Source organism: Engystomops pustulosus, chromosome 1 (assembly GCF_040894005.1).
Source record: "Engystomops pustulosus chromosome 1, aEngPut4.maternal, whole genome shotgun sequence".
Taxonomy (NCBI): Eukaryota; Metazoa; Chordata; class Amphibia; order Anura; family Leptodactylidae; genus Engystomops; species Engystomops pustulosus.
Window position 1 is genome coordinate 158549154 of NC_092411.1, and position 119320 is coordinate 158668473.

At 41.7% G+C, this 119320-nt stretch overlaps 3 protein-coding genes across 3 annotated transcripts; 1 reads left to right on the forward strand and 2 right to left on the reverse strand.

Moving 5' to 3' along the window:
- Positions 1 to 1543: 1543 nt before the first annotated feature.
- Positions 1544 to 36797, forward strand: UPF1 (UPF1 RNA helicase and ATPase). The gene is made up of 24 exons (XM_072112893.1): positions 1544 to 1918; positions 7934 to 8076; positions 8308 to 8397; positions 9631 to 9798; positions 10528 to 10708; positions 11625 to 11786; positions 15668 to 15752; positions 17394 to 17492; positions 19117 to 19225; positions 21611 to 21770; positions 22107 to 22225; positions 22871 to 23035; positions 24163 to 24277; positions 27229 to 27372; positions 27480 to 27693; positions 27775 to 27892; positions 27983 to 28139; positions 28236 to 28378; positions 31278 to 31452; positions 31594 to 31675; positions 32910 to 33071; positions 34275 to 34525; positions 34638 to 34760; positions 34851 to 36797. The coding sequence occupies exons 1-23, from the start codon at positions 1748 to 1750 to the stop codon at positions 34755 to 34757; spliced, it is 3333 nt and encodes a 1110-aa protein (XP_071968994.1). The 5' UTR covers positions 1544 to 1747; the 3' UTR covers positions 34758 to 34760; positions 34851 to 36797.
- A 16596-nt stretch (positions 36798 to 53393) lies between these two features.
- LOC140065305 (AP-1 complex subunit mu-1) lies at positions 53394 to 78633 on the reverse strand. The gene is made up of 12 exons (XM_072112904.1): positions 78413 to 78633; positions 73856 to 74012; positions 70789 to 70856; positions 70195 to 70325; positions 62092 to 62239; positions 61593 to 61719; positions 59348 to 59490; positions 59142 to 59213; positions 57100 to 57258; positions 56615 to 56740; positions 55873 to 55948; positions 53394 to 54140 (listed from the first exon to the last, which is right to left on the reverse strand). Exons 1-12 carry the CDS (start codon positions 78452 to 78454, stop codon positions 54118 to 54120), a joined length of 1272 nt encoding a protein of 423 aa, XP_071969005.1. The 5' UTR covers positions 78455 to 78633; the 3' UTR covers positions 53394 to 54117.
- Positions 78634 to 101850: 23217 nt separating this feature from the next.
- FAM32A (family with sequence similarity 32 member A) lies at positions 101851 to 105450 on the reverse strand. Its single transcript, XM_072112913.1, has 4 exons — positions 105191 to 105450; positions 104465 to 104606; positions 103033 to 103086; positions 101851 to 102025 (listed from the first exon to the last, which is right to left on the reverse strand). The coding sequence occupies exons 1-4, from the start codon at positions 105262 to 105264 to the stop codon at positions 101957 to 101959; spliced, it is 339 nt and encodes a 112-aa protein (XP_071969014.1). The 5' UTR covers positions 105265 to 105450; the 3' UTR covers positions 101851 to 101956.
- Positions 105451 to 119320: the final 13870 nt, after the last annotated feature.

Sequence of the window (119320 nt, forward strand, 5' to 3'; positions counted from 1 at the left end):
CTTGTTAAAAACTTTATTTTTGTAATATGTAAATTAAGCGTACACTACACCTAGCTCCAAGTGCCCGGCCAGGCTAGTACACACCCAGTAGCCTCTGCAGTTAATTTACATATTACTAAAATAAAGTATTCAACAAGTTAGGTTCCAGGATTATTAAATGACAGATTAGGGCAGAGCCCGGCAGGAGGAATCAGGTCTACTTCTGATTCCTCATGGTAAGTTTCCTTTAAATGAAATACTGTACAGTTGGACATGTGCATTTATACATTTAGGGCGCTGTCACACGTTGCGTTTGCAAACGCAGACGCAGACCAAACCGCGCCCACCGGGCGGTCCGCGGTCCAATCGCATCGGCGTTTTCAATAGAAACATAGAGAAACGCCGATGGGATTGGACCGCGGAACGCCCGGTGGGTGCGGTTTGGTCTGCGTTTGCAAACGCAACGTGTGACAGCGCCCTTAAAGAAGTTCACTTGTAAAGGTTGTAGTACAATTTAGATCCATCCTTAAATTTCAATCACAAGCTAAAAATACCAAATTTTTTGGGAGAAGTATATGTGTTTTCTGAAAAGTTGAGTGATTTTTTTGGGTTGATTTTACTTTTGGGCCTAGGGTGTTTGTTCCCTCTTGAGCCACATTGTGTTAACATGGTGTTTGTGTAAACACATTAACATGATGTAAATGTTTGTGTTAACATCAAGTTTATATAAACACAACGTTAAATTAACTGCTTTCTGACCAGGCTTTAATGACTGGGACATTTTTAACAAAGACATTTTTTTTTGCAAAAGATTTTCATTTCTTTTTAGTAAAAACCCAATATAACTTTGGTAACTTCCAAATGAATAAAGTGGAGGTGTCATTTGAACTCCACAGGATATGATGTAAAAACAAAGCCCAAAAGAAAATAGCGCAATTCTACCACAATGGGAATGTTTTCTAGCTTCTTCGTACACTAAAAATCTATAAATGGTGCTAATAGAAAGCACAATTTGTCCTGCAGATGTCTGTGTGAACAGAAAAATAAAAAACATATGGTTTGTGAAAAAAGAGGAATTTCCGATAAGGAAATGGCTTATCACCACGAGAGAACAAGTCTCATGTCCCTCAACCTCTTACAATAAAACCCTCTTGAATTTGCACTTCCGTGACATTCCCTAAACAAAATGAATCCCAAACAGGAATACATGGAGCAGGTTCAGTGTAGAGACAGGATAGAGACACCGCGTGTCGCTGTGACTCGCCATAGGGCACGCTACGTCCTTCCTACGTTCATGGTCCGTGACGTCAGTACTCTAGTCCCGCCCACATATCGCCCACCTTTACCCCTTTGCACGAGTTCCTCTATAAGGCCTTAATTGGGTATTTCCGCTTCTACTGCTCTTCATTAATTAATTAATTTATTTATTTATTTATTTATTTTTTTTACAGACAAACGTTCTAGACACGTCTCTAAAAAAAAAAAAAAAAAAAAAAAGTTCGCGTTGCCTCTAGCAACGGGGAGGGGCACGTACAGGTACGTGCGCGGTGACGTCACATTTACGCGCAAGCGCGCTACTTTCCTGTACGGCAGCGTGTGACGTCAATTGCGGCGGAGAGTGCAGGGTCTCAGGCGGTTGGTTGTAGTGCCCGCGTTCGGTGACGGTTACACCCGAGCAGTTTAGAGGTCGTATAGCGGAGCGGTTCCCGTTACAGTGCTTTCTGGAAAAATCCCTACGTCGCTAGAGCCGCTCTTCTACCGGGACATCATGAGCGTAGAGGCGTACGGGCCCAGCTCGCAGACTCTCACCTTCCTGGACACCGAGGAGGCCGAGCTGCTGGGGGCCGACACTCAGGGCTCAGAGTTCGAGTTCACCGACTTTACTTTGCCTAGTCAGACCCAGACCCAGGGGCAAACCCAAAGCCAGCTCGACGGCCAGGTACGTTCGCCTGCTTCCGGGGTGCGGGCACAGAGACAGCGGCCTGCTGTGCTCCTGTGCGCTTAGCCGGTGTCATGAGCGCTGCTTCCGCCTGTCACTGGGGACCAGGAGGCCGAGCACGTGTCCCGTCATCCCGGTGCGACTTTCAGCACTGCTACCGTGTATGGACTGTGGAGCCTGCTGTTCTTGAAGGGTGACTTTAGTATAATAGGTGAATTCTGCGCCTCCACTTATTGAAAAGCGAGGGAAATCCTACTATGTGTCTATTGGACAGAACACCTGACATGTCTTGTAGATGCATTTCCATGTGGTGACCCTGACAGAGTACTGGCCACCCCCTTCTGACATTAAGCTTCTATGACAGCTGACCTGCCAACACCCTGCTGGCATCTCATTCTAACCTTGATACATTTCCAGGAGTAATAGACATCTGCATTACTTTATGTCTTCTATGTCATGTATTTTATAAATTGAACTGCCAGTTTGCTGTAGTAGTCATGTGCCACCCACACCACTGCAACTGGCAAACACAGTAGCTGTTGCAAGGGATCTCCTGTAGGAAAGTATAGTTTGTAGTATGTCACCCTTCAAGACCAACTTTTTCATTTTCTTGCATGTTTTTTCTCTGCTCCTTAGCAAAGTAACTTTTTTATTTTTTTCATTTTCAAATGGAGATAAATGGATTTCTTGTTATGCCAAATTGGTGGCCAACCAGCCCGTACGGCAGAGTGACACCCCTTGCAACCTGCCATGGCTATGATTGGCCAGGGGGCATCCCAACAGGTCCACACATCTCTATTCACAAAGCGATATGAGGGCTTATCTGCAAAACTAATTGTATTTTCTAGAGCCAACATACAATAATTTGTGCCATGTACTGAGAAGCTGGAAAAAGTTCCAAATTTGGTGCAATTGGCACACCCCACAGTTGCGCCATATTCATATGGGCTTTATTTGTACGGCAATCGATGTGCGGTCGAGATGCCACCTTTACTTTGTTCTTTGGATCAAAAAACTTCTTTTAAAAAATTCCTTGCGTTGCTTTCTCCTGACGTACGTCATTTTTTCATACTTAAGCGCATGGATGTGTGGTTGCTGTTTCAATTGATATCGTTTTGAAACTGTCCAACCTTTGATTTTATTCTTTTTATTCAATGTAAAATGGTGATTCCGACATTAGCCTCTAGTTTTCTTTTCGGGGTTCGCCGTTTGGAAAATAGTTTATATTTTGATTTATTGGTTGTTTTGAGACGCAACTTTTTTTTTTACTATTTCAGAAACTCCAGTGTACTTTAACCTTGCAGGGTCTGATTGCTCATACTATATACTGCAATACTACAAGGCAAACGGATGATGCAGCACTCCAACTAGCTTTTTTTATACAGCTTACACCTGCTGTGTATGGAGACAGCTCAGCCTGTGAGCTCTCTCCATACACCCCACGTAGCACCAGGACATAATAGCACATCCTGGCTGGCACCCAGGAGCAGACCTGTCGAACCTGACCTGGTCACCTGACAGTTTTCCTGCTGCAATCGGTGCTGCTACTGACCCACTGCAGCAACCAGCAGGTGTGAGCTATGTAATACAGCTGACAAACACTGGTTATGGAGAGGGCTTAACCAGTGAGCCCTCTCCATACACCCCTTCATGAACGGCTGACAGATATTTACATTCAGAAGTTAAGAGGTTAACAGCATTTTGGGCATACAAAATAAAAACACGCAAAGTGAACATCCCCATTTAGGAGGAACTATCATCATAAAAATGTAGTGTAGAAAGTTATAGGGCAGATGGGACATAGTGTCCTAACTGCAGGTAGCAGGTTATAGAGGAGAGAAGGCTGACATATTGATGTATAGCTTTGTAGGAAAGATACAGTGTAAACAATTATACATTTATATCTATTCTTTTTCTTTGTCAATGGGTCATGTGTGGCAGGCACATCCTGAATTGACAGCTCTCTTTGTGACTGCATACAGAGACTGAGGAACCCTGATGGGGCCTATTCCATAATAGATGACTTCTAAGTACTGTAAAACGAGATTCTTTCCGGATTTCTGCCACTTGTGAACTCACCATGGGAACCTTGTCATGTATCACCGTGTACAATGGTTTATTGCTATTTTATCATGTAAAAATATAAATGCTAAATTTTCATGTTAAATAATTCTCCAAAATCTTAAAGGAAACCTACCACTTGAAGTGGCAGGTTTCAGATGGAAATACTGAGCACCAGCTCAAGGTGAGCTGGTGCCGGGGCTGATTTTTGTTAGTGTTTTAAACCACTGTATTGCGGTTTAAAACACTTTTTAAACTATATAGCCGGCGCAGGGAGGTACGCGCTCGGCGCTTACCATGCGTGCGACCGTGTGTGCGGCTACATAGGAAGTGAAGGAGACCCGCCCGCATGGTAAGCGCCGAGCGCGTACCTCCCTGCGGCGGCTATATAGTTTAAAAAGTGTTTTAAACCGCAATACAGCGGTTTAAAACACTAACAAAAATAAGCTCCGGCACCAGCTCACCCTGAGCTGGTGCTCGGTATTTCCACCTGAAACCTGCCACTTCAAGTGGTAGGTTTCCTTTAAGGAAGAAGTTCTGTTACCTAGGATGACTGGAATAGTCTAGGAGCCTTGTTCTGTTTAAACTGAGTGCAATAGTTGGCTTATGTTACTGACTGTTCCTGCACCTATTCTAATGTATGTATGTTGTGTGCAATAAAGATGCTAATGGATAAAAAAAAATGCACCACACTGTTGCCCCCTCTACTTTTTGTGTAGCTTCAGTCTTTGGTACAGAAGGGATAACAACCCCTTTGTTTTTGGGTGCCAGCTTTAGTAGTCCTGAGAAAATAGATAAAAAAAATATTGACAGGAACCTTCCATCAGTATTTTAAGGCTGCATTCACACGCGGTAAGCCCGCCGTGCGGCACCGTGCTCCCATTGCTGTCTATGGGGACGTATATGTGGCCGCATGTACGTCCCCGCTAACGGCAGTGTGAATTAACCCTAAACTGACAGCATCCTTGGGGTATAAAGTATCTTTACCAGGTCTTTGGAAGACCCGAGGATGTCTCATTTTAACCATTTCATTAAAATCGACGATTTGCACACTGTAATGGATGAGGAGGAAAATCCCCATGTATTGCCATACAGTAGTATGGCAGTATAAGGTAGGATCAGACAACCTCGGGTTAAAGTACCTTAGAGGGTCTAAAAAAATGTTAAAAGTAACAATAAAAAAAAAAGTTGAAAAAAAACCTAAAAAATTCAAATTGCCTTTCCCTAGAACTGATATAAATGTGAATAAACAGTAAAAATCATAAACACATTGGGCATTGCCACGTCTGAAAATGCTGAATTATCAAAATAAATGATGCAGCGACCAATGAATAAAGTAGACATGTCATTTGGGTAGCACAGTGAAAGCCGTAAAATCCAAGCCCATGGTGCGTTTTTCACCATTTTCACTGTATTTGGAACTTTTTCCCTGCTTCCCAGTACACAACATAGAAAATTAAATAGTCAATATGAAGAGCAATTTGTTATGCAGAAAACAAACTCACGGAGCTCTTTACATGTTCAAAAATGGAACTTTTTTTTTTTTTTAAGGGGGGGGGGGAGTGAAAAATGGAAATGAAAAAAAAAAAAAGGGCCAGATCGTTGGAAAGTGTGGAGAATTGTACAATAATTAATAAATTGGTCCCAGTCCCCATGGGGCTCACAATCTAAACAACCTAACAGTATGTTTTGGAGTGTGGGAGGCAACTGGAGTACCCGGAGGAAACCCCACAAGCATGGAGAGAACATACAAACTCTTTGCAGGTGTTGGCCTGGGTGGGACTAGAACCCAGGACTCCAGTACTGCAAGGCAGAAGTGCTATTCACTCAGCCACCGTGCTGCCCCATATCCTGGCTACGTATAAATTATAATTTGAATGAAGTGTTGTGCTATAGTATGGATAAGTACAATGGCGCATGGTGCCTAACTTCTTCTGCTAGAGTTTTTTTTTTTTTTTAAGTTGTTTGTCTGGTGATTTTCCTAACAAACTGATTTAAGGTGGTCCTTCTTAAAGGACATCTACCACCAGATTACTGATGGTAGACTGTCCTCTTAAGCATGCTCGTTACCCTGTGCCGTCATCCCCTAGAGGTTAGTTCCAGGGCTCCCGAATTCTACAGAAACAACTTTATAAAAATATGTAAATGTGTCTAATGGCTTCACAAATTATTCACACCCTTCCGCCACTTAATATTCATCCCGCCCCGCTATGCTCAGACAGCCGGGGACGTCAGTCGTCTGTCTACAAATCTCACGCATGTTTGAGAATTTCTTTCTTGCGCAGCCATACAGTTTGCTAATAGTCAAGGACACTGTATAGTCTTGTGTGAATGTGTCCTGACATGAGTAATATAGTAGTGTAGCTTATAGCAGTGAAATATAGCTTATTTCACAAATTGTACATTCTAAATGCGCAAAATAGAAATGTAAATGAGAACACTGATAAAAATTGGAAAACACTTTCAGATACTTGCAAGTTATTGGTTTAAGGCCGCATTCACACGAGCGTATGGGGGACGTATGTACGCCCCCACAATGGCCGCACAGAGCGGTATGGTGCCACACACTCTTTGTACACAGTAAAAAGATGGGACATTTACTATATTTCCCAGTGGCTTCTGGCCACTTGCACCTATACTTTGAGTGGGGTGCGGCAGCAAAGTTTAAAGGTGTGGTCCAGTTTATGTTCATTATGATATAACATTATTTGTTGAAACTGGACAACACCTTTAAACTTTATGTTCCTATTTACACTATCTTTTACCATTTGTGGACTAAATACCAGAAAGAATAAAAATAAATTTATACACTCAGAAAATCGGGTAATCCTGATGTGAACTCTCATGTGAGGTATGATAGGGGATAGAAGTGGACAGTTCATTGACTTTCGTGTTCGTTATTGTGTGAAGCACCATGGAGAGCTGTGTTTATTTTTTTGAAAAGTTGTCTAACTGGTTTTTGGACCAGGATATCTAGACATTAATTGGTACCTGTTCACAAAATGTAAGCATACACCAATAGAAATTAATATTGTTTTCCTTGGAAAAATGTATAAAACGAATTTTGCACACTTAGATTTTAAAGATTAAAGGGGGTGTCCACTTTTGGTAAATAATTGATATTGTTTGTATAAGGAAAAGTTGCACAACCTGTATCGATTCCGTTCAGTGGATGGAAATCTAGCCATGGTCTAGTCACACAGGTGCACAAGCAATTATCACAGAGTAATCAGAGCATTGTGATTTAATGGCTCATTCACCTGTGTGACATCACATGACTTTGACAGATTGTGCCTCTCCTTCCTAGTCAATGGGAACTTTAATCCTGTTTTGACCTAAGGATATCTTACAGCACGAATGCAAAACATAGAAAAATCTGAGTCATCAGGGCAGGCCACAGAGATCCTGAGTCAGCCTCTAAAATCTTTTTCACTACCCCCCCCCCCCCCCCCCCCTGAGCTGTAGAGTCGGTACACTGGTACATTCTATTGGAGAAAGTGTAGAGGAAAGTGGGGTGGGGGTGAGAGGAAGAATTTGCAGCACCTTTGTGGCCAGTGAGCCAGGTATGGTTTTCAAACTTTATTTCATACTAAACAGCACAGGACTGTTTGAGGAAAATATGCTTGGTTTCCAGTGTTGTAAGCTGTGATGACTGGTGCTCTTTAAGGAGCACAGTGGCCACATTTCTCCAAACAGTGAGGGTATGACGAGCATACATCATGTGAACGCAGCCTCATAGTAAGGAACTTTTTTATTGGTACTTGCAGACCTTGCCATTACATGATTTATATGGTGGTGGTATTTTGTTTTATAAGCTGACAACCTCTTCCATAAAAGCTGTGTTTTAGGTGCACCTTATTCCAGGTTCATTAAGTTTCCTATATACAAGTAAGTTTTCAAGTTTGTGTAGTTACACAAAGTATATTTTTATAGACTTGTCCATATTTTTTGTAGGTTAATGGTCCAGATGGTATCCTACAGAACGGCACAGTAGATGATGGTGTAGGAAAAACCAGTCAGTTGCTGGGTGAGCTAAACTTTGAGGAAGATGAAGAAGATACATACTACACAAAGGATCTTCCAGTGCATGCCTGCAGGTTGGTCTCCAGGTTGTGGTAGATATACAGAAGCACCTGATTGTGTGGGTGGTCTCAGGCCATGTCATATTTGGGTTGGATAAAAATATTACATTTTTTTTTCCACCAACATTCTTGTCTCGATTAATTTTCTATTTTCCATACAGTACTTGTTAACTAAATGTGTGGGTACTCAGAATACCAGCTTTCTGTGTTTTTAGATGTAATATGTTAATTTCTTTTCTCATCTAGCTATTGTGGCATTCATGATCCAGCATGTGTAGTCTACTGCAATACAAGTAAAAAATGGTTCTGCAATGGACGTGGGAACACCTCTGGCAGGTATGTCAAAATTACTTATGAGATCTTGATATTGGATTTTTAGTAAGGTTGTATCGCATGTGCAAATTTTCACTATCAATTGCTTACAATCAGTTCTGTTTACTAATTGGGACCTGTGAAAGATCATATATCAGTCAGAGCTCACTGTGTAGCCAGATCTATAACTGGAATAATATTGTGTGCCCATCTTTAGGATTTCCTGCTCTCTTGAAAGCCCAATATGCCCACTTATAAGTTGCAGGCTCTGTCCTGACAAAAAGTTTCATTAATTAAACCCTGTGAAGCAGGCACTTCAATACAGACACATGGTTACCTCCCAGTTTGGTACAAATATATCCCAGATATATAGCATTCCCATGCCACTAGGTGCGTTCACACATGGCTTTTTGGTTGTGTTGAAATGCGTGCGTTGGAACCCATGCGTTTTTAAATGTTACAATGCGTTTGGCTACTCTGGAAGGGTTTTTCTTCATTGTTGTAAGTGTAAGGTGTGAAAAATGTTTACACAGCCACTTAAACTTACAGCAATAGATAGCTTGTAGCTATCAATGCGCCAATAGCAAAACTTGCAACTACCGTCCTGGAAAACATAGTTGCATGTTTCCCCAAAAAAATATTATTGGATGATGCTATAATATGGAATGAAAATTCTGTTTTATAATTAAAAGCTATAAAAATTGAGATTCAACTAGGCAAAAGCATGTCCACTGCAAAGAACCAGTGGACATACATTCTCTGTTTACATTTCTTTAAGGGGGTCTGTAAATTGTGTAGTTAGTCTATCCCTAGAAGAAGCAATGCCAGACACTGTCATCTAGCCCTTAAGGAGCTACCTTAAAGTGCATTGTGTTATAACACGAATGGGTATAGGTCTGTATTCACTTCTCTCATATGTTCTCCTCCAGTTCAGTTTCTTGGTAGTTATCTCTGCCTACCTACTAGTTTCCTTCTTGCACACTGAGTAGTGGAAGCTTCCAGACATTAATGTTTTGTCACAGCTCACGTTTGCCTGGAGATCACACTATTCAATCGCCTGGTCAACTCTTGGGTCTCGGCGGTCTAGAGATGGCTAAATCTGAGATCCGATAAAGCAGTAGATTAAGGGGAAGATGTTTCTGCGTGTCAATCTGATCTCTGCAGCCTGGATGTGACATATACTTTCACTGAAGATTTTGCATATTTAAAGTCAGGTTTGCGAATTTCATAAAAAAAAATATATATTTTGCCTTCCAGCCACATTGTGAATCATTTAGTAAGAGCAAAATGTAAAGAGGTCACCCTGCACAAGGATGGGCCACTTGGCGAGACTGTGTTGGAATGTTACAACTGTGGGTGCCGAAATGTGTTTCTCCTAGGGTTCATTCCCGCGAAGGCAGATTCTGTTGTTGTGCTCCTGTGCAGGTGAGTTTTTTCTTACATGAACTGAAATATGCTGCCTTTAATGTTGTTTAAAGCAAATGTATGGACAATCTGACTACAGACAGGTTATTAAAGGGCATCTACCACCAGGATGAAGGACTGTATGAAAATTAGCCTGAGGGGCTCCAAACTCCATATGTGTTAAAGGAGTTTGCAGCCCCTCAGGATTTGCATACAGTCTTTCATGCTTGTGGTAAATGTCCTTTTAAGCATCACATTTGAAGCTGTTTTAATTGCCTCTAATGCTTTGTAAATTGATTATTATCCATGGGAAAGGGGGGAGGGGCAAACTCTGTTAATACCATTGTGACAGTTATGTTAAAAACAGCTCCACTACCCTAATTTTATACAGTCTGAGCTTATTTAGGAGACTACTGTAAAGACAACTCTGCCAGCACAGTGTTGGTATTGTTTGTAGCTGCCCATGTGATGCTATGCTAAGATGACCTGGGAATGATGGTAAGGCATACAGAGAGAGATGATTGTCATTTTTTTTTATATATGACTGGGTAGAGGCTTTAAAAGTAATGAAGAGCTCCTTTCTCTCAACACTTCCATTCAGCCACTTACCTGGCCGTTGATTCTTTATATTCAGAGTCAGTACCATCTGAACTACTGCCTCTTGTCTGCTATAGCTGGAAAATAACTTTTTTTAAGGAAACAATATGGAAACATGGGGTTTTGGTTGTTACCAATGATTTTCTTTGTTAGGCAACCATGTGCAAGCCAGAGCAGTTTAAAGGACATTAATTGGGACAGTTCCCAGTGGCAGCCTCTTATTCAGGACCGTTGCTTCCTCTCCTGGTTGGTGAAGATCCCATCTGAACAAGAGCAGCTCCGAGCTCGCCAAATAACTGCTCAGCAAATAAACAAACTGGAAGAGTTATGGAAGGTAGGTTTGTCATTGTACACCTTTTTTATTTAAAGGCGATCCCTGACTTAAAGACAAAACTCTCTGCCCACTGTGACAGTGAAGTTCTCTGGATGCTTTACGTTAGTCTCAAAAGTTTCATTGATAATCCTTGTTCCCATGACGGCAAAAATTTTTTGTCTGGAGCTATAATTATAAAATATATCTGTTCCGACGTGCATACAAATGCAACTTGAGAACAGACCTAAAGTACCTATGTTATAAGTAACCCAGGGACTGTGCTATAAAGGACATCTACCAACACGTATGGAGCCCCTCTGGCTTATTTGCATACATTCCTTCATCCTGTTGGTAGATGCCCTTAAGGCAAATACCTGTATTTGTGATGGTTAGTTTGTTCCACCTCTTGCATTGAATGCACATGAACGTATGTTGTGTCTGGGCCCAGCCCAGGTTTGGTAAACCCCCCTTGGGGGGGGGGGCGCAGTCAGGCCGTACTTACAGCGAAAGATAGAGCATATTCTATCTTTTTCTGTTGACTGCACAGTACGGTGGTTAATATGACCATTCCTATGGATGGATGGCCATTAAAGTGAACGTGGCAGTCTGCCACCTCTGAAACTGTACGATAAGGGGTTGCACGCGGCTATATTAAAACCTTCATGTGAAGGGACTTTACACTATTCACTTCACTGGAAGTATTGAGAACTCCCTTATTCTTTGAGTGGAAAGAGGTGTGCACCTCTCCAGTTGCTGTGCTAACTTGCAACACAAGGTATCCAATATCTAACACAGGGAAAAATCCCTTTATGCAGGTTAAGTAGATTCTGGGACCAAACATGCTTGTTAGTCTGTGTATAACTTTGTAGGATATTTTATGCCCTTTAATGATCTCTTGGAACAATTAACTTTAAATATAAATTCAACATCTTTTTAGGAAAATCCTTCAGCAACATTGGAAGATCTGGAAAAGCCGGGGGTTGATGAGGAACCACAACATGTTTTGCTTCGATATGAAGATGCTTATCAGTACCAGAATATATTTGGGCCTCTTGTTAAACTTGAAGCTGACTATGACAAAAAACTAAAAGAATCTCAGGTGGGTATTTTCTATGTACAATAGTTTTGCAATGTTTGGCAACAAATGGCCTTTCCTCTCCGGATAACAACGAACACCTCTTTATGTTCGAGAAATCTTACTATCGTTATAAACTATGCATCACTTCCATCCAGCGCCGGTATAACGTCCATTGATTTCTCTTTGAATCATAAGGGTACATTCACAAGTGGCGCTAACGCGATTTGAAGGAGGCTGAAAACGCATGCGTTACTGGTACTTGTGAATGCACCCTGAGATGTCACTGCCTGAGGCATTCAGTTCTATGATCGGAAACCGATAGAATGGTCTCCAATTTGTGACCACTGTGAAAACCAATCAGTGGTCACAACAATTTTGTTGCTTTCCCAGGTTCTCTCTCCCCTCACAGTTCTGTACTGTTGAAAGACTTTCCATATTAACTCCAAATTAACCGCCCTTTTCGATAAGTTATTTCGTTAGGGTTATACCTGCAGTGGGTATGGAATAGGGCGGCACGGTGGCTGAGTGAGTAGCACTTCTGCCTTGCAGCACTGGGGGCCTGGGTTCGAATCCCACCCAGGTCAACATCTGCAAAGAGTTTGTATGTTCTCTCCGTGTTTGCGTGGGTTTCCTCCGGGTACTCCGGTTTCCTCCCACACTTCAAAACATACTGTTAGGTTGTTTAGATTGTGAGCCCCATGGGGACAGGGACCAATTTCACATGCTTGTGCAGCGCTGCGTAATCTGTGTGCGCTATATAAATAATAATTATTATTATTATTATTATAAAACACCTTTACATTTTTTACTGTTTCAATGCAGCCAATTGGTAACATTAAAGGTGTTTTTTTGCTCATTAATGTACACTTTGCAACCCATCTTGACAGGAAAAAAAAACAAATGTAGCCATTTTCGCTAATTATTAACCTCTTAACGCTCAGCGTCCGATATATCGGACGCTGAGCTCAGTGACTTAGCGCTCAGCGTCCGATATATCGGACGCTGAGCCGATGCCGGTTCAGCTCGCGACCGCGGCATCTAACATGCATTTGGGGTGTCTTTCCCCCACGATGCCCCCCCCCCCCCCCCGAATCATTTTCGGGGGGCACCGATCATTGCTACGGTATCACTGGGGTCCGATCTGGACCCCAGTGTTACCTGCAGGAACTGCCGGTAAGATGGCGTCTGTGACGTCATCTTACTGGCAGAGTGCCACCCTATGCAAGTGCATAGGCTGACACTGATAATGCCCTGCAATACATAAGTATTGCAGGGTATTATTATGAACAAGCAATCAGATTATTGCTTGTTCATTTCCCATGGTGGAAAAAGTGAAAAAGTAAAAAAAAAAATTGTTCAATAAAAAAATAAAGTAATAAATCACCAAAAATGCCCAAAAGCCCCAAAACATATAAAGAGACATATAACTAAAAAAAAAAAAGTCTAAATCATAACACAAACCCCACATATATAGTATCACCGCGTCCGTAACAACCCGTAGAATAAAAATAAATCATTATTGAACCCGCACGATGAACGCCGTAAAAGAAAACTGTTATAAACCCTCCAAAAATTGATTTTTACCTATTCAATCCCACAAAAAATGCTATAAAAAGTGATCAAAAAAACATATGTACTCTAGAATGATACTGGTGTAAAGTACAACGTGTCCCACAAAAAACAAGCCATCAACCAGCTCCGTAGCCAAAAACGTAACAAAGTTATGCCACTTGGAAGATGGCAATACAAAAATGATAGATTTTTCCCCACAATAGGGTTTTATTTTACAAATTTAGTAAAACGCAAGAAAATATATTTGTGTCTGGTATCCCCGTTATCGTATCGACCCATAGAATGAAGATAATATGATTATTAGTCTATACGGTGAACACCACAAAAAAAAGTAAAAAAAACAGTAGAGAATTGATGCTTTTCTACTCCTGCTCTCAAAAAGAAGTTCCTAAATTTTCAGCAATAGGTGATACCAACCCCAAAATGGTAACATTGGAAAAAGCATCTCATCCCGCAAAAAAAATGCCGTCACATGGCCCCAATAACGAAAAAGCGAAAATTTTACAGCCTTCAAAAGAGGCCAATGAGGAAAGTAAAATCCTGGCAGCTGCAGGGTGCTCCTTCCCTTCTGCGCCTCACTGTGCCCCCATAAAACAAGTCACAGCCACATGTGGGGGGTCTCTGCACTCGGGAGAAATTGTAGAACAAATTGTATGGTGGGTTTTCTCTTTTTATCTTTTGGAAATGTGTAAATTTTAGGGCTAAATGAACGTATAACCGGCACAATTTGACTATTCTAAATTTCGCCTCCATTTTGATGTAATTACTATGAAGATCTCAAGGGGTTAACAATCTTCGTAAAATCTGTTTCTGATAGCTTGAGGGGTGCAGATTTGAAATTGGGTTGGTTATATAGGGGGTTTTGATGCTAAATATGTAAATTTTCATTCAAAACTGTATTTATCCCCAAAATAGTCAATTCTGAAAATCCGGAAAAGCGCTATTCGATTTGTAAGCCGCGTGACATCAAAATAAATTATCCAGACATTTCAAAAATGGTGAAAATGTAAAGTAGACATATGGGAAATGTTATTCAGCAATTTATTTAGGTGGTAAATCTATCTGCCTGAAAACGCAATGATTTCAAATTTCAAAAATGGCAAATTTTTCAGAAAATTCATCATATTCTTTTTTTTTGTAAATAAACGCAAAACTTATCAGCCAAAATTTACCACTAAAATGAAGTACAACATGTGGGGAAAAAACAATCTAAGAATCGTTTTGATAAGTAAGTGTTCAAAAGTTATAACCATATAAAGCGAAGCAAGTCAGAATCCAAAAAATGGGACTGAGCCTTAAGCTGTAAAATGGCTGCGTACTTAAGGGGTTAAACAAGCAAAACTGAAATACCGCATGGCCAAGTTTTCAGAACCTTTGCTCAGTATTGAATAGAAGCACCTTTTGAGCTAGTACAGCCAAGAGTCTTGGGGACAAGTTTTTCACACCTGGATTTGGGGATCTTCTGGTATTCTTCCTTGCAGATACTCTCCAGTTGCCTTGGTGGGCAGCCATTTTCAAGTCTCTCCAGAGATGCTCAATTGGGTTTAGATCGGGGTTCTGGCTTGGCCAGTCAAGAATGATCAGAGTTGTTCTAAACTCTGTACAGGATATCACTGTACATGGCCGCATTCCTCTTTCCTTCAATTGCAACCAGTCGTCCTTTCCCTGCAGCTGAAAAACACCTCCATAGCTGCAACCACCATGTTTCACTGTTGGGAAATTAAAATGTCATTAAAATATTGACATTTTTCACTATTGTATTTGAACTTTTGTGAAATACTTAAGGGGTTAACGAAGCTTTAAATTTGTTTTTTGACTACTTTAGGAGGCTCTTCTTTCTTTAGTGTAGATCTTACAAAGCTGCATTGGTCCCTAAAATAAAGGAAATTAGAAATTTTTATAAATTCTTAAAATTGCTGTTCTATTTACAGAAGTTAAAGGATAGTTAAAGAAAACCAACATAAAGCAGACATATGGTAAATGTTAATTGGTTGTGTGCTATAATTATCTATGTGGACATTTTTGAGTATTTTTCCCATATTTGCTTTTTTATAAATGTATTATTTCTCACCCAAATTTTATTATAATATCAAAGTTCAATGTGTCACGAAAAATGGTATTAAAATAACCTTGATAAATTAAAATGTTCCAAAGTTGTTGTCGTCCAAAGTGATGCATGTCAGATTTGTAAAAAAGAGCCTTTTCATTAAGCTGAAAACGAGCATTGGTGATGAGCGATTAAATTGTATGTGATTATTTTTTGTATGTATTGAAGTATAAACGTTGAATGTGAAGTCGGGATACATTTTAAACTGCTTATGTTTATCTAGACACAGGATAACATAACAGTGCGATGGGACCTTGGCCTTAATAAGAAGAGGATTGCTTACTTCACTTTGCCAAAAACCGATTCTGGTATAGTACTTTTTCATACAATACTTTTATCATTGTTGTACAAGAAATGTCGGTTAATTATTAATTCTGTCCCAAAGCTTTAATACCTAAATTTAATTGTAACGTGCTGTAACCTGTATGTTGGTCGGATCCCATGGACCGCACCCAATGCACAGGATGGGAGTCCTTGAGTCTGTCTGCTGGCCGAACAGCAGTGATGTTACTGTAACAGAGGACCTGCCGCCCAAAAAACAGCACTAGGAGCTACTTAAGTAAGCCGCTCTTCGTGCTACCCCATTTTTAGCATACACTGCAGCGCCGTTCAATAAATTGGGCAGCACTGGTGTGGGGTCCTCCCCCTTTAAGTATCGTCCCTGCTGTTTGACCTCACAACATGGACTTCTTCAATGCGATTTCTGTATGATGTAAAAACTCCCGTCCATGTGGTTCAATAACATAGGGGTCCATTAACACAGGCTGCACACATTGCTTGCTTATTGATTTGCATCAGTATCTGGGAGCGGATAGAAAACTAAACAGGTGCTACTCTTTACATTACAATATTAAAAGTTTCTTAAACTGACCGGAGCTCCGTTTCAATCTTCTATTCCAATGTATATACATATAAGTCTTCCTTTAGTTCATGAAGATATTTCCAACCAAATATTTTATTGGGAATAAGTCACTGTTCAGACACGAAACCGCTGCAATTCTTAACGCTGAAAAGGAGGATAAGTATAGACATAGTGTAGATGGTTTGAACAAGGTAAAAACTTTTTATTCTTTGTTCTGCTCGGATAAAAATGTGCTTATAATCAATCCACGAGGACATCAGTCATTGCCCCAACCAGGGTTTCGCCCATCAGCTACTTCCTGGGCAACCGATAGGCAAAACCCGGGCCGGGCAATGACTGGCGACCTCGTGGATTGATTACATGCAGATTTTTATCTGATTTAACGTGAGTAGAACCAAAAATAAAGAGTCTTTACCTTGTTGAAACTGTCTACGCTGTGTCCATACTTATCTCCTCCACATAGTAAAACTGAAAAGGAGGATATCAGTGGAAAAAGAATTGCAGCGGTTTCATGTCTGAACAGTGACTTATTCCCAACGAAATCTTTGTTTGGAAAATCTTCATGAACTAAAGGAAGACTTAAATGTATATACATTGGAATAGAAGATTGCAATAACTGTGAGCTCCAGTCAGGTTAAGAAATTTTTAATGTTGGATGTTTGGTAGATCCATCCGGGACCATTTATTTGCAGCTTTTTTTTTTTTTTTCTTTGGAAAGTGCAACATCTTCCATTTTTTTTGTCTTTACATTACAAATTCTTTCTGCATTCATCTAGTAATGCTTGGGGGAGAGGGATGTATGTGTGGAAATGTGTAATTTTTTTATTTTTCCACATGTAAACCTGAAAACTCGCCCTAGGGTCCCTGTATTTCTGTGGTCTTTCAGTGTTTAGTGATTGTGCCTGAAGTGGCAGGATTCATGGGTCCTGCTTCACCAGAGCATGACGTATCACAAATGACATCCTGTAATTGCAAACATTTTGTAGAAAGTACCTTTTTTTTTTTTCTTTTTTTTTTTTTTTTGGTTCACCCATACGCTAGCCTCTAGGATTTCTATTTCCATTTAAAGAGTCTTTCTCTCTTTCAGATATGCGTTTAATGCAAGGGGATGAAATATGCTTGAGATATAAGGGTGACCTTGCACCTTTGTGGAAAGGCATCGGACATGTGATTAAAGTTCCTGACAGTATCCTTCCAGAGTCATCTGTTTTTATTCTTTCTGAACCGGTTAACATTTTGTCTAAAACGGGTAGATTTATCAGGTGGCTAAGAGTAAAGTGATGTATGTAAAGTATGCCAAATAGTCTTATCCCACACCATATTTATTTAGGTGTCCATTGCTGAATGGTACATTTGGCTTGGTTTAAAACTTTCTATTTAAACTCCCTATTCGTTGTCTTTCTTACTTTTGGAACCACATTTGTTGAATTTTCCCCAATGTGTCTGGACACCTTTACTATACCATCTCCCTTTTATCATTCTAGTCATAAAGTGTTTAAATGGAATACCAAAACACATCCACGTGTGGGAATTTTAAATGTTAAAATCCTATTTCATAATTTGTTGTACATGAGAGGATTGGTCAGTAGCAAACCCAAAGTCAAGTGCAAATATCCCATTGTGGTATTGGGTATCTTGAATCCACTTGTGTGTCCCCACGCATGTCCACTCCTCATGTCCATAAAAAGTTTTACCTCACAGTGATGGAAAGATTCGTTGGTGAAATACAGGCAATTGATTCTCCCTATATTTTTAAGCAGGTTATCTTTTAGTTGGCATTCGTCCCCTGTATACAATATAGGTAATAAGTATCTGACTCCTGAGCTCTTGGCTGCTTTGATCTGTCGCCAGGAAAAGGTGTTTTGTCGTCTTTTGCTTAAACTCCTGACTGTAGTATCTCGATCGCCATTGCTCTGGTCATATGACCTTAGAGCCGTGGCTGGGGGCAGACCACATGTGCAGAGCCGTCACCATGATCTGGCTGTTGTTGACAGCCTGATCCTGTTCTGTGAGAAGGGGCATGGTATCGCAAGTCTACTGTCGCAGTGCCCCGTCCCACAATGGGCTGTGTGATTAGATCACTGTTATTTGTGATCTGTATATAAGAAAAAAACATATATATTATGCTCCCTGCGCCCGTAAATTCTGGTGCTCCAACCTTGTCTAGGTTACAAGAATTTTCTATTTAAGCACAGAAAACTGAGTGTAACAATGTCTTGTATAAATAGACATCTTTTTAACACTACGTCTGGGGGCTTCTTATTTGTATTACTGAAAATTTCATACTCCTCCTTTGCTAAAAATACTCCTCAAAATTTGAGTATTACCCTTCTGGAAGAATGTTGGTACGACCTCATGTTGCCAGTCTATTTTTAGAGCTGAATATCCAAAACTACTGTCTGACAGCATTTGAAGCATTTCTCTGGTGCAGGCTGACCTGCCATAGGGAGCCTGCACCAAGTGATTGTACCGTTGGGTGCCAGTAGAGGTAAACAAAATACCACAGCCATTTATTTCTCCTCGATGCATTAGTTTGCGACTGCAGCATCGTAGGAATTAACCACTAGTTCTGGTCTTCTACCTCTATCAGTGCTAGCATAGTACATTGCAGCCATGGGTAAGTCCCGTCTTACCCTTTCACTTGCCAGTTGGCTGCTTGTTCAAGAGTTAAGAGATGAAAAGGCAGTGCCAAGAAGTGAGAAATTCCAGTTTACCAGTGACTGAAAGATCATTGTAATTTTTGGTCGCTGGGTGTGTTTTGGGACATTCAACTTCTTAATAGAGTTTTAAGACTTAACAGCATACTACAGATTACGGTGATGAAATTGCTATAGAGCTAAGAAGCAGTGTTGGTGCTCCTGTGGAAGTTACTCACAATTTCCAAGTGGATTTTGTTTGGAAGTCGACATCATTTGACAGGTAAGTGCAGCACTTTATAGAGGATGAATCTGCAAGGAACATACACTCACCGGCCACTTTATTAGGTTCACCTGTCCAACTGCTCGTTAACCCTTAATTTCTAATTAGCCAATCACATGGCAGCAACTCGGTCCATTTAGGCATGTAGACATGGTCAAGACAATCTCCTGCAGTTCAAACCAAGCATCAGTATGGGGAAGAAAGGTGATTTGAGTGCCTTTGAACGTGGCATGGTTGTTGGTGCCAGAAGGGCTGGTCTGAGTATTTCAGAAACTGCTGATCTACTGGGATTTTCACGCACAACCATCTCTAGGGTTTACAGAGAATGGTCCGAAAAAGAAAAAACATCCAGTGAGCGGCAGTTCTGTGGGCGGAAATGCCTTGTTGATGCCAGAGGTCAGAGGAGAATGGACAGACTGGATCGAGCTGATAGAAAGGCAACAGTGACGCAAATCGCCACCTGTTACAACCAAGGTAGGCAGAAGAGCATCTCTGAACGCAGAGTACGTCTAACTTTGAGGCAGATGGGCTACAGCAGCAGAAGACTCCTTTCAGCTAAGAACAGGAAACTGAGGCTACAATTTGCACAAGCTCATTGAAATTGGACAGTAGAAGATTGGAAAAACGTTGCCTGGTCTAATGAGTCTCGATTTCTGCTGCGACATTCGGATGGTAGGGTCAGAATTTGGCGTCAACAACATGAAAGCATGGATCCATCCTGCCTTGTATCAACGGTTCAGGCTGGTGGTGGTGGTGTCATGGTGTGGGGAATATTTTCTTGGCACTCTTTGGGCCCCTTGGTACCAATTGAGCATCGTTGCAACGCCACAGCCTACCTGAGTATTGTTGCTGACCATGTCCATCCCTTTATGACCACAATGTACCCAACATCTGATGGCTACTTTCAGCAGGATAATGCGCCATGTCATAAAGCTGGAATCATCTCAGACTGGTTTCTTGAACATGACTATGAGTTCACTGTACTCAAATGGCCTCCACAGTCACCAGATCTCAATCCAATAGAGCATCTTTGGGATGTGGTGGAACGGGAGATTCGCATCATGGATGTGCAGCCGACAAATCTGCGGCAACTGTGTGATGCCATCATGTCAATATGGACCAAAATCTCTGAGGAATGCTTCCAGCACCTTGTTGAATCTATGCCACTAAGAATTGAGGCAGTTCTGAAGGCAAAAGGGGGTCCAACCCGTTACTAGTATGGTGTACCTAATAAAGTGGCCGGTGAGTGTACGCAATTCACTGCTCCATTTAAGGAGAGCAGGAGGTGCCATGGTGGAGCAAGGATTAAGCTGCATTTACATTCTGCCAGGTTTAGTTTAACCCCTTAATGACCAGGCCCTTCAAGTTTTTATTTTCACTCCCCTCCTTCAAAAATCTACCTCTTTTATTTTTCTATGGAATTGGCTGTGTGAGGGCTTGTTTTCTGTGTAACAAATTGCACTTTCTAGTGATGGTCCCGTGTCCTGGGAAGCGGGGAAAAATTTCAAATTCAGTGAAATTGGTGAAAAACCCACATTTGCACCATTTTCTTGTGGGCTTGGATTTTACAGCTTTCACTGTGCCCCAAATGACATGTCTACTTTTATTCTTTGGATCAGTACGATCACAAGGAAATCAAGTCTATGTAGGTTTTATGTTTTCATACATTTTACAAAATTTGAAACAATTTTTTTTGTACAAAATAAAATTAATTTTGCCATATTCTGGCTCGTCGGGGTACAGAGATGTGTGTGATGTAATTTTTTTCAGTTGAATCAATGCTACAATTTTTTTCATTATATTTAGCAAAATTGCGAAAGTGGAGTTTTCGGTTTTGGCTGCCATTTTCCTTTATGGTTTTAAATGCCAGGGATAACCGTTATTATTTTTTGATCTGACATTTTGGGACTCGGTAATGTGACCAGGGTGATGTCTTTTAAGATCCTGTTATAGTTCAACATTTACCCCATGTATGCATCTGATAATCTGATCACATGAAATCGCAGCAGCCTCCATGGAGGCATGGGGAAGTGTGGAAGTCCATGGAGGCTGCTTTGATTTCATGTGATCAGATATATACATGGGGAAGACTTGCAAACGTAACTGGGTAAAGGACCTTGGATGTCATGGCTGGTAATATGACATGCTGATAAGAAGGAATAAGGATATGGGGACGTGTAGATGAGATGGCAGATCAGGACACCCCCGCTTCCAAGTAACATAAAGTAGATTTTTGGGGTTGTAAGGGAAACTATTTTTAGCTTTTTAGTTGTGACAGATTTTCTTTTAAGCATCTCCTTCACTATTTGCATAGAACGAAAGCAAATGTCACATCTTCTTGATCCTGTTTCTTATGAAGTTCTTCTGATTTTGTCTTTTATCTAGAATGCAGAGTGCATTGAAAACCTTTGCAGTAGATGAAACTTCAGTTTCAGGCTATATTTATCACAAGCTTCTGGGCCATGAAGTGGAAGATGTAATCATAAAGTGTCAGCTTCCCAAGAGGTTCACGGCACAAGGATTGCCAGATCTCAACCATTCACAGGTAAAGATAAGTTCACTTTTCCGGTTGTTTTAGTTCAGTTAGAAATGGCAGTCTCAGACAGGTGAACACCAAGATGAATAGTTTTCAGTGTCTATAGTAGCGTCCGTTCTGGGATTCACCAGAGACTATTGAACAGACCTAGTGATCTAGTTAACATGGTAGTGGTCAAGTTCTGGACACTAACACCTTATCAAGAGCTGCAAATAGTATGGTACCAGCATGGACCTTCCTGAGAGCCATGGTTTTACCTATCAAATTTGGTTGCCCTTGGCATGGTATTACCCTGTATACAACATTTTAACCAAGTCTGTATTGGTTCTGTATTGGCACTTTCAGGTTTATGCAGTGAAGACTGTTCTGCAACGACCTCTTAGTCTCATTCAGGGGCCGCCTGGTACTGGAAAAACTGTGACTTCTGCAACAATTGTGTATCATCTTGCTCGACAGGGAAATGGGTAAGTAGTTTACTGCACTGTATTTATAATATTGTAAATGGTGTTGGAAAAAGGTATTGAACCTTAGCTGTTTGTTCTACATGATGCACAAAATCTGCTTTACAGTTCTAAAATAAACTATTAAAATCTGCATCCTGATCGCTGTGGGTTAGTTTTATTGGACATCAATTGCCAGAATTTATTAATCTGCCTTAGGCTGTATTCATACGAATGTATTCCCACTGGGTATACATGCAGGCGGGTATGCATTCGCCGCCGTGGAGAGGAAGGGTGACCCTTCTCCAGTGATGCATGGCGATTGGCGCCATAACAAGGACGAAAGATGGGATAGGTGTGCTGCACTGTATCGCTCCATGCGTCTATTGCAGTCTGTGGGCCACAAGCTTGCCGTACATAGATCCCTCCGGTCGTGTGAATGTGGCCTAAGATTGAAAACTATTTGTCTGTGTGCTATCCAATGAATCAACAGATGGCACAAGAACAAATGGTAACGTTCATGTGCCTAAAACCTAAAGAAGTTATCTGAAACTAAAATACAATAAACCTCTTTTATACCAATCTGGGGGTCATGCTCCTGTAAACCTTAAAATTGATCAGACAATACTGATAAGTTTTTTATGATATATTTTAAATACTTCTTTTTAGTCCTGTTTTAGTGTGTGCTCCAAGCAATATCGCTGTAGATCAACTGACTGAGAAAATACACCAAACAGGACTCAAAGTTGTTCGTCTCTGTGCAAAGAGCCGTGAAGCTATTGATTCTCCTGTTTCTTTCTTGGCACTGCACAATCAGATCCGCAACATGGAAAGGTATGATACTTGCCAGTTATTCTCTAATATGTGATTTACATTGGACAATAGCCAAATGGCATCTTTGTCTTTTTATTTGTTTTCCCTTTTTGCATTTGCTTTCTGCTTTTGAAAATCTGTGGAATGTCTGTGTAAACACTACTTTCGGTGTATTGATGTACATGTATCTCAGCATCATGTCCAGGTATGTATGACATGTTACACATTTTGTCTTTAATGGCTGTGGACACCTTTGTGCAGGAGAAGTCAAACTATATGGTACTTGGTTCCTGTTAAAAAAAAAAAAAAAAAAAATTTGCAGTGAACTTTTCTATTCATGCATTTATACATAACTACAAACTGCAGCTTCTTCTACATTCAGTTTTTGCTGTGGGTGATTCCCTAGAACTGGTCACATGTTCCCTGCTGTCTGTCATCACACATGCACAAGCATAGCTTCTGTTCTTCTCCCTTCTTCACCAGTCATGTTGTAGCTACTATGTCAATAGATCTTTCCCCTTACCCTGTTGTACTGATATACATAGATTGAGTTATCACTAGACCATCTTGCTGACACTGTTAGAAGTGGGAGAGGAAAGACTGAGCGGCTAGTGAGCGTTATACTCACAGAGGGAGAGGGATGTGGCTGAGGGAAGCAGCACGATTGACCTGTATCGGACTGAATCGTCTGATTTAAGATGGGAGAAGTGTGCATAGCCTAAAGAGTCAGCAGGATTCGGCTGTATCAGACTGAACTGTCTACTGTGAGATGCGATATGAGTGTGGTTGTGGCTGAGCGGGGAAGTTACCAGTTGTACTGTAGCTGACTTATTTGGTCTGGTGTGATAGGCGTGGGCATGGTTGAGCAGCAGGGCATACTAGATTGGGATTTGATTCGGAAAGATTTGTGAGGAAACTATGTATAACCATATATATGCTTAGGGTAAAGGGTTGTAAACTGAAAATCTTTATACTGATATGGACATGTTTAGTCTTTGGAAATACAATAGACATTAAAGAAAAAGTTGGCAAAGGTGTACATAGCCCTTAAAGCTAATCATGAATGCCTTATTTTAGGATCATTGTGCACTTTCAGAGTTCTTGACTTGGTTTGCTACCTAGTCTAAACTTTTTCTTCTCTCCTTTAGTATGCCTGAACTTCAGAAATTGCAGCAGTTGAAGGATGAGACGGGAGAACTGTCCTCAGCTGATGAGAAACGATACAGAGCTCTAAAAAGAACCGCAGAAAGAGAATTGCTTATGGTACGCAACAGTTGTAATTACTTCCTATAACTTTTAGATGATACCCTTTTTTGTTTATTTTTCACTCCCCACAATCAAAAATAGAACTTTTTTTTACACGTATAGAGCTCTGTGATGACTTGTTTTCTGCGTTACAAATTGCACTTCATAGTGATGGTATTTATTCTTCCATGCCATGTACTGGGAAGTGGGGGGAAAAAATCAAAATGCAGTGAAATTGGTGAAAAACCGCATTTGCAACGTTTTCTTATATACTTCGGTGTACATTTCTGTGGGTGGTATCTTTTTTTTGCGACTTCTGATAAAGTTTTCAGTGCTGCCATCCGACCTATTGATCACTTTTTATTGATTTTTTTTTTTTTTTTTTTTTTTAAACAATGTTATATATAATATATACATTTTTATTATTTTTTTCAAAATGGCAAAGTGCTTTTTTTTTTACTTTGGGCGTTATTTTCTGTTACAGGGTTAAATGCAGTGAAAAACGGTTATTATATTTTGATAGGATAGAACGGGCATTTTCGCATCCGATTATACCTAATGTGTTTGATTTTTACTGTTTATTTTTTATTTATATCAGTTCTGGGAAAAGGGGGTGATTTTTAATTTTTAGGTTATTTTTATTATAAACCTTTTTAAAACTTGTGCTTATAGCACATTGTAATGAAAGGGTTAAAACGAGACAGCCGGTGAGCCCTCTCCGTGCACCCGCAGCCAACTAGTGATGTGCCATTACGTCACTGGTCCTGAAAGGGTAAACAAATATCTTGCCTTAATATTGTGCACCACAAATCACTTTGTGATCTGTGAAAAAAATTCTGGATAAGGTTTTTTTTTATATGCAGGACAAATTATACTACTTAGTGTCAGCATCTAAAATTCCATGTGCATGCAGTCGTTGAGTTACGTACAAGATGTCTTCTCCCAGCTGCTCTGTATCTGCTCTGTATCTAGTGTCACTGGCATATAGGGAGCAGCAGGGGAATCACATTACACTGAGGGGCGGGGCAAGGCACAGGCAAGAGGACAGGACATGTGACCACTACTGGGGTCTCTGCTCCTCCTCCCCTCCTGACCCGTCTGTCTAGTTCTAATAGATAGTTGCACATGCGCACTAGCAGAAGGAGAGTGGAGGAGCGTTTGATTCCAAAGGGGTTAGTTGTCGCCTGGTGTGGTGGTCCTGTGCCTGGTGTGGTGGTCTCACTGGTTTGTGTGACTGACCTATTGTATTCCCAGGGAGTTCAATTAATGAATAGTGGTTACCTGAGCCTGACATAAGATGTATTCAATAAAGTACAAAATAGTTATGATTGAGGTTCTATGCATGGGACACAGGAGGGGACAGTGCTTGTACAATGGGCCCCAGAGCTTACAATCTATGAGGAGGACGACACAGGAGATGCCAGTGCTTGTACAATGGGCCCCAGAGCTTACAATCTATGAGGAGGAGGACACGGGAGATGCCAGTGCTTGTACAATGGGCCCCAGAGCTTACAATCTATGAGGAGGAGGACACAGGAGATGCCAGTGCTTGTACAATGGGCCCCAGAGCTTACAATCTGAGGAGGAGGGGGCACAGGAGATGACAGCACTTGTACAATGGTCACAAGAGCTTACAATCTATGAGAAGGAGGAGGGGACACAGGAGGTGACAGTGCTTGTACAATGGTCACAAGAGCTTACAGTCTATGAGAAAGAGGAGGGGACACAGGAGATGACAGCGCTTGTACAATGGGCCCCAGAGCTTACAATCTGAGGAGGAGGGGGCACAGGAGATGACAGCACTTGTACAATGGTCACAAGAGCTTACAATCTATGAGAAGGAGGAGGGGACACAGGAGGTGACAGTGCCTGTTTAATGATCCAGGCATTTCAAGTAAGGTATAAAATAAATAAATACCCCAAAGACCCTAAGGCTGTGTTCACATTGTATTGAAACTCATTCTATTGAACAAAATCCTCCCCGAACCAAAACACTTGTGCTCAGTAAGTAGCAACTTTATCGCGGCCAAATACATCTTGCTAGTTGAACGTAAGTGCATTGGTCAGATGGCATATGTTTTTGGGAAGGACTATCGCCCGATTCACTTTAGTAAAAAATAAACTCAACACCCCAAAAATAAATATTAAATAAATTTATTGGTGGCAGCCCCAGCCTGCTCAGTGTGGGGAGGTAGAGGGTTTGCAGCTGGCTATTAACAATGTATACGACTAGGAGTTATATATTTGTATTACTGAAAATTCCATACTCTTCCTCGGGTAAAAATACTCCTCAAAAATGGTGAGAGGAGTATTATTACCCTTCTGGAAAAATGTTAGTGCGACCTCTGCGGGTGTCCTTAAATAGGGGACAGCCTGTACTAGAAAGCTGGGGAAAAGGATTATCAATAAAACTTCACTAGACACCTTACAAATGATCACCTGTAATTGGTGGTCCTTAAAGGGATCCTGTCACCACATTTTTCACAAATGCAGCTCATGGCTGTTACTAGTATAGTAACTAGGATAGACACCCTTCTTTGAGATAAAAAATTGCTCCCCTCATATTCCCATATATTCAACTTTATAATTTAACCTGGTATCCAGATGTCTATAGCGAGTCGAAGTGGGCGTGGCCGCCTCTGGATGAATTTATCAGTTCCTCCCCATGAGTTATCTGCAGGCAGCAATAATGTCATGTGACCAGTGTGACATCTCAAGTCCTTTAGCCTTCAAAGATTACCAAACTGTACACCAAGCATATAGTTCATGAAATCACAGCAGCCTGCATGGAGAGGAGTAAAAGTTCATGCAGACATGCTGTTTTTTTAATGGGGTACAGTTTCAAAGTGTCATGATTTAAAACTGCATGGTTGAGACCTTCAGGGGTTAACATGTATAGTATTATTGATAAAAGGTCTTGCACTGTATCCAACACTACCTGAAGATTTTTTTTTTTTTTTTCTTTTCAGAATGCTGATGTGATTTGCTGTACATGTGTTGGTGCGGGAGATCCTAGACTTGCTAAAATGCAATTCCGTTCCATTTTGATTGATGAAAGCACCCAAGCCACAGAGCCTGAATGTATGGTACCAGTTGTTCTGGGAGCAAAACAGGTGATTTGATTTTGCTGCCTGTTTACCTCTTTTGTTACTTAGATTTAGTTGAAAATATATTTATATATTTACATTGTATAAACTTGTTTTTTTTTTCTTTTATGTAGCTTATACTCGTTGGAGATCACTGTCAGCTTGGTCCAGTTGTGATGTGTAAAAAAGCAGCAAAGGCTGGACTATCCCAGTCCCTGTTTGAGAGACTTGTGGTTCTTGGTATCAGACCAATTCGCCTTCAGGTTCAGTACAGGATGCATCCTGCTCTTAGTGCTTTTCCTTCAAACATTTTCTATGAAGGTTCCCTTCAGAATGGAGTAACAGCTGGTAATGCTACTGCTTAGCAAAAAGTGTATATATTCTGCTTTCATACTATTAAATATAACATGCCTCATTTTATATATCTAGCTGATCGTGTGAAGAAAGGCTTTGACTTCCAGTGGCCACAACCAGACAAGCCAATGTTCTTTTATGTCACCCAGGGACAGGAAGAGATTGCAAGTTCTGGGACCTCTTACCTAAACAGGTAAATGGAAATGGGCTGGTGAGGCCATGTGTGCTTCAGCTCACATACATAATCTCTCCATTTACATGCAACTCATGTTCTCTCTTGTAGGACAGAAGCGGCTAATGTTGAGAAAATTACTACCAAACTCTTGAAGGCAGGAGCCAAACCCGATCAGATTGGTATAATTACCCCATATGAAGGGCAGAGATCTTACTTGGTTCAGTACATGCAGTTTAGTGGCTCTCTGCATACCAAACTCTACCAGGTACAATACTACATATATATACAGTACACGTGTGTTTCTTATTTTGTTATGGGCAGCCCTTTGCTAATCTTATGTTGTTTTTTGTTTACACTTAAGGAGGTGGAAATTGCCAGTGTAGATGCCTTTCAAGGTAGAGAGAAAGATTTTATTATCCTTTCTTGTGTCCGTGCAAATGAGCATCAAGGAATAGGATTTTTAAATGACCCCCGTCGTCTTAATGTGGCATTGACTAGAGCCAGGTAAGTTCTAGAGGTCATCTTTTCATATTTTGGCTGGTTTTAGTGAACATGAGAACATCGTTTAGAAAAACAACAAATGATGGGTAATGCAGCACACTTCTGCATATCAACCTCTTGGCGGTTTTACCACGAAAGAAAATTCTCACGTTTCAATTCCCAAGTGATGTTTACACAATAAAGATCATTTTAACCCCTTACTTTACAATGTTACTCAGTGTTATTGCTGTTTTATCTCCTATCTCTCTCTAGGCTGCTCAGTGTAAAATCCCAGGTTGTGGGCGGGGCCTATGCAATCAAACCCATCTAGTTCTGTGGGGTGACAATGTGGTTAGATTATCAGGGTACAAGGTGTAGGTACACTTTAATCTGACATTGTACTGACACAGAGAATTCAGACAGATAAGACTTTATCTGTAAGGCTACATTCACACTGCCGTATGGAGGACGTATATACAGCCGATATACGTCCTCCATAGACGACAATAGGCGCACATCGCCCTACATCGCCATACCGCTCCATACCCGAAAAGATAGGACCTGTCCTATCTTTTACCGTAATACGGCGCTGTGCGCCATTACTTCCTATGGAGAGGGGCGGGGGTGAGCTGCACTCGCCTCCTCCTCCTCTCCCCGTACACTGCCGTTGCCCGCTACAGTACGGTGTGAATATAGCCTTACTGTTAGGTCTCACAGGTGCGCGAATCGTTATCGCCCAGCTCTATAATTACTCTGACACTAATGAGCCGCACATCTGTGTGACCACCAAAAATTTAAGCGTTTTATAGAATGACAGCAAGCAAGCGCTTCTTTCTGGGGAAAAAAAAAAATTGAAAGTGAAGAATTTTTCTGAACTTTTGCAGAAGTTTGAAATATTCTGCTTTCCAGGCAGATGGTTAAACTACCCTAAAAGCTTGATAACTGTCATTTCTCGAGTGTCCACTTAGAAAATACACAAGAACATGTGTGTAATAGCCAAAAGGAGTAATCTTTATTAACAAATGAAACAATAACGACACACAGGTCAGACACAAATGATTAAAAACATCTAAAAGGGGAGCGGGATACAGCCCAGCTGTACGCCTTACACAAGTATTTTCTGTGTTAGTGTTACCCAACACAGTGTTACCCATCTCAATCTTGCTCCCTCTTTGAGCATCTGGACTTGACAATATAGGACTTTCTCAGGATAGAATTTAGGTTTGGTTATTAGGGCTTCACCCTTTTATTCTTTGTGAGGCTTTTGCGTTCACACATTTTGCGCTGACCTGTGGTCGTATGTGGGTCCTTGTTACCAGGCTCTGACCCATTCAGTTGTATATGTGTATCTGTACACTTTTTAAATGTTTTTAAATCATGCATGTACGATACTTTTGGTTGTTGTTTGTGAATTGTAATAAAGCTTATTGATTTTTTTTTTTTTTTTTTTAGCCTTTACACACTTGTTCTTTCCTCTTTTTTGTTTAATCGCATTTTCTAGTGTGTTGGCTTTTGTTATACTGACCCCTGTGTACGAGATTATGCTCCATATTGCTTGTTTTAAGACTCGTGATTTGAAGGACTGCTTTCAAGTGACTTTGACAGCCCTAAATTGTAGTAAAACCCCATAAAATACCCCTCTATAGAAATTACACACCTCCTATGTATGTAAAATAACTTCCATTTTTTAACCCCAGTGAAACGCTTAAAGGGTTAATGAACTTAATAGAAGTGCGATTTAGAAACTAACCCTTTCTAACTTTTTGCGGTTTCAGTTTTCACTCCCCACCTTCAAAAATCTAACTTTTTAATTTTTCCATGTACAGAGCTGTGTGATGGCTTATTTTAAGCATAACAAATAACACTTCAAAATGGTGGTATTTAATATTCCATGCCGTGTACTGGGAAGAGGGAAAAAATTCCAAATGCAGTGAAATTGGTAAAAAAAAAAAAAAAAAAAGATTTGTGCCGTATTTTTGTGGGCTTGGATTTTACGGATTTCACTGTACACCCCAGATGACATGTCTACTTTATTCTTTGGGTTGGTACGATTACGGGGATACCAAATTTGTATAGGAAAAAAATTAAAACCTCCCGTTTTTTTGGAATTTGCTATCTTCTGGCGCTAATAACTTTTTTATACTTTGGTGTACGGAGCTGTGGGTGGTGTCGTTTTTTCCGAATTTTAATGACGTTTATAATGTTATCATTTTTATGCCATTTTCGACTTTGGTTGCGATTTTCCGTTACGGGGTTAAGCGCAGTGAAAACTCATTATCATATTTTGATTTTTACTGTTTATTTTCAGACTCCCTAGGGTACTTTAACCCTAGGGTGTCTGTACGATCCTATCATATAGTGCCATACTGCAATATGGCAGTATATGGGGATTTTACTCCTCATACATTACAATGTGCTGATAGCACATTGTAATGCGTGGGTTAAGCCGCAGTGGCCTCTGGTACTCTAAAGACCCGAGATTAGTTTTGGCCAAAAATAACTTTCATAATTAACCCCTTCCCGACAAGGCCCCTTTTCTGTTTCCATAGTGATTTGGTATTTAATATTCCATGCCTTGTACTGGGAATATAATTCCAAATGCAGTGAAATTCCAGTGTAGTCAAGGGGATGCCAAATTTGTATAGGTTTTATTTTTTTTTTTTTCTTGCATACATCCTCCTGTAAAATCATTTTGTCTTTTTTTTTTTTTGGCAACTTTTGAGGTTTTCAACGCTACCATAATTAAGACTGTACAACCTTTTTGATAACTTTTTTGAATTTTTTTTTTTTTTTTTTTTTTGCACCTCCTTCAGGCCCTACAACATGCATTATTCAATGAAATTTGCTTTGACTGATGTGTTGCTTTAATGCTTAAATAATTGCAAGAAGACAAGCATTCAACTATAGGTTCTTATGTTCACAGGTATGGAGTCATTATTGTCGGCAACCCAAAGGCACTTTCGAAGCAACCGTTGTGGAACCACCTTCTGAATTACTACAAGGAACAAAAAGTCCTTGTTGAAGGACCACTCAACAATCTTCGAGAGAGTCTTATGCAGTTCAGCAAACCTCGAAAACTTGTTAACACCATTAATCCTGTAAGTATCCACCTTTTGAAGAAATACATTTTTCAGTTTTGAATGAATCAGTGTGTTTTGCATTCAGGTTGATGTTTTGTCTTACTCCCCATCTCTCTATTATGTCTGGTTCTTAGCAACAGTTTTGACTTTGTATTCCAGGGGGCCCGTTTTATGACTACAGCAATGTACGATGCCCGGGAAGCAATAATTCCTGGCTCTGTGTATGACCGGAGTAGTCAAGGTAAACCGTCGTTAACTGAGGGTTTTTTCCTCAGCGCGTGTGCGCTGCCATATTGTTTCAGATCTGTGGATCCATAGCAAAACTACCATATACTGCAATACACAAGTATTGAAGTATAGGGTATAAATTATCAAACTGACTAGTGTTAAATTCTCTAGGGGACTGAAAAACAGGAAAAAAAAGTTAATAAAATGAATGTAAAAAGTTGCCAAAAAGTTCAAATCGTCCCCTTTCCCTAGAACTGGCATAAATATATTTGTTGGGTGTTGCTGCATTCCAAAACTCCAGATCAAAATAGGTGCGGTGAATGGAAATGGAGCTAGAATATCCAAACCGCCACTCTTTTGCACAATAGGTCATACAGCCACCAAAAATTGTATCAATAAACGACATCTTTCATAGCTCCGTTCACAGTATTATAAAGTTGTTGGATCAGATTATGGTGAATATTTTTTTTTTTGTTTTGAACAAAAGATCTTAAATTTAAAAATATATATAGATATCTCTATCCTATATAAAAGCTGTATCCTTGTGATGCGAACAGTTAAAGCTTTAAAAACGTTGCCCACAAGAATATGGCATAAATGGGTTTTTTGTTTTTTCAATTCCCCGAATTAATATAGAAAGTAAATTTGACACCCTACATACACACACAAACCCACAATTGCACTACCTCTATCACAAATCAGCAGAATTGTTTGCAGTCAGAACAACACACAACTTGTGTTCACACTTTGTAGCAGTTTTAACTGTCATGGCTAAACAGGCTATATGGAAGATTCTCCTTGCATGCAGAGCTGTTTTCTGAAGGAACTACTTTTTTACTGGGTGTTATACTGGATACCCTGAAACATTTCTTGCCTGCATGGCATAGTTAATCTTGAAAAGCATTTTTTGGGAGGTAGGCGGGTGGCTTTGTGAAACTGCCACATCCGTGAAGTGGTTAGAAACCGCTTTGAAGGCCAAATGGGTTAAGTGTCAAATTGGCTGCACTATCCATTTGAAGAAAACAGAAGGTCCACTAAAGTTTTTGCTACACCCTGTCATGCTACTGGGGGGAAAACAGACTGTTGTGCGTTTGTTTTTTTTTGTTTTTTTTCTCTCCACTAATCATAATTTGATGTTTAATTGAACCTGCAGAACTTATGGATGAAGTTGGCTTACATAGCCGACAGGAATTTGCCTTTTTAGTGCAATTCTAATTTGTACTTGCTTTCCCTTTTTTCTTTTGTAGCTCGACCTTCAAACATGTACTTTCAAACTCACGATCAGATCGGCATGATCAGCTCTGGACCCAGTCATGTGACTGCAATGAACATTCCAATACCTTTTAATTTGGTCATGCCTCCAATGCCTCCACCAAGTTATTTTGGACAGGCCAATGGACCAACTGCAGGTACCTACCATTTCCAATGACTTCATAAGTGGGTAATTTACTCTGAAACTAGGACCTTCAGTTATGGATGTGTTATGTTTGGGTCTATAGACATCTTAATATATGAGTTGCGGTAAGAAATCTATTTTAGATGGCAGCTTCACAGGAGCATATGGAGGTTGCTGAGATTTGTTCAGTCAGTGGGATCAGGCTTAGGTCTCTTACACTGTACAATAAATCTAAACCATAATTGGTTAACACTTAACAAAATAGTGATCAAAAAGAGTTTTGTGGCCTATAATGATACAACTGAACAACATACGCATAGACTAACAAAGGTTTATTTGCACAATGAGATGCACACTACCATAAAATGTAAATTTTATGGCCTGTACAATGTGACAAAGCAAATCTGCTTTGATTGGTGCTCCTTCTCTTCAATTCCCTGCCGTGTGCCACTGCCACACAGGCCAAAAAATGAGTAGATTCAGAAACACTAGTTATAGCAGTTATAGTCTTGTTGATAGGGGGCATTATTATAGTAGTAATACTCTTGTACATAGGGGGCAGTATTATAGTCGTTATATTCTTATACATAGTGGGCAGTATTATAGTAGTTATATTCTTGTACATGGTTTGGGGGCCACTGCAACTGTATTGCGGGGTCACCACGTTAGAAAGGTTGAGAACCACTGTTCTAAACTGCATATTGAGGCAATTTACCATGTAGGTTTTTTGTGAGGTATAAATGTGTTAGCAGCTTAACAACGCTGAATCAGTTTACATCCCCACAACTCGGACGTAACTACAGCAGTACGTAGTGTCACAGGGTTCTGGCATCCGACCTGCCACACTAAAGATTGAAGGATGTGCATTATTATAGAAGTATTTTGCATATTGTATATACTAAAGTATACGCTGAGTTTTTCATCACAAAAAAACCAAGTTCTCACCTTTCCAAAACCTTTTTTACCTGCAATATTAATACCCATTTTTTTGTGTTAAACCCCTGTTAACCTGTGGGCCTATTTAACAGTGTCCACACGTGGAAGGTTTTTAGCCTGTGTTACAAAAACTGACATTTCCTTGTATTATAGTGCCACCTACTGTATAACATTCATATTGGGTGGTTGATCTACATGTGGGTTGCTCTGCAATTTACTATAAAATTGTACTTTCATTATGTTTGACTATATTTGAAAAATGTTTTTAATCCTCTTTCAGCTCATTCATACATTGACCGTATTTCTCAAGGCCGTGGGATGCCTAAAGGGAAAACAACTCGTGGTGGACGCCAGAAACAGAGAGGCATTGGACTTCAGGGCATGAGTCAGGGAAATATGCCAAATAGTCAAGCCAGTCAAGATGTTGTGTCCCAGCCATTCTCTCAAGGACCTCTAACCCAGGGTTACATATCCATGAGCCAGCCATCTCAGATGAGCCAGCCAGGACTTTCTCAACCAGAATTATCACAGGTATGCTTGGATTAGAATAAATGATGCCCCCACAGAAAGGATATCACTTGTTGTAGTTTCTTTTTCAAATCCTGAAACATCCGCTAGAATAAATTATGCTTTCTCATTACAGGATAGCTACCTGGGTGATGAATTTAAGTCCCAGATTGATGTAGCGTTGTCACAGGACTCTACTTATCAAGGGGAACGTGCCTATCAACTTGGAGGTGTGACTGGGCTGTCACAGTACTAGTGTGTGAGTGATATTTTTCCTACTGTGACTTGGCATAACACTTATGTAATGGTTCTTGGATAACTGAGGAATGGGTTGTTTTGTATTTTTCAGGTCGAAGACGAGCTAAGCCTGCGTGGAACTTAGTTCATCCACATTTTATTCTGAGTAATAAAAAAATAAACGGATACCTGTTTTCCACTGCTAAAACTGAAGCACCACTGTGAGAGCAACAGGAGAGAGAGGAACGTAAGAGGGATAAAATATAAAAATATCGAGAGAGCGAAAGCGAGCGAGACCACTGCAAGCACAGAGGCGAGGAGAACGATAGGAGACGTGGCTATACACCAGAGCAGCCACACGCACCTTAACAGGATAGGTAGTAAATGGGAGTGACCATTGCCATCAAGTTGTCGCTGTAAGAATTTCAACAACCCGCTAGACCTCTCTAGCCCGCACCGTAACTTGGGCAAAGCGCTGGAGGAACAGCTTTTGTTTTCCAGCAGGTCATGCACTCCTTTGGCACTATATTATCAAAGCTAGAGGAAAACAGTTCCTTATCTCAGAGTTATTTCTCTTACACAGATTCTGTGGAGTCTGTTTTAAAGCATAAGCGCATAGACAGCGTATTCTAGTTTGTTCAACCCGAACCACAGTATTAATGAGAAATGAAGAGGTCAACACTGAGATGTAGGTTTGATTTTCAAGCTGGCTTTGATTGACAGATGGTCTCCACCTGCCCCTCTACCTAAAGGTTCTGTACTAGTTGGTTTTAAAACTTTGTAGAGAAACAAAGTGCTGGATGTATTTTCTTTTCTTTTATTCTGCTGGTTGCGGTGGACCTGAGTACTGCAAGGCATTGTGGTTGATGCTGTGGCAAGTTAGAAATGCCACAAACGGGGACTTTCAGATGCAGCAAATGACTTAATGACTAGCCTCTCTTTCCTAAAGCAGTGTAGCAGAGCAATGGAGTATACAAACTCCCTTGAGAGGGGTTTTTTCAGTGTTTTCTGTATGCTTTGATTGGCTACTGTCTGGACTCTACTCCACAAAACAAATAATCTTTGTTTAGGCAAATTGTATGCTTGAAAAAGGGACAGATTTTTTTTTCTGCCCTTCGGCACCCAGCTGTCAGGGAGAGACGAGCTAGCCTTCTATTGTGAATTTCCCCTCCAAGATAAGGATCTAGTAGTGGAAACTGGGGATTATATAGGTTTGAAAGTAAAGTTTTTCTCAATAGTTTTTGAAACTGGATGCAATGCAAACAGGAATGCAGGCAATGTGGAAGGTGGCCTACAGTCTCTATGCATGTAGGTAGATTAATCTGTGATTTTGGTCAGAGACTGATTGGACATGTCCATAGACCAATGCACAGCATCATGAGTAACTCAATGTATGTGTTCACAAAAAAAAATCTATTTAATCCACAATGTATGTGATGTAATAACACTACTGCAGTCTACCAATATACAACTTATAAATTGCTCTTATTGCCCTGTCCCTTAGTATTTCCCACATAGGCCACCTGCAATTTTACCATTTTTCCAAGATTCCTTTTTTTTTTTATACATATATGTAAAGGGGAAGCGCACCACGTGTGCTACCGGTAAATCGGTTGCACAGAGCAGAACTGCATTAGTTGTGGCTTCAGTCTTGTTCTGGGCACTCTGCAATTCCTACATGACGTTGGCCACCTTCCTTCCTGCAAGAAAAGGCGTTTTATTTATCAATGTTGCCGAAGGGCTCTTTTCCTTTTAATTTTTTCCTCCCTTACCCTGCACTGCTTATTAGTAGGTTAATTCAATGTGTATTTAGAGTTTCCTCTTTAGTAACAACAATATATTGCGCAAGGATGAATGAGTACTTTGATCTTCTCATTTGTACTTTGCAGACTAAAAAGCATCTGCTGGCTTTATTTCTGTTTTCCTGTAGTAGTTATTGAGTTTTAAACACCCAGGAATGCTTGTGCTAGCACAGTGTATTTTTGTTTTCCTCTCCCATTAATTTGTTTTAATCATAATTGTCATTAATAAAATGATTAATAAACAGCCCTTGCACTGATTCTTGTAGATTTCTTTTCTCAAATCTTAAGAAAGTATCTCTTGGGTTGGGTTATTTCACACAGCCTATGTTACTTGGTTGAAATGGCTGCTTACCATTACATGATCTATGCTTCAGGTCATGTTTAACACTGCTACACAAAAAATCCATCGACCCATGTTTGGGAAATTACGCATTTAAATACTACGACCCCTTAAGAGTCAACTACTGGCTTACTGCTAACATAGTATTAACAACAGATGGGGAGCCTGGTATGCGAGAATTGTCTGTTTGTGTTTTAAAATATTTTAGACCAGATACTTAGGACAGAAATAGGCAGTGCTGAACAGCCAAGCGATTATTTGGATGTTGAGGTAGATGTCAAGACATCTGTGCTATCCTCCAAAGAAATGCCTCCCCACCCCATTACTGACCTACTGCCTAACTGGTCCTGATGTGCAGGATGTTGCAGTCAGCATATCATTCTCCATGACATTGGGCTCTCATACCACCCTCATGCAGTCTTAGTGACAGCTTCCACCTTACACATGGATATTAGTGGCCTGCTCAAGGCTATTTTTACAGGGCTCTGTCACTGATGCTGGAGAAAGTGGTGATCACATGGCTGGAGTGTTGCCCTCCTATGGCCCCCATCCATGTTGTCTCCTCTATACTCAGTACGTTGTGCTGACAGACACCTCTATCCTTTTTGCAACTATACATATATGTGCCCTCCTGGGAGAACTGCACTACCTGAGCAGAGAATTTTCTTCACGGAGTGTGAGGTGATGTAGTAAGTGTGCCACAATAGTCCATCACTTAGAGGTTTGACCATTAAAAAAAAAAAAAAATACTCAAATTTCAATCCCCAGGTGACGTTTATACAATAAAGATCATTCAACCCCTAGGCGCACCATGACGTTATAGGACGTCCCTGCAGGTAGATACTATAACGTCCTGCTTCTGGCACCAGCTCACGAATGGAGCCGGCACCAGAAGCAGCTGCTGTCTATTACAACTGACAGCAAGCATGACCGCGCCGTGTAAGGGTGTTCCCACTATGGATCGGATCCCCTGTGCCACTTACCGGGGTATCCGATCCACTACTGGACAGCACCGAGGTCTGCCGAGTGCCCCGGGGCTGCCCCAATGTTCCTGGAAGTCAGACACCTTCCGGGTACGACTGTAAACTGTCTGCGCATGCGTCTGCATGATAATACAGTTTACACTGCTCTACAATGAATAAGTATTGTAGAGCAGTGTATTGAACTTGAACCAGCGATCAGCGCATCGCTGGTTTAAGTTCAAGTATGGAAAAGTAAAAAAATTGCAAAAACACAAGTTTACACATTCGAATAATTCAAAAATAAATGCAAAAAAATATAAGCCCCTAAAATGTCACTTTTCCATAATAAAAGTATAAAAAAGTGTTTTTAAGTATAAAAAACACATATTTGGTATTGCCGCTTCCGCCACAATCTGTAAAATAAAACTGAATCGTTACTGGACCCACACGGTAAACGCCGGGGAAAAACCGCCAAAAACATTTAGAAAAAAGATCATTTTTAATTAATACCTTTTTTTAAAAAAAATGCTCTAAAAAGTGATTAAAAGTTCCGCACTCTAAAATAAGCCCACTAAAAAGAACAGCCCTTCTTGAAAAAAAATAGGCGAAAAATAAAAAAAGTTATGCATATGAAAAGATGGTGATGCTAAAATGAACAAGATTTTCTCCAAATTAGTTTTTATTCAGTACAATTGAATAAAATACACAAAACCCCCCACATATTTGGTATCGCTGCGTCCGTAACAATCTACATAATAAAACGAAATCATTTTTGGATCCGCTAAGTGAACCCCATCAAAACCCAAAAAAAAAGGTCCAAAAAAATTTTTTTAATACCCTAAGAAAAATTCTCCAATGATTAAAAAAAGGTTATGCACTCTAAAATAAACTCTATAAAGAACAATCTTTCTCGCAAAAAAATAAGCTCTTAACCAGATTTGTTAGGTGAAAAATAAAAGTTAAGCATATGAAAGACTATGTGAAAATGAACATTTTTGCCCAATTACTTTTTAATCAGTAAAAGTGGAAAAAAAATTTAATCTATATAAATGAGGTATTTTTGTAATCGAGGCTACCCATAGAATAAAAATAATATACTACTGTATATACCAGAGTATAAGCAGACCCATAATTTTACCACCAAAAACTGGGAAAACTTATTGACTCGAGTAGTCCAAGTTGTAGTATACAGCCGGCCAGTCCCCTGCCGAGCACATAAAAAATGTAATACTCCTCCCTGATCCTCGGCGGCTTCTCTTCTCTAGCCAGCAGAGTCCCTTCCAAGCGACCTGGCGGCGAGTACACACTATGATGCGGCGGTGTTGCCTCTGCTGGCAGATCGCATGGGCGCAACTCTGCCGGCTAGAGAAGAGGAGCCGCTGGGCGTCACGCCAAGGATCCGGACATCGGAGGTTGAGTATTTAAGTTTTTTTTTTTTATTTGAGTCGTGTATAAGCAGAAGTGTGGTTTTTCAGCACATTTTTTGGCTTAACTTTTATGGTTAACTGCCAAAAAAACACAAATTTTCCGAAAAAATTATTTTAATTTCTGCCACCAACAAAGAGTTAATAAAATCTCACCAATTAGCTATAGATGTCCCAAAATTACGTACCAGAAAAGTGCATCTCATGTGGCAAAAGAAATAAGCCCCTATAATTCCACAATAGAAAAAGAAAAAAATTTATAGCCTGTACAATTTGACAATACAAATCTGATCTGTATGGCGCCTCCTTCCCTTCTATGCACGGCCCTGCGCCCATACAGCAGCATACCACCACATATAGGGTATCAAAATTTGTGGAGCCTTTTTTCATTTAATCCATTGCAAATCTTTAATTTTCCATCCAAAATGAATGTATTGTGGAAAAAAATATTACAATTTGTAGACTGCATCTCCATTTTGTTTTAAGCCCTTTAAAACACCTAAAGGGTTAACAAAATTCTCAAAAGTTGTTTTTCCATACGTTGAGGGGTTTAGTTTCCAAAATGGGGTAATTTGCGAATCTAGCTATTAGGCTTCACACAGTCAATTAGAAGTTGAGCAGGTCCATCTAAATACGGGTTTAGGTGAAAATATGGTACCTAAATTCTGAGCCTCTAGTAAAATATGTGGAATCTTAAACCATGGCAACATAAACTGACATTTGGGAAATGTAAGTTATGAATTTGGGTGCTATGACTCTGCATCAAAAGTAGAGAATTTAGAATGTTGAAAATAAAGAATTTTTTTTTCATAACTAAACACAAAAGATTTCATCCAAATTTTTAAACTAATTTGAAGTACAATGTGTTACGAGAAAACAATCTCAAAATCCCCTGGACATCTCATAGGGTTCCAAAGCTATAAGCACTTTACAGTTTTGCTCAGGAGCTAAAACCGCAATAAAACGATCACTTGCTAATGGTCAATGTAAGAAATCTCTAAGCAAATACTTCATATTTCCTGTGCTGCCAATGTGATTAAAATACCAGGGTACACGTTTATATACACTTTCATTTAGCTGCTGAACATTCTACTAGTATCTGACACATGAGATGCATATAACACATCTCTGATCTACGACATCCTCAGCTTCTCTGCCTTACCATACACTATTAGCTCTGCAATATGCCTCACTCCCTTGAATAAAGACCCTATCTGCCTGTAGCTTTACACTCCTCATGATGTGGTGTTTGCTTACAGGTAGTCACATTTATGTACTTGTACATACAGTATATACAAGTCAAATTTGCACACATTCTATATGGGTTACACATACACACATCATATACTTAGACATACATGGGGAGGTTTATCATTAGTCCTATGTAGCTTCTTGGCATATAATTGTCGCAAATTTTTGCGCAAACATCGTTTTTGCAAGGTTTTTTTTTTAGTGAGAAAAAAAACGCAACTCTAAAGTCATGCAATGGCGTGAAAAAAAAAAAAAAAAATGCCACAGTGTGCAACACCACATTTATCAACTGAGAATTTTCAAAAGAGAGCAAATTTAATCGCAAAACTACACCACATAGGAGGTGGTGTATGTGGGTCCATTGCTACTACATGGGGAAGTTTTTGCTCAATTTTATGTTTGAGGTATCTGAGAATTTCCTGTGCAAAAAGGCAGAAATTGAGCAGATGTTAAACATACGTGCATATGGTGCAGTCTATTCACATAGAGCACACACAGCTGATCAGAAGGCATGTAACACTGCACATACACCGCACTAAAAATCAGACTGTTGGAAACCTGCCAGTCTAACACATAGACAACTGCTCAAAATCCTGTTTAGTGATAAATTTCCCCCACAATGTATGTTGTATACAACACACTATTAAGGCCAGTGCCACACGCACCGCTTTGTCTGCGTTTGAAAATGCAAACGCATACAAAGCTGCGCCTACCGGGCCGGGCTGCAGCCCGATCACATCGGCGTTTCTATGGAAACTCCTGCGATCGGGAACGAGATGCCGGTGTTTTGCGTTAATTTAATGCTTGTTCCAGATCGCAGGCGTTTCCATAGAAACGCCGATGTGATCGGACCGCAGCCCACCCCAGTAGGCACGGCTTTGTTTGCGTTTTCAAAAGCAGACAAAGCGGTGCGTGTGGCACCGACCTAAGGGGCATTGATAGGGTTGTAAAATATTCGGGGTAACAGGCCGCTAAGGATACATACCTCAGTAGTGTCCATACTACTAGAGTACATAACCCCCTAACATGCCCTTTTGACAAAAACTGTACTTATTGTATACAGCTACTGACAACACAAAAGAAATTCCTACATAGTTCATCCAGTGACTGCAAGGTGATGTGTTTTTGGACTGTAGTTCTTAATCTGCACCATTAGGCTCAGCATCACCATGTCTCCTCTTCAGCCACATGTCATGCTTGTAGAGGTTACCATACAGACCTCTTATGTTCACATTTTTGTCCACTACATCTTGTTCCACTAACAGTATGTGTAGTAGAGCTAGGAGAAGGATAAAAATGTTCTAGTGCTGAGCAGAAAGTCCTTCTGAAAATACTAGCACTACACATGCAATGCTTCCTAGAATAAGATGTAAAATCCACTCCATATAGACCCTCACTGTAACATGTTCCCTAATTCATGCCATTGTGGCCTTACATTTTTTAACATACCTGCCAATTACTGCTCCACTCACAGTATATGGCCTAATACCTTAACCCCTTCACGACCACCCATTGAAAATCTGTTGGTTTGTTGTTAAGAGGAGTATCACAATTCGTGTGCGTATGACGGAGCCCTTTCCATACGCAGTGGGTGTCCACTGTATTACACAGCTGACACCTGTGAGTAACTACTTACTCCAATCGCGGCAGTTAACCTCTTGTACCACGGTTGAGTTTGACTACGGCATCTTTAATTAACACATAAAAATAAACGTAAAATCTCAAAATGTCCTAAAAAAAAATAAAATAAAAAAGCTATTATTCCCGGGGAACCCCTCTTTTTTTTTTTTTTTTTTTTTTTGCAGTTTTACATACAATAAAAATTTGAATAAATAACGAATGAAAGATTGTATAGTTTTTTCTATTGATGCAAGGTTTTTGAATATATTTATTTCCGTTTCGTCCCCCATGACGGCCCAACCTGGAGGATGCCCCTTGACCTCTGCAGGGACAGGAAGAAGAGAGGTTAAATGCTCCCCCCCGCATCCTCCCGCCAGTGTTCTTCCTGTCCCTTCTGAGGCAGGACAAGAGAGTTGCCCTCTCTCCTCCAGGGTGGGGGGGGGGGGGGCGAAGTTTTTTCTATAAAGACTTACGGGTAGACCTGGTGGCTAAATCCCAGTGGGCTGGGGTGTTCAGTCGGCTCCGTGCCTTCCCTTTCGCTGCCTCGTCGCGACCGGAAGTAGCGGTTCACAGGTCCGCGATGCATTCCTGGGAACGGGAGCACTGCGTGGGGTCTCTACAGGGGGATGGACTCCCCATTAAGGTATTTAAGACACCTGGAGCGGGTTGGTCATGCTGATCTCAGGTCTAAGATCTGTGAGTGACGCTGCGTTGCTGTACTGCTGTGCTCGTGTTTTCTGAAATTTTTCCTTTGTGCTTCCCCGGCTTTGTGATGGCTGATGAGGCAGACCCGACCTTCCTGCATCCTCCGGTTTCTGTAAGTGGGGTCTTTTGTGCAGGATTGGGCTTTTACTGTGTGTAAAGGTAGCGGGTCATTTATTATCCTCCACTTGCCTTTTCAGGAGAAACACCAGGGGTCTAGGGGTAAAGGCAAGGAGGATAAAGGGGATAAGACATCGAATTCTACAAGCTTCCCCCTACAAAATACATGCCACCTTCGTCATCTATGTCACTTACATCCCACAACTTAATATGGCAAGAAGTACCTTCCCTTTTGTCTTCTGGAGTTGTTGTACCCGTTCCACAAGATCAGGAAAAATCTGGGTTTTACTCTTCTCTTTTTTTGGTGAAGAAACCGAAAGGCACAAACCGGCTGATTATCAACCTGAGTGGTCTCAACGAATTTATCGTCTACTGAAAATTCAGGATGGAGTCGGTAAGATCAGCCACACACATTATTCACAGAGATGCATTAATGTGCACTATAGACTTAAAAGATGCATACTATCACATCCCTATACACCCTTTCTCACAGAGATTTCTAAGGTTTTCTGTCCTGTCTCCAGAGGGTTCTACACAACACTTTCAATTTTGTGCACTTCCCTGTGGAATATCATCTGCACCAAGAACCTTTACAAAGGTGATGGCAGAGGTGGTGGCGTCTCTCAGACTACAGGATGTACCGATCGTCCTGTACCTAGACGACCTGCTTGTTATTGGCCAAGACAGAGAGAGTTTACTCTTTTCACGAGATCTCACCCTAAAGACCTTAGAGAAATTGGGATGGATAGTAAATTATCAGAAATCAGAACTTTCTCCAGCTACTGTGAGAAAATTCCTGGGAGTAAACTTGAACTCAGTTTACCAAATGTCGTTCCTTCCACAGGACAAGGGAGACCACATCAAGGATCAGATAGCGAAGTTCAGGAAAAAAATCGGTGATCTCCATCAGAGAGGCAATGAAGATCCTGGGTTCTCTAACAGCCTGCATCTCCTCAGTAGCCTGGTGCCAGGCTCACTCCAGAACTCTCCAGGGATGGATCTTAAGATCCTGGAACAGAAGACAGGAGGACCTGGACAGGAAAATTCCGATTCCTCCTGCTGTCAAGAAAGACCTGTTATGGTGGTTGGAAGACGGAAATCTGAGGAAGGGAATATTTTGGTCAAACAGCCCTTACATTCCGATCCAAACAGACGCGAGTCAGATGGGCTGGGGGGCAGTGATGCCTCAGCATTTTTCTCAGGGTACCTGGACAGAGGAAACTACAAGAAGGTCCTCAAATTTCCGGGAGCTACAAGCAGTATGGGAAACCCTCAGCTCAAACACTCCTCTCCTTGCTCACCACCACCTTCTCATCTTGTCGGACAATACGACTACGGTCTCCTATATAAAAAGGCAAGGGGGAACCAGGTCTCCTCTCCTGAGTGCCCTAGCTCGAAAAATATTTTTGTGGGCAGAACAACACACCCTGTCAATATCTGCCACTCATCTAAAGGGCACGGAGAACTCAAGGGCAGACTTTCTAAGCAGAAGAAAAATCCTCCCAAACGAATGGAGTCTGAAGGAAGAGATCTTCCAGGAGCTAACATCCTTGTGGGGCCATCCTCTAGTGGACTTGTTCGCAACAAGGGAGAATACCAAATGCCCTTGTTACTTTTCTCTAGAAAAAGGGGAGAACAGGGAACAGCTGGACACTTTCTCTCACTCCTGGGACATTCCACTAGCCTACGCCTTCCCCCCGATCCCCCTGATCGCCAGGGTCCTGAGGAAGATATTCCAGGAAAGCACCAGGACTATTTTCATCTGCCCAAACTGGCCGAAGAAAAGCTGGTATCCACTCTTGAGAAGAATGTCGCCACAGGATCCAGTCATTCTTCCACTGTCCGGGGACCTACTACATCAGGGTCCAATCCATCATCCGAATCCAGGAAGATTACTGTTGTCTGCCTGGATCCTGAATCCAGCTACCTAAGTTCTCAGGGACTCTCGTCTGAAGTCATCAAGACCCTGAAGGCAAGTAGGAAACCAGTCACTTTTGCCATCTACCATAAAATATGATATGGAAGAGGTTCTGTTCCTTCTGTAAGGACAGTCCACCTTCCCAGGCTAATCTTAATATTTTGCAGGTGCTCGAGTTTCTTCAAAGGGGTTTGGAGCTGGGGTTGTCTACCAGCACCCTGAAGGTCCAGGTGTCGGCGCTTAGTGCTTTCTTCGACCAGCCCCTCATCGAACACAGGTGGGTCAAGAGGTTTATTAAAGCAGCTTCTAGGTTAAAGCCCCAGACTGTTAAAAAATCATCAGCATGGGGCTTAACTCTAGTCTTGAATGCCTTAATGAAGGAACCATTCGAACCTATTGACTCCTCCAGTATAAAAAACGTAACACTTAAGACGGTTTTCCTGATAGCCATCACTTCTGCTAGAAGGTTAGGCGAACTTCAGGCTATATCGATTAGGGAACCCTACATGAAAATTCTAAATGATAGAATTGTACTGATGTTGGATCCAGAAACCACCTTGTTCCCAAGATGGTTTCTGACTTCCATAGGAATCAGGAGATTATCCTGCCCTCCTTCTGTGAGAATCCTTCTTCGGCAAGAGAACAAGAATGGAATTCTTTGGATGTAAGACGTTCTGTCATAAAATACTTACAGATCACTGAACCCTGGCGTATTGACTCTAATCTTTTCATCCAATTTCAGGGGAAAAACCAGGGGAGGAAGGTGTCTAAGGCGACTATCGCAAGATAGCTGAGACTGGCGATTGCTTCATGCTACGATCTACAGAAAATACCAATACCATCAGGAATCCGAGCTCATTCGACCAGGGCTATGTCCACATCCTGGGCGGAAAGAAGAGGAGCGTCACTGGATCAGATTTGCAGGGCTGCAACCTGGTCTTCATCCACTACGTTCTCTAAGCATTATAGACTGGACTTGCACTTATCAAAAGACATCATTTGGACACAAGGTGTTACAGGCGGTAATCCCTCCCTAAAATCTTATTAATTTTGTAAGTCTCCAGGTTGGGCCGTCATGGGGGACGAAGCGGAAATTGTGAATTAGATTACTCACCGGTAATTCTTTTTCCGTTAGTCCACCATGACGGCCTATATATTTTCCCTCCCAGTTGGAAATTCCTTATTTCTGTATTTTGCTTTTCAGATGAGTTTTGTATGTGGAGCAAACATACTAATAAATCTGGTTGCATATTCCTCAGCATGGTTATTTTGAAATCACTGGCGGGAGGATGCGGGGGGGAACATTTAACCTCTCTTCTTCCTGTCCCTGCAGAGGACAAGGGGCATCTTCCAGGTTGGGCCGTCATGGTGGACTAACGGAAATAGAATTACCGGTGAGTAATCTAATTCACAATTTTTAGTTGAGACGTAACAAATATATAAAGAATAACATGTCATCTGGACCGCAAATTGCTAACTGTACAAACAAATCCACAGCCTTTTGAATTGTTTTCCACCTTTCCAGTACATCTCATAGAATATTAAGTGGTGCCACTAGAAAATCAAATGTCATACATGTAACAAGCCAACATAGCCTTGTAAATTAAACTAAAAACCTAAAGTCATGGCTTGTGGAAGTATAGAAGTGAAAAAAAAAATGCAAAAAAAGAAAAACTGGGTCTTGAAGGGGTTAAATTACATTCTTCCCTCAATGACCCTATGCTTAATGTCACCAGATTTTAGCGTGTTTACAACTAAAAGGAGCCCACAACCTAGAAATGCCCCGACACTACGTAATGTTCCCACTGTATTGTCTTCACAGTAATCTCCCCAGGTATTGGTGTCCCCAAAGTACACCAATAATGCCCTCAACTTGTCTCCACAGTTATCTCTAGAGATGAGCGAACATGCTCGTCCGAGCTTGATGCTCGTTCGAGCATTAAGGTACTCGAGACGGCTCGTTGCTCGGACGAGTATTTCCCCTGCTCGAGATCGAGCATTTAATTAAAAAAACACAGTGAAGAACAATGAAGAATAGAATAAAAACAGTGACCACAGTGAACACAGGATCATTTAAGTGAAAAACACAGTAAAGAACACAGTGAAGAATAGATTACAGATGTTCGGCACATCTGCTTACTTGTCGGGAGATACGCGCGGAACCGTGCGAACAAAATAGTATGTGAAGAACAATATATATGTGTGAAGAAGACATTGCAGAACACGGTGAGCAGGACAGAGACAACGAGGAGCAGCACAGAGACACCGGGGAGCAGCACAGAGACACCGGGCAGCAGCACGAAGACATGGGGCAGCGGCAGCACGAAGACATGGGGCAGCGGCAGCACGGAGACATGGGGCAGCGGCAGCACGAAGACATGGGGCAGCGGCAGCACGGAGACATGGGGCAGCGGCAGCACGGAGACATCAGGTAGCGGCACGGAGCAGCACGGAGACATCGGGGCACGGAGACATCGGGGCACGGAGACAGCGGGGCACAGAGACAGCGGGGCACAGAGACAGCGGGGCACAGAGACAGCGGGGCACGGAGACAGCGGGGCACAGAAACAGCTGGGCACGGAGACAGCGGGGCACGGAGAGAGCGGGGCACGGAGAGAGCGGGGCACGGAGAGAGCGGGGCACGGAAACAGCTGGGCACGGAAACAGCGGGGCACAGAGACAGCGGGGCACGGAGACAGTGGGGCACGGAGACAGCGGGGCACGGAGACAGCGGGGCATGGAGACAGCGGGGCACGGAGACAGCGTATCTCCCGACAAGTAAGCAGATGTGCCGAACATCTGCAATCTATTCTTCACTGCGTTTTTCACTTAAATCATCCTGTGTTCACTGTTTTTATTCTATTCTTCACTGTTCTTCACATCTGCTAACTTGTCGGGAGATAATATACGCACGGAACAGTGAAGAATAGATTGCAGATGTTTGCATACATCTGCTAACTTATCAGAAGACATTCTTTTTCAATTAAATAACACATTTTATTCCCGAACCATGGTCCCTTTGAAAAATGCTCGGGTCTCCCATTGACTTCAATGGGGCTCGTTACTCGAAACGAGCACTCGAACATCTGGAAATGTTCGGCTCGAGTAACGAGCACCCGAGCATTTTAGTGCTCGCTCATCTCTAGTTATCTCCTTAAATGGTACTACTCACGTCTGCTCCTTTCTGATTTGTTCTCTTTGCTGGGTGGTGAACTGTGAAGTAATTGCACCGTATTCATCTCTATCTTCATCCAAAGAGGGCTCAGATAGAGGAGAAATAATGGAAAACTGCACAGACAGGATAAGCTGACCCAGTGCTGGATATATCCAGGACTTAAGTCAAAAGATCCAGAGCCCATACCCCAGATCACTTGACCTAGTGATGCCCCTGCAAAAAGAACACTCACTCACACACTCCAAGTTAGTATGAAGTGCTGCATGTGTACTCACTGAATGGAGAGGTCAGATGACAATGAGAAATTGGTCAATTACGGGGACAAGTAAGCATTACTTTGGACGTTACATCTCTTTTACTGCCCACTGGGTTAATGTTGTGGCGGCTGGGGACCAGACATCACGTCTTGCCTCCAGTTGCCTTCTCTGCATACTGCACTTTCTCTTCTCCAGCCTCCACATCTGTCAGCATTAGGTCGGCACAACCAGTTTCAGCATAGCCAATGAGAAATGGCAACAGGCCATGATGTAACTCAAGGGTTTAAGCAAAAGATGACACATAGCCCAAAGTTGGGGAAAATTCCCTCCCAAACACTCCCTGGATCAACTGTAACAATTTCTTAAACTTTTTAGAAAAACAGAAGTTTTTTTTTTTAAACATAAACTATTAACAAAATGTTTTGTTCCCATGACACCTTGTGCATGTGCTCAACTTGGTGGTACAAAAGCATCCTGGCCAATTACGTTTTCCAAGGTCTTGAATGGAAAACAATGCCCCCTTAACATCAACACCTTAACACCTACAAGAAGTCTAATAACATGATGTGGGATTAAGCCAAACCAGTATATCTATTCCGGAAGGAACAGACTCCCAACTGTAGACTGCACTGTTTCCACCTGGTTGGGTCTCCTCAGTACAGCATAGGATTGGAAAATATATTTGCATTCTTCCCAGAATTCCCCAGTGGAGCATCTATGGCTTTCAGTCTCCACACGCCTACAAGGTGGCCTAAATTGACAACCTATCCATAAGGAGAACTCTTACCTTCTGACCCTAGTCAATAGCTGTACTGAGAAGACCCAACCAACTCCTCTCTGCTCGCCCGCTGACTTTAGACGTTGCTGCAGTTTTCTGCTGGACCTGGTCTCTGGGTGTCAGAGGCACCTGGAGACCCTAGGGAGAAAAGAGATGCAATGTGTTCCCTCTCCCTTCTCCCTCTCCTCCAGAGCTGCTGGGTCTAATTAGACCCAATCCAGCTCTGATCCGAATCCCCAGTGACAGGTGGGCATTTCCCCTGTAACTGAGACTCTAATAGATGCCTCAGATACAGGGGAAAAAAAAAAGGGAAAATGTCCCCCTGGGGTCTTTTATGACCTCATGGGGGACATATAAAGTAAAAACACACATACAATAAAATATTAGCCTGTTCGCGCTCTGCATCCAATCTATCTGACGCTGAGCGCAGTGACATAACGCTCAGCATCTGATATATCGGACTCGAGCACTACTTGCACATTGGACCTCACCCTGTCGCGAAACAGGGTCACACCTCGGTGGGAGGTGTCAGCACCGCTAGCCGACACCCCTCCAATGACATCACAGGACCAATCTGACTGGCCAATGACAGAGATCTGTGACGATTTTTGGGCAGATCTTACTAGCGCCACGCTCTCCAACATCGTCATTTTGTGATTTTGGTGGTGCTGGAGAGAGTTGTGCTAGTGATCTGTCCCTTTACTGTACCCCAAAACACACAATTAACGTGGAGGAGGAGCAGGCGTAGTTGGAGTAGCATGGAGGCGTTGGCGTTTTGTAGCGGAGAAGGCGTTGTGTGGAGGAGATGGAGTAGCATGGAGGCGGAGAGGTTGTGTGTAGGAGCAGGTGTTGTTCTGTGTAGGTTGTGTACTATCCCCCATCATGTTCCAGAAGATATACACTGACTTGGAGGTATATAATTATGTGGCCTCTGATATGGAGTCTGCTAGTGGGGACGAGTATGGGTACGTTTTATTTGTCCACCTCATCCTCACAAAGTGACTCTGAGTAACCCCCCGAGAAGGCACTTTATTGTAGTTCTGAATTGCCTGGGATTTCTGAAGTGCCTAGGTACAAGGACAAGAGAGAGGTCCTTGTACTAACAACAATACATGGGCACACCACCGCCCCTACCAGTAGAGAAGCCCCGAAGCCGGGCCGTATTTTGGTTTACAATAGGTATATGGGATGGGTGGATTTGTTGGACCAGGTACTTCAGTGATACAACACCAAGCGGAAGTCGAGGGTGTGGTATAAGAAGCTTGCTGTGCTAATCATGCAGATGGTACAGGCCAGAGGGGAACTTTACTGTAATTGCATGAGGTGTAGTCAAGTAGTTGATTTTTGGAGACCAGGAAGGGGAGAGTGCTAGTACATCTGGAAGCGAGGCTACAACACACATTTCACCAGGGCAGCACTTTCCAGGAGAAGTTCCCCAAACTGCCAGCAAGGGAAGGACACAGAAGCGGTGCAGGGTGTGCTCCAAAAGGGGCATAAAAAAACAAAAGATATACCAGTGTGACATGTGCCCTGAGAAACCAGGGTTATTCATGAAGTAGTATTTCCGGATTTACCACACATTCCTGGATATCTCATGCCACACTTTCCCTGCTGAGCTTTGCCGTGTGCCCAGCCTCTACATTATTGCCATATATGGGGTATTGCTGTACCAGGGAGAACCTGCATCATGATTTTTACCGTGTTTGTCTCCCGGGGCAAGAACTGGGCACATAATGGATATTTTGTACTATGCACTATCCATTATGCATCATCCTTGGGGTCCACTTGTGGGGTTAAAATGCTCACTGCACCCCTAGATTGATTCATGGAGGGCTGTAGTTTTCAAATAGGATCGGTTCTTCGGGATTTTTTTTTGTACTGGTCCCTAAGGGCATCTACAAATGTTTTATGGTGCCAAAAAAAATCTAAATGTCGGTACTCCAAATGCAATTCTCTTCCGAACCCTGCCGTGTCTCCATCTTGTAGATTATTGGCACGTACCCGGGAGAACCTGCATGATGATTTTTGGGGCGTTTGTCTCCAGTGGCCTGAATTTGGCAAAATACTTTTGACACAATGACAAATTTTGAGAAATTGCAAAGCAAATTTTACTTGACACCATTCAATTGGCACATGTGTGGTATTGCAGTACTCAGGACAACCCGCAGAATGATTTTTGGGGTGTTTGTCTAAAGTGCCATGGGTTGGGCACAATATATGAGGCGCTTAAAATGACATTTTTGAAATAAAAATTCAATTTTTGCTCTGCACCATTTACTTTGCATAAGATTCTAACCAGCATGTTTGAGGTTAAAATGCTCACCACAACCCCAGATAAATTCTTTGAGGGGTGTAGTTTCCTAAATGGTGACATCTTTGGAGGTTTTCTATTGTACTGTTTCTTCAGGGGGTCTTCAATTACACTGTGGCACCACAAAACGTTTGTAGCCAAATTGGCCTGCCAAAAACCCAATAGCACGAACCCTGTTCTGGACATCGCTGTGCGATGAAACAGCAGTTGACACCCACAAGTCTGGTACTTTCGTACTCAGAAGAAGCAGGGCAAAAATTTTGGGATGTATATTTACCTCAAATTCCTTCTGAATGTGTCCATTTTAGAACTAAATGAGAATAATCTTATTCAAAAATTGAAATTACAAAATTTTCAATCCATTTTTGTTCACTTCCAGAGAAAGATTTAAAAGGGTTAACAGACTTCTCAAATGCTGATTTGAATAGTTTGAGATGTTAGGTTGATAAAATGGTGTTACTTGTGGGGGTATATAGTACATAAGCCTTTATAGGGCACTTCCAAACTTTTTCAAATCTCTTCTAAATCTGAGAAGTTGTTACTAAAACTTGAAACCTTCTCAGATCCGTAAAAAAAAAGGAAACATAAAATAAATTATGGAAATAAAAAGAAGACCAATGGCAAAAGGTTTCTAAAAATTGTGGTGTGACTTTTTGTCTAAAAGAATAGAACATTTGAAACTTTGAAAATTGTCAATTTTTTCAAATTTTTCCTAAATTACGGTATTGAATTTCTAGCCCCCAAAAAAAGAAACTGATCACCGAAATGACACTACTAACATAAACTACAAACGTCTCACGAGAAAACATTCTCAAAACCACAAGGATATCTTAAAGTGTTGAAAAGTAATTACCACAGGAATAGACATCAAATAAAGAAAAAAAAAAAGAAGACAGCCTTAACTTACAAACAGGCTGCACCATTAAGGAGTTAATGTTTTTCTGTAGGATGCTGAAAATGCAAATACTGGCCCTGCACTGTAGCAGTGCCCTAAAAGGGCAATTACTTTAGATGTCCTCCTGTCCCTAGCAGCAGCCTCCTCTCCGAAAAGGGACAATTGTTCATTTTTGAGAAGTCCCTGCCTGTCTGTCTGTCTGTCTCTCCCTCGCACAGTCGCCTGGGCATGTGCCTATTATACAGCAGAGTCACATGTTCCCCATTGCCAAACACAGCCATGCTCAAACATGAAACTGTTCGGCTTTGGTGTTGTGGGTGCCGAACCCGCTATGTTCAGCAGAAGGTATTTGTATGCACTCTTGCATAGAGCACACATTGGGAGCACAGGCTGGGCCTCTGCATTCACAAGCGACATGGTGGATCTGCAGGTCTACTCGAGTCATAGAAAAGCAGAGGTAGCTTCCTGATGTCTGCATCATCCTTAAGCAGCGTTTAAAATATTTAGCATGCATTACAGAAAATAGTAATGCTCTATTTTAAAATATGCAAATTGCCTGCAAAAGTATATTAAAACATTAAGCCTGCGTTAGGGGTTAGGAAGACATCGGGAATCTACCAAGATAGAAAAAAGTGAATATGATTTTGAAAAGACAATGCATTTTTTCCATGTGGAAATTGTTGCTCAATGTTCCAAATGAAACAAAGATCGTGTCACTTTTCTTTTTAGGCCATGCAAATTTTTGCATGCTGCTTTTTCCAATGAAATGGAATATGAAAATTTACATCAAATCTGCAGCATGATGTGAGTTCATTCAGAATTTTGCCCCCCAAAAAAGGCATGTGGGAAAAAAGGCATGTAAATCCACACTACAAATAAAACAAATCTTCATCAAAAACGCACATTAAAACCATGCAAATTTGAAGTAAATTTTCAGCATGACAATCTGCAATGTCTGCAGATACCCTATGTCTTCCTCTTTTGGCTGCAAAATGAAGACAATGTACTGTGGAGAGATTTTTCTTACCGGAGGAGTAGAAAAAACTACAACTAGTCTACCAAGGAGTGTGTTGTGTTTTAGTATATACAATTGCAAGAACTCAAACTTCATATCATTTAATCTGCATTTTAACGCATTAGAAACAGTCCTGTCGACACAACATCTGCACAAATAAAAATGGAATCTAGTGAGTAGGGAGAGTGTCTTACAGATTACATTTATATTCATATTCTTGCCAAAATTTAATGGTCAATAGGAGAATTTCATTGCAAGTAAGATATTCCACCTATTGGCACCTAATGCATTGAATATCTTAAATTCTGAATGCTTCTTGAGAGCAAATAAGAAAAATACTGAATTAGGTTCTCAAGAGCCAAAGCATTTGTAAAGTAGACAAAATGAGGCAAGCTTTTTTTTTTTTTGTAACAGAAATCCAACTATAAAATAGGAATGGGTGCTTGAAGCTGCAAAACATTTTGTCTTTTCAGAGGCCAAGAATCATCTTTAGGTTAATTCAGAATTAAGATGATGGCACTTAAATACAGGCACATTGCAAATATGCTAAAAATACAAATTGCTGTGTAACAGATGTATAGTGGGCGAGTAGTCACATTGGGAAATACAAAACATAAAATGGACACAAACATGATGTTTTTCCAAGATACTGGTCTGGAGGTGTACAGAATATATCTTCGTTATCTGTAGCAGCTGTATACAGGGTCTTGTAACCTTCATCAAATTCTGCAGATTTCTTCTATTTTCCACAGAGCAGCGATCTAACCGAACTTTCTACTGAATTATGTAAGCCACCGACTGACACTGCTTTACTGTGTTCGAAGTTGATAGTCTGTTGAGAGAGGAAAGGATACAATTTTTAGTTCATTGCCTTAGAGGTTTGCTGGCTTGTAATTTGCACTAAAAAAAAAAAAAAACGTATAAAACTGATGATAAATGTGACGGTCCATTCACACGCGGTATGCTCACCGTGCGGGCATACCGCCGTGTGCTGGAGAGGAGGAGGAGGTGACCCCTCCTCCCTCCATACAGAATAGCGGCGCACGGCTGCACACATGCCGAAAGATAGAGCATGCTCTATCTTTTTGCGGTGTGTGGCACCTTATCTGCGCCGCTATTGCCGTCTATGGGGACGTACATGCGGCCATGTGAATGAGCCCTGAACATGTGTTTTCATGCCAGATTTCAGGCAAATTTTGCGCAATGTACTTCCCTGTATCTGGTTCCAGCCTTTTTTTACTTAATGGGAACTGGTCATCAGATTTTCACTAATAAACCTAATAACAAGTTTTCATAGCATTAAACAAACACAGTTTTTAGCTAAAAAAAAAAAAATAATAATAAAATGCATAGTTCCTCTCCACAAGACTACCTGGCACCCTGCCTGAAGGAGCAGCAAGTCCCAAGGGAGTGTGTTAGGCAGTGCGTCTCTCAGCTCATGTCTGGCCCTGCTCCCTCTAGCAATCCAGGGCAGAGGATGACTCATCAGCTGAAGGGAGGGGGAAGAGGAACTTGCTGGCAAACATGCAGTGAGGGATGCAATGACTGTTATGAATAGCACACACCCCTGGGACTCGCCACTCTTTCTCACAGGGTGCCAGGTTCATTTTCTGTGGATAGGAACTTTGTATATATATATATATTTTTTTTTTTATCTAAAAACAGTGTGGGCACAAGTTATGTGAACTTGTTATTAGGCTCATAATTGAATCTGTTGACGGGTTCCCTATAATTTTTTTGCAGTTTTTTTTTTTCAAATTCATTTATAACATTTGCAGACAAATAACTAAAAAGAAATGTAAAATATTCTTTGTAATTTTTACCATAGATATTTTTTTAAGCAGTAAAATTGTATAAACCAAAATATGATATAAATATTTAAAGTGCCTCTTTATCTCAACCTGGGAATTGGTGACAGATTGACAAAGGGTGCATACACTTCTGCATGCTTCCTTCAGCCGACAGGCTGGAAGGGGAGCTCACTTCAAATTAGCTGCTTATCTATGGCACCTAGTAACAGAATCTTCCCTTTAATATCACATTAGGACTGGGTTTCTAGTTCTTGTTGTTCTGTGGCACCTAGAAACACAATCATAATATGATTTTAAAGGGAAGATCTTTAATTTAATAACTTTGTTTCTAGATGGCATGGTACAGAAAATATAATGGTTTGAAGTGAAGTGTTTTATCATATATAAATGACCCATCTTTATGTGTATGTGTAATTAGGACCTTTCTAGTCATGTGGCAGTCGTAAAGGGGTTGAAAGTGGCAGATCAGTTTTAAAGAGAACCTGTCACCTGTCAGTGACTAAAACAAGAATGTTGCAATGAGGAATTGTAGTGAGAACATCCATTCTGTAAGAGACAAATTAAGGAAGCAAAATAGAGAATGAGAGCAATAATATCCAGGAAAGTAAACAATTATGACTATGGACCTCACAGCCACATGATGTTGTAAAGTTCATAAAAAGAATTTGGATGCCTTTCTTGAAAGAAAATCCCATCAAGCACACATCAATCTACTGACATAACTGAAATATCATCTGCCAACACTGCACATACCTCCATTTTGGGTGATGTATCGCACCCATGGCAGTGCCTGGTACCCACTCTTCTCGATTATTTTCAGGTAGCGGACCTGTAACCCAAAAAAAATAAATAAATAATTAAACTGCCATAAGATTTCCTGGTTAAAAAAATATGTTGACATTTATTTAACCCCTTCAAGGTCAGGTCCTTTCCTGTTTAGCATATATATATAGCATATATATGCTAATAATAATGTTATTAACCATTTCACGATCCCCAAAGCAGAGGTCCTTCTGTGGAAAAAAAAATAATTTGATACTCACCTTTCCCAGCTTTACTTTAACAGCAATCCATTTATCCACTATATGTGGCTCTGAGGTGAACAGCCACCACAGAAAGTAGAGTACAGGATTGTTGTTTTGGGGAAGCGGGGAAATGCAAGTGTCCGGATTTTTTTTTTTCACAGCGGAAGGAGAAAGGATGGTGGGTAGACTGCAGGAAAGGTAGCATAGATAAAGAGGCAACAGACAGGGGGTAAGTGGAGGGGCTAGAGAAAAGCTGGTAGTATAATTATTTATAATGGCCCTTTCCTGTCGCCCCTCCTTATGAGGGCAGGCCACAGAGAAGTGTGTATTATATGGATGGTGTTACAGCAAATATCACCTATATGTACAATAAAATGTTACTTTACAAATACATTTATTAGGCAAATAGATATAAATGGTAACACCCCATTAAGTATTGATTAAGTATTCTCTTTGATGCTTTGACAAACCTGTATTCCAGAAGTTGTAAAATAGGGAATCTCAAACTTCACACTTATAGGTGGTTTACCCTCTTTGTCCTCAGCTTCAACACTTGGGAGGCCAAAATGAGCTCTCATCAGATATTCCTTTCCACCCTGCACCAGCAAAGAGTACAAGAAAGGATTAAACATCGACTCTCATATCAAAGCGTCACCAGTAAAAATTAGAGTATCATAAAGAATGCACTTGTGTAAAAATTTAATTAATACAACCAGTTATCAGACTTTTGTAATCCTTGATAAAACCAGATTAAAGGTCTATTCACATTCATGATATTTCCAATCATCTACATAAATTTGAATAGTGTCTAATCCCCTGTATAACCGACCCCACCATCTATAATAAGGTCCAACATTGTATTAGACAAAAAAAAAAAACAGAGCATAATACAGGCAAGTCTGGTACCATTACAAGACAAGGCTGGAAATGCCATGAACAATAAAATGAGTCTTACCGGGAAAGACTTTATAGACCACACTATCTCACTGTTTTCTGGCACCCACTTTACACTTCCAACTGTGGTTTTAAACTTGGGAGAATCAGCATCATTAGGAACTGGAATGTGAATTTCCACATTGTTGGCAGTGGATCTGCGTTTAAATTGACTTTTGGCCTATAATAATAAAAATACAAAACAATGTGACTGTCTGTACACATTATGCGACAAGCTATTGTGCTAAGAACAGTTTATGTGATACATGTGTCCAAAGTTTTCATATACCAGATGTAGACTAAAAGATTATTTGTCAAGAAATGCCATACTAAACTTCCAGTAGTCCAGTTAAAATATTTTTTTTTTAATGGTACCCTAAGGGTGTTAGAAGTCATCCATTAAACAATTACGCCATGATGTCTTCAATCAATTTTTTTTTTTTTTTTTTAAATCTATCTTCTATATTTATGTCACTATAGCTTATGGGCATACAGGAGAATCCATTATCCATTTAATCTCACAACTAGTGGGAAAAAAACACAACATGAGGACATATGTAAACAAAATCTAAAATACCACATTAACCCTTTCAAGACCGCATACTGGGAAACTGTAAAAAATTTCCAATGTTGGCAAAAACGCATTTGCATCACTTTCTTACGGATTTTCACTGTGCACTCTGAATGTTACATCTACTTTTTTGCAAGATAAGCTGACATTTTCATTGCTACCATTTTAAAGAGAACCCGTCATGCAATATAACCCCCCTAAACTAAATATATTTTCATGAACTGCCATTAGAGAGCATTGCCTCTATCCCTTCATTATCCCTCTACATGCCTGTAAACCTAAGCAATGAGGTCCTAAAGCTGTATGCAAATGACCTGTGAAATGTCCAATGAAGCATTAGCATATTCAAGCTGTCCACTCTATTCATGAGTGGGAGGCACAGCCACACCCCCAGTGCTTGACTGACAGCCTGTATAATGATGTGAGGCTGTATAATGATGTGCTTCCTGGTGCTGGTGGCCACGCCCCCTGCAGCCTGTGTGTGCATGTGTGTGTGTGTATAGGAGAGATACAGCAGCTCCAGGATGCAGCCATGTTACAGCAGAACATGTCAGATTCATGTGTAGCTGATGTCTGTGTCTCTCACCTGTATATTAGGAGGATGCAGCACACACTAGCCATGCTTTACTATACATTACACACAGACATGAGCAGGGGGAGGAGAGGGGAGGGGGAACAGGGGTGACATCACTGCCTCTGACCATGTGACCAGCCTCATTTACATGATAAAGAATAGATGATTTTACAATGAATAATGTATGAAATAACTAGATAAAGGCTGGGATGGGATCCTTGTGAGCTGCTCCAACAGGTAGAGGTGACAGGACTAGTGGCAGAGACCTGATGACAGGTGTCCTTTAAGGACTGTGCGTCCTTTTGATCACTTTAAAAAAAATAAAAAAATTTATGTGCTGTAAAATGGTGTAAAAGCGGAGTGTCCGACATATGGATGCCATTTTCCATTATGGGGTTCTCCACCGGGAATAATTGTTTTATATATTATTAGATTGGGCGTTTTGGGATGCGGTGATACCCAGCATGTTTGATTCTTTTACTATTTATTTTATATCAGTTCTGGAGAAAGCGGGTGATTTGAAATTTTTATTTTTTTTTTAAATTACTTTATTTTTTTTTTCTTTACTATTTTTTAGACCCTCTAGGGTTCTTTAACCCTAGATAAGTCTGATTGTTCCTATGATATACTGCAATGCTACTGTATTGCAGTAAATAGCGTTTCTACACGGGATTCATTACAATGTGTCAAAGGCACATTGTAACGTATCTGCAGAAGACATACAGCCTTGTGTTTTACAAAGACGTCACGGGGAGTGTCAATCTCAACAAAGCAATCAAGGGGTTAATAGTCCGATCACGGGAATTACCAGTACGCAGCAAACCCCACCACTGTATGCTGAGGGCTCACCCCGTGAGCCATCGTCATACAGTGTTAGCAGCAAAGTGGTAGGAGGTTACAAGGGGTTACACGTACTAACCTTGATCATGTATTCAATTCGACTGTGGGAATGTTTTTCTATGACTGATTCAATCCAAATAAGTGGCTTCACCTAAAAGAAAGAAGAATGTTATAAAGGAGCAGAGATAAATAACCAAGTACAGTGCACACTCAAAATGTTCACTTATGGCTGATTTTCTGGCTTCTCCCACGGTATAGTGCTTGCACAACATACAGGACACTTACATGAGTGTTCAGACGATAAGACATGAGCTCAAACTCCCCATCTGGAGGAATGAAAGATATAGTTCTGTCATTTTCAAATCTGGATAAGCGAACACACTGGTGGAACTTGACATCTTCCAACTCCACAGACTTGCTCTTTCCACCTGAAAGGACATAAAATCATAAAAAAATAGACAAAATATTTTTTAGTTGCTAATCAAAGTTTGTTCTGATTCAGACAGCCATAATGGAGATGTGTTATATCAAAAATTATAGTGGTAGCTGATCACAGTGAATGAGGCAAAACTTCTAGCTCTGCTACCAGTTGTTATTGTGGGGTTGCAAAGCTTCTGGTATCAGCCAAGTTCTAGATCCCCACCGATATAATACTGATGACATATCTTGTAGATAGCTCACCAGTATCATTATCTAAAGAAACAAAAAAAAACTCTTGATCAATTGGGTTTTGGGTATTGGGTTTTTTGAGTCTCCATACACAGTGGGTGTCGCCTGTATAATACAGCTCACACCTGCCTGTAACAGCCACCGATGCAGCAGTTGAGCTGTTAAGTGCCGCTGTCAAATCCGACCGGCAGCCCACGGTCTCATATTAGACTCAGAGATCATTATACAAGGCAAGCCTACAATAGCCTGCGAATGACAGGCTATTAGATGGCGCCCAAATGTCCGAATTGCCACTTTTTCACCATTTTTTCCATCCATGAATATTTGATTTTTAAATAAAAAAACCAAACGGTCATATAGGTTCGCAAATTGATATAAATTTAAATGCCAGCCAAAATGACACTTGGCATAGGTACGTACAAAGTTTGAAAAAGTTATTACCAAAAAAAAGATTCATTTTTTTTTAACTCTACTAAAACCTAATAAAATCCAATTAACTTTGGTATCCCTGTAATCGTATTGACCCAAAGAATAAAGTGAAAATGTAATTTGGAGCGCAGAATGAATGCCATAAAAACAGAGCCCACAAGAAAACGCTGCAAATGTGTTTTTTTTTGTCAATTTCACTGCAGATGTACAATTTGTCCCGGGGATGACAAGCCCTTACACATCTCTGTGAATAAAAAAATAAATAAATAAATAGCTTTTGGAATGAGGGGAGTGAAAAGCAAAAATGCAAAAAAGAAAAAAGGGCTGAGTCTTGTAAGGGTTAATGATAAATCCCCAAAATTACTGCATAGAAGTGAAGGTCTTACTGAAGAGCGATCATAATTACACAATTCACAGCTTTATTTGTACTGCAGTTTTGAACTCTGGTCTTGTATTAAATTCAAACCCAAATTATCTTTCAGTTAAAATAATAATACCGTATATATACTCAAGTATAAGCCGACCCGAGTATAAGCAGAGACCCCTAATTTTACCACCAAAAACTGGGAAAACATATTGACTCGAGTATAAGCCGAGGGTGGGAAATTCATTGGTCACTGACCCCCCCTCAGTATACAGCCAGCCCCCTATAGTATACAGCCTGCCCCCAGTAGCATACAGCCACCTGAGCCTGCCCCCAGTAGCATACAGCCAGCTCAACATTAAAAAAAAAAAAAAAAACTTATATACTCAACCTCCGGTGGCCCCGATGTGCAGCGCTGCTGACCCGATGTCCGTGCGGGTCCTCTTCTGGATTCTGCGCCTATCTTCTTTCTTCTGTAACATCGTGCTGTGCACTGCCACTGCGCTCTCCCGGCCGGCAGGCGCATAGTATGACGCGCCGCTGCTGACGTCATACTATGCGCCGCCTGGGAGAAAAACATGGCGGCGCCCTGCATGATGTTACAGAAGAAAGAAGACAGGTGCAGAAGTCAGAAGAGGACCCGCACGGACATCGGGGGAGCAGCGCTGCACATCGGGGGCCCCCGGAGGGCGAGTATAAAAGTTTATTATTTTTTAAGTGCATTGACATTTGTGTATTGACTCGTGTATAAGCTGAGGGAACGGTTTTCAGCACATTTTTTGTGCTGAAAAACTCAGCTTATACACAAGTGTATACTTTAATTATTATCTTTATTTATATTGCACCATCAAATTCTGCAGCGCTTTACAAAATAAAATAAAACAAGACAGAGCACAAAAATTCATATGGAACAAATGGAGTGAGGGCCCTAAAACAAATGCATTTCCGTAAGCATGCAAATTTGCAACACATGACGGCATGAAGCAAATGTCCACATTTTTGTCTTCCTCTGTACTGTAAAATTGACAATTTTAAGAGTTGCAATAGGCTTACAAATAGCTTACTTACGTCCTGTATTTTCAAAGAGAACTTTGTCATTCAATCCGAGACGCAGTTCAGGCATTCCAGATAAAAACACCCTCATCTTTATGGATCCCACTATCTCGCTTCGCAGGACGTTTCCATTGGCACTCACCTAAGACAAATGAACATTTCAGATTCATTACTTGCATTACCAAAAAAAATAAATAAAAAAAACACAGTGGGGGTCCCACTGTCTACAAAACTAGAGCTCCAGTGCCTCCTGTTTCAATGGAATGATGGCCATGTAGACCTGAAAATAGGTAATAAGCTTATACAGCTGGACAGTCTGTAACATTATTCTCTACTTGGAGCTTATAAAGTTTCCAGCTGAAACTAAAAGTAGACTGCTGCTGCAAAACTGACAACAAACCTGTCACACCCGGTCATGTATTTATACTATAAGACAGCTGACTGGAGCACAACCCATCTACCTCAACAGTCTGCAGAAGTTGTTGCACAACACTGTCATTTGATGGTCACTTACAAGTAGGTTGACTGACTCAATCACATCCAAAAATACTTCATTCTTTCTATATTTTATTCCTTCAGATCTCCAAGAAACAGCATTGGTGACTGTGGCAGGGGGGCGAGGAGCTCCAGTTTCTAGCTTGTGTCCTTCTTGAGTGATATACCTTTACAAACACAAAAAGCAGGCCAAATATAAGAGATGCACATTCAATGCAAACTATTTTGTTTTTAAAACATATACAATAAATATAATGCTGAGTACAGGACAGAATTTAACAACAATGATGGTGCAAGATCGAATACAAATTACGGAACAAGTGAAGTATCAGTTCTATGGAGCTTTCAAACCCTAGAAGCAGATAAGAAGATAACAATGATATAATCCGACATAGATATGACGATGGTTATAGATCCATATTTATAGAAACCCGCCACTGCATGTTCAATTCTTGTATGGACCTGGTACCACCACATTAAAGGGGTATTCCCACAAACACAAGATTTTCAAATATACTCATGATAACAAAATAACACATTCTATAATTCACTGTTATATCTGTGAAATGCTTTATTTTTGTTAATAAGTCCAACCTGTCTCTACCAGTCCTGGTGTATACAATGTTGGTTTTCCTGGGATCCGACCGTAAATCATATTCTGACTAGGGTTGGGCATGGCAGTTTCTTCTCAGGAATATCTTCTCTCTACCTCATGCCCTACCAGGGTGATGGCTTGGGTGCTCACAGAGAGTGCACAGAGTCCCTCTTCTGGCACCCGTGCCATAGGTTCGCCACCACTGATGTAGTGTCTGCCCACACTTCCGGCCAATTTTACAATGACAGTCACTGAGTTATAGGAGATAAAACGCAATAAAACTTGTAAAATTGTAAAGTAATGTTTATTGTGTAGACATCAGTAGGGCTACGAGCTGGGGAATTAACACAATAGCGCAATAGGATGTACATGTACATTGGGAAATGCGATCATTTGCCGCATCCCGACATGCATGTCTCCGCGATCGCCTAGGCTCAGTAACAGAGCCCGTGCGATCGGTAAATGAAAAAAATAAACTAAATGAATAAAGATCCCCTAATGTTTCATGACATATAAAAATCAATTTTACACAAAACACAACATATTGCGTATCACCACGTCCTTAACAACCTATAGAATAAAATGAAATTGATGCTATGATGTATGTCGTAACCTCATCTAACCTCATTAAAAAAAAGGATAAAAAAAAATAACATTTACTCTGACATGATAACAATAAAAAGTACAGCTTGTCCCTCAAAAAACAAGCCTTAAAACAGCTCCGTATAAAAAAAATATATATATAAAAGGATTTACTGAGCGCTAGGGCGACTCGGAAGGCGAATATTCCGGCGTATAAGACGACTTTTGAAGACAGAAAAATCTTCTGTCTTCTCTGGGGTCGTCTTATACGCCGGTAATCGTGTATTCACGGCGGAGGTCAGGTCGCGCTGCATGGAGAGGGCTCACGGGCTGAGCACTCTCCATAGCCGGTAAGCCTTTGCTGCATATTTCCGGCAAAGCTGCCGGCAGCCTCAAAAAGATAGCGGTGCATGGGCGCCGCCATCTTACCTGGGATCGCCGCTCCCCGTGATGTCATCGGGGGCGGGGATCCGTCTCCATGGTAGCCTCGGGTCTTCTGAAGACCCGAGGCTATTTCGTTTTAACCCCTTCATTACAATGTGCTGATAGCACATTCTAATGAATGAGGAGGAAAATCCCCATATACTGCCATACTGTAGTATGGCAGTATATGATAGGATCGATCAGACAACCTAGGGTTAAAGTACCCTAGGGAGTCTGAAAAATAGTATAAATAAAAATAAAAAAAAAAGGTTAAAAAAAAATTTATAATAAAAAAACCTAAAATTTCAAATCACCCCCCTTTCCCTAGAACTGACATAAATATAAATAAACAGTAAAAATCAAACACATCAGGTATCGACGCGTCCGAAAAAGCCCGATCTATCAAAATATGATAACGGTTTTTCAATGCGTTTAACCTCGTAATGGAAAATAGCGCCCAAAGTCGAAAATGGCACTTTTCTGCCATTTTGAAAAATATTTTAAAAAAATCTATAAAAAGTGATCAAAAGGTCGTACAGTCCTAAAAATGATATCATTGAAAATATTATCAAATTTCGCAAAAAATGACACCACCCACAGCTCCGTACACCAAAGTATAAAAAAGTTATTAGCGTCAGAAGTTGGTAAAATCAAAAAAATAATTTTTGTACAGGAGGTTTTCATTTTTGTAAATGTATGAAAACCATTATAAAACCTATACAAATTTGGTATCCCCTTAATCGTACCGACCCAAAGAATAAAGTAGACATGTCATTTGGGGCGCTCAGTGAAAGACGTAATATCCAAGCCCACAAGAAAATGGCGCAAATGCGTTTTTTCACCATTTTAATTGCATTTGGAATTTTTTTCCTGCTTCTGAGTACATCGCATGGAATATTTAATAAAATAAAAATTTAAGGTACAGTATGGTAACATTTACAGTAAGGGTAATGTTGTTGTATGCCTTATGTTTATGAGCGACAGTTTTCCTGCTATATATCTGCATGTCATAAGAATTTAAATTAAAAAAGGACCATGTTAAATTCAAATCTGTTTTTTTTTTTTTTTTTACCGGTGTTTTGTATGCGTTGGAAAAGGGGTAGTCTTATACGGCGAATATATCTTAAACTCTATATTTTAAACAGGAAAGTAGGGGGGGTCATCTTATACACCAGGTCGTCTTATACGCCGGAATATATTTTCATGAAAAAAGGTTTATTTGGTTATTTTCTTCAAAATTTTCTGTTTTTCAAACGGTTTGTAACTAATTTGGGTAGTAAGTAACATTTACCATTTATCTCAGCTTTGTGTTGGCGTCATTTTAGAATTGTCCTTTTATTTTATTACGATGCTAGAAAAAAATCACAAAGCGGAAATCATTCTCTCAAATTTTTAAGAAAATTTTAGAATAAATTATTTTAGGGATCACTTCATTTCATTTCTATAGGGGTTTTGGAAGGCCTGTTAATAGAACCCCCCCCCCCCCACATATCACCCGTTCTATTAGCTTCAACCCTCAAACTATTCAAAACAGCAGGTAGGAAGCCTGTTAAGCCTTTATGTATTTTACAGAACTTCAAACCAAATGAAGGTTTGATTTGGAAGTACAAATTGTACTTCCTAGTGACAGTATTTTATATTCCATCCCTTATACTGGGAAGTGGAAATACAATTCAAAATGTGGTAAAAATTGACAAGAAACCACTTTTGCACCATTTTCTTGTGGGCTGTTTTCAGGTCTTTCACTTTACATTCCAAATGGCATCTCTAAATATATTCTTTGGTTTGGTATGATCACAGGGATACCAAATTTATATAGATTTTATTAGGTGTTAATAGATTTTTTGTACCCCCTAAAAATTACTTTTACCATATTCTGACTCCATTATCTTTTTCATATTTAGGAGTAGTGGGGTTGGCCAAGGTTTAATTTTTTCCAGGACAAGCTGACGTTTTTATTGCTACCATTTATGGGACTGTGCGACCTTGAGATCAGTTTTTATTACATTTTTTATGTGTTGCAAAAGGGCAAAAGTGTGGCAATTCATACATTTGAGAGCATTTTTACGTTACGGGTTCACCGACGGGAATAACCGTTTTTATATCTTTTTTAGATTGGACATTTTGGGACGCGGCGTTACCTAACATGTTGTGTTTTTTAAAAAAACCTTTTATTTATTTGTTTGTTTTTTATGCGTTAAGGGCTTTTGGGACATTGTAATGAATTTTATTTTTAATTTATTTTTTGTGGGGGTTTTTTGTCCTTTTTTGTGCATTAGAAGTGTAAGCCTATGCATCAGCTCGGTTCAGGGGTTGGACCGAGCAGGCATGTGCCGCAGGCAGACCTGGAAACCTTCATTACGTCCCCGGTTGCCCGAATATGAAGACAGCACCCCCCCAATTGCATCGCAGGGTGCTGGGAGGAGAGGGAGGGAGCCCCCTCCTTCTGCAGGTATGTAGATGACAGCAGGATGACCAATTTAACAGGTTAACAGTCGTTCCCATACGGACTTATAGAGCCCGGGGGGAGGTGCTGTGCACACTTTAGGCTAGACCGACTGAGAAACCCGTCGGCCTAGCTTAAGGCCCCTCAGTCACCGACGGATAAATCCATATGGACGGTCACCAAGGTGTTCTCCCTATTCCCAAGTGTCATACATTCACAGGGTGGATCATTAGACATCACAAGATTGCTATCATATTCAATTTGATTGATATACATTTTTTGAGCTTTCGGATTATCTTTCGCAATGTGTAGAGTATTGTCACATAAATTGAGGGGACTCAATTATGACTAGAGCCATGATTGACTACTCTAAACATCACCCCGATGTTATGTCTCCAAGAGACAGATTTTTATGCTGTTATTTCCACTCCCAATATAAACAGGTCTACATTGGAATTGCATAGGATAAGAGGTGTAGCAACCCTCAAAAACTCCTTCCCCTTTTATCCACTAGAAACATACTGTAACCCTGAAGGCTGTTTGTGGTGCATAACAATTCACTATGCAGATTTGTCTAGATTGTACAGACTCTCAACCTCCTAAACAAACTACTAGGTCAGTGTTATAAACCAGAAACCAATCATTTATAAAGATAAAACATGAAAATGTTTATTGGTATGCTCTAAAAACACCTAAAAGGGCACTACCTAATGTGCCATCCTATCTCTGTAACAATAAAACAGAGTAAACCTCCTCACTAATGCCTGACAATCCGGCAATACGTGTGGACAAAGTGCAAATAGTACAAATCAAAAGGTCAACAATGGATGATCCAACGTGCTAGCATCAGCAAAATAAATGATACACATAGTAGATAAATATCACCCAAGTCCATCTGTGTGTGGAGGAAAAAGTGTCCCCACGCGTATCGCCACGCTCCTGCGGCTTCCTCAGTGGTAACTCAACCTCCCCGCTATTGAAGCTATATTTTATAATTAATTTATAATTTATAAATTAATCTGCGATAAGTTCTGACATAACTCTCCTAGATAGGCCCATCTCCCTGCAGTTACTCAAAACACATAATTTACACATGGCAATATGCACGACTACACTTCTCCCCATTACAGCGAAATTACTCTAGAATTGATTATATATTCACTGACACCTCTTCTCTCTCCTCCATACTCTACTCCAGGCATATATCCTCTTTCGGGTCTGACCATGACTCTATCCTCACAGTCCAAGGCTGCATTCACAGTCCAAGGCTGCATTCAGACGGCCATTGGGGACGTATATACGTCAGATATACGTACCCATAGGCCGCCAATGGGCGCACAACTTCGCATGGAGCGGTATGGTGCAACATAAGTGCCGCACCGTACCGTTCCATAGCCGGGGAAAATATAGGACATGTCCTATCTTACTTCATATTTCACGTCTACGGCCAACACTCATCAACCAGTGGGTAATCGCTGGCTAGGCCACAATCAATTTATAACCAATACTATGCAAAAATTGGCGATAAAGCAAAAAAGAGAACGCACACAGATACAAAATTAGCTGGAAGCTCAATTGAACCGCTTAGAACTGGCAAATCAGCTACAACCTACTCTACAGCTTACCAAGCACTGTGTCTTAAGTGTTTGAGCAAACAAGTCAGATGAAGCACATGGAGCGCTAAACAGCTGTCGTGTTTGATTGTCTTGTGAGTCTATGCGTGTCTCCCCTCACCCCTTTACCTCGATCAACTTTGTCTATGAAACTTTTTTTGTAAGTATGTACTAATAAACAGCATCAAGAAGGAGAAATACTGGCGAGTGCCGCTTCCACTGCTTTTCTATATACACCTTTGAAATCTAGTTACATTAAGGGAACCAGAGCATCACTTATGCTGTGGAATCCCCAACGATGCAAGGCAGAAGTGCTACCCACTCAGCGACCGTACTGCCCATAATGGAACAACATTAAGACCCCTTTTCGCTCTTTATTAGACAATGCAACCACGGTAACCACAGCAGTACTCCTTCTAGGGGATAAACCAGGGAGGGTCAAGAACAAAGCTCATTGCTTGGATTCAGTTTATAGGTTTAGCAACTAGAATTTATATAGCACCAAAATGGAAAACACTTCTTCTGATTGATACAGTATCTGGCTATGTATCATACTAAACTAATTTCTGTGAATAGCCCCTGCGAGGGGTTTGTGTTTTGGTGTTACCTATTATAAGGCATCATTCTGTTTTAGTTCAATAAACTCCATCCCAAATGTGTGCCCAATGGGGGTCCGCAAGTGTTTTTCCCAGGTCTGTTCCCATCAGAGAACGGTGTCCTCTACGTGAAGTGAACCAGGCTTGAGTAGATTTATGTGACGAGACCCCTAGCATGTGGATATTTTAAGCAAAACATTACAAAGGACATTGAGTTATGTTCCTCTGCAAGTTGGAGATCCCTGTAGTGTTCTAAAGTGGTCAACAAAAGTGATCATTCAAAGGGGAGAAGGTGAAATAATTTGTGAAGTCTCCTGTCAGTCCAGGACCTGAATAGAGCACTGCCATAACAAACATAAGGACTTTCTTTGTAGATTCTTCAGCATATGACAAGGGACCTGTATCATAAGGGTCTTTAAGAGGTAAAACACTTTAGAGAGGAATGTCACTTTCAATTATTTGAATCAGCCTATCCACATAAGTCTAACACTGCCACATTTCTAACATAAGGTGCTAAGCAGGGGTACAAAGTTAATAGTATATAGCAGTGGTGGCGAACCGATGGCACGGGTACCAGAGGTGGCACTCAGAGCCATCTCTATGGGCACCCTTGCCATCACCCAAGGGCATTGTTCGTCAGACAGGACTTAAAACCTCTTGCAGCCCAGGACCCCAGAAGGAAGCTACAATGATAATCCAAACCTTTTCTCCTTCTTTCTACTGTATTGGTGTCCTCAGATGCATACACAATTCAAACCTGGGAAAGACCAGGGAGTAATAAATTACTGCTTAAATTGTCGCATTGGCACTTTGCGAAAAATACATGGGTTTTGGTTGTAGTTTGGGCATTCGATGTCTAAACGGTTTGCCATCACTGGTATATAGGGACTCATTTTAGTACTGATGGGCATGCCTAGGTATGCCCCTATATGCATTGAAAATATTTATAAAGCATCTTAAAAGTTTGTGGAAGACCACATTTAGCAAATGCGCCAATTTCAGAGAATTCTAAATGCCATATAATGATACTTTGCTTAGGATACATTCTGAACAATGAGGAATTTAACTATTCTGCCCCCTTTTTAGTACCCCTGTACTCATTTTAAAATTAGCAGAGGGTAAGCACACTGCCACTCTTAAGTCTATAGCACAGTATTAAACTTTGCTATATGAAGAAAGAGGCGGCATTCAAATCAGACCATTTTTTCCCCTCTTCTGAGCAAGTCTTTTATAGAAAAAACCCTTAAAAGGAAATCTACCGACTGGAATCTATTTTATCTAGTAGACCCAGATGTAGATTCCCAATTCCTGCCTCTTCCCAGTACATGTTTTACTATATCTTGTAAAGCTGCCTATTTGTTTTTAAACATTATATATATACAAATTACCTGCAGAGGCTACTTGGGCATGAAGTAACCTCTATGAGCTCCTGAGGCGCAAGCTACTCCACGCTCCATGTAGCCTCTGTGGAGACCCCTTACAAACACACACCCCCACACGCATCCATGCTTCATGTAAAAATCGGTAGCATGGCCCGAGCAGGTAAAGCAGCTTGTACATGGCAGAGGACATGGAGCTTCTGCGCATGTGCAAAGCTCCCCTCTAGCGGGTGAGGTGCTGAGAGAAACTGTGCCAGTGAGGGCCGGGCTGCCGCATTTACAAGCAGCATGGAAGCGCAGGGGGCAGCTCTGCAGAGGCCCTACTTGGAGGCCCTACTCCAAGTCCCTAGTGGTCTCTGCAGGTAAATTGCATATACTTAAAGTTTTACAAGAAGTAATAAAAAGAAATGTATAGGTATGAGAAAGCTCAGGAACCTACCTCACATTACAAACTGACATATTAAGGGATGCACAACTGCAGTACTTACTCTTGTAGAATTTTGCTGTCAGTAGTTTGTGGATAGCCAAAATCCATTAATTCATCTAGCAACTCATATATAATGACAAAATTATCCCGGATACTTTCTTCTTCTAGTTCTTTAAAATATTCAGAAAATACCTGTAAAAAGATGAATGGACTAGTTACATTCAATAATTACATTTCTGAAAGCAATTTACACCCTTTAGTAGATTAGTATCTCATTAAGTCAATTATTTTTCCCCTTAAAGTTGGTCATCTCATGTCACACATTTCTGCATATATGTTGATCCTAGATGACTGGTAAAAAAAAAAAAATGTTGAAGTGTACATTATCATCAGAATCTGCAACAATGGCAACCTCAGGGCTTGGCTTGATGTGAAAAGTAAAAAGATTTTGAAACATTCTGTATTAAATAGCAGACTGGACAGAGAACCTTGGAAGAGAATTAATTATAATATTTAACACTCTCCTAAATTTCCTGCCATTTCCTGTATTTTCACAGTCTGTGTGTTCGATTTATTAACTTTCTAATTTGTCCATTCCCCAAGGGCAATCGTGAAATGACAAATAATATTGCTAACATATACTAGCTATACTCACCTGAACTACTTTGTAAAGGAAGGAGAATACCAAGGAAACACAAGCATTTTTCTTGGAAGTTGCAACCACTAGAGCACTGTTAAGGATAATTCAAAGGAAAGTAGCAGAAAAATTGCTACAACGGACTAATACCTCCAACAACAGAAGTTCTATATGCATACAGCATAAATCTACCACAAAGACTAAAGGACTGAAAACATAGGAACAATTTTATTTATACAACTATCCTGCATATGTTTCTGCCCTTGTGTATTGTTGGTTTGTTCTACAGAGTTGCTCAAATAAAGCCTGCCATGCAAATTAACCCACCCAAAATAAATATTTTTTCTTTTTTTAAAAACTATGATTATAAAGAATTGCCCCTATCCCTAAATTGTACCTTTCAATAACTGCAGTGTAGAAAAATTCAATTTGTAAACTTGTATGCAACTGGTGTGAGTCCAATGAAGTTCTGCACATTCAGTGTTTACTGCCTTGCCCTGCCTCCTTCCTGTTTGAAAGGTCTCACGGCTAGGAAATGCTGCTATGTGGAACATTGAGAGCTCGGTTACATCTTTGGCCACTTCATGTCATGTGACCAAAGTGATGTCATCTAAGGTCCTGTTGCATTTGCACAGTCTACCCCTTTTATGTATGTGATATCACAGCAGCCTCCATGGAGAATGGGGAGAGTAGAAGTCCATGGAGAAATTTTATCATCATGCATGATACTGCCATGTGATCAGATCATACAGGGGGTCAATGTTGCAAACGTAACTGGGCAAAGGACCTTAAAGGGAACCTACCACCACGGATCTACCTATAAAAGGTAGATTGGGTGGTAGGTGGATCGATAGGACGTGATGATAGCCCTTTTTAGTTATTAAAGGTTATTTAAAAATTGCAGGGACGTGAGGATTAGCCCTTAAAAGGGCTATCCTCACGTCCTATAGATTCACCTACCATCCGATCTACCTATAGGTAGATCCGTGGTGGTAGGTTCCCTTTAAATGATATCATCCTGGTCACATCAGATTAGCCGGCCGAGCAGGACACACCCCCTCTGATGCCAGGTAATACAAGATAAACTTGATTTATGGGGATGCGAGGGAAGCAATTTTTAACTAAAAGAAGGGTGTCAGTAAATAGGGCTCTATGGGAAATTGTCACTAACTGCACTTGTGGTGACAGGTTCCCTTTAAAACACCATACAATATGTCCCCATATAATATATATTTTTTTTTAATGCCAGGGTTTACTCCCCTTTTTTGAGGAATATTTTGAGCCATGGGTGGAGGTGGACCAAATGTGTGTTAATAATAATAAATACATTTACATGCTGTACATAATACACAAAACCTAATGCAGCCTTTGATAAAAATCAAAAGCTGTGAGATCTGGAATCTGTTTCTATCCCAACACCAGAGGGAAACTGATGCCTCACCAGACATGTAGGGTTGGCTTTTCAGTAGGAGAACCTGAAAATGAGAATGAGGATAGACATGACATCGTGATGTACATAGTGTGAATAAAAATGCAGGAACCTGTGCTATTTAGAAAGCCAGTCCTCACAAGGTGGAAAAAGCTGTTCAAGGCAAAACCCTGGCTCCGGGTATGACGTTTTTACGCCTGAATTTGCAAATGAGATTTGCAAATGATATGTGCATGTTTTACCTTCCTTTGTGAGTATTTTATTGATCAATGTTGGTTCACCTGCGCTAGGTGCCTGCCCTCAATCATTTAGGAAACCTTTGTTTCATTAGGAATTCTTATACACCGTAAAGAGATTTTGGGTAATATCTTTTGGAAAGTTTGATAACTATGTGAGCAGATTTGAGTCCTGATTGACCACTGCTTTCAGCACCATAGATGGCGGGAGACCTTTACTTGTCTGGAACAATTTGGTGAACATTATGAGTGAGCTCTGTGCAATAGCAAAATTTGAGACACACATTTCCCTGCAGTTCATCCTCCTGTCACCTCTCACCTGACATTATAACTGTCAGATTCTCTTTCTCCATGCTTTCTTCTATATTCCCCATGATCCCAGGGCTATGGAGTCAGAGTTGGTGACCATTTTGGTGGAGTTGGAGTTGGAGTCGGAATAAAATGCACCAACTTTAAGACTCCAAAAATATACAATAAATTATAACAATTAGTTCACTGCAGTATGTGCTGGATATTTTTTTCATACGAATTTGGGGAAATTATAGAATGTTCTAGGTCTGCACTTATCTTGGTGTCACCAGAATAACTGATTGAGGCAGGACTGTTCAGTGTATGTTCTCTCTGTATATTGCATCATGTTTTAGTCTGCTATTCCTCCGAGTTCATGTTTGTAAATGTTAACTCATGTCATGAGTAAAAGTGTAGTAAAAAGTACTATAGATACAGTTATCATGTTATCTAGCACTTCTATCCTGTGCAGCATTATGATGTGAAACACTCAGCTGTTCCCAGAGAAAAGCCTGATATTTAAAGTTCAATTGTACATCAAAACTGACGGTTCATGAGACAATTCCTCTATTTCCGGTCATTGAAATAGGTCATCTATGAAGGATGATCTGATGGAGTCGATAGTGTTTCCAAGATCAAATTCATAGACATACACATGTAATGTTTATCAGGTCACAATGTGGTCACATGACCTGAGTGACAGATTTTCAGATAGGAAACAATAACTAAATTAGGTAACACTCACTGACTTGTAAATACTGGAGGACTAAGATTAGAATAAAAGGGACCCCCCAAAAAAATTTCACTGGAGTATTTCTATAAATAAAGGGAAAATGACTTGCGGACTTGCATATCATACTTTTTTCAAAGCGTAACGCTGTCTGTTAGAGCACCTATAACACTCAAACAGGAATCACATATTTAAATGGTCATCACTGCTATTTCATAAAAGCCCTTTTAACAATACAATCTAAGATTGGGGACAGCATGACACAATGCGCATGTCTCTACTGATAACATATGTAATATTCAAGGCACAGTAGTTTTCATGTCAGAGTGTCGATTCTTAGCAATCAGTTCATATGCACTTAGATATGTACATTGAGCAGACATTGGTAGAAAAAAAGGATACAATATAAATTATTGTGTTTAATCCACATGAAGCGGACTCCTCCATGAGCCAAAATTGGTGAAAGGGCCCCCTCTTCTTCCTTTTCCATTAAGATTGGCATAAAGTGCTCAACTTCAGACATGTCCACATCACCACGGTAATTACGACAAATGAGGACCTAAAATAAGAAATCAGAAGACAAGACCTAAAATATAATCTGAGCAAAAAGTAAAACTCGATTTCCTGAGATATGCATTCAATAGAATTACCAATTGCACTTACTAATCTAAAGGGGTTAACCAGAGCTGCTGGGTTTAATCAGACCCAGTACAGCTCTGATCAGCATCACCAGTCACACCAGTCTTTTCCCCCTGTAACTGGGGCTCTTATATATGCCCCACTACAGGGGAAAAACTGGTAAAAGAAAGAAAAAATGTAAAATTAAAAAAACAAAGTGAAAATGTCCCCCAAGGGTCTTTTATGACCTCATGGGGGACATATAAAGTAAAGACACATATACACACAAAATATTAAATAAATATTCATAAAAATACATTCAAATTTAGTCATCATAGTCTCCCCAGTTGCCCGAAACCATACATATTATATATTAAAACGACCAAAACAAAATAGGCAATTCATTGTTAATTAAGTAAATTTGAACATTTAAAAAATATGTACTATAAAAGGACCAAAAAAAACAAACAAAAACAACTTTTTTTCCCACTTTTAACCCCAAATAAGACAATTTTTTTTTTTTAACATTTATTAGGTTAACTAGTGTCAGGATCAATAGTAGTGGGTCCTCCGGATCACCACGGACGATGACACCTGGGACCACAGTCCAAGTGGTACCTGATTTCCACCACACTGCAGGTTGGACTTTCTGTGGCATGGTACCACCAGGTCATTCTACAGGCGCAACTTTGTCCGAGGTGACAGCCAAGGCGAAGTACGGAATCGTAAGGCAAACTCGTGGTCGGGGACAGGCAGGTGGTCGAGACAGGCAGCACAGGATTGGAGTCGGGGATGTAGGGGTAGGTCAGGACAGACAGCTCGGGATCACAGTCAATAATGGAACCGGGGTCACAAAGGGAATTCGGAAAAACAGCAAAACGCATGAAATAGCTTTCTCAGTGGCACTAGGCACAAAGATCCGGTGGGGAATGCTGGGAGAGGCCAGCTTTTATCAATTTCCTGGGAATGGGCAGCACCAATTAGGGGTGCGTTGGCCTTTTAAATCTTCGAGTGCGTTTGCGTGCGACCGGGATGCCAGACAGGTAAGGCAGGGAGGGGAGCCGGGGACCACGGAGAAACATGGGGGGGCCCCCCCGTGATAACTAGCTCTATGTGTCCAGAAAAAAAAAAACACTGCAAAAAATGCGGTAGCACGCAAAAAATTAAACGATGTCCCTTAAATCACTGCATACTAAAATAAGCTAAAAATGCCCGGTCTTTTCAGGCTGTGTCACCAGGGGTCAATATGGAGGAAAAAAGCAGCTTTTTAACATCACTTCTGTAAAACAGCTCGACTGTCGTTACAAGCATATAAGTATGCAAGGCTTGTATCAATTGCTCTGTACACCGGACTAACTAATTTACTGAAACTTGGCAACAGGATCAACATCACTGCATGGAACCCTGAGGAATCTGTTAATCTGTGTGAACATATAGTGTTAACCACGTGTAAGCTGCCTCACATGACAAGGAAACATGTCTACCCTTGCAGCACTCCCCTTGGTGTTGATCATTAAACCAGTCCATAAGAATATGGATTGTGTAAGATCTACTACTGAAAGACAGTTTCAGTCTTTGTGAAATGGCACCTTTTATAGGGTTAATTCACTTCAATGCTTCTATCAATATATGAGATAAATGGGAGATTTATTTAGTGTCAGAAGTTTGAGATGCAGCAGAGGTGAAGTGTGTCACTGTTTTATATCCAACTGAAGGATCTCTCGTCTCTGATCTGTCCCCTTTAAAGAGGGGCAACCATTTTTAAACAGTCACAGAAAACAACAATTTTCAATGCGAGTAACATTTACACAAATTATATTATGTATCACTGTATAGGGAAAAAATACCGGCAGCACCGACACTCGACTGATACCTAATGATTGCTTACGGTTCTGACCTGATCATTGTTGGCTAAATTTGGCTTGCAGTACACTACTAAATTGAATCATTTTCAGCATGGAAAATATACAGTGAATAACTTTTAAGTGGAACCTAGTAAACCTCTGTCCCATCACCACCCTACAGAATGTACCACTTTAACCCTTTAAAGACATGGCTCTTTTTTGTGCTTTTGTATTCCATTTTTCACTCCCCGCCTTCAAAAATCTATAACTTTTTATTTTTCCATGTAAAGAGCTGTGTGACGGCTTGTTTTCTGTGTAAGAAATTGCACTTCATAGTGAGGGTATTGTATATTCCATTCCATGTACGGGGAAGCAGGACAAAATTCCAAATGCAGTGAAATTGGGTGAAAAAACGCATTTGCGTAGTTTTCTTGTGGCCTTGGATTTTACGGCTTTCACTGTGCGCCCCAAATGACATGTCTACTTGATTCTTTGGGTCAGTACGATCATGGAGATACCTTATTTGTATAGGTTTTATAATGTTTTCATACATTTACAAAAACTAAAACCTCCTGTACAAAAAACTAAAATTCTTCATTTTGCCGTCTTCTGGTGCTAATAACATTTACATACTTTGGTGTACGGAGCTGTGGGTGGTGTCATTTTTTCCAACTTTTGATGACATTTTCAATGCTACCATTTTGAGGACTGTACGACCTTCTGACCACTTTTTATTGATTTTTTATATTTAGCAAAATGGCAAAAAAGGTTTGATAGGTTGTGCATTTGCGGACGCTTATGATTTTTACTGTTTAGATTTGTATGACTTCTAGGGAAAGGGGGGTGATTTGAATTTTTAGGTTTTTTAATTTATTTTTTTTTTCTTTTACCATTTTTCAGACCCCCTAGTGTACTTTAACCCTAGGTTGTCTGATTGATCCTACCGTATACTGCTGTTCTACAGTATTGCAGTAAATGGGGATTTTCCTCCCCATTCATTACAATGCACGAATTGCACAATTTAATCAATGGATTAAAACGAGACAGCCTTAGGTCTTTGGAAGAGCCAAGCCTGCCATGGCAACCGATTGCTGCTCCCCGTTATGCAATCTTTAACAAGATGGGGCGCCATGGAGAGGAGGGGTGACCCCTAACCTCTTTATAGAGATCCACGGCGTACGGGCCATAACACAGCATATTGCAGCAAACACCCACCGCTAATACCTGTGATAGGTGCTAGTACTGATCGCGAGTATTAACCACTTGATTGCTGACGGCTCCATCTTTGTTGAGATGGCTGTTTGCTTTTGGCACATTGTAATGAATCCTATGTAAAAACGCAATATACAGCAATACAGCAGTGTTGCAGTATATGGTAGGAATGATCAGACAAAGGTTAAAGTACTAAAAATATAGTAAAAAAAAAAATTCAAATCACCCCCCCCCCCTTTCCCTAGAACTGATATAAAACTAAATTAACAGTAAAAATCAAATGATCAAAAGGTCGCACAGTCCTCAAAATCGCGGCAATGAAATGTTAGCTCATCGCGCAAAAAATGATGTCTCTCACAGCTCTGTACGCCAAAGTATGAAAAAGTTATTAGTGTAGATAGCGAAAGATTATATTTCTTTGTACACATTGTTTTAAAGTACATCAACTACTAGGATAAAAGATTGTAAACCAAGCAGACATATATGCTGGTGTGTGCCCCCACTGCTTCTTCTACCCTTGTTTTTTAAGCCTGAGGGGCTTCTTAAGTGTTAACGGTGCCCCTCAGACTCATTTGGATAATTGTAAAGCGTTTTTTTTTTTTTTAAAACAAGGGCCTTTTTTTGTAAATAACAGGGTATAAGAAGCTATTAGAAGAGCAGATCCTGCCAAAGGGGGCACACACCAGTATGTCAGTGTGCTTGGTTTTCAATCCTTCATCCTGGTGGTCCTTTAATTTTTGAAAACGTATTAAAACACAATAAAACCTATATAAATTTGGTATTACCGTGATAGTACTGAGCCAAAGTAAAGAGCAGACGGATCGTTTGATCACACTGTGAAACTAGTCCACAAGAAAGTATCGCTAATGTGGGGGTTTTTTTGCCAATTTCACCACATTTGGAATTTTTTTCCAGCTTCCCAGTACATGGCGCTGAATAATAAATAAGGTCACTGAGAAGTAAAATTTGTTATGCAGAAAATAAGCCCTCCCACAGGTGTGTACATAGAAAAATGAAAATGTTACAGATTTTTGAAGATTGTTTTGAAAAAATAATGGAAAAAACGCTGCAATACAAAGAGGTTAAACTTGGAAGTTGCAGGTGGTCTAGGGATCTCTATTCTGGTGACAGGTTGTCTGTATGACCCCTGCAGGGCAGGTCAAGAGCAGTTGACATTCGGGCATGTGTCTCCATCCAGCACTGCAGTCTGTCTAGGGCTCAGGATGACTGGGCTCTACGGCTGATGTATGGATGCCCCTACCAGGCCCGCGACCTCGCCTCTTACCTTTCCCTTTAGGTCCAGCACGTAGACCGCACTAGCCGACATCCTCCCGCCGCAATGTCAGCTTTCCAGACGGATCACACGGCAGCAGGAAGCCCTCAGTCCCGGCTCATCACCGTTATGTCTCTCTAGCGGTCTGCACGGCTCAGAGGAAGCGCTGTCACATCCCTTCCGGGCATTTCCACTACCAAGATGGCGGCTCGTCTACTCCATAGCTCGTCATCCTTGTGTGGCAAAGAACCAATCCCCTACCAATATGGCTGTGGGACCGAACGAACAAAGCGTGGCGCCGTGCCAACATAAGGATGCATAGTGTATCACATGGCTGGAAAAGCTGTTGTGCCACCTGCAGTTAGTATAAAGAACATACACTTAGAAACGGTCTGATATAGATGCAAATGTGGACGATTCTCTACCTGGACTTATGTGACTATATTACTATGGTGTGCCAATCCTTATGTGCTGGGAGATGAGTCTGGACCACTCACCTCATACTGAAATCAGGGAGTGATGCTAGACACTGGCACTATGGCCAGGGCCCCTTTTAGACAAAACTAAATAAAACTATAAACAGTCACAGTCAGCAATAGTATGCGCCGGCCGGGAGATAACATGGCCGCGTCCCTGCCTGCTGTATAGAAGACCGAAGAAAGAAGGGAAGCGCATTGGGGACTCCGTGAGCCGCCGGAGGGTGAGTATATAAGTTTATTTTTTTTAAGTGTCTGTTTGTGGCTGACTCTTTCAGTCTCTGCTTCTGAGTGTGGCTCAGCTTCTTACGGCCACAGCAGCAAACAATGGCTCCTGTATATGGTGGTTAATAAATGTATTTTGGAAAGCGCAGTTTAAACATTTTGGCTCAAAACTTAATCAATGATGTTTGTGAGTCACAGAGAGCGGCTAATTTAGTGATTGTAAACATGATTCCTGTGCAGATTCCTATAGCGGACATACACACATACAACCAGAGTCGCATTAACGCCTCACCAAGCGTCATAGACGCATGATGAGGCGCCATTACTCCCCAGCAATTATCCCCTGTAGTGTGTGGGCTGAGCGGTCCGGAGCGCACAGCAATGGTGTGCAGGACCTGACAATGGCAGCGCGCGGGCCGGCACTGCTCAGCACACACTACAGCGCTGGTAGCCTGTAGAATGGAGCTGCCCCGGGTAGCCGTGATGTCACGTGAGGGGCGGAGCCTCTGGGAAAGGAGCGTGGCTTACTATGCAGTCTCCTCACAGGAACTAGAGCTGTAATGGCTGTCTGCAAGTAGAACGTGTACAGGTACTGTGTGCATACATGTGTATGGAGGTGAGGGGGCCTGACAGGAGTGGATGTGATAAGGTCAGGGAAGACCTGTATGTTACTGCATGTCTTGCAGGTGCTGAGTTGGCATGAGGTGCATTTTACATAGGACTGCATGTCTGACAGGTGCTGAGGTGGCAGGTGTGTGTTACGTGGGACTGCATGTCTGGTGCTGAGGTATATGTTAGGCCGCGGTCACACGTACCGCTAGGCGTCCGTCATAACGCGACGCTAGCGCATAGGGGGAGGTCCTTGGCCCGAACGCACATGCGTTTCCAGGGAGACGCATGCGATTGTTAAGCCGATCGCATGCGTTTCTCTGGAAACGCATGTGCGTTCGGGCCAAGGACCTCCCCCTGTGCGCGTTATGAACGGACGTCTAGCAGTACGTGTGACCGTGGCCTTACGTGGGACTGTGTGACTGGCGGCTGCTGAGGTGGCAGGTGTGTGTTACGTGGGACTGCATGTCTGGTGCTGAGGTGGCATGAGGTTTATGTTACGTAAGACTGTGGGGGTCATTTATTAAGGGCCCGATTCGCGTTTTCCCGACGTGTTACCCGAATATTTCCGTTTTGCGCCGCTTGTACTTAAATTGCCCCGGGATTTTGGCGCACGCGATCGGATTGTGGCGCATCGGCGCTGGCATGCGCGCGACGGAAATCGGGGGGCGTGGCCGAACGAAAACCCGACGTATTCGGAAAAACCGCCGCATTTAAAAACCGAAAATGTGTCGCATAAGGACCGCTTACCTTCACCTGGTCCAGCTCGGTGCATTCCGGCGCGATGAGTTTACTTTCAGCGCAGCAGCGCCACCTGGTGGACGGCGGAAGAACTACCTTATTAAATCCCGGCCGGACCCGAATCCAGAGCGGAGAAGCCGCCGCTGGAACGCGAATGGACCGGGTAAGTAAATTTGCCCCTGTGTGTCTGGCGGGTGCTGAGGTGGCAGGTGTGTGTTACGTGGGACTGCATGTCTGGTGCTGAGGTGGCATGAGGTATATGTTATGTGGGAATGCGTGTCTGGCAGGTGCTGAGGTGGCAGGTGTGTGTTACGTGGGACTGCATGTCTGGTGCTGAGGTGGCATGAGGTTTATGTTACGTGGGACTGCGTGTCTGGCGGGTGCTGAGGTGGCAGGTGTGTGTTACGTGGGACTGCATGTCTGGTGCTGAGGTGGCATGAGGTATATGTTACGTGGGACTGCGTGTCTGGCAGGTGCTGAGGTGGCATGAGGTGTATGTGAAACCGGACTGCATAAACAGTAAAAACACGTAAAAAATGACAAAGAAGCAAATTCAATTAATAAAAAAACCAAAAAAAAAATAAACCAACATTTCTTTTTAAAAAAAGCATTTTACAAAGCAACTATCATGGATTTGCAGTGTCAGCTGCAGTCTGGCCACTGGGGCTCGGCGGCGGCTGCCACAGTCTGGTCACATGGGGAGAGGGATACATTGGGGGTCATTTACTACGGGCCCGATCCGCATTTTCCCGACGTGTTACCCGAATATTTCCGATTTGCACCGATTTCCCCTGAATTGCCCCGGGATTTTGGTGCACGCGATCGGATTGTGGCGCATCAGCGCTGGCATGCACGCAACGGAAATCAGGGGGCGTGGCCGAACGGAAACCCGACGGATTTGGAAAAACCGCCGCATTTAAAAAAAGAAAAGTGTCGCAGAGCTTGCACTTACCTTCACTAGGAATAGGGCGGTGAAATTGAGTGCGTTCCGATGCTCTTCAGCGCAGCAGCGCCACCTGGTGGACGTCGGAGGAACTGCCTTAATGAATCCCGGCCGGACCCGAATCCACCACAGAGAACGCGCCGCTGGATCGCAAATGGACCGGGTAAGTAAATCTGCTCCATTGTGTGTTAGTCGCAGTCTGGACGTTTGGTGTCAGCGGCGTTAGCCACAGCGTGGTGGTGGGAGGTCTCGGCGGCCGCAGTGTGGTGGTGGGAGGTTTCGGCTACTGTGGTTGGGGGGTTGGTGGCGTCAGCTCCAGTCTGGGCAATGCATGATGTAACATCACTACAACTGCCTCAATTTGCTATTTAAACACAGAAGATACTGACACATGATTTTCTTATAAAATTAGCGTCTATCAACATTATATACAGCTATGAGTTATATACTTGTATTACTGAAAATTTCATACTCCTTCCCGGCTAAAAATACTCCTCAAAAATACTAGGAGGAGTATTATTACCCTTCTAGAAATATGTTAGTGCGACCTCTGCATACAACCACACACATACACTCAGCTTTATATATTAGATAGGTAGATTGATGAGAAGATAAATATGAAAGATGATAGATTGAAAGATACATAAATATAATGTAGATTACCCTTTATATTCGAATAGAAGCAGAGCTTAACATAGCTTATACTTGAATAAAAAAAAAAAAAATGTACTCACCTTCCAACGCCCTCCCTGAAGATGCTTTTCTAGCCATCGATGTTCTGGCTCCAACTCCCTCTCAATTGGCACACACTATGATGTCAGCGAGCTGCCAACCTCACAGCTCGAGCAACGGCACCGCACGGAGAGCCGGAGCCGGAACCAGAACATCGATGGATAGATGGGCACCTGCTAGTGGGCGTCGTTAGGTGAGTAAACTTTTTTTTTTTCTTATAGGCTGTCGGTGTATAGGCATCGGTGAGGGGCTGTATACTAGGGACAGGGGGGCTGCAGGCTGTGTACTAGAGACGGGCTGCAGACTGTATAGAGGGGGCTGCAGGCTATATACTAGGGGGATGCAGGCGGTATACTGGGGGGCTGCATGCTGTATACTGGGGGGCAGGGGCTGCAGGCTGTATTCTGGGGGGCACGGGATTCAGGCTGTATACTGGGGGCAGGGGCTGCAGGCTATATACTGGGGACAAGGGCTTCTGGCTATATACTGGGGGGCATGCGCTGTCTGGCTGTATACTGGGGACAGACTGGGACCATTTAATTTCCTACCCATGGCTTATACTCGAGTCAATCGTTTTTTCCAGTTTTTTTGGTAAAATTAGATACCTCGGCTTATACTCGGGTAGGTTTATACTTGAGTATATACTTATAGATGATAGAATAGAATAAAAGTTTATTAATCCCGTTGGGAAATTGTTTTGTGCATCATTACTCCAGATTGATAGATAGATAGATAGATAGATAAATGGTTAGATAGACAGATATAAGGATACATTAGGGACATTGGATGGGAGAAAAGATATTTCTTGCTGCAGGCGATTAAATTTTGCCTACAACACAATTACTTCTGGTTCGATGAATGTTTCTATGTACAGGTTGGCAGAACAGACATGGGAGCGAAGTTTGCCCCCTCGTTCGCCATCCTGTACATGGAAAAATGGGAGGAGGAGTTTATTTTTTGGGATCTAACAACTAATATAGGGACAATTTAGTGTTATTTAAATGCTACATTGATGATTTTGTAATAATTTGGAAGGGTACCCACAGACAATTGGAGGAGTTCATTAAATACATCAATAATAATGATTACAACTTAAAATTTACGTACAAGAAGAACGATAGCATTGTTCGCTTCTTGGATCTTGAACTCTTTCATGAGGGGAACAAAATTAAAAACAGGAATTATTTTAAACCCATTTATGTTAACAACTATGTACAATTCGACAATTGTCGCCATAGGCCTTGGGTAAACAATATCCCTAGGGGACAAATTAGAAGGGTTGAGGAAAATTGTATGAATGAGGGAGATATAGAAAAACAAACCCAGGTGATTAACCCCTTAAGGACGCAGGGTTTTTCGGCTGATTTCTCGCTCTCCAACTTCAAAAATCCATAACTTTTTCATTTTTACGTGTACAGACCTGTGTGAGGGCTTATTTTGTGCGTAACAAATTTTACTTTCCCGTAATGTTATTTATTTTAACATGCCGTGTATTGCGAAGCTGAAAAAAAATTCCAAATGTGGAAAAATTTAAAAAAAACCACACGTGCGTCTCGTTCTTGTGGGCTCAGTTTTTACAACTTTCACTCTTCGCTCCAAATAACATGCCTACTTTATTCTTTGGTTCGGTGCAATCGCGGTGATACCAAATTTATATAGGTTTTATTGTGTTTTAATACATTTTCAAAAATTAAACGAATGTGTACAAAAAAGAAAAAAAATTTCTTCTGACGCTAATAACTTTTTCATACTTTGGCGCACGGAGATGTGTGAGGGGTCATTTTTTGCGAAATGAGGCGATGTTTTCATTGCTACCATTTTGAGGTCTGTGCGACATTTTGATAATTTTTTATTTAATTTTTTATGTTATGTAAAAAGGTGTAAAAGTCACATTTCGGACATTTGGGCGCCATTTCCCGCCTCGGAGGTCACCGCCAGCCGTAACCGTTTTTATATTTTGATAGATCGGGCATTTTGGGACGCGGCGATACCTAATATGTCTGTGATTTTTACTGTTTGTTACGTTTTATATCCATTCTAGGGAAAGGGGGGTGATTTGAACTTTTAATATTTTATTAATTTTTTTTATTTTTTAAACTTTTTTTTTCTTTTTTTTTTCACTATTTTTTAGACCATCTAGGGTACATTAACCCTAGATGGTCTGATCGCTCCTACCATATACTGCAATACTACAGTATTGCAATATATGGCATTTTTGCAGGTCATACATTACAATGAGCCACTGGCTCATTGTAACGAACCTGCATAAACCATGTAGCCTCGTGTCAAAAGAAGACCCGAGGCTACCATGGTAACCGATCGCCGCCCCCCGATGACGTTCGGGGGCGCGGCGATCGAAAAAAAGATGCGCACCGCGCGCCGCCGTCTTTTAAACGCCGCCGGCGACTTTGCCGGCGGTGTTTAGAGGGTTAATAGCCGCGATCGGTGCAAGCACCGACCGCGGTTATTAGCGGTGGGGGTTTTGTGCAAAATGCAAAAACCCCCACCTCTGTATGAAGAGGACTCAGCCCGTGAGCCCTCTTCATACATCCCTTATACCTCTGCGCCGTAGAGCTACGGCGCAGAGCGTTAAGGGGTTAAAGAAAGATTTAGGGAACGGGGTTACCCGGAAGAACTCTTCAGTGAGAGATTAAAAGATAAAGAAAAAGAAAGTGAGAATAGGGACAAGATAAACCCCCTTTTCGTCACAACCTACTCTATAGATGCACTAAAAGTCAGAATCATAATTAAAAAGCATTGGCACATATTGAAAAGCGATCCGATAATAGGGGAAAAGTTGGTAGAAAAACCTCAGACAGTGTTCTGTAGATACTCTCCCTTAAAGGGAACCTACCACCACCTATAAACGTAGAACGGGTGGTAGGTGGATGTAAGGGGCGTGAGGATAGCTCTTTTTAGAGCTAATCCTCACGTCCCCGCTAACTTTTGGTAAACTTTATTCCCCTAATATGTAAATTTTGTTATGCAGCTAATCCGGCGTGGAGTATTCGGGCAAGAGGCTACACCGCGCGGCTACTCCATGCCCCAGTAGCCACGTTACTCCTCCTACCCTGTTGTGTGCGGCGCGCAGCTCCTCGTAGCTGCGCGCCCTCGTCCGACATGGTGGCGTTCTGCGTATGCCCAGAACGCAGGCCTGCGGCTGAGCAGCCACAGCCCCGAGGACGGAGCTGCTGCGCATGCGCAGAACTCCGGCTCGTCGGACGAGGGTGCGCAGCTACAAGGAGCTGGCGCCGCACACAACAGGGTAGGAGGAATAACGTGGCTACTGGGGCATGGAGTAGCCACGCTGTGTAGCCTCGTGCCTGGCTACTCCACGCCCCAGTAGCCGCATAACAAAATTTACATATTAGGGGAATAAAGTTTACCAAAAGTTAGCGGGGACGTGTGGATTAGCTCTAAAAAGAGCTATCCTCACGTCCCATATATCCACCTACCACCCGTTCTACCTTTATAGGTAGAATCGTGGTGGTAGGTTCCCTTTAAGGATATCTTGACCAGAAGCTATGTCAAAAATGAAATAGGTAACTCCCAGACCAGAATGGAAGGCAAGTTCACACACTGTAAATGCTGCAAGGCATGCAAAGAAACTAGACAGATAACGAAACCAGATAATAGGAATATAGAATATAATGGACAAGATATAAAACTAAAAGAAAATATGAGTTGTAATACCACCAATGTAATATATCTCTTGATTTGCCCTTGCGGCATGGGGTATGTAGGCAGAACTAGTTGTAAGATCAAAACCAGGGTGGCAGAGCATTGCCGCAATATCAGGAAAGGTATCACAAATCATAGCGTTCCGGCACATTTTAATGTCAGCATTCAAACCCACAGGGCACTTACTTCACAGCCATAGAGAAAGTTAGGACACACTGGCGAGGAGAACATATCAAAACAAAATTAAACAAAAGGGAAGGATATTGGATACACAAATTACACACATTGGAACCTAGAGGACTAAATATAGATTTTGAAATAAAATGTTTTCTAAAGGAGGATTAAAATACACGGATCACAGAGCTTTAGTCGAAGTCACATTTTTATCCTCGTTTTTTCGGTTACACACTACATGGACAAAACTTTGCATTATTATTAAATGATGGGGATCCTTACAAAAGAAACTTATATACACACAAATATTGCACTTTAGCTTTGATCCTTTATTTGACACTAAACCACTAGATAATATTGAATACATACCTAATATATGGATGGTTGGATGTGTGCCGAAACATGTCTACCTACATATAGACAATAAAGAAGAAACTGGAAGATCTAAACAGGGTTTAAAAAGTTGGATAATTGTTGAATCATAGAAAAATATGGATGTGTTAAATAGAATAATCGAATCTTCATTTTCGACCTATGGGGAATCTCCGCTGTACACAGTTGAGAAGCACAGACTGTCAAACAGCCTAGGAACAATGATGCGGCGACGCCATTTTCTCTGTTAATTTCTGTGCTTTTCGGGACTAATTGAGCAGTATATCTGCGGGTGGGTTAATTTGGATGCTGTCTTAGTTCGGAGGATTCAACCCCCCCTTTTTCAATGAGTGAGAGCTGCCAAATAGGGTAAAAGGGCCTGAGATGACCCATGTGGGGCAAGGGAGTGGTACTTGATAGCGGATTGGTCCGGACAAGTAGGACACCCAGGGAATGGTCTGCAGTTAGAAACCGCCCATTAGCGACATACGTAGCTTTGGGTGGACAGGGCGGCAGTGCAGCTCTGGAGGTACAGGTGTAGCACTGGGAACAGTGCACACATAGAAAATATGCCTGCAGCTAATTTGAGCAGGTCACGTCGACATCTTAAGGAAATTTATCTGTATATCATATTGTTATAATGTTGCTATAATGTTGTATGCTGTATGCTAATTACCTCACATAAGAGAGGACGGGAGTTATACACCAGCTACACCCCGGAAGAAGCCGTGTCGGCGAAACCCAGGGTTGGGCGGTAGTTTGAGGCTGGTGTCCTTTCTATAGATATGCACATTTTTACTAAACGTTTGTGAGTAGTATTCGATTTTATTAAAACATTTTATGAAGACATTCTACACGATTGGAGTGCGTGTTTCTTCTAGTGGTCTGCTGTGGTGAACGGTGATAACAATAGGTGGAACGAAAACTGCATCCACGTGGGTCTGAACAGTGGGCTACTCTTATCTGGAGAATCTGTGGATTTGTGCTGTGAGCAGAACGGAGGGCAAACGAGAACAATTATTGTGAACGTTTGGAGTGAAAACCTCTGTGAACGTCTGGAGCTCCGGTCAGATAAGAAATTTATATATATTTTTTATTTCTATCTTTTGATAGATATAAGGATAAGAAATAGACAAATTATAAGTGATAACTGGACAGATGGGCAAAGACAAACTCATGTGAACCTGTGTTTTATAGAGTTAAATGAGTTCCCTGGTGCCATCACACCAAGAGCGGTGCACTTTGTTAAATTCAGTTTCGTTTAATCTGGTCAAAGGATTAATGGTATAATAAGTGGCAGTGGAGGCCAACCTATGGCACGGAGAGCCCTTTTCTATGGGCACCCAGGTCATCAACACAGAGTGTGCAAGACAAAGCCACTTCTTGCAGTCCAGGCAGCCCAAGATGCATCATACTTAGTGCTATCTTAAAGAAAGTCTATCATCAGAAATCTACCTATTAAAGGGAATCTGTCACCAGGGAGCTTATTTTCACTAAAGACAGGTTACAGAAGCCCATCACACCTGCATTACAAATGTGCCTTCTCTAAGCATTTGCATTACAGTATAATTGTGTGTTAAAACTTACCTTGTACCCTGACAGAATCCTCTGTATAGTTCCAAGGGTTGGTTTTGGTTTGGCTGCATTTCAAGAAAACAACACATGAATTGTCTGTGCTGCTCACTCCTCAGCTCTAAGCCCCCACCTTTGTGCTCATGTACAGCTCCTCCCTTCCCCACTGATGTCAACTCACCAGCCTGTATAAGTCTGGGTCAAAGAGAAGAGTGTGGGAGCGACGAGGAGCCGGCTGCAGGGAGTGCAGTTGGGTGAATGTTCCTTTTTTTTTTTTGCTGTGACTAGCTATCTATTGGGGGGGCATGTGCTGAGGCTAGCTATCTACTGGGGGGCATGTGCTATGGCTAGCTATCTAATGGGAGGCATGTGCTGCGGCTAGCTACTGGGGTGCATGTGCTGTGGCTAGCTATCTACTGGGGGGCATGTGCTGTGGCTAGCTATCTACTGGGGGGCATGTGCTGTGGCTAGCTATCTACTGGGGGGCATGTGCTGTGGCTAGCTATCTACTGGGGGTATGTGCTGTGGCTGGCTATCTACTGAGAGGCTTGTGCTATGGCTAGCTATCTACTGGGAGGCATGTGCTGTGGCTAGCTATCTACTGGGGGGTATGTGCTGTGGCTAGCTACTGGGGGGCATGTGCTGTGGCTGGCTATCTACTGAGAGGCTTGTGCTATGGCTAGCTATCTACTGGGAGGCATGTGCTGTGGCTAGCTATCTACTGGGGGGTATGTGCTGTGGCTAGCTATCTACTGGGGGGTATGTGCTGTGGCTAGCTATCTACTGGGGGCATGTGATGTGGCTAGCTATCTACTGGGGTGCATGTGGTGTGGCTAGCTATCTACTGGGGGCATGTGCTGTGGCTAGCTATCTACTAAGGGGCATGTGCTGTGGCTAGCTATCTACTGGGGGCATGTGCTGTGGCTAGCTATCTACTGGGGGGTATGTGCTGTGGCTAGCTATCCACTGGGGGCATGTGCTGTGGCTACCTATCTACTTGAGGGCATGTACTGTGGCTACCTATCTACTTGGGGGCATGTGCTGTGGCTACCTATCTACTGGGGGTATGTTCTGTGGCTAGCTATCTACTGGGGGGAATGTACTGTGACTAGCTATCTACTGAGAAGCATGTTCTGTGGCTAGCTATCTACTCGGGGGCATGTGCTGTGGCTAACTATCTACTGGGGGTATGTTCTGTGGCTACATATCTATTGGGAGGCATGTGCATATTGTAAGGCTCTTATGGAATAACATTTTCAAAAAGGTTCCTTTAATGGATTGGTGCGGCATGCGGGTGGGAGACAGGAAGAGTTTTCGTCCCGTCGAAGAGGAGCAGAGCAGGCGAGGAGGTACTACAGCCCTGCTCTAAGGATTTCTGCTGTGTTATCCCTTAGAACACTAGTACTTCTCTCCTGTCACAGGCACCTTCAGTGAGGCAGAGATAACCACTGCTGCTTCTGTTAACCCTTAGGGCAGTGGTGGCGAACCTATGGCACGGGTGCCAGAGGTGGCACTCAGAGCCCTTTCTGTGGGCACTCAGGCCATTGACCCCAAGACCGAGCTCACTAAACAGGACCAAATTCACCAAATCTTCCTGCCGACCCAGGAAATTTAAGAGATGCTGCAATCGGGGCTATTTTAAAATGACACTTTATTGGCTGTTTGGAACTACGGTAAAAGTGAGAGTGTTGATAGAACTGCAGAATATTCTTAATGTACAGAGAGACCCTGGAGAGAAGCTACAATGATAGTCTGAATGTGCCCTCCTTCTTTCAACTGTATTAGTGGCCTCAAGGGGCCTATACGAGTGAGAGATGTTGAAGAGCAGGTAGCAATAATTTACTGCTAGAAATGCCATGTTGGCACGTCATGGTAAATAAGTGGATTTTGGTTATAGTTTGGGCACTCTGTCTCTAAAAGGTTCGCCATCACTGCCTTAGGGTGTGGTCAGAACTGGCATAGAAGTGCTCTGGCGGTGCATCGTCACGCTGCACGGATTTAACAGGAGGCCGAAGCCTCCTGATGGATCAGGCGAGTCTCAGCTGGCGGGGCATCATCATAGATAAATGTGCCCCTTGTGTACAACTCTATCTGTGTCTCTAGAGTTGAAATCTCCGAAGTAGGCCCACAGTGTCCCAGGTTTATAGTCACCACCCTTTTGCCCCCCTGGTAGCCAGTCCTCTGTATTTCATTCAATGTCTTCATATGATTGAATTAATAAATTATGCACTGAATGCCCTCGTTCTTTGACATATTGGGGCTCATTTACTAAGGGTCCGCGGAGCACATTTTTCACTTCCCGACGATTTCCGTTTTGCGGTGCGTTTAACAGGGGATTCTGGCACATGCAGCCGTATTTTGGCGCATCGCCGTCGGCTTGCACGCAACACAAATCGGGGAGCGCCCGTCGGACAACCTGACGGATTCAGACTTCGTGCGGGATTGAACATTTAGAATTGTGCCGCAGGACACGCACTTACAAGCACCGGGAAGAAGAAAGTGAGCACCGGCGGGGAAGCGACGGATGCAGGAACTCGGGCGCACAAGCTTCATGAATCGCGCCAGACTTCATCATCGTCGGACCGACCGAATCGGGGATCATGACAGGAGCAGGTAAGTAAATTTGCCCCATTATGCAAATACATTTTGACAGAAATAAAATTTAGATATTGGTCAGATCGGTGGCTTAGTGGTTAGCACTACAACCTTGCAGCACTGGGAACCTGGGTTCAAGTCCCGGGTCAACATCTGCAAAAAATTTGTATGTTCTCTCCGTGTTTGCGTGTGTTTCTTCCGTTTCCTCCGGTTTTCTCCCACACTCCAAAACATACTGGTAGGTTGATTAGATTGTGAGCCCCATTGGGGACAGGGACCGATTTGACAAGCTCTGTGCAGCGCTGCGGAATCTGTATATAAAGTTCTTCCGCTTGTGTTCTTAGATTTTTGATCTTCAGAAGTAAGAGGTTCTGGCTCAGAGAATTTCAAGTAATATTTTGGCTAGCAGGTTACTGACAGGACACCCTGAACTAAATTTGTGACATCTTTATATTTAGATTTTTTTGTATTTGGCTGTCATTTGATAGAGCTATAAATACAGGCAGTCCCCGGGTTACATACAAGATAGGGTCTGTAGGTTTGATCTTAAGTTGAATTTGTATGTAAGTCGGAACTGTATATTTTATCATTGTAATCCCAGCCAGAACTTTTTTGGTCTCTGTGACAATTGGATTTTAAAAATGTTGGGTTGTCATAAGAACCAGGATTAACACTAAAGCCTCATTACAGACACCTGTGATAACTGTTACAGCTGTTTATTGTAGCCTAGGACTAAAGTACAATAAATTACCAATATCCAGTGGTCCGTTTGTAACTAGGGGTCGTATGTAAGTCGAGTGTTCTTAAGTAGGGGACCGTCTGTAACTGATTTTATTTGGAAGCCCCATCAGTCCTGATACAGTGGGTAGGGAAAGTATTCAGACCCCTTTAAATATTGTACTCTTTGCAGCCAATTGGTAAGATCAAAAAGATGAAAATTACACTTACCGGTAATTGGATTTTCCCTTTTAGTCTCCACAGTGGCACCACAGGAGGATTCCCCCATCCCCAGGGACGGGAAACAAAAGGACTGGAATCCTTTAAATGTAGCCCCTCCTCAACACTCACCAGTTTATCCAGATGTAAGCTGAACAATTTTATTAGATCATACGTAGTTACATATCCATATAAACACAACTTTCCTCCGCTCGGAAGTAAAACAGAAAAAGAAAATATTATTTTTTAATATCATATGGGAGGGAAATACCCGTGGCACTGTGGAGGCTAAAAGGGAAATCCAATTACCGGTAAGTGTTATTTTCATCTTTCCCCTATGCCTCCACAGCGGCAACACAGGAGGAATAACAGAGAAAACATTCCTAAGTAGGACAACAGCAGACAACACCTTCCTACTGAAGGATAAGTCCTCAGCTGAAGAAATGTCCAATTTATAATGTCGGAAGAAGGCAGTAGAATTAGCCCAGGTAGCTGCCCTGCATATCTGTTCTAGTGAAGCTGAAGCACCTTCAGCCCATGAGGTGGAGTGAATGGCCTTGAGCCCCAGAGGAATTGGTAAATCTCTGGTCTGGTGACAGGAGGCAATAACAGTTCTGATCCATCGAGCTATAGTCACTTTCCTACACTACAGTCACTACAAGCCACTTTCCCTTTATTCTTTCCCTGGAATTGGACAAGATGGTTAGCGGTTCTAAACTCGTTTTTTTGCATGTAATGGAGGATGCACCTACGTACATCCAGGGAATGACTGACAATGGAAAGCTGAGACCACCTTAGGTAAAAAAGAGGGCTGATGTTTAATTCCAATACAGACTTCTAGAATTCTAAATTATGGGGGTTTACATGAAAAGGCCTGTATTTCACCCACCCTGTGGGCTTTAGTAATAGCCAATAGAAAGACCGATTTGAGTGAGAGGTTCCAAAGAGAGAAATCCTGGAGAGAGAGGGAGGACCTGTCAAAACAGATAAAGCCAGGTTAAGATCCCAAGGAGGAACCGAGGGAGCACTAGGGGGACATAACCTACAGTCATGGCCAAAAGTTTTGAGAATGACACAAACATGATCTGTTGCCCTCTGGTTTTTATGCGTGTTTGTTGGATCTTTTTATCACATGCAGAAATACAAGTGCAATCATATTATAAGTAACAAAAGCTTTTATTGACAGTTAGAATGAGTTAATGCAAATTTAGGGTAGGATTAAAGATATCCTCTTTTAGTGTGTATTGGCTATGTGTTTCCAAATTATTTAAGCATGTGTGCACGGTCGCAATGAAATAAACCAGACCACTGCTGATACAAAACATGCTCATGCTACTTGTCGCCCAGGGCAAAAATCAGCACTGCCCAAGCTTTATTTGGTTTCACAAGTCTATATAGAAAAATAGGAAAAAAAGCATAAAAGGAGGAGAATACAAATCATAACATATCAGAGTTCCCAGCTCATGTAGTCTCTTGATTGGAGAGTTTCCCTGCTGTCACACGTTGACGTCATCATAGTGAATTTCTGAAATTCTTCAGCATTGATGTTTTGGGTGTGTTCTAAGATCTCGGTGACATCTTGAGTTCATTGTTTCTATTACAGTACTTTTCAGGAAAATAAGACAAGTAGAAATGACAGGATTTGATCTATCAGCTAGGTTTACCTTAACAGTCCCCCCTAAATCCTGGAATTTCTCTCAGCTACTGTTAGTCTAGAAGGACCTACAGATCTGTCCATATGTGCATTGTTCTCCTCTTCACCAGTTGGATGACAGCATACCCTTGTTGGGTGTGCTCCCATTTAGTGGACTTTCAAATCTCTACTCTACCTTTTCCTACTCCAGGGGGGCTGTTTGATATGTTTAAGGGGTGGTTGATCTCAGAGGGATATTTCCATTATGAAAATTTAAGTAACTTGAGTGAGGGGTCTTTGGCATGTCTACCTACTGATACCCATGATACTTGTTGGACTTGATGAGGGGGAACACATAACATGCAATAAATGACAGGAGTAAAATCAGAATACCCAATATCACCCCCACTTAAAGGAAACCCTTCCAATCCCCCAAACACAGTGAAGGATATATCGTCCGCTCATGAGTTTCTCTTGAGTTCCCTGGACAGTCCTTCAATCTTTTCAAGGGATCCATAGGGGCGATGTCATCCGGGATGTACATGCAACAAGCCGCTCCCACCATCTTACATCAGACACTGCTAATACAGGGTTAACTGTGTTGTCAATGTTAAAGAAGGTCATTGTCTTGTTGCACCAACCATAGGTAAAGTCTCCTACCTGGGGGCATCCTGGTCAGCCCTATAGATACAGTGATACTCATGGTTTGGGTGTCCCTGAGCATAAGCTTGCAATAGAAAGCGTGGAAGCATGCTGGCTTCCCTTTAGCTTCACAGACGTGGCACTGGTCAGCAGGACTTGGAAAGGACCGTCGTTGCTAGGCTCCAGACTCTTTCACTCTGGTGCATCTCTTTACCACCAGGTAGTCTCCAGACTTCAGGGTATGCATCCTGAGATATCTGTCTGGATCTGAAAAGGAATCAGAAACACTTCTGCGGACCTTTTCCAAGGCCTTGCTCAACTGTGTGGCATGTTCCACCTTGTTTCCTGCCATCAGCTATAGGGTCTGTGGAAAGTAGAGGCCTAGTCTGGGTGCACAGCCAAAAAGTACTTCAAAGGGGGACAATCCCATCTTTCTGTTAAGGGTGGTCCTAACTGAATGGTGGGCAGCAGGAAGTCACTCGGGCCATGGTTTCCCTGTTTCCTCTATGGCCTCCTGGATCTCTAACTTGAGTGCCGTTTTGTCTTTCAAGCCCACCACTAACTTGGGGATGGTAAGGGGTGTACAGGGCCTGTTCAACACCCAGGAGGGACAAGGTTTCAAGTCTTTACCTGTCCAGTGAAGTGGGTTCTGCGACCAGACTCTATGGTCTCTGGAAGCCCAAACCTGCAGAAAAATCTCACTCACCAACTTCTTGGTTGCAGCTCTGGTGGTAGCCTTGGTCGTGGGAAAAGCTTCTGGCCTCCTAGAAAGAGATCAATGCACACAAGCCTGTATTCCTACATACCACTTTTTGGTAGCTGGATAAAATCCATCTGCAGTCTTTGGAAGTGATACAGCAGGTTGGGTGTCACCTTCTGTGGGGTCTTTACCACCTTACTCGGGTCGTCGTGGGCACAGACTATACAGGCTTTTACTAGTCTATTGACATTGGTAGTAACGCCCGGGGGAAACCACTGGCGGTTTATGAGCACTAACATTGCCATTTTGGATGTGTGTGTGTGTCCGTGGGCTACTTGACTGTCAGATTCAGGGCTCTCTGCAGGCACACCCTCGCTCCCAGCATCCAGGTCTTTTCTGGGCTCTAGCTCTCCTCCACACTTCCTTCTCTTCTGATGACACATGGGCCATATGTGGATCAAACTTTTTAGGTCAGAACTCACCACTGAGACTTCACTTCTCTGGGTTCCATCTGTGTAGCTGCCTTCGCCACCCTGTCGGCCACATACTTGTCCTTGGCTTGTGGAGTTACCAAATTTTGTGTCTTTACTTTTACCATCCTCACCTCTTGTGGAAGTATGAGAGCATCAATGAGATCTTTAACCGGTTAAGGACCGGGCTCTTTCCTGTTTTTTCATTTCCATTTTTCACTCCCCACCTTCAAAAATCTATAACTTTTTTATTTTTACTCGTAAAGAGCTGTGTGGCAGCTTGTTTTCTGCTTAACAAATTGCACTTCATAGTGATGGTATTGAATATTCCATGCCATGTACTGGGAAGCGGGAAAAAAATTCCAAATGTAGTGAGAATGGTGAAAAAACGCATTTTCGCCATTTTCTTGTGGGCTTGGATATTACGGCTTCAACTGGGTTGGTACGATTACAGGGATACCAAATTTGTATAGGTTTTAGAATGTTTTCATACATTTACAAAAATTAAAACCTCCTGTACAAATTTTAGTTTTTTATTTTGCCATCTTCTGGCGCTAATAACTTTTTTATACTTTGTTGTAAGGAGATGTGGTTGGTGTAATTTTTTGCGACATTTGATAATATTTTCAATGATATCATTTTTAGGTCTGTACGACCTTTTGATCATTTTTTATAGATTTTTAAAATATTTTTCAAATGGCAATAAAGTGGGAGCTATTTTCCGTTACGGGGTTAAAATCGCTAGTATATTTTGATAGATCGGGCATTTTCAGACGCGTCGATACATAATGTGTTTATGATTTTTACTGTTTATTTATATTTATATCAGTTCTAGGGAAAGGGGGGTGATTTGAATTTTTAGTTTTTTTTTATTTATTTATTAACTTTTTTTTTAATTTTTCTTTTTACTATTTTTCAGACTCCCTAGGGTACTTTAACCCTAGGTTGTCTGATCGATCCTATCATATACTGCCATACTGCACCTGTGGCGTGGCCTAGATACTTAGTGCAAAATAAAATAAAAGGTCTTGTTCAGTGGGGTGTGCGTTGGGCCGGGGCAGACAGGATTTGCCAACTTAAGGCTGTGAAATGCATCAATTGCCTCCTAAGGGGAAATGGGGAAGAGGCAATGCAGGCATCAAGGGGCAACATCAGGCTGGAGGCAGCAGACCTTATCGCAGGCCTGCAGTTGTAACCCTTATCCCTGGCTAGTCCTAGAAACATGTGAAGAGGCTTAAAGCCTCAGGGCAGGGGCATAATCTGGACTGCCAGCTTTCTTTCCTCTGTCAGGTGTCTGCCTGTGGTAACAACCCGTTACAAAACAGCTAGCAAGGTGCACTAGATGTACACTACACTGTCAGGTCATACCCCATGTGTCCAAATGCGGTAAACGATTCTCCTGAAACTCTTCCATTACCATTTATGTCTCTGCTTTATCTCCTCTAGACAAATGGGATTCTCTCTTCGCCATCTCCAGCCCAGTGTTCTAAGCTATCTATCTAAAGTTTTGACCAGACTTTAACGTCTGAACAAAAGTCAGTCATAAGCTCTGTCATAGAGTTGGGGGCTTGTCCCCGCTTAGTCTCTAACTCTGTTTGTGGAGTACACAGCAGGACATCATCGGCACATTACGTGGCATAAACAGGGCATACTGTATTCTTATATCACAAGCAAATTCCTTCAAGTCTTCTTAGTCCGCCAGAGCAGCGTCGCCCCCTCCTTACTTTACACATTGGCAAGGTCACTAGCCTGTGACCCACGAGATAACAGAACACAGATTCCAAGCAGCTGAATATGGAGAAATTCTGCTTTATCTTAGACTTCAAGGTCACTTGCCTGTCAGTTCTGAACATAACAAAACGCAGATTCATGCCCCATCGCTGTCACTCGCTCGGCCTCGTTAACCCTTTAAACGCAAGAAAGCAGGTATCGGGGACATTGCAACACTTTTTATAGTAACTTTTCTTCAATCGTCAGGATCAAATAAGTTTTAACTGGACAATAATCAAACAAACAGCGTGCAGCTCCCAAGAATAATCTGAGCAGAGATCTAGAATTAGTAAAAATATTCACTTCAGCTGGCGTTTATTCCAGACATCTATCAAGACTCTCCAAGGGTGCTCAGCTGCTAAACTACAAACAAAAACCACTTTTCTACAACTATTATTCTCAACCAGCCTTTTTGGCTACCAACAGAGTAGAATCATAGGCAATTAACTTTCAGGGACTCGAAGGGAATATAAACTCTCCTAAGATGGCCACCACTGAAAAATAAACTGTTCTAAGAGGGTCACCACTGAAGGATGGTAGCGAGTGTCATCTTCTCTAACCACAAGGGTACAAAGGTGGAGTCTACATTCTAGAGGAAAATATAATAAAATCTCCTTTTTCTCAAATTCTTTCCACATCAAAAACTTTGAAATGTCCCTTATCGCCTCTTTCTTCAATGGGCACTATGAAGGATTTCTGTCACTCTGTCCTGGTTCGTCAAAGCTAGAGGCTCTAAGCCGCTGTTTGCAAATCTGATCAAGTTTTCTCACTTGTACAATCATCAGATGCTCTGACACATCCCAAAACCTTCACTACTACTATTCTTTTCACCACAATGCTACCGGCCCTCATGTTCCATTATGTCAACTTTGCACTTTTCCATCAGTCCTACTTAACACTCAACAACCAACCTTCTGTCTGTGCATCTTTCCCTTCATGTGAAAAACAATTTGAGTCCCTTGTCCGCACTTAACTATTGCTAGCGCGCCAGTGGTTCCCTCCGGGAGTACGTTCTTTCTCTTCCGAAACCGCAGCATAATTTGTTCAAGACCCTTACCGGTGTCGCTGCTTACCGGTCTAAGGGCTGACCTTCAAGCTCACCGGTTACAGAGGTTTATCAGAAAGCCCCCTTAACAATCTCCCTCTTCTCCTAATTCCAGTCAAAATCCCAGACACCCATTCTTTACCTGTTCTCCTATTCTGGCAGCCTATGTCTGATCTGCAGACACCCGTCCTATTCTGGTGGCCCCTATGTCTGATGTGCAGACACCCGTCCTTTTCTAACGGCCCCTATGTCTGATCTTCACTGCGGCTTTGCTGTACTCCTTGTTCAGTATCTTGCCTGAACATCGAATGTTCCCCCCCTCTCTTTTTGTTCTGGCTCAGCAAGCGCCGCTCACACTACAGCCAAGGCACATCCTTCAATCTCACACAGAGGTGTCTAACAATTCAGACCCCGTGCAGGACACCAGGTGGCTATATATATCTTACCCTCCAATACCAGCTGCCTACAGTATCACCACCCCTCGAGTCACAGGCAAGTAACAGGTTAACATATGTAATCTGAAACTTACCCATGTGATCTTGGATTGATCAGTCCCAATCGGGGAGCAGTGATCCCGAGGCTGCAGGCGGTGTTGGAACGAGCAGTAGACTTTGTAAAAATTAACATTTGTATCATTCTCAAAACTTTTATCCATGACTGTATGTTGCTGTCCATAGCGTGATATCAAGGCAGAGGACAGACTGTCCATAGTGTGATATCAAGCCTGAAAATAGACTGTCCGTAGCGTCATATGAAGCGTTATGACAGACTGTCCAAAGCGTGATATGTAGCTTGCAGACGCTGTCCATAGCATGATATGAAGCCTGAAGACAGACTCCATAGCATGATATGCAGCTTGCAGACAGACTATCCATAGTGTGATATGAAGCTTGAGGACAAACGGTCCATAGCGCAATATCATGTCTGAGGAGACACAGTCCATAGCATAATATCATGTCTGAGGGCAGATTTCGTCCCCTTGCAAATGGCCAGGTGCAAGAGGGAGGGGGGGAATGACTGCTCCTTACCCCTCTCCCCTCCATAAGAAGCTGAGCAGCCACCCAACTCGGTCACAGTGCAGAGTCTGACCTGGCGTAGAATAGTGCAGGCTATAGGCAGTGCGCAGACCACTGCATGGTATGGTACCGCCACCCCCTACACTCCCAACTAGCATAAAGGGGGTAGGAAAATCACAGCTAGTATGCCTGTTTTCAGCTGTTATAAACATGCCCTGGAATGTTTGTATTGAGTTTAGAAACACAATGAAAATGCCCGGGGCAAAACTAGGGTATGGTTACCGATCGCATACATTTCAATGGAAACGTATAGGCAATCAGGCAGAATCCTGTCCACCGGTGTTTGCACTCCATTTCTAAATGCAATGCAAACACCACTTGTGACCACACCATTAGAGCTCGTTCAGACCTCCTTGGTAAGTCTGTCAATTGTGGACTGTACATTGGCCGATTTATGGAACAAACCACTGTGCCAATAATGTGCATGCAAGGAATCAGGATTATTTTCTGCTTACACTACCCCCACACCAAGTGGGCATGTAGGGGTGTGAATATGTCGGCATCAGGCTGCAGCAGGTTATAACGTAGTTCATAGCTGTCCACCAGATACATCTGAAAGCGGGAGCCTCCTGATGTATTTTGCACACCAGAGGGGCGGAGTTTACATCATACACCAATGCATGAAGTTAAAAACCCACATATGTGTTTTTGCAATGATTTTGACCTTTAACATGACATATGTAGAGATGAGTGAACCCGCCGTTCCGGTTCGGCCTTGCAAGACAGACGTATTGCCAGCTGAACAACTGGTGGTATATTAACACCCCTAACTACCATCCATGGCGTGTCAATGTGCCCACAAGGCCAAACACCAAACTGTAACATCTGGTCTGCTCATCTCTAGATATATGTAGTTTGTGTGTTTTGCCAATTTTTACTACTTTATTTCATTTTCCTTGTTTATAATAATAATAATTCTTTATTTATATAGCACACACAGATTCCGCAGTGCTGCACAGAACTTACCAAATCAGTCCCGGCCCCAATGGGGCTCACAATCTAATCAGCCTCCCAGTATGTTTTTGAGTGTGGGAGGAATCCAGAGGAAACCCAAACACAGAGAGAACATTCAAACTCTTTGCAGATGTTGACCTAGGATAAGAACCCAGGTCCCCAGCGCTGAAAGGCTGTAATGCTAACCACTGAGCCACCGTGCTGTTCCTTTTAATATTTTTATTAATGACCTTGTAGTGGGTTTACACAGTCAAGTTTCAATATTTGCAGATGATACTAAGCTGTGTAAAGTAATAAATACCGAGGTCGATAGTTTAGCATTACAGAGGGATTTGTGGAAGCTTGAGGAGTGGGCAGAGAAATGGTTGATGAGGTTTAATGTAGATAAATGTAAAGTTATGCACTTGGGCCATGGAAACAAAAAGTATAATTATGTTCTAAACCGTCAATTACTTGGTAAAACTGGAGCTGAAAAGGACTTGGGGGTATTGGTGGATGGTAAACTTAATTTTAGTGACCAGAGCCAGGCAGCTGCTGCCAAAGCAAATAAAATTATGGGATATATCAAGAGAGGAATAGATTCTCATGATAAAGACATAGTTTTGCCCTTATACAAATCCCTGGTCAGACCACACATGGAATATTGTGTACAGTTTTGGGTACCAGTGTATAAAAAGGATATAGTAGAGCTGAAACAGGTGCAGATGAGAGCAACCAGGATTATTAGGGGAATGGGGGGGGGGGTGATTAGAATACAATGACAGATTACAAAATTTGGGATTATTCAGTTTAGAAAAAAGACGACTGAGGGGAGACCTCATTACAATGTACAAATACCTGAACGGACAGTACAAGGATCTCTCCAAAGATCTTTTTATACCTAGGCCTGTGACCAGGACAAGGGGGCATCCTCTACGCCTAGAGGAGAGGCGATTCTACCATCAACATAGACAAAGGTTCTTTACTGTAAGAGCAGTGAGACTATGGAACTCTCTGCCGCAGGAGGTTGTTATGGTGGACTCTATGTACATGTTCAAGAGAGGCCTGGATGCCTTTCTGGAGAGAAAAAATATCACAAGTTATGGGGATAAAACATTTATTTAATTCTTAAAGGTTGGACTTGCATCTTTTTCCAGCCTTATATACTATGATACACTGCTATTCTGATTATATAGCAGTGTATTAAAACTGCTACAATAGAGGTACAGTTAGGTGCTGCAGAGGTCAGTGTGTCCTATATAGAGAGAACACCCGCAGTCAGCTTACATCTAAAGTCAGTGAGTGGTCAGAATCGAGTTAAAGTGTAATGGTGATGAAAGGCAAACTGAATAATATCTAGTGTCCCTTCTGATGTCTTGCAACTTTAGGGATACTTAGGCATAAGGTGCGGTCATACATACCACCTGCACTTACCGTACGCGTACGGAAACGCAAGCAATTGGAAACCACAACCAGGGGTCTTTAATTGTTTTAATGCAAGACACAGTTCTGGTTACCAATCGCATGCATTTTCATTAAAATAAGCACATTTGATCGGGCCATATGTAAACATAGCTGTAGTGTACATGTGACCACACTCTTAGGCGCGTTCACACATTGCCTTTTGGCCTGCGTTTTCATTGTGTTTGAAAAACATAACAGCTGAGGAGAGGTGATTTGCCCAATTACGGTTTACATTTGCGATGCGTTTTTTAAACAAATGTTAACAGTAATGTAATTAGGCAAAGCACCTCTCCTCAGCTGTTGTAATGCATAATGCACAAGTTCATGAACAGGTAGCCAGAGGAAGAGGAGATCACATAAGGGAGAAAACTGCAAGGAAGAGATCACTGTGTCATGAAATTGCTGGAAAAAGTTCAATGAGGAAGAGAATTCTTGGGAAAGGGGGAGGGAAAAAAAAAAAAAAGAAAAAGAGAGAGAGAGACCACTGTTCTGGATCACAAATTCATGCCATATTTATCAGGTCACACGGAGATCACATGATGACGACTTTTCAGACAGCAATAAATATTCACCAACCTGTACATATCGGTTTCTCAGGGATATAATGAAAAGGAAGATGAACATCAACACGAGTGTCTCTTTAGAGGTTTAGCAACGAAAATTGAGTTCACAAAAGTTTATTTACACAAGCAACTCTTTAAAAAGAAAATTTATACAAATTTCATGAATGGGATTTTCACATTCATAAGAATATATACAGTATGGTTTTATTTAGTCCAGCTAACTTTAGGAATGTCATAATGCTCAGTAAGGGTGTCCAAATGTCGATTAAAATCCTGGAAAAAAAAAATAATATGCTAAGAAAATTAACTTAGACAACCAATTCTGATATTATAAAAGCAGAGTCATTATGTAGCAGATGCTTGATGAGACATACAAAAAGGAAGGTCCTCCAACCCTTATTATGACACAGCCAAGTGTGTGGTATCTTATTATTATATAGTATAAAGCATATAGTAAAGCCTTAGTAACTGTTGGCTGCTGTCATTATGACAGGGCAGATGCTGGTGTGACGATCTGGGGAGCCATCTCATATAATCTCGGTCTACTACTAGGAGTCTGTCAATCGTAGTAAAGAGACACTGACAGTTTGGAAAGATGTGTGGGACATCGTTTAGCCACATGTGTTGCCTCTTGTGCTAAGACCTCAAACAGTGTTAATGCATATCCACACAAAGCAGAGTGTCAAATAATAATCTTTCCCAGACTACAACACTTTCTTGGCCTGCCCAGTCACACATTTATTGGCAATAGAGCATGTGTGTGGATCTATAGGCCCAGAAGTAATATCTGAAGGCAAAAAGGAAATGAGAAAGGTGGCACACAAGAGACCGGAGAAAGCTAGTGGAAAACGAGCAATAAAAGTGACATAACCAGAAACCATGTCGCTCCTCATTTCCACACACTAGACTACCGATTTTTGAAAAATTTCTTGAAATATGAGGTGTATTTGAAGAGAACCTGTCACCAACATTTTCATCATCTACAGCACACACACACCAAGGTAGCACAGGAAATATCCTATTTTGTAGGTGATGTAATATCTGCTAAGGGGTGGTGTTAATTTAGTGGTGTTAGGGCTGGTAAAATAGTCCTATCTAAATGAGTTTGTCTGGCGGGACAACTCCTTAGGGTCAGTGAAGTGTCAGAACCTTGATTGTTTTGTTTGTTTCAGGGCCATGCAGAAAATCTTGCAGTAGCACAAGCAATGTAATCAAACCGTTTCTCAGTGCCCATTTACACAAAGATACTTTGAAATTAATCGCATTAGAATGTTACTTACTTCAACTCTCTGTTTGTGTGTTTTTGAAGCCTTCTTTAAAATTCTTTCCATTTGCTAAAAGAAAAAATATATATACATATTTATTCTTTAATCGAAACCTATACACTAATCTAGAATATCTATCAGCAAAGTCAGGCATGGATAAAGCAGAGATATGTAGATCCAGACACTATGACTGTGGTAATCTACTTATATTTGTTAACTATGGCTTCCTCCCTTCTAAATTCTACTTTTAAAATTATGATTAGATCCAAGGAAAACACAAAACTCCGCACCAGTGCTGGTTAAAAGTATGTCTTCCATCGTGACCTTGCTTGCATTTGCGGGGATTATGTTTGCCACTTTTTATTGGATTTAACCCGAAATAAAGAGGTCTTCGATGGAAGAAAAATATTTTTAACCAGCACTGGTGCGGAGTTTCGTGTTTTCCTTGGATCTATGTGTGGCACCGGCACAGGTGTGGATCTCCAGCACGTGCGCAACTGAAAGTTACGGTGAGCTGTATATTTTTCTTTTTTTCTGACCTAAAATTATGCTTAGTGTAACTGTGCTGCAACTTTCTCTGCTGCAATGAGATTTCATCAAGCAGAGGGAAGGGGAGTGAGGGGCAAGGGGGTGGTGAGACAGTTTAACCACTTGTGAAGCTGCAACACGGAGGGGGGTCTAACTTGCTATCGGTAGGAGTCTCAGTGAGGAGACCCCACATATCATGAGAACAGGGGGTCCCAGGTACCTCCGTCTGACTCCTCGTCACTCCCAGAGATGAACGGAGCACAAGGTGGCACTTGTTCATTCTGTTCCATTCATCTCTATGGCGCTGAAGAAGATAAGATTGCCGAGCTGGAGCAGAACTGGTCTTCACATTGTCATGCTGCGAGATATCTGCATTAAACCTATGCCTTCTAGGGAACAGTGTGAGAATCCTTCTCACAATATTCTTCTACAAAATGTAAGAGAACATTTCAATTTTTATTACTGTTCGAAAAAACTCTATCTTAATCAGAAGTAGACATAGTAAATGTTGTGCTCCCCTCTGTGTGGTATAGTTTATCAGTATAAAGGTAGAGAGTCCTGACAGCAACAGTTCAGCAATATAAGTGGGACATCCTGTGGCCACATAAGTGATACATGCAGTCCGTTCTTCCCTGCAAAACAGCAATGGCAAACTAATGAATACTGCCGTTTTACAGGAAAGAAGAGACTTCTTTCTATTTCCAGGATTGTAGCTGGACTTGGAGCACTGGTCCTCACATTTTTGTGCTGGGAGATCTCTGAATGGAATGGCCCTCTGCTCCGAGTAAAAGCTGGTTGCATACCACAATATGCAATATATCACTATACTTTACATTTTCATGTATGTACAACCCAATTTCTGGAGTCTACACAATGTTAACAAGCAATCCGCACTGCATCAAATTCTGATTTTACTTACTCTTTTCTCCTGCATCTTTTCAAATGCAATCTGTGCAGGAGTTCTTTTATCCAACGCTGGCTTCTTCTTCTCCTCTTCATTTTTCTTGCTGGTCATGATCTGTTGCATCATCTTACTACTGTCTTTATCTTTCTTTTTCTTTCTGAAATGTATCAAGGAAACTTATAAGTAATTAAAATGTTAAGTGGAAGAAAAAAAATAAATATGCAATCTGTGCTACACAAGCAGAAACTTATCTCATGACTAAAATAGACCACTATATACAAATAAGGAGAGCCTGGTGCACACAACCACTTTGGAGGCTGCAAACAATGGGCAGTGTGCTGTTGAACTGTTTTTTTAAATAATCCCCCCTCCCCAATCTGTGAGGGATGTAAACACAATGACCTTTCTCTCTACAGTTTTAGAACCACACTTGGCAAGTACCTGTGAGACAAACCAGGTGGTATTTCTAGGCACATGCCTGCATTAAAGTCTCATCCAAAATTAATTGCATGACCTATGCCTTCAAAAAGTTTTCACAAAACACTTGCCCTAACCCCTAGATAGGAGACATTTCTGTTGACTGGGAGTCATCTACTGGAACTCCAGAATTCTGAGTGTACACCATTGCTTTACTTCCACGGGAAATTGGGAAAATTAACCCCATTTAGGTAACACTGGATATGTGTCTAGGAAAAATACCGTTACCAATAAAGCTTTTCCTTTGGATGGCTCGTCACTTACTTCTTCCCTGCACTCAGGTCTCCCACTCCTTTGAGGCGTAGGGCCCCTTTCTGTGTGCTCTGGTACTCCGCCATCTCCACAGACGTGCTCTCCGTTCTAACAGCAGTCTCTTTACGGCACCTACTGCTTCCTATAACCGTAAAGGATCCTTCACCACAGCGTCACATGATAGGAAAAGGTCACGTGGTATGAATTAGGGTGATGTAACAGGGAGGAGCGCCAGTCTAGATCACGTTATCAGTCTAGAATTTTCCGGCAGGTGTGTACGTATGCGGACTGCAGATAAAGCGGAAGCTACACGCCGGAAGTTGTGTCTGCTGTAGAAAATGTGCGGCACTGACAAATTTATGATAAGCGATGAACGCATCTTACTGATTGAAATAAGTAGCCGCCGCTATTAAAGTTTTATATGAATCAAGAAAGTTTGTTGGATGGTGATAAAGTTCAGATTATCCCGAACATAACTGAATACTGAACATAAAGCTTGCAACACATTTTAGAGATTTTAATAAAGTTATTTTTAGTAAAGGTTAAATGAGGATTACGCTGCTGTGTGACCTGAGTAGTATTCAGTCGGTTTAACCCCTTCAGGAATCAGACCCATTTTGGTTTCGAAGATGTGGCCCCATTTTAAAAAATCTGCCCTGTGTCACTATAAGTGGTTACAGCGTTGAAACGCTATGAGATATCCAGGGGATTTAACTTCAAATTAGTTAAAAAATTTGGATGCTATCTTTTGTGTTTAGTTATGAAAAAATGGAAATTTGATGATGGCAAACTTTTTAGAGACTGAGTGCCCAAACTACAACTAAGACCCACTTGTTTATCGCAAAGTGACAACACAGAAATGTAATTAGTGATTTACACTCCCTGCTCTGTCACAGCTACAATGATAATCCAGATCAAAATAGCTCTGTACACAGCAAGTCCTGGGCTGTCTGGGACTGCAGGAAGATACCTGGAGTCCTCTCTGGTGATGGCCTGGGTGCCCACAGAAAGGGCTCTGAGTGCCACCTCTGGCACCCGTGCCATAGGGTCGCCACCACTGGTATAGGGGATAAATGTATGAGACCCCCCAGCAATCCACTCCCAGGTTTTAGAATCGCCATATAAATTAATGGAGTATAGAATAGTCATTCACTGACTTCCATATTAACTAAGGACACCTGCATGTGTGTGGAATGGTTGCGGGGATTAGGCGGAAGAAGACACACTCATCTGGTTTCTGCTGCTTTTAATGCAGCAATTTTGCTTTGGCCAGAAGGCAGAGCTTACCCTTTGCATTGTACATGTCACTTATAAAGGCGTTTCTGATTTTTTTTTGCTGCAACGTGTTTATGGAATTGCCATAGATTTCTTAGGGTACTGTCTAGCTGTCTCATTTGTTGGGACCATAATCATACAATAATCCCTATTTTGTGCGTAGCAGAAAATGTTGGTCATGTCAAAACTAGATCCCGATCCGCCGTATTTTTCGGAAAAATTTGATTAGGTCCGAATCGAATCATGACGAATCACGTTAAAAAACAGGTATTTCCTGGCTGCAGAGAGCCTGTATGGTGTTGTAGAACGTTGTGCCATGCTTAAATATGCATAGGGATCGTGGTTTGGTCTTCAAACAATGCCGTGTTTTAGTATGACACGCACATGACAGCCACCGCTCTTATAATCGCTTCACTCTTTAATTCCATGTGCACTTACATAGGCCAACTTCCCCAAATAAGTGAAGCGGGAACGCAGCCTGACAAGGTAACGTCTGTGCCAGCTCGAAAGGACCGAGCTGAGGGCCTCTTTTTACACTGACATCAGATGATTCCATAGATTACTACAGAACCTGTTCTGTTAAACGCAGATACATGTAGAAACCCCCCTAAAGAGTGCAAAGGGCAAAGAGTGGCACAATGATATAGTGTGAAGGTGGCATCAGCAGCAGCAGAAGCCCGCAGAGTGGCACAATGATATAGTGTGAAGGTGGCATCAGTAGCAGCAGGAGCCCGCAGAGTGGCACAATGACATAGTGTGAAGGTGGCATCAGTAGCAGCAGGAGCCCGCAGAGTGGCAGAATGACATAGTGTGAAGGTGGCATCAGTAGCAGCAGGAGCCCGCAGAGTGGCACAATGATATAGTGTGTTGGTGGCATCCGTAGCAGCAGCAGCAGCAGGAGCCCGCAGAGTGGCACAATGATATAGTGTGAATGTGGCATCAGTAGCGGCAGCAGCAGGAGCCCGCAGAGTGGCACAATGATATAGTGTGAAGGTGGCATCAGTAGTGGCAGCAACAGGAGCCTGCAGAGTGGCACAGTGATATAGTGTAAAGGTGGCATCAGTAGCAGCAGGAGCATGCAGGGTGGCACAATGATATAGTGTGGTGGTGGCATCTGCAGCAGCAGGAGCCTGCAGAGTGGCACCATGATATAGTGTGGAGGTGGCAGACAATTCCAGTCCCTGGTAAAGATGGTAGGAAGTAAATGGAGCAACTGGCAGCAGATGTGTGGCATCAGGCTGGGGGCAGCATCAGAATAGTGGCTGAGGCAGGTAGTTAGACTCATTTCTCAACGTTTGGAGGAGGCGTCATGGCTGATCTAATGTGATGCTTTAGGCATTGGCGAGTTGAAATCCTGGCCGATCCAAGCCTGATTCATCTTGACAAAGGTCAGTCTCTCCACATTATGGGTGGACAAGCGGGATCTCCATGGGGTAACAGTCCACCGCACTGAACACCCGCTCTGATGCCACACTACTGGCCGGGTAGGACAGCTTCTCTACTGCAAACTCTGCAAGTTGCGGCCACGCATCAAGTTTGGCTGCCCAGTAGTCCATGGGATCCTCTACCTAAGGTGGTAAAGTGCTGTCCAAGTAGGCCACCACCTGCTATTCCATGTCCTGCTGCTGCTGGTGGCGGCTACCCTCCTCACTAGGCGGGTAAAGGAAGTTGCTCAATAAGGAATCCAGACTTAATCCAGTGGATGTTGACTATTCGGCTATCACTAGTTAGGCAAAGCAGCATGCTGTGGACCATCTGCGCAAGTGACTCTGAGGGACTCCCGGCCTCCATCTCCACAGTGTACTGCCACGGTGCTTCTGGGTCATCTGCCTCGTCTTCTACCTCCTCCCGATGCTCCTGCTCCTCCTCTCTTTCACTTCCACTCACCAGTGGAAAAAACACTGATTTCACCAGACTCTGCTTGTGCTCCAATGTCCTCCTCCTCATACTCCTCCAGTTCAGCCCCCACCGGACTCATGTGGCCATGAGATGTAGTCTCCACTTCTCCAGTGCTCTGACCAGACAGATTTTGCATCATGAGTTCCAGGACATGAAGCAGTGGAATGACGTTATTCATACCGCAGTCCTGGCGACTGACAAATAACGTGGCCACTTCAAGGGGCCTGAGCAAACGGCAAGTTTTACACAGGGGAGTACTCCGGTCCGCTTGCATCATCAAAAAATCATTAATGGCTTTTCTCTGTTCATACAGGCGGTCTAACATATGGAGGCTGGAATTCCAACGGGTGGAAACATCGCACATCACTATGTTGGGGTAGGCCGTTCTGACGCTGCAACTCGAGGAGGGGGTGCTTGGCTTTGTAAGAATGGCTGAAGTGCGTGCACAATGTCCTGGCCATTTTTAGAATGTCTTGCAGGTGGGTGGAAGAATTCAGGCACTTGTTGACTACCAGATTGAACACGTGCGCCATGCAAGGCGCATGGACCATCCCTCCTCGGTGCAGCGCGGACACCATGTTCGTCCCATTGTCTGTCACCATGGTTCCGATTTTTATTTGTTGCGAAGAAAGCCACAGATTGATTTCTTGTTGCATGACTCTGAGCAGTTCCTCCCCTGGCAAACCAGGTGTAGACACCGCTGTGCCTTGCAGATGTGGTATGATGGAGCAGCACCTGTGGAGGCTGAGGTGGTGGTGGAGAAGGAGGAGGAGGCGGAAACTGGTGCAGGAGCAGCAGTTTGACTACTTGGAGGAGAAAGCGCCGTCTCTTGTGGAAGTTGTTGGTGTGGCTGGGCGGGAAGCACATTCACCCAGTGGGCTGTAAAGGACATGTACTGGTCCTGACCATAGTTACAGCGCCACACGTCCACGCGCTGCCGTGCACCTTGAAAGAAACTGATAAGCTCAAGGACTGGCCCACCTTATGTTGTACATATTGGTGAAGGGCTGGCACAGCCCTTTTGGAATAAAAATTGCGGCTTGGAACTCTCCACCTCGGTTCGGCACAAGCCATTAGTTCTCTGAAGGGTGCAGAGTCCATGACTCGGAAAGGGAGAGACTACAGTACCACCAACTTCGACAAGAGCACGGTCAGCTTCTGCACCTTAGGATGGCTGGACGCATAGAGTTGTCTCTTTCTAATCGCCTCGCTCAAAGACTGCTGGTGCCATGCGTAGCGAGGAGCAGGAGCATCTGGACTGGGAGATGATGTCAAAGCCAAACAGCTCCCTTCGGCAGAGGTGCTAGAGCCTTGACTTGCTGAAACAGCATGTGTGCCACTAGGTGCTGCTGCTGCTGTATCTGCGTCTGCAGGATGAACCACATCTGACACCCGTGAATGGTGACGCTGCATGTGTTGGCGCAGGGCCGTGGTGCCAAGGTTAGCTCCCTGGCCACGCTTCACTTTCTGCCACAGATACGACATATACCCACGCTCGGCTCCTCTGGTGTCTTTACAAAAAACTGCCACACCGCCAACACTCTGCACTGAACGACTACTACCGCCACTGCCTCGCTGAGCCCCTGTGCCACTGCTTACTTGGACCTGTGAGTCGCGATTAGTACCCCACGGACGTTTGGCTCCAGTTCTCACACTGCTGCCACCCTGCTGTCTCACGGCCACAGTAGCAACTTGCTGCCTGCTCCGCTGCCTGACGCGCAAGCTGACACTCTCTTCGCCTGACGATGATAAATCCCCTGCTACACCCAGCTCCCAAGTGCGATCAGCTACATCATCGTCAATTTGCGTTTCCCGGTCACTGCTACTCTCCTCACCAGTGTCGGTATGCACAGCCTGCCTACTGCAGGAAGCAGCGGAAGTCTGCCCCACCTCTTCACTGCCAAACAGCTGCTGACTGTCCTCAAACACTTCGTCCTCGCTGAATAGTGGCGCTGAGCCCAGACCACCTAGTAGCTCTCTGGCTGCGGGAAAGGAACAGGACAGAGGCTGGTTGAGGAAAGGTGAGGGCCGCTGACCTGCTCCTGGGCCATGCCAACCAATTATTGTATCTGAGGAGCCCACAGACTCTTGGCTGGGGTTGTCAGATGTTTTGAGGAATTGGATGACCTAGTCAACCATTTAACAACTTTTGGGTTGTTGATCAACACACTGCGGCTAGGTGACAATGGAAGTTCTGGCCTCACAAAATCACCCCTGCTGCGATGTCCCCTTACTGTGCCGCCACCTCTGCCTGCTCCACCTGCCACCTTTCTGTCTGACATAATGGTTTATAAACTACGTTGATTTCACACGTAAATCTGGCTGTAAACTAGAGCCCCCAAAAGGTATGGCAATGTGCATTATACAGATACCCTACAACTGACAGTGTAATTTCAGCAAAATCACTGTATAAACCAGTGGATTTGACATGTAAATCTGGCTGTAAACTATAGCCCAAAAGGTATGGCAATGTGCGTTATACAGATACCCTACAACTGACAGTATAATTTCAGCGAAAATCACTCTATAAACTACGTGGACTTGACACATAAATCTCGCTGTAAACTATAGCCCAAAAAGGTATGGCAATGTGCGTTATACAGATATACAGATACCCCACAACTCACATTGTCATTTCAGCGAAAATCACTGAATTAACTATGTGGATTTGACACGTAAATCTGGCTGTAAACTATAGCCCAAAAAGATATGGCAATGTGCGTTATACAGATACCCCACAACTGACACCCAGTGAGAGGTCCACAAATCACTACAGCGGCTGCATAAACAAATCACTACTGCAGATGCATGAAAACGAAACATATTTGTTCCTATTGGATTTTGTCACTGAATAGAACTGCTATTTGGAGTATACAGATCCCCCTTAAAGAACAACCAGGGATTGGTCCACCAATCGATACTGCAGTGCATGAAAATCAAACAGATTTGTTCCTATTCGATTTTGTCACTAAATAGAACTACTATTTGGGGTATACAGTTCCCCCTTAAAGGACAACCAGGGATTGCAGCAAGAATCGCTACTGCACAGTACAGTAGCAGCAGCTAGACGCTATAGGCAGCACATGAAGTGTGAAGTGCCAAGATTGAAAATGTCTGGGTTTTATAGGGCTGTGTGACATCACATAAGCCTGCCAGTCGCTGATTGGCTTACAGGTCTGCAGATGTCATCGGGGGTGTTCCATTCTCCTTCCCAGAGTTCTCTGCCCCATGTAACACGTTGTTCTCACGCCCTGAAAAAAGAGGGGGAAAAAAACAACTTTGTTCCCGCGAATCAGCATAAACTTCGGCTTTGTGACGAATCAAATTTTTCCTGAAATTCTAACCAAAGTTAGAATCTTTAGAATCGATTCGCCCATCTCTAGTCAAAACCCTTTTAAACTTTTTACTGAACAGCCTCACTCTCACTAAGTATGTGATGGATTCTTGTACATGCAGCGCAATTAGGGGATGTCATTACATTATCATGGTCGCCAAAGGCTAGTTGAAAGCCCTATGTATACCACAGATAAGGTTTTTTGGTTTATTCTAAAAGTTTTTAGATAATTTTATGTTCAAGTTCAATAAAATAGAGTTTACCTTTCTTTTAATGTCTTTTTAAAAAAAAATGTTTTTGAACCGGCCGTTCAACCCCTTAGTTTCTAAAGTTGTATGTTACACTGTAATCGTATATGCTTATTTATTGAAATGGCAGCTGGGCCCAGTGAGGACACACAGGCCGGCTAAGGTCCTCCTAACATACTGTCATACCAAAGTATTGCCTTGTATTAAAGTTGCTATCACACAATTGCACCTTCCCCCTCCGAGGACTTTTTTTTTATATCGATGCATTTTTTTTCAACATTTTTTATTGATCTTTCATAAAATAACATCAGGAGTACACATGTAATAGAAGTACAAAAAAAATGCAGGCAGACCCCGGGTTACGTAAAAGATAGGTTCTGCAGGTTTATTCTTAAGTTGAAATTGTATGCAGGTCAGAACTGTATATTTTATAATTGTAACCCTAGCCCAAAAATGGGTTGTCATAAGAACCAGGATTACCATATATACTCGAGTATAGGTTGATTTATTGAGGATATTTCCTTTTAATTGTTTTTATCTTTGTTTTGTCTGGTGTATATGTACATGTTTTTTGTATATTGTTTCAATGCAGATTGTTCAGTTTTTAGTACATGACATGGTCTTTCTCATTTGGCATATACTTCTTTCATATGTATAGCACACAGGGCCGATTCTAGCTTTTTTGCTGCCTGAGGCGAAACGTGAAAATGCTGCCCCCCCCTCCAGCCTGCCCCAGAAATAAACCTCAGTTTACGTTCCCACGCAGCCCCATAGCAGATTAATACAGATTTGTAAAATCACTCATTTATATACATTTACATGAAGTTCTATACTCATACATTAATACACTCTCACACAAATGTATAAACTCATACGCACACATTTATGTAGTCATATATATATTTATACACTCATATATACATTATATATAAACTCATAAAGTATATACACACAAAATATGTACACATACATTTATACACACATACAATATATACACATCATTTACACACATTCTGTATAGCACATATACATTGTAAACACATATAGCTTATAAACATAATATACTTGGACATACTATAAAATAAATATATATATATATATATATATCTACACACACACTTTACAGTATATACACACACAGTATAAACACAATATATACACACATACTGCACATACATACAGTATATAGACATCATACATACATTATATACATACCATACATCATATACACAGTTTATATACATCATGCACACATACATATAGTATGTACACACCATATATCATACACACTCACATCATATACTCTCATACAGCATATACACACACATACACACCATAAACACACATACACACCATAAACACACACATATATAGACACATTATATACATACATCAGTGGCTGTGCGGCTAGGGCTGTTGCTGTTCCAGATGGTGCGGTAGGACCCGATGCGGGCTGTTGCTGTGGGAGGATCCGAAGGGGCCGGTACCCTGAGCAGGAGGACCAGCAGCTGTGGGAGTTCGGGGCTGACTTACGCGGATCGCCATCCCCATCCACGGCCCCGGGCAGCTGCTGTGCTACCCGGTGCATGATCTGAGCCTCCTCCGCCGCTCTGCGAGTCTGGAGGGGATAGTTATCTGACGCTGCCGGGGGCAGCACGGAGACTGCACGCAGCCATTTACTCTACTTCCCCCAAACGATCGGTGGCAGGACGCAGGCGGCGTGACATCATCACACGCCGCCTGGGTCCTCCAGAGCATCAGAGCGGCGCAGCCAAACAGGCCTGCGCCGCTCTATATATTAATCGCGTCTGTGTTCTTAAAGATACAGACGCAATTAATTTCATAATGGGTGATTCAGGTGGCAATGGGCGCCCGAATCACCCTCATTATATTCACCCAAGATGCTGCTCTCATGAGGGCTCGGACATCTGCCGTCTGAGGCAAGATTTTCATCTCGCCTCATGGCAGGTGCGGCCCTGATAGCACACTATATAACTTTGAATTGTGTGAGATGGTCCACTATGATGATTGTGGTTATTTTTCAAAACCAGCATGTCACTTTACCCAAGTGTTTTTGAGTTTGTTTTTCCATTACATTTTGTACTTCAAAATAGTGGTAAATTTTGTGTTGATAAATTTAACATTTATTTATGAAAAAAGGTGAATTTGGTAAACATTTTGAAAAAATGAGCTATTTTGGGTCTTGCTACCCAAATTAGTTACTAACTAACATCTACCATATCTCAGCTTTGTGTTGCCGTTATTTTAGAAGTGTCCTTTTGTTTTATTACGACACTAAAGATCACAAATCGAACACAATTTCAATAAAATTTTAGAATCAATTAATGTAGAGACCATTTAATTTCTATTGCGGTTATGGAAGTTCTAATAATAGAAACCACCCACATATCACCCCGTTCTATTAACTACACCCCTCAAACTATTCAAAACAGCAGGTAGGACGCTTGTTAACCCTTTATGTATTTTACAGAAATTCAAACAAAATGAAGGTTTGATTTGGAATTCACTAATATTTATCATTAATACATTCATTTAGCTGTAAAATTTACCCACATAAACGGAATAAAAGTAGAAAATGCATCTAGGAATATATTGGGCAGTTTTTCCAAATAAGAGAACACCCCATATGTGGATGTAACCCACTGTCAGGGTACATGGGAAGGAGCCATTGAGCTTTTGTAGGTCAGCTGGGGCCACATTCACATGTGGCATTTTGGTTGCGTTTTGAAATACAACGCAAAGGTTCCACCTGCAACGTGTTGAAAAAAAACAATGGGGCAGATTTACTTATCCGGTCCATTCGCGATCCAGCGGCGCGTTCTCTGCGCTGGATTGGGGTCCGGACGGGATTTATCAAGGTAGTTCCTCCGCCGTCCACCAGATGTCGCTGCTGCGCTGAAGAGCATCGGAACGCACTGGAATACACCGAGCCGGACTGAGTGAAGGAAAGTGCAATTTTCGTGACACATTTTTTTTTTAAATGCGACGGTTTTCCCGAATCCGTCGGGTTTTCGTTCGGCCACGGCCCCCGATTTCAGTCGCGTGCATGCCGGCGCCGATGCGCCGCAATCCGATCGTGTGAGCCAAAATCCCGGGGCAATTCAGGGAAAATCGGCGCAAATCGGAAATATTTGGGTAACACGTCGGGAAAACGCGAATCGGGCCCTTAGTAAATGACCCCCAATGTTACCAAAATATGTGATCACAAGTGGAGCCTTTGGATTGCGTTTCCAAACGTAACCAAAATACCAAGTCTGAAAGTGGCCTCAGGTACCACAAACCCTTATCCCAGAGAATTTGTAAACTTTTTATCATGTGGTATTGGGGACATTTTAACCCCTTGCCTCTGATGCGCTTTTTCCATTTTGCTTTCTGTTTATCGCTCCCCACTTTCACAGATAAATAACTTTTTTATTTTTCCATTGACAGAGCTATGTGAGGGCTTATTTTTTTGCGTAACAAATTGTACTTCCTAGTGAAGATGGAAGGTGGAAATACAATTCAAAATGCGGTAAAATTGACAAGAAACTGCATTTTCACCATTTTCTTGTGGGCTCTGATTTTACGTGTTTCACTTTACATTCCAAATAGCATCTCTAATATATTCTTTGGTGCCATATGATCACAGGGTAATAATAGATTTTACTAAAATTCAAAACTTATGTAACCCCCCAAAATTATTACCCTTACCAAGCTGATGTTTTCATTGCTACCATTTTTGGGACTGTGCGACCTTTAGATCACTTTTTATTATGTTTTTTATGTGTTGCAAAACAGCAAAAAAGTGTTGATTCGGACATTTGAGCGCATTTTTTCATTCAGTGGTTCACTGCCAAGAATAACCGTTTTTATATCTTTACAGATTGGACATTTTGGGATGCAGTAATACCTTACATGTTGTGTTTTTTTTTTTAACTTTTTTCCACTTTTCTTTAATTATTTATTGTTTTATATGTGTTAGGGGCTTTTGGGACCTTTTATGAAATTTATTTTTTATTTTTACAAATTTGTCATTTTTTGTGTTTTTTTTAATTTTCACATTACTATCATATGAACTAGAGATCATATGATCACTAGTTCATACTAATTCACTTTACACTCCCTGTCTCTCCCTAAGTCAAGGTATTGCATACAAACAAGTATTGCACATTACCCAGTGGAATAACAGAGGACAAGGGACACATACACAGGTATATATTATACCTCTATACTGGCTTTCTGTGATCTATTTATCATGTATATTATGTTTGTTTTTAGACCATTGGTCGACTTTTTATGTGTATGTTGTCTTTAAATGGATTTGTTTTAATTGACTTAATAAAGTGTTATTTTACGCTTTCTCATGGCATACAAAAGGCCAATAAAGTCCAGGATAATACTACAGTGTAATGTTATGTATGTGAACCCCTTACTTGTACAGCACTATGGAATTAATGGTGCTCTATAAAGTAATAATAAATACAACATTTTGTTTTTGATAAGCTCACAAAAATCCAACGCAGGTGTATTTTTCAAAGCTATCTTTGTGTCATTTTATTGAATTAGTTATTTATGCAGGAAGCCACTGTAGACAGATATAGACCGTTTGGTGATATAGATAGGCTTGCACATATAAATGGTACTGCTGACACTGAGGAGGAGATCAATGAATGTTTTGTGTCCCATGTCTATGTAATGCTAGTCAGTAAAATAGGCATCTGTAAACCAGCTATGGTCTGCTGAGCATCATTAGTCTGACCTCTCCTCAATGCATCCTGATGTCTGGCATTCTGCTCATAACCTTTGTTTCACTTTTTCCCTACAATAATGTTGTGAATTATTAATGTACTATGTCGTTTGTATTGGCGGTCCCATTGCTTTCCTGTGTTTGAAGTATTTGGCTAAGGTGTTTAAGGTAATGTGTGTTTTAAGGGAAACCAACAATTTAAAATTTTTATTTTTTAAAAGTTTGTTAAAAATTGCTGCTAGCTAAAAATGGATTAAGTTACAATATTCATTGTCTGAAACTCTGTTATCTAAGGAGTTAAAAGAAAAAAAAATGCCTCAGGAGTACGCTGATGACTAAATATAGATGACTAAAAATACAAATGGGAAATATTTTAGTATGCAATTTTTAAGAAACAAAGAAATTTTGCAATTATCTTTTCCTCTTACCCTCCAACATGTATACTCAACATAAAAATAAAATTCAACACTTTTGACATTGGATATTTAAAGTAGTTGTCCGGGTTGAGGGCTTTTTACATATATGGCTGAAGGAGTATAAAATTTAAAAAAGGAGCACGTACTCGGGCAGAATAGAGAAAATCTTTTTTATTCTGTTTCACCAGAGTAAAGGGTTAATCATATTTTAGCATTATTCTATTTTACTGTGAAAATGAAATAATTGGAAAATACAAATCTTATTGCAAAAATAAGCCCTCATGTGCCTATATCAGATAAAATAAATTCAATTGTAATGGGTTCTGAAATTTGAGCATGGAAAAACTCAAAAGGGTGCTCTCTCCAGGAGGCCAAAATAGTCCTTGTCCTTAAGGTATTAAGGGGTATTCTGGTCATATTGTTATCCCTTGTCCACAGGAAAAGGTAAAACTTTTATCAGCATATAACAAGAAATGGGGCCGTATATACTCCATTCATCCTCTATAGAACTCCTGCAGATGCCTGATTCCATCTTTGGCTATCCTGTCAAAATGAACTAAACATTTGCTGGCCTCAGCGGTGTGCAATTTGTGTAGAGGCTACCCCTGTGATTGGCTGCAGCTTTGCCGTGCCCATAAACTTTGCCATGCCCAAGTATTTGGTGATTTTCACTTTTTTATGTTGAATTTGACTTCAAAAAGGGATAGGTGACTTTTATTCTTTTTTTTTTTAATAATTTTTTTATTTGAACGTTTTAAAACTTATTTTGACTGTTTTATTTTGTCGCAGGGTGGGACATGAACAAGATCAATTGATCAATTGTTCAGTGTAATACAGTATACTGCAATACTAATCTATTGCAGCATATTACATAGTCAGCCTATGCATTCTTCATAGGCTATGTTAGATCGTGCTATCAGCACAATCCTAATAGGCTTCTATGAGGGTCCTTCATCAGACCTCAGAGCTACCATAGCAACGATCGGGAGCTCTATGCCCTTCAAGGATTGTCCCTGTAATGCCCTATAGATGTCGTGGACATGGGTTAAACAGCCACAATAATCGCGATCCCAGATGTTACTGCAGGAACCCCAATCTCACTTGCTGCCAGGATCCAGTGGTAATCTCAAAGTCTCAGCTTCTGTACATAACATGGTGTGGCAAGTACCCGCACCTTGTACAGTTACATCCGGGTGCAGGAATGGCTTAAAATCGTTAGACATGTTACTTTTACATGTGTTTTCTGTAATCTGTGCATGGCAGTATTTAAGGTAACTTAATTATATATACATCTATTAAATGTTCTACACCACTTTCTTGAAATGTAAAGTAACGCTTCCTGGTTCATAAATGCTTTTACCTGATCAGCTGCAATTCCTGACCATAAAGTGATCGCAGATGGAGGCTCATGTGATCAGTTAAGTGTCCAATTTACCTCCCAGGATCTTTATATTGTATTCATGAAAACCAACATAAGGTTCTGAAAGGTGTATTTCTAATATCCACATGACCATCCATCACACATGCGATCACTAACCCTCCATCTCCAGCTGTTTTATGGGAATGGGAACTGATGAGGTAAAAGAGATATTTGAACCAAGAAAGCAGTGTAGACCTTTAAATAGATGTTAACAGGTGATCCTCTACTTAAGGACACTCGACTTACAGTAGACCCCTAGTTAAAGACGGACCCCTCTGCCCGCTGTGACCTCTGGCAAAGTTCTCTGGATCCTTTACTAGAATCCCAGACTGCAATGATCAGCTGTAAGGCGTCTGTAATGAAGCTTTATTGATAATCCTTGGTCCCATTACAGAAAAAAATGTTGAAACTTCAATTGTCACTGGGGCAAAAAAAAACTTTTTTTCGACTTACATACAAATTCAATGTAAGAACAAACCTATGGAACCTATCTAGTACGTAACCCTGGGACTGCCTGTATTGGTAAATGACGTAATATCCTGCTGCCCATACTTACACACACATTACAAAAAAACAGGAAGTAAAGTGGCCAACCCCTTTAACTACTTGCGCATTGGTGGGTCTGCTGGGTGTCCTGACACTCTGATGTTGATTACTTATGCTGAGGGTTCATAATCATTATCCTTACCTGGAAAACTTCTTTATCTACAATACATTATTTGATTGAAATAATTATATTTAACAATAAAATGGATCTGTTAGGTTTACTCTGGAAACATCTAAACTATTGTTATCTTGTTTTC

Coding starts and splice junctions, on each gene's coding strand:
- LOC140065305 (XM_072112904.1), bottom strand. CDS start 78,454: ATGTCGGCTAGTGCGGTCTACGTGCTGGACCTAAAGGGAAAG. Junction 55,949..56,614: donor TTACAACTTCTGGAATACAG/GTTTGTCAAAGC, acceptor TTTGGGTTACAG/GTCCGCTACCTGAAAATAAT. Junction 54,141..55,872: donor ATACATCACCCAAAATGGAG/GTATGTGCAGTG, acceptor CTCTCTCAACAG/ACTATCAACTTCGAACACAG.
- UPF1 (XM_072112893.1), top strand. CDS start 1,748: ATGAGCGTAGAGGCGTACGGGCCCAGCTCGCAGACTCTCACCTTCCTG. Junction 21,771..22,106: donor CAGATCTCAACCATTCACAG/GTAAAGATAAGT, acceptor TGGCACTTTCAG/GTTTATGCAGTGAAGACTGT. Junction 31,676..32,909: donor GTATGACCGGAGTAGTCAAG/GTAAACCGTCGT, acceptor TTTCTTTTGTAG/CTCGACCTTCAAACATGTAC.
- FAM32A (XM_072112913.1), bottom strand. CDS start 105,264: ATGGCGGAGTACCAGAGCACACAGAAAGGGGCCCTACGCCTCAAAGGA. Junction 103,087..104,464: donor AAAAGATGCAGGAGAAAAGA/GTAAGTAAAATC, acceptor TTTTTCTTTTAG/CAAATGGAAAGAATTTTAAA. Junction 102,026..103,032: donor CACACAAACAGAGAGTTGAA/GTAAGTAACATT, acceptor TTTTTTTTCCAG/GATTTTAATCGACATTTGGA.